This window comes from Andrographis paniculata, unplaced genomic scaffold (assembly GCF_009805555.1).
Source record: "Andrographis paniculata isolate CXL003 unplaced genomic scaffold, ASM980555v1 Contig69END, whole genome shotgun sequence".
NCBI lineage: Eukaryota > Viridiplantae > Streptophyta > Magnoliopsida > Lamiales > Acanthaceae > Andrographis > Andrographis paniculata.
Window position 1 is genome coordinate 8,047,108 of NW_026137605.1, and position 121,896 is coordinate 8,169,003.

The 121,896-nt window shown below is 28.3% G+C and overlaps 13 protein-coding genes and 1 long non-coding RNA gene across 22 annotated transcripts in view; 7 read left to right on the forward strand and 7 right to left on the reverse strand.

Moving 5' to 3' along the window:
• Positions 1–1,656, reverse strand: part of LOC127264169 (protein FLX-like 3) — a 3,263-nt gene extending 1,607 nt beyond the window's left edge. For both annotated transcript variants that reach the window (XM_051293596.1, XM_051293595.1), the window contains exon 1: positions 1,412–1,656. The gene's annotated coding sequence lies outside the window, so the exon portion shown is untranslated. The remainder of the gene's footprint in view (positions 1–1,411) is intronic.
• A 10,403-nt stretch (positions 1,657–12,059) lies between these two features.
• LOC127263458 (zinc finger protein CONSTANS-LIKE 16-like) lies at positions 12,060–13,669 on the forward strand. Its single transcript, XM_051292484.1, has 2 exons — positions 12,060–13,153; positions 13,236–13,669. The coding sequence occupies exons 1-2, from the start codon at positions 12,149–12,151 to the stop codon at positions 13,395–13,397; spliced, it is 1,167 nt and encodes a 388-aa protein (XP_051148441.1). The 5' UTR covers positions 12,060–12,148; the 3' UTR covers positions 13,398–13,669.
• A 25,279-nt stretch (positions 13,670–38,948) lies between these two features.
• On the forward strand, positions 38,949–40,155 carry LOC127263902 (adenylate isopentenyltransferase-like). The gene has a single exon (XM_051293194.1). It carries the CDS (start codon positions 39,053–39,055, stop codon positions 40,070–40,072), a length of 1,020 nt encoding a protein of 339 aa, XP_051149151.1. The 5' UTR covers positions 38,949–39,052; the 3' UTR covers positions 40,073–40,155.
• Positions 40,156–44,524: 4,369 nt separating this feature from the next.
• On the reverse strand, positions 44,525–46,901 carry LOC127263771 (acyl-acyl carrier protein thioesterase TE3, chloroplastic-like). 2 transcript variants are annotated; one of them, XM_051292980.1, is made up of 5 exons: positions 46,587–46,901; positions 46,070–46,173; positions 45,125–45,234; positions 44,937–45,032; positions 44,525–44,823 (listed from the first exon to the last, which is right to left on the reverse strand). In XM_051292980.1, the coding sequence occupies exons 1-5, from the start codon at positions 46,790–46,792 to the stop codon at positions 44,707–44,709; spliced, it is 633 nt and encodes a 210-aa protein (XP_051148937.1). In that variant the 5' UTR covers positions 46,793–46,901; the 3' UTR covers positions 44,525–44,706. The 2 variants fall into 2 exon arrangements, with proteins under 2 accessions (XP_051148937.1, XP_051148938.1); XM_051292981.1 differs by having other exon boundaries at positions 46,597–46,737.
• Positions 46,902–52,672: 5,771 nt separating this feature from the next.
• Positions 52,673–54,230, forward strand: LOC127263995 (myb-related protein 305-like). The gene is made up of 3 exons (XM_051293321.1): positions 52,673–52,835; positions 53,041–53,170; positions 53,600–54,230. The coding sequence occupies exons 1-3, from the start codon at positions 52,688–52,690 to the stop codon at positions 54,228–54,230; spliced, it is 909 nt and encodes a 302-aa protein (XP_051149278.1). The 5' UTR covers positions 52,673–52,687.
• A 3,383-nt stretch (positions 54,231–57,613) lies between these two features.
• On the reverse strand, positions 57,614–58,249 carry LOC127263351 (uncharacterized). The gene is made up of 2 exons (XR_007841471.1): positions 58,034–58,249; positions 57,614–57,787 (listed from the first exon to the last, which is right to left on the reverse strand). It is a non-coding gene; the product is annotated as an uncharacterized LOC127263351 (long non-coding RNA).
• Positions 58,250–59,251: 1,002 nt separating this feature from the next.
• On the forward strand, positions 59,252–60,848 carry LOC127263812 (uncharacterized). The gene has a single exon (XM_051293045.1). It carries the CDS (start codon positions 59,679–59,681, stop codon positions 60,489–60,491), a length of 813 nt encoding a protein of 270 aa, XP_051149002.1. The 5' UTR covers positions 59,252–59,678; the 3' UTR covers positions 60,492–60,848.
• A 6,346-nt stretch (positions 60,849–67,194) lies between these two features.
• LOC127264097 (uncharacterized) lies at positions 67,195–69,008 on the reverse strand. 3 transcript variants are annotated; one of them, XM_051293478.1, is made up of 3 exons: positions 67,842–69,008; positions 67,610–67,699; positions 67,195–67,515 (listed from the first exon to the last, which is right to left on the reverse strand). In XM_051293478.1, the coding sequence occupies exons 1-2, from the start codon at positions 68,673–68,675 to the stop codon at positions 67,628–67,630; spliced, it is 906 nt and encodes a 301-aa protein (XP_051149435.1). In that variant the 5' UTR covers positions 68,676–69,008; the 3' UTR covers positions 67,195–67,515; positions 67,610–67,627. The 3 variants fall into 3 exon arrangements, with proteins under 3 accessions (XP_051149435.1, XP_051149434.1, XP_051149433.1); XM_051293477.1 differs by having other exon boundaries at positions 67,600–67,699; positions 67,842–69,007; XM_051293476.1 differs by having other exon boundaries at positions 67,195–67,699; positions 67,842–69,007.
• Positions 69,009–72,009: 3,001 nt separating this feature from the next.
• LOC127263910 (zinc finger protein GIS3-like) lies at positions 72,010–72,985 on the reverse strand. Its single transcript, XM_051293200.1, has one exon. It carries the CDS (start codon positions 72,857–72,859, stop codon positions 72,218–72,220), a length of 642 nt encoding a protein of 213 aa, XP_051149157.1. The 5' UTR covers positions 72,860–72,985; the 3' UTR covers positions 72,010–72,217.
• Positions 72,986–85,694: 12,709 nt separating this feature from the next.
• LOC127263861 (glycosyltransferase BC10-like) lies at positions 85,695–90,121 on the forward strand. The gene is made up of 2 exons (XM_051293131.1): positions 85,695–86,404; positions 89,312–90,121. Exons 1-2 carry the CDS (start codon positions 85,808–85,810, stop codon positions 89,951–89,953), a joined length of 1,239 nt encoding a protein of 412 aa, XP_051149088.1. The 5' UTR covers positions 85,695–85,807; the 3' UTR covers positions 89,954–90,121.
• A 1,456-nt stretch (positions 90,122–91,577) lies between these two features.
• LOC127263546 (lysine--tRNA ligase-like) lies at positions 91,578–100,058 on the forward strand. Of its 3 annotated transcripts, none has more exons than XM_051292635.1 (20): positions 91,578–91,725; positions 92,503–92,571; positions 92,690–92,855; positions 92,936–93,029; positions 93,358–93,443; positions 93,682–93,794; positions 93,872–93,934; positions 94,114–94,239; positions 94,341–94,623; positions 94,716–94,812; positions 94,892–95,048; positions 95,130–95,273; positions 95,364–95,432; positions 95,615–95,758; positions 95,843–95,898; positions 96,035–96,069; positions 96,192–97,628; positions 97,773–97,904; positions 97,990–98,068; positions 99,427–100,058. In XM_051292635.1, exons 1-17 carry the CDS (start codon positions 91,723–91,725, stop codon positions 96,200–96,202), a joined length of 1,716 nt encoding a protein of 571 aa, XP_051148592.1. In that variant the 5' UTR covers positions 91,578–91,722; the 3' UTR covers positions 96,203–97,628; positions 97,773–97,904; positions 97,990–98,068; positions 99,427–100,058. The 3 variants fall into 3 exon arrangements, with proteins under 3 accessions (XP_051148592.1, XP_051148593.1, XP_051148591.1); XM_051292636.1 differs by having other exon boundaries at positions 96,192–96,237; positions 96,724–97,628; positions 97,773–98,068; XM_051292634.1 differs by having other exon boundaries at positions 97,773–98,068.
• On the reverse strand, positions 96,746–100,979 carry LOC127263545 (LEAF RUST 10 DISEASE-RESISTANCE LOCUS RECEPTOR-LIKE PROTEIN KINASE-like 1.2). Of its 3 annotated transcripts, none has more exons than XM_051292631.1 (5): positions 100,770–100,979; positions 99,555–100,572; positions 98,166–98,198; positions 97,802–98,044; positions 96,746–97,725 (listed from the first exon to the last, which is right to left on the reverse strand). In XM_051292631.1, exons 2-5 carry the CDS (start codon positions 100,315–100,317, stop codon positions 96,746–96,748), a joined length of 2,019 nt encoding a protein of 672 aa, XP_051148588.1. In that variant the 5' UTR covers positions 100,318–100,572; positions 100,770–100,979. The 3 variants fall into 3 exon arrangements, with proteins under 3 accessions (XP_051148588.1, XP_051148589.1, XP_051148590.1); XM_051292632.1 differs by lacking the exon at positions 100,770–100,979 and having other exon boundaries at positions 99,555–100,350; positions 100,445–100,688; XM_051292633.1 differs by lacking the exon at positions 100,770–100,979 and having other exon boundaries at positions 99,555–100,356; positions 100,445–100,575.
• Positions 100,980–108,286: 7,307 nt separating this feature from the next.
• Positions 108,287–111,313, forward strand: LOC127263416 (uncharacterized). The gene is made up of 7 exons (XM_051292424.1): positions 108,287–108,793; positions 109,208–109,416; positions 109,898–110,075; positions 110,149–110,234; positions 110,324–110,415; positions 110,498–110,711; positions 110,939–111,313. Exons 1-6 carry the CDS (start codon positions 108,515–108,517, stop codon positions 110,707–110,709), a joined length of 1,056 nt encoding a protein of 351 aa, XP_051148381.1. The 5' UTR covers positions 108,287–108,514; the 3' UTR covers positions 110,710–110,711; positions 110,939–111,313.
• An 872-nt stretch (positions 111,314–112,185) lies between these two features.
• On the reverse strand, positions 112,186–112,873 carry LOC127263376 (non-specific lipid-transfer protein 2-like). Its single transcript, XM_051292365.1, has one exon. The coding sequence runs from the start codon at positions 112,742–112,744 to the stop codon at positions 112,445–112,447; it is 300 nt and encodes a 99-aa protein (XP_051148322.1). The 5' UTR covers positions 112,745–112,873; the 3' UTR covers positions 112,186–112,444.
• Between the last annotated feature and the right edge of the window lie 9,023 nt (positions 112,874–121,896).

The window sequence follows — 121,896 nt, forward strand, 5'->3', positions numbered from 1 at the left end:
ACAGATTATAATAGACACTGATCGGTAATCGCACTATTAGCAAAATCAAAGCAGATTGATCAAGTGAGATAGGTTATAAACGGTCGAAGATAGTTACTTGATTACTAGGCATTAAATTCCAATGTGTACAAATGGCAAAAATGGTTTGGCTTGTTATATCTTAAACCTGAGTTAGATATTGAACATTGAAAAGTACAACCGTTTGGCGTGGATTACCATAATTCTACCGAATGTAAGGTTGATTCACGGATGAGATTAATTGAAGTTAATTACCGGCTGTCGCATTAAGGGCCATCTTATTATAAAAGTATAGATACTTAACAAAATCAAAACTATATCAGTATAGATATCCACAAGCTAGAAGAAGGTAGAAACCAGTAGTTACAATACGCCGGGATCAAACATTATATTATCACGAACCAAATATTTTAGAAGAAAAATATGTTATTATACATGGACCCATGACGACAAATAGGGATGGAAAACAAGTTTGTATGAGTAAACACAACTCATTCCTTATTACACAGGAATTGAAGCGCAGAATCATTACAGGGTAGACGACGAATTACCAAAACAAAATGAGAAGAAACATTCCTCTGAGTATCCAATTTACATGTATGAGATAAATTCGACAAACAAATTGTTCATTAGTATAAAAATGATATCGCCAAGCACATAGGCAATTTTTATTTTACGCTAAAGGTATAAAATGCAATGCTAGAAATATAATCCAATCTTCATGTATATCATCATTTTTTTTATTTCATTTCACTTCTACACCCTTGATCATATTTATTTAATGAATTTTATTTTCTTTTTTTACGGTAAAAGTATCGAATGTAATACTGGAAATCTACTCCAATCTTCTTGCATATTTTCATTTTTTTTTATTTCATTTCTTCACCCTTCTTCATTATTCAAAGAATATGACTTAAGTTCCAGTTCATGAACAAATCAATCTCACCTTGAAAGAATTGAGAAGCCAAAATTAACCTCTACATATCATTTTTTAATAAATTAAACAACCATTTGAAACAGATCAGCAATCTGTTCAAAATTAACCTAAATTTTTATTCACAGGAACAGCAATCCATTGCACGCGAATGACAATACTTACCAAGGAACAGATAATTTAGGTTAAAAAAAGATTCAGCTAACAAATCAAAGTAAAATCCGCTCAAGATCACAAACTACTGATCTCCGCTTAGATATCACATCTGAACCCCGAAACTCACCAGGCGAATCATCACACGTTACGAAATATTCCGAGAAAAACAGTGGACGAAATACGCAAACAAATAGCACAGATTGAAAAAAAAAAAAAAAAAAAAAAGGAAGATAAATAAAATATTATTGATAAATCTGGTTCGAATATTTCACAACAAAATTGAACCACACGAAGAATTCCTACCTCGGAATAAATTCAGACGCGTTCACCTGAAGTCGAATCTGACGGAATTGGAAGCGACACAGTTTCCGCTCACGTCCAGCGACCAAAACCAAGCGACGGATAGCAGTTTCGGCAGCGGCGGGCCGATTCCCTCGAGAAACTGTAAAATGTAATGGGCATCGTCAATATCGGTAGATCATTGGGCTTAGATTTGGACCGAGAAGAACAAACCCTAGAGTCTAGACCATCTCCATTGGAGAACTCAAATTTATGTTGTGAAATATTCTAGGCATCATGTGGTAATTATTGGAAATTTCGAATAATATGTTTGTGTTTTTGTATAAATGCATCAAATAATATTTTATATTTTATTTATTAATGGTGCATTTTGATTATGATAAATAATATTTTTTCCATTCCAACAATTTTTTTTTTATTTTTAATTTTTTTTTTATACATGTCAAACATTTTACAATATTTATAACTTTGAAAGTAATTAAATATATATAATTTCTTACTCATACCTTATCATATCATGTCCCCAAATATATATATATATATTTATCTTTTATTACATCACATAATTATTAAATTATCGTACTTAATACTTAATACTAATTACTTAAATTTTTGTGTCGAAGTCAAATGTTACATTGTGTTTGAGACGGAAAGAGTATTATTATATTCAACTTAATCGCATATTCACTATGCATTATTACTAAAGGTGTAAACGATTCGAACTGAGTTGAATTTATCATGTTTGAATTCGGTTCGGTAAGAACTCGAACTCGAACTCGGCTCTTCTTCATTCATTAAAAAGTACAAACTGAAATTTTTGTTTGAACTCCCTTCATTTAATTTAATTTTTTTTTCGTGTTTGGTTCGACTAGATTCATTAAGAAAACTTTTTTATTTTATTTTTTATTTATTTTAAAAAATAAATTTAATTAATAATAATTATAATTTTTCTTTATAATTTTAAATAAAAATTAAGAATTAACTATAATATTTATAAAAATATATATACTTATTAAATATAAATATTAATTTAATTTGTTAATAAATATCGTTGAGCGATTGCAAACAAACTCGAACTCATTCGTAAATATAACGACCAAACTTTATATTTGTGTTCGGTTCATTTAGCTTAACAAACGAGTTTTTAACAAGTTCTAACGAATCGAACTGAACCAAAATTTGTGAATTATTTATTCGGTTTACCGCTCTAATTATTATAGCATTAACTTAAGTAAAATCCTGTGTAATAATAGCATAATTAGATATTATTAATCATTTTCTTTTAGACAAAATAAAATAATACTAAGAGAATACGTTTATTTTGAAGGAATTAGGATAATATTATAATTCGAAGATTATTTTAATAAATTATGTAAGACAGAATTTCAAGCAAAAATTGAAACACATTTATAATAAAACATAATAAGATATTTAGAATTGACTTGATAGTTCTTTCTCTATTACTCTTACATATTAAAAAAAAATAAAAAAAAGTCATCCTTTCTGATGCATTTAAAAATAATAATTTTTCGTATGTTATTACTCTTTATCGCTCTTCATTAAATTTATCAACAATTTATTTATAAATACTCTAATATTAAACACTTCAATATATTTATTACTTTACATGATAATATAAATTTTAACACAATACACAATGTTAAAATTTTAAATTATAAAATATAAATTTCAAAATTATTTTTAAAAAATTTATATCACTTTCGGGTTTGGAAAAAAAAGTATTTTCAGATATATTTTTAAGAAATATAATAGTTTGAATTATAAAAATATAAATTCTAACACAAGTGGCAAACCCTTACATTATAGTTAGGGCGGTTAACGATTCGAGCCGAGTCGAGCCAAATTTTAAGTGTTCGTTAACATTCGCGAGCAAGGCTCGTGTTCGTTCGTTAAGCTTTTGAGCTCGTTTGTAGTGTTCGAGCTCGGCTTGTTAAGAATTTTTGTTGTTTGAGCTCGTGTTCGTGTTCGGCTCGATTAAGTTCATTCGAGCTCGTTTGTCTTATTTTTTTAAATTTATATATAAATTATAAAAAAAATTTATGTATATATAATATTTATAATAAATTATATTATTTAAACGAGCGTTTGCAAACAAAGTTCGGACTCGTTCGTTAACCAAACGAGCCTGTTTATTTTGTTCAGCTCGGCTCGTTAATGTTCGCGAACGAGCTTTAACCGAACCGAACCGAGCTGAGTTCACGAACGACTCGGTTCGTTTAACAACTCTAATTATAGTATTTAAAAAAATTTCCTCACAAATAACTATTTTAATTTATAAAAAGTAACCCTATGATTTATAGTAATATTATTACCTCCGTCCCGCTGCAAAATTGTATTTAATTTTTGTGTTATTGTACTTGACATTAAAAATATTTTTATATTTGTATAATTTACTCTACAAATGTCATTGTATTGATATTACAAGAGACTCATAAATATATATTTGTCTTTTTTATTTATATTACGTTTTGATATGATAATTAATATTAAAATATCAACATAAAAATCAATAACAATATTATAGTAGGACAAAAAAAAGTATTATTATTATTATTATTATTATTATTATTATTATTATTATTATTGTTGTTGTTGTTGTTGTTGTAAAAACAGCTCCAAAGTCCAAACTAATTAAATAAAAATAAATAAATAATAAAATTTGTTGGCTGTAATTTGATATAAAATATTAAGGGTAAACTGTTTTTTTAATCTTCCAACAGACCCATTATCATTTTAGTCTCGTAAGTAGAGCATGTCGCAAACTAGTTTCATAAGTGAAATGTTTTTGTTATTTTCGTCCTACGGCGCCGGACATGCTCGCATGGCTCGTCGGAGGACTAGTTTGCGACAGACTCCACTTACGGGAATAAAATGATAAGAGAATCCAATTACGAGACTAGAAAAGCAATTTACCCAAATATTAATTTTAATTTTTTTATAAATAATATTTTGATAAAAAAAAAAAAGTAGTGTATTTTATTAAAAATTGTGCAGAATAAATAATAAGTTTAAATTTAAAATTGTAAAAAAATAAAATTAATAATAATAAAGCCAAAAGATTTGTTAAATTGACCCTTCGTTTCGTATTGTTTAATTATTTTGAATTTGACGAAGAAATAAATAATATCCTTATGTTAATAATTATTTACACAAATAATTATTTAGTCAAAATCTGATTGTAGATAAATTTACGTGCACCTATCTTAAAGCTCCACTTTTGTCAATGAAGCAGACAAAGTTGACATATATTTCTTGTTGCGTCGATAATATAAATACTATGGCTGTGGAATATTCACTTTTTTATTTTTAAATATTATAGATATATATATTACATATAACCACAAACATTGAAGTGTTTAATGCTTCACAATATTTGGTAATTAAATACCATAACCAAGGAAAAAAAATTGGGGAAAAAATCAATTTTGGTCAAAATATAAAAAACTCATCAATTTTGGTCTCAATATAAATTATTTTAATCAATTTTAGTCGCATCATTTAAAAATAAATCTAAATTGATAACGTAGATCCTAACGGAAGTGATGCGGACGCTGATTTGGACGAAACACGGCCGTTATATTTACGCCCGTGTATATCATCACTGCGAGGTTTGGGCAGTGGCCGGGTCGTGGCAGTTGGGCTCTGGCTGGACGTCGGTCGGTGAACGGCAAGGTTTGGGCGGTGGCTGATGGTGGCGGGCAAGCAGTGATGATATACACGGCCGTGAATAACGGAACATGGCAGTGTATTTTGATTCAGCTTGTTAACACGGGCTTGTTTTAATGTACACAGCCGTGTTTCGTCCAAGTCAGCGTCCACATCACTTCTGATATATCTACGCCATCAATTTAGATTTATTTTTAAATGGTGAGACTAAAATTGATTGAAATAATTTATATTGGGACCAAAATTGATGAATTTTTTATATTTTGACCAAACTTGATGAATTTTGATTATGCGTGGACCAAAATTTATTTTTTTTCAAAAAAAAATGATAATAGATATTATAAAATAATTATGTATCTATATTATTTGTATTTAATTTTTACTTGATTTTCTTATTATAGTCTGAGTTTTTAATGATGATATCTTTTCATTTAATATTATGTATATAAGCATATATTACATGTGATGTGTTCAAAAAATACGGGATTTTAGGTAAAGTATAATTAGTAAATAATTAAAAAGTGTATTAGTAAAAATAATTATTATTTAGTAAAAATAATTATAGATTAAGATTAAAATAAGTAAATAGTTTAATTAAAATTAAAAAAATTATAAAATTTAAAATACGATTAAAGTGCATCATTATATTTTCAAAAATAGAAAGAATAAGTTAAGTGGGACGAACGAAAATAAAAAATAAGGACAAATTACGTGTCAATTCAATTTAGTATTTAACACTACTATCACATATACATATTTTTATTTATTTTAATATTAGTTTTAATAAATTATTACTTCACGTCACATCTAACACATTCATAATTTCATATCCATCGTTCACTACATACAATAATTATCTACTTTTTTTTCAAATAAAACCAAGAGGACTATAAGTTTCTGGTCGTATTTGTTTTTTACTTCAAATAAAAATATATTATTATTTGATCTATATTGTTTTTAATAAAAAAAATACATTACTTTTAATTAAAAAATATTATTTATACAAAAAATTAAATTAATATTTTATTTTAGATTATTTTCAGATCACAATTAAATAACAATACTTTCCCTAAATTCAAATTAAAATGAAACTCAAATCCACCGTATAAAAAAAGAAAAAGGAAAAAAAAATACACTAAAGCCAACTCCAATTCATCGTCATTAATGATGTTTGGTGTTGCGCTCTTAATTAGTTTTTTTAATTTTGATTTTTTTTTACTTTTTAAATTTTTTTAAAATAATATGTGAATTTTAAATAAAAAATTTGTAAAATATAATATAAATTAAAACATATGAAGAATCTAAGTAAAAAACTAGAGTTATGATTACCGTAAAAATAATATTTTTATTATTTAAATTATACAAATAGAGTTTGTTGGTTGAAAGTTATCTAATACTCTGGTGGATTTCAACCTAAAATATATTCATTCAATCCCAAAATTATAATTTTAATTGGGTTGGATATGATATTTAATGAATATTGATATTAGATTGATAATCACTAAAAAGTACAGATAAAAGACTTTTTTACCCTTACGAATTTATTAGTGTAAAAAGTAGTGATAATTATGTAATAAAAATTTAAAAGTATGGATAGTTTTATGGTGATATGGTTATTTATGGAAATAAAACTATTGTTTTGGGATGAACAAAAATGATAAACAAAACTATTGTATTGGAACAGACTGAGTACTGCTCATCAAACTTTTTATTTTTAAAAAATCAAACCAAACATATACTACTATTTTATATATTGCACTAAAAATATAAAATTTATATTCAAAATATTACATTAATATATTTTATCATATCAAATAAATATTTTAATTAAAAAATTTACTATTTAAAACCTAAAACTCATGTCTCAAACACAAAAAAGGTTTAAGTGTGTTTTGAGACTATATACTAGTAAAAATTTTAATTAAAATATTTTTAAATTATGATGTTTTAAATAAAAATATTTTTTTTAATGTAATATAAAAATAGAAATATATATTTAATTGTACTTTTTTAAAATGAAAAAAGAAAAATATTATTATAAATAAATAATAAATATATTCTTTTCAAACCACAATCAAATAATAAAATATAAAAGAACAGCTACTAACTATGATGAATGTGCTAACTACTAATATAATACCGAAAAATAGATCGTGTTTATATTACCTTTATATTTATTGAGTTTTATCTATAATTTTTTTTCCTAAAAGAAATTCAATTCAATTATTGTTTTATTTTAATAATATACAATTTCCTTGACAATAATTATTTTTACAATTTATTTTCTAGAATGCTCAGTGTGGAAAACAGGGCCAATATCGACCGTCACAAACATCAAAATCTAATATGTATTATTAAAAAAAGACAAAAAGAAATAAAATAAATAAATATCTACCCAAAAATCCATTTCAACTCAGACAAAATGAAATTTAGGTGAAATGAAAGTGTATTAATTTCAAAATTAAGATATATTCAATTAAATCTCAATTAATTTGATATTTTTTTTTAAAAAAATAATATTATATTTTTATTTGAATAGTAACGATTTTGACTTTATTTTAAATCAAAACCAAAGCACTTTGTGAAAATACGAGATTTGTTTGGTTTTGATTTAAAAATAATTTGTAATAATGTGTTAGATTTGAATTTTTATTTAATACTATTTTGATATGATAGTATATTTTTATTAAAAATACTATAAAATAATAAATATTGATTTCAATTTAAAATAAAAAAATTCCTTAATCAAATTCCGACACCTCCAGGTCTACCTGCCACACATAGTTCGTCTAACGTGACTTAACTTGTCAGACTTAATTTACAGGGTATTAGATTCGGCCGGAGTTTTACTCAATGCCCACTTTCGGGTAGCGATTGTGGATTCCCACGTTATAAATAATAATAATACAATCGAAAATATAACGATGGGTCTAAATGACCGAATTGTAAATTTTTGCTCAAATTATGAGTCTACATTCCAATGATAATAATCTTGCTGCAAGTAGTCATTGTGGTAATTATTATTATTATTATTATTATTATTATTATTATTATTATTATTATTTTAATTATCGATGGCATGATCAATAGTTAAACCATACTTTGGCAGTGAATAGCTGTGGTTTTGTTTTTGTACAAGAAAACTTGATTTTAACAAGAAACAATATTTCTTTTATTGAATCGAACAAAAAAATAGAACATAACAATGAAAATAAAATTCGGCTTAGCACCTAACACAACCTAGAATATATATCGGGTGTGTGAAAAAGAAAGATAGACACCAGCTTGGCCAAAAGCAACTTCTATTAACCGATTTAAGTCTCGTACACCAAACCCTAATCACAATCACTCGCATAATTAATTTTCACAGATAAAAGAAGAAATTAGCACACATCTCTAAATTTTACCTTATGAAACTCTAGCCAACAAATTAAGAGAAAAATCCTACCACAATATCCTCAATCGATTGCACAAATATATATATATATATGAAGGTAATCTTTTGTACCATAAAATAGAAAGAAAAGAAAAAAAATTATATTATGGGGCGACCAAAAGATCTTATCTATGTGAATTTTTTTACTGATGATTCGTGTATATTTACTTTATAATTCATATATTTATAGATAAATAAAATAATTTTTGATAATTGTTTGGTAATCTCGCAGTAATAAAATAAAACAACTACACAATCTAAAATTTTCATGATACGCAATCTACCTATTTTGACCGATTATATATATATATGTATGTATATTGTGTAGCAAATATAATTTTATGTCTAACCATCTTGATATTTTTAAAAACGGTGATTTTTTTTTTTTAACTTGATTAATATTTTAAGTAAGCATTTACTGCGATATTTTCTTAAATTTAATATACTCTTTTCGTTCGAGCTCTTTATGTCATGTTGTTTGAATATAAAGATTAAAAATAATAGTCTTATTTTCATAAAAAAACATATCACTATATAACTACCTTTATTTTTTCATTATTATTACACAATTATCGTTACCTTTTATACTAATACAGTTACAATGACAAAAATGTCTTTTACCTATACTTTTTACTCAAACCCAACACAACCAAAATTATAATTTTGGGACAGAGGGAGTATACAAATAAAGTAAGTAAAAAATAAAAAAGGTATATAAAAAATTAAACTCATATTTTAACAACTATTTAAGCAAAAATAACAAAATTAAAAAGAACATACGTTATATGTATTTTTTCTAAAAAAGTAATATAAATTTTTAGTTTGAACAGTAATTTTTAAAGATAATACTTCCTTCGTCTGTCCACTTACAATGTTTACGTACTTTTATTTTAGGACGTCCAATTACAAAGTTAACATTTTATTAAATGTCCTACTTTTTTTCACAAATACTCTAACTTTATGTCACATCATTATTTTTACACAAAAAATTAAGGGTAAAAATGTCATTACATTACTTTTAACTATTCACTATAATTAAAATACTATTATTTATTAAACACCGCCGCCAAAACTAAATATACACTTTGTAAGTAAACGAAAGGAGAATTATATAAAAAATAATTATGTTTTTATAAACTATTACAACTATTGCATAGTTCAAAAAAAAATAATAATAAATAAATAAACTAAACCCATCTCTTTTTACATATGAAAAAAGCCTAGTACGAATTATACACAATATCTAGTTTGTTTAAATAATGTTTTATCTGTTACACATAATTTGTTTATATTTTTTATTTTCGTCGTTTCACATAATTTATTTATATTTTCTATTTTCGTCGATCCACATAATTTGTCTTTTTTTTTATAAATATAATTATATATTTTAATTATATTTTAAATTTTAAATTTTAAAATTTTAAAATTTTAATTAAACTATTTAATTATTTTAATTTTAATGTATATTATCTTTATTATATAATAATTATTTTTATTAATATACTTTTTAATTATTAATAATTATATTTGATGTAAATTCTGGTATTTAAAATAACACACCCATTATTATATATGGAACAGAAATATTAAAGTAAATTAAAAGGTTAATATAATTGAATATTAGTAGTACAAATTAAGACATATTCTGATCCACAACTGTAGGGCCCACGGAAATCCCACTGACCAGACATCCACCCAATCACTATCCAGTTTCTCTCATCGTCTTTCCTCTTCAGCCAATAAGATAAGACCACGTGTCCTAGTGGGTCCCAGAAAATTCAAAAGTGTACCCCAGTTCACACAATCAAACCCTACGAAACATCGCACCATGATTTTATTTAATTATAATTTTATTTTAAACAGAAACGATATGATACTCTGTTATCAATAAATATACATAATTATTTTTATAAAAATTACATTAAAAATATTATTTAAATATAAAATTTAATTTCAACCCTAATTTTTTTTTTTTTTTATTGAAAAAATGTGTTTATCTTCTGTTTCTTTCTTTTTTTTTTAATACTCAACAAATTTGTTTGGTTTAGGTGCGTCTGTTTTGTAGTTTGGTTTAAAAGAAAAATTTTTGATAAGAGATATAAGAAATTGTATAAATAATATAAAAATAATAATATGTATAATATATTGTTTTTTTTTTTTTGGAAAATATGCTTGAATTTTTTTGCAAAAGAAGTTTGTATGATTATAATTTGAAATTGATTTAAAATGCAATATTTGTTTGAATTTATTTATAATATTTTGATATTATATTTTTTAAAAAAGTTATATATATTTTTATTAAAAATCGTGCAAAATAAATAATGTTGATTCAATTTGCAATCACAAACAAACAAACCCTTTATTTCTAGTTTTTATCTAAAATGATTTTATAAATTCTATTATAAAGAACAAAAGAAACATCTTGTATTTTAATAATATAGAAAAAAATAAAAATATTACACTACATTTTTGTATAAAATACTATAGGTTTATTTAGTTTTGATTTAATATTAAAATTTTAATTTAAATAATGTTTTAATATATATATTTTCAAAAAATTATATATTTTTTTACTTAATATATATATATTGAATAGTGATATTTGAATCTAAAACTCAAATTCTGTATCAGAAAATTTTTTAAATTTATTATTATTACCATCTTTCGAGCAACAAATTTAACAAAAATCCATAATACGTATTTATTCAAGAGAAAATATAAATATTCTTTCCGTCTTATTGAAAAGTTGACATTTTTCATTTTAGTTTGTCAAAATAAGATTACTATTTCTTAATTTAATAATTGTACTACTTACCTAACATAATAAATACTCTTATAACTTAAGTTATATTACACAAATATCATTACTTTTATATTACACAATATTAATAGGAGTATTTTCGTCTTTTTCACTGCAACTCATTATAATACTAATATTAAAAAATTTACATAAAAAAATAAACGATATCTTTGCACCGGGACGGAGGGAGTATTTAATTTAGTACTCCATTCATCCCACATTGGATGTCCATCTTACCGTAGAAATGAGAATTTAGGATAAATATAATTAGATAATTAATAATGTATTAGTAAAATTAATTATTTTATAATATAAATAATTATAAATTAAGATTAAGATAACTAATTGATTTTAAAAAAATAAGTTAAAAATTTTTAACGGGAAAATGAAATGGAAAAAACTACATACAATGTAGACAGAGTAAGTAGGACGGATGAATACTTAATTTAAAAATAAATATTTAATTTAATAGTAGAAAAAAATGGTGGTGAGCACTGATCAATCCAATTTTATTTTGGTTTTTTCTTAAAAAGCCGAAAATACAAATAACGTCGCACTTTGTAACAGTAAGCATCGTGAAGGTTCATGAAGCGAAACAGCTACTCTCATCTCAGCCGTTGGTTTTATAAAGAACGGTAGATAAATCCCCAGGCTCGCAAGTCCCGGGACCTCGCCCAATCTTCCACAAAATTATTGCACTGGAGTATGAAGAAATTAATGCTATAAACAACAAAAAAGGCAGAACCAGAACCCTGCTCTCGCATACTACACTAAACTATACTGCGATAACTGCAGATCCAAATCCAAATCCAAATCCATGGTTTCCGACAAGAACCTTAGCAACGCCGTCGGCGGGAAATCGGCCAGAGCTTGCGACAACTGTGTAAAGAGAAGAGCCCGCTGGTACTGCGCCGCCGACGATGCTTTTTTGTGCCAATCGTGTGATTCTTCTGTCCACTCCGCCAATCTGTTAGCTCGCCGGCACCACCGTGTCCGTATCAAGACGACGGCGGCGACGGAGACGGCGACGGCGAGATCTTCTTTTACTTCTTCTAACGACGAATCGAAAATTAGGCTGCAGGTTTCAGTGCCTTCCTGGGACAAGGGTTTCACCAGAAAAGCACGAACTCCGAGGAAGAAGAAGAAGAAGAGCTGTCGTGGCAGTAACAATGGCGAATTCGATTCGAGGATTGTCGATTGTTGTCGGCTTCCGGTGGTGCCTGAAATTGGGGGAGAATTCGATTTGGAAGAGGATCAGGTGTTTCTTAATTTTAGGGTTCCTGTGTTGGATTCGGGAAACGACGGCGTATTGGGAGATGGCAAAACGGCGTCGTGTGGTGATGAGGAGGAGACGAATCTCTTACAGAGGCTAATTCTGGATGCCGAGGAATATTCTTCGGCCGATGTGGAGAGCTTGCTGTCGAGAGGTCTTACAGATGAACTCCCCGAGGCTGTAATGGAAGGGATCGGGATTCGAATCGACTGCGAAAACGACGATGATGATCGGGTGAAAATTGAAAAAGAAATTGGGGATTATAATTATCAGGATAATGATAATGTGAAGGTCGCCATTAGAAGGGAATCTGCTGAGCTTCGGAATTTGGACAGTATTACTAATAATGATTCTACTACAACTACAGTATCCTGCGAAGAAAATAATAATAATAATAATAACAATAATAATAATAATAATAATAATAATAATAATAATAATGGTTTGGGGAAAATGTTCCTGAAGCTCGACTACGACGCCGTCGTTTCCGCCTGGGACCGCCGCCGATCGGAGCTGAATGCCGGTGGCTGCTGTCATGATATTTCGCCGGTAAAGACATAATTTTTATATATGGGTAATAATTAATTAATTATTACTGTAATTTGTTTAATTTTGTGGTGAATTAATTAAGGAAATGGCGGCGGGCGGCGGCGGAGGAAGGGAGGCTCGGGTGTGGAGGTACAGGGAGAAGCGGCGGAGGAGGTTGTTTGCGAAGAAAATAAGGTACGAGGTGCGAAAATTGAATGCGGATAAGAGGCCGAGGATGAAAGGCAGATTCGTCAAGAAGAGTTAATTAATTAATTTTAGTATTCTGCTAACTGCTATATATGGATACTGGACTATTAATTACTTAACTGATGTGACTGTGTGGAAGTAATATAAAAATAATAAATATATAATATATTAATTTTTTAAAAAATATATATATATATAAAATTATGGAAGAACATAGTATGTATATATATATATATATATATACATTGCTTTGAATAATATGTTGTCACCTGATTTATCTGAAGTAGCGTTATAACGGTTGCTATTGTTAGAATTTAATCGATAGACTTACATTTGGTTACAAGGATTTCATTTATTTTTTGGGGTTTGATCTTTAAATATAAATTATTATACTCACTCCGTCCCATAACTACATATTCGTTGGTTTTTTATATAAAATTTTAGAAATATTAGTATTATATTGGAATATAGTAGGAATAAAGTAGAAAAAACTAAAACAATCTATTAGTATTATGTGCTATAAAGGTAATGACATTTGTGTAATATATTGTAAGTTGTAAGGGTATTTGTAATGTTAGGTAAATAGTATAGTTACTAAATGAATAGTTTGTTATGAGACGGAAGGAGTATCAAAACGTAATAGAAATTAAAAAAAAAAAATTACAAAAATACTTTTATTAGTGTCTTATAATATAATAGAACGACATTTGTATAAAAAATTATACAAATATAAGAATATTTTTAATATGATGCAAAACGTAAATTATGACCCTTAGAGACGGACGGATGGAATAGGTTATAATAAACACTATTTGGATGTATAGAGTTATGATATAGTAACTACCAGATATTTATTTATTTGTTTTGAAAAGATTGATTCTTTCAAACTAATTCCAAGAAAAAAATTTAGAAAGCCTCGGAAAGGTATCCGAAGAAAAAACTTTGTCGCCATTCATTTGGATTCGAAAATTTTGAAGTTATTTTAAAGAGTTTGGATCATTCAAAACAAAAGAAATAATTTGTGAAGTTATTCCTTGCTTAGCCCCTCCTATCAGGCCTTTTTTTTCCGTCGGGCCTGGTTTGCAGGGTATTAGGTTCGGCCGGAACTTTACCCAATGGTAGCGGCTGCGAGTTCCTACATCATCCAAAAAAAAATAATTAAAATCCTTAATGAAAATCAACAGTGTACATAAAAATTCAAAATAAACATTATAAATTTAAATGTCAAATTCTAACAATTTCAAATAAAAACGGAAGGAGAACCATAAGAACGAGAGGAAAGAAATGAAAAAGCAAATTTATTTTAATGAAGTATATCTAATGCTAATGTTATTTATAATTCTTTCTATATAAATAAATAAATAAATAACTATTTATACATAATTAATACTTCCTTCATTATTGAATTATATTTTTTTTTTTTACCTTAATTCTAATAAAAATGTATAATAATTACTGTTATTTAAATTTATTTTTACTTTTTTGTCATCTAAATTTATTATCGTCCTTTTTTTTTAATAAAAAATACTATATTTTTATTAATATAAAAAATAAAAGTTTTTATTTTTACCTAATGCTACACCTATGAGTTTGTTCCATTTAAAATTAAGATTTGGGCCTTGAATCTTTCGAAATTGGCTACTGGTTAAGCATGGGCCCTTCTTAGCTTTATGCAAAAATTCTAAAATGGTTCTTTAATTTTGGAATTCTCAAATGTTCATGCATTTTTCTTATATATAAGTTTTTTGAATTTTTTTTTTAAAGTAATAAAAAATTAATATGTGATATAATTTTTTATGATAATTTTTTTAATTTTATTTTTCGCAATTTATATATTATTTTTAAGAAAAAAAATAGGCAGTTGTTGCAATTTTATTTATTTATTTATTTTTTAATGATAATAACTAATAACAATTTTTAAAAATATTTGTATAAAAATATTAAAACAATTTCACTTACAATGTATTTTAGTATACAATTTGTTGAATTTTGGTGGCAATTCCATGGGTTCAATTTATTTTGACGACTTCACACGTTCTTGAAGCAATTTTATTTTATATTTAAAACTTTTACATAGTTTACAGAATTTAATCTTGTTTGAAGCCAAAAGTACGAATTTTCAACTTGGATAAACAAAAAAATATTGAATTAGATATTTTTTTTATTATATTAAAATAACATTTAATTTCATACTTGAAACATCATACTAATACATATTTATATCATATTAAATTATTATTTCAATTAAAAAAAATTACTATTGAAAATAAAAATCTTACAAATACAAGCTATAAAATTTTATGTAACGAGAACCTTTATTCTTTTCAAAGTGACAGTGTTTGAAGTTTTAAAATTTTTTTAAAATAATAAAAAATAGTGTTTAATTTTGATATTTTATAAGAAAAAATAAATATTTGATTATATGTATAATTTTGAACAAAAATTATGTTGATGAATAATTAAAAATCTCAACAAGTTATTTAAAAAAGGTTTGTCGTTGTTTGAAATTAAATATTAATTTAAATTTTAGTTTAAATAGTAATTTTATGTAATATTTTTTTGCAAATAAATAAATATTTTTATTAAAAAATTATTCAGAATGAATATTGAAAATCACAATAGAACAACCTCTAAATCTACACCTTATTTTCACAAATATATAAATTAGATAATAATTGATATGAGTGTTGATTATGCATATATATATATATATATATATAGATATGTTAGGATTGTTTTAGATATTCAGTTTTAGATTGATTAGATTTATATTTAGATTTGATCTTATTCATAGATTAAAATATTTAGATTTGAGTTTATCGAGTCTGTTCTGTATTGCCTATATATAGACTCCTTATTTTGATGATCAATAAGACAATTTCATTATTTCCCCTAAAATTTCTAATATAGTATCAGAACATATTTTTCTCATGCCGTAGATATAGCCCACCAACCCGTGTTTCTCCGGATACATTCAACTTGGATTGTACCCGGAGGTCTTGTGATTTTGAGATCTGCGATCTGCATGTGAAATCTACTAAGATCTGTCTTCTATCTATCATATGTCGACTGTCTGTCTGTTGCCTGCGTGTGATTTGCCATCTGTCGTTGCCTGTCTGTTGCCTGGGTGCGATCTGCCATCTTTCTTACTTGTTTGTTGCCGGAAATCTATCTACGATCTGCCATATGTCCGCTGCTTATTTGTCTGCGACCTGCATATGAAATCTACTGAGATCTGTCTTCTATCTATCATATGTCGACTGTCTGTCTGTTGCCTGCGTGTGATTTGCCATATGTCGTTGCCAGTCTGTTGCCTGGGTGCGATCTGCCATCTTTCTTGCTTGTTTGTTGCCGAAAATCTATCTACGATCTGCCATATGTCCGCTGCTTATTTGTTGCCTGCGTGCGATTTGTTTGGTGTTACGATCTATCTTGTTTTCGGCTCCGGTGGAGTCATGTGGTTTTCGGCTCCGGTGGAGTCATGTCGTTTTCGGCTCCGGTGGAGTCATCTCGTTTTCAGCCATCTCGTTTTCGGCTCCGGTGGAGTAATGTCATTTTTTTTTGCTCCGATGGAGTCATGTGGTTTCAGGTTGTGGTGGAGTTATCTCGTTTTCGGCCATTTCGTTTTCGGCTCCGGTGGAGTCATCTCATTTTTAGCTCCAGTAGAGTCATCTCGTTTTTTGTTCCGGTGGAGTCATCTCGTTTTCGGCTCATGTGGAGAGTCATCTCATTTTCGGCTCCGGTGGAGAGTCATGTAGTTTTCGGCTCCGGTGGAGTCATCTTGTTTTCGGCTCCGGTAAAGTCATCTTATTTTTTGCTCCGGGGTGGAAAGTCATCTCGTTTTCGGCTTCGATAGAGAGTCAACTATTATTTTTATTTTTGTTTTTGTTTTGCGTCTATATTCAATTTTCTTATCAAACTCAAATTGGTTTCTGTTATACCACTTGAGTTTGAGGGGGATGTTGAGATATTTTAGATATTTGGTTTTAGATTTAGTAGATTTATATTTAGATTTGATCTTATTCATAGATTAGATTACTTAGATTTGAGTCTATCAAGTTTGTTTTGTACGATCTATATATAGACTCCTTATTTTGATGATCAATAACACAATCTCATTATTTTCCGCGAAAACGACATGACTCCAAGGGAGCCGAAAACGAGATGACTCTCCATCGGAGCCGAAAACAACATGACTCCACCTGAGCCGAAAACGAGATGAATCTCCACTGGAGCAAAAAACGAAATGACTCCACCGGAGCCGAAAAACGAGATGACGCTTCACCGGAGCCGAAAATGAGATTGCCAAAAACGAGATGACGCTCCACCGGAGCCGAAAACAAGATTGCCAAAAACGAGATGACTCCACCGGAGCTGAAAACAACATGACTCCACCGGAGCCGAAAATGAGATAACTCTCCACCAGAGTCGAAAACAGATAGATCACAACACCAAACAAATCGCACGCAGGCAACAGACAAACAACAGACATATGACAGATCGTAGACAGATTTTTGGCAACAAATAAGCAATGAAAGATGGCAGATCGCACGCAGACAACAGACATGCAATGGACATATGGTAGATAGCAGATAAATTTTATATTGCACGCAGACAACGAACATATGACAGATAGCATGATCTTAAAATCACAAGACCTCCAGGTACAATCTATGTTGAATGTTCCCGGAGAAACACAAGTTGGTAGACTATATCTACGGCATGAGAAAAATAGGCTCTGAGATCATCTCCAACCCACTGCATAATACAGTGGGTTGTACAATCACCCCCCCCCCCCCCCATTTTCGCAAATATGCACAGCGTTACTCCATTTTTGGAGTGAAGTTTTTGTGGTGTTTTTTTATATTTTTGTATTTTTTGGGTGTATTGTGTAATTTTAATTTTTTAGTAGATGATATATAATTTTATATTTTAAAAAGTTGTATGTGATTTTATTTTATTTTTAAAAAATAATATATAATTTTATTTTTTAAAAGTGATATAATTTTAGTTTTTGGAAAGTAATATATAATTTTATTTTTTTAAAAAATAATGTATAATTTTATTTTTTAAATTGATATATAATTTTACTGTTTGAAAAGTGATAGAATTTTTATTTTTTAAAAAATAATGTTTAATTTTATTTGTAATAGTTATTAATTATAAATGTTAATTTTTAAATATGAAAAGTTATATAAAATAATGTAAAAGATGAATATATAGAGAATATACTTTTTAGAGTAAAAATTGAAGTTTATGGTTGGAGTAAAATTATTGTTATTCAACTGCATTTTTACGGTAGCAACTGCAAAAATGGAGTGGAGGGTTGGAGATGGCTCATACCATATTAGAAATTTTGGGAGAAAATAATGAGATTGTGTATTGATCATTAAAATAAGGAGCCTATATATAGACCATACAAAACAGACTCGATAGACTCAAATCTAAATAATCTAATCTATGAATAAGATCAAATTTAGATATAAATCTACTAAATCTAAAACTCAATATCTAAAATATCTCAACTAACATAATAATTTTCTAACAGGCCAATCACCAATAAATAAAATAAATAAATAAATAAATAAATTCATCACTCAAATTGCCAATGGTATCCCATCAATAATAGAACATAATATTGCATTATATTATATATATAAAAGTATTTTTGTATAAAAATACTATACTCTCTCCGTTATTGAGAAAAAGATTTATTTATTTTTAATATGAATTTTAATGTGGTGTATATATATTTCTAAATAGCAATACAAAAAATAATTAAAAATAGTATGATTTTTTATTAAAAGATAAAATAGACTATTTCTCTTTATTAATTGTAAAATTTGACATTTAAAAAAAAAGAAAAAAAAACTATTGACTAGAGAATGATATGACTGTACATACCATAGTGGAGAAAGAGTAGAATAGAAACTGCACTGAATGTTCACTTACCTTATTTGGAAACATCAAGTAACTTTACACTAAGATCCAAAAGGTAAAAAAGTTATACACATATACACATGCACACTAATAATAATAATAATAATAATAATACTTCATCAAAATAATAATAATAATAATAATGTTAAAAAAAAAACCCTAAGAAATGCAAGCTGCTTTAAGCAATGCACAAAATGATAACTTTGTCTTAAATCAACCATTATAATATATGCTAGTATATAAATTAACAATACAAAGTCTATGTTAATATAAAATAAATAGCATATGAAAATAGTTCAATTTAATCTCATCATATTAACTGTTCATCATCATCATCGTGACAAGAGATGGAGATTCTGAGGCAATTCATTTTTGATTGGATTTGCAATCTTCTTTCAAGTCTACTGCTCAACGCACCAAACAACTTTGCCCAATTTGTGAAACTAATTTTACACTTTTACTTATGTTAAATTCAGAAATTCTGCAGATCTCAGATAAACGAATGAAATTACCAAAATACCCACGGTTTGCCCCGGCGCCGGCGCTCCAAAATCGTGGGTATTTTGGACAAGAATCTAACGGAACAATCCCATCCCTACTCAAGGAAACAAATGATCAAATGAATATATAGTAATATAATTAATTAATTGTGGAGAGGATCTGGGCAGCTCGGAATTGTTCTTTCATAGCCAAGAAATGTACCGTTGTGATTGTCGGAAATCCTGAGATCCACCTGACTCTCGGTCTGGTTTTTTGGCGGCGCCGCCGCCGGAAATGTCCTGATTGCGACGGCGACCTGGATTGAGAGTGACATGATTATCAGAAGCGCCGCCGCCGCCTGAGATGATGAATGTGGCGGCGGCTGTAATGGCCTTTCTCTGCAGGAATACGACATCGGCGCTTTTGATTGAGGCTGTTCACTTCTCTCCGGTGAGTTTTCCGGCGACGGAATTTTTGTTGGTGCTTCTTTCTGATTGGTGTGGGCTTTCAGTATATCAGTTGGGAGAATATTTAATTTGTTAGAGAGAGAAAGAGAGAGAGTTTTGACAGGGAGTTAATTTTCTTTACCGTATGTAAGTTTTGGAGCTCCAAGGATTACCTACAACAGATGAATCATCACCGTTGATTTGAATAATGAATGGCTTAGATTGAGCTGGCGTGGAAGGCCTGGACCGTTGGGTGATATTGCAACACGTAGAACTTGTAAGATATTTGACCGCATGTTAAGACAATAGTCGTTAGCACGGGGTGAACTGGGTGTGTTTCTTGGGAGGTTTGAATTATAACTTGGAATTTGAATATTAAATATTTTGTATTTGAATAACTGTATGATATGAAATAAATAGGTGTTTGATGTGATATTTTGAATATAAAATTATTTTTTAATAAAATATAAAAAATAAAAAATAAATATTTGATTTAATGTTTTTCTTTAAAAAAAATTAAATGAAAAATAAAAATTTTCACAAATCTCCCGGACAAACACATCCCATATATACTATGGTAAGGATTTGTTGACCGAGTCAAATCAGCACTACTCGATCACTATATATATAATAAAAAAAATATATTACTACCTCTGTCCCGCAAAAAGAGCAACATTTGTTTTTTGTATATAAATTTTTTAATATTAGTATTATATTGGTTTATAGTGAAAATGACAAAAATGCCCATATTAGATTGTGTGATATAAAAATAATAATATTTGTATAATATATTATAAGTTATAAGAGTATTAATTATGTTAGGTACTTAAGTACAATTACTGAATTAGAAAATGATATTCTTGTTTTGATACCGACAAAAATAGAAAATGTATCTAAGAGTGGAAATAGGCCAGGCCAGGCTTTGGCAAAATAGGCTTGGCCTGTTTTAAAAATATATAGCCTGAGCTTGGCTTAAAGCTTGAAAAAAAAATATTTTAAAAGCCTAAGCCTAACTTTTTTAAAAGTCTGGTCTGACCTACGAGCATGTTTAAAAAGCTACATAATAATTTTTTATTATGTTTTTGTAAATTTAGTATTATAACAAAAAAAAAAAAATACAATTATTTACATTGTATATATATATATATATAATAAAATTATGATTTTTCAATGACAAAAATAATAATTTTAGTTTGTCCTATAAAGTAAAATATATAACAGTAATAGTTTGCAAAAATATATATATTATAATTTATAAAAAATAATAAAAAAAATCATTATTTAGAATTACAAGTCTGCATATACCAAATAAAAACTAATAGAGATCACCGCATAATGAAATTAAAAAAATATGTATTTTACATCAATTTATTTTCATTGAGTTGATTATTTTCACAAAAAAGACATACAACAATTAACTAAAAAGTAATATTGAAAAATTCCACAAAATATTTAGAAATTAATAACATAGCTCCACCGCGCAGAATTGGGACTATTTCAATTAGGGTAAATAAAACAAAAAAATCGTAGAGGGAAGCAATATGTGTGCAACAACCGTTCATATATTAAAATTTTAAATTAGGATAAAAATTATTTTTATTTTTTTTTTTATAATAAGTTTATAATTAATTTTTTTTAAAAGATATTATTATATTTTTATATGTCATTATTAGATATAAAACTATTCTTAATTAATAATAAAGATAAAATATTTTTTTATAATAATAATAATATTATTATTAAACAGCCGGCCTGTTTGATAAAAAGATTTTTTTGTAAACCTAAGTCTACTTTATTTAAATAAAAAAACTTTAATAAAAATCTGGACCCGATCTTTTTAATAAATAGATCAGATCAGGCCAGGCTTTGTGAGAAGGAGGGAGTATATATTTTTATTTAATACTTCCTCCGTTCCAATATAATCGTCTTGTTTACCATTTTTGTCCGTTCAAAAACAATAGTCTCATTTCCATAAATAACTATATCACCATAAAACTATCTTTACTTTTTCATTATTATTACACATTTGTCACAGTTTTTTACGCTATACTAACAAGGGCAGAAATATTATTTATCCTTATTTTTTTTTATCAATTATCAATATAATATCAATATTCCTTAAATCTCATTTCTAACACAATAAGATTATCCTTTTGGGATGGAGGGAGTACAATATATATTGTCTTAGAATAAAGTATATATTTTGCTATAACAAAAACATATAATGTGTTATAAATACATTATATTATGCATATGTTTCTTTAATCAATTTCTTTTTTAATTTTATTATTTAGATTTTATATTTTTCGAAAAAAATGTATTTTTCTCTTAGAAAATATTTCATCAAACAATATTTTAATACAAAATTCAAATTAAATTTTTCTAAACTCAATCAAAAGGAACACACCCATACTTATATACTATTCCTCAACCCAATTTTTGCTATTTTTACTTTTGAAATTCCCTCTTCGCTCGCTCCCAATGTAACTATTTTGTTATTTAAGTCTGTGCAACTTTAATGTATCCAACTTTTTAGTTATTGTTTTTTTTTTTTTTTTACTTTAATAAAGAATATATATATATAGTTTACACAATATTATCACCATTAAAAATTAAATATATTTAAATACAAAATTATCTTTTTATCTTTATATTGTATTATTATTATAAAATACTAATATATTAAAATTTATGGGAAAAAAAAAGCAAATTATAACATTTATATGTATATATTTGATATTATCATCTCATAAGAAAATATATTAACTTTTTTTTTATTTATCTTTCATAAAAAAAAATAGTCATGTTTTATTTATTTTTTTAACAAAAAACATATTTTCTTTGTTCATTTTTAACATATTTATTTTGTCATTTTAATTTTTCTATTCTCAAATCATTTTATTTTTTTTTAATAATTGTACTTATCATTATCACTGTATAAAAAGTATTCCTATATTTTACATAATCAAAAATATTTTTTATATATTCACTAATTAATAAGATATTATTAATTTTTAATTTATTATAACAAAACAAATAAATACTTTGATTAATAAGATATTATTAATTTTTAATTTACTATAACAAAACAAATAAATACTTTGATTCAAGAGGAAAGGAATAATATAATATAAAAGTGATTGGCTGTTATTAAAATATATATATATCATTTTAAATAGTACTATTATTGTATACACTCGATATTATTGATTATGTATAATAGCTTAATTTTAATAGAATGTGGATTAGTTGGATTTATGGTCCCTAATTCAAGCAAGGCTTTGTTGGCTATGTATTCATTTTATTAATTTTATAGTATAATAAAACTTTAATTAAAATTTTGTTACGTAAGACTATTTAGTTTATAGTTTCATGTAATTTAACTTAATTAATAAATGTACCCTGAGTATCTAACCAAGGTTTAAATTATTATTTTTTTTAATATAATTAATTAATGAATATATATATATGTGTGTGAATTAAAATAATGGTTGGTTGAAGACAAGTTTGAAGGAATATTAATTATGCTATTGAGAATGAGAAAGACATATAAATAAATAAATAAATAAATACAATTACAGAAACATGAGTCACCGGGAATCTTGCCACGCTTTTGGTATCACCTGACACACAACTTTGTTCATATATATACACAAACAAATTAATTAACTTATAACGTCCATTTTATTTTTATTTTTTCAAATTTTTTGATTTATTTTTATTTTCTATGGTGCTTGATTATGTATATACAGTGACGAAACTAAAATTGTACAAGAAAGGGGTTCATTTTAAATTTAGCAAAACACTGAGAATTATGAACAAATATATATATATGTTTACAGGGACAACATATATAATACTCTCTTCATCCCAAATATTGTATTTGCTATACTGTAGACACTGTATTTTAGAAGGGGTGTAATTAATAGATAATTAAGAATGTATTAGTGAAAATAATTATTCTATAATATAAATAATTATAAATTAATATTAAGATAACTAATTACTTTAATTAAAATTAAAGTGTGTAATTATTTTCCAAAAAAGGAAAGTGACATGGTATGTGAGACGGACAGAAACGGCAACGTGAACATGGCATCTGGAAACGAATGGAGTATAATTAAATAATATAACATAAACATATAATATAATTATTTATATATGTATATAATTTAAATAAGTGCAGGTAATCAATTACCGTTGTCTTGAGTCCAATACCATCATATTGGTTGTTTGGGACGCACAGTCACTCTTATGAGTTATTCAATACGGTCGTAATTAGTCTAAGTCAATTATTTTAAGACTAAAATTGATAAATTTTAGTTAAATTAGATCAAAATTGATAAATTTTTTTAATAAAATTAAAATTGATAATTATGATATTGATTTTTTTTTTTTTTCTTCTATGTATAAACACAATTATTACCTTGTCAATATTTAGTCACCAATGAGCGACACGTTCTTTTTCTATTTGAATTAATTAATAATTAATACTCCCTCCGTCCCGAAACTAAATATTTATTTGCTTTTTACACGTAATTTTAAAAATATTAGTATTATATTGGAATATAAGTAAGAACAAAGTCGAAATGACTAAAAACCTTATTAGTATTTATGATACAAATGTAATGACATTTGTGTAATATATTGTAAATTGTACGAGTATTTGTAATGTTAGGTAGATAGTACAGTTACTAAAAGAGGAAATGAATACTTTGTTACGGGACGGACTAAAATGAGAAAATAAATATTTTGTTATGGGACGAAGGGAGTATACTATTTTAATTTTAATTTATGTAAATATATACATAGAAAGATGGCTCCTCACGGATCCTCAAATTTTGAATATTCATTATGATTATATTCAATTCATTATACTAAAGGTGGGTTTGTTGGGAGGATTCTTCGAGATTTTTACTGTTTATTAATTTTTTTTTTAAATTTTTATAAAAATATCAAATTAAATATTTATTTTTTATTTTTTTATATTATATTAAAAATTAATTTTACATTTAAAACATCACATCAACACCTATTTATATTACATTATACAATTATTTTAATTCAAATTGTTACTATTCAAATCCCAACTTAAAATCTAAATTTTCAAACAAAAACACCCTAAGTATATATATTGTATATATATAAAATATTATTTAGGATTATTTTTAGAATAATTTTAAATTAAAATTTTTATTATTCTTGATATATTTTTAATTTATATATATTTTATAATTCATATATAAATTAATATTTTATTTATTTATAAATTATAATTCATCCATATATATAATATCTATAATAAATATATATATTAATTTATATATAAGTTAAAATTAAATTTTAGAGTAAATTCTATTTATTTATTTTAAACTTGATATTTTATTTATTTATAACTTATAATTATATATATATAATATTTATAATTATTATGTTAACGAGCATTCGTGAATAAAATTCGGACTCGTTCGCTAATTAAATAAATTTATTTATGTTGTTCGATTGGACATGTTAATATTTACGAACGAACTTTAACCAAATTAAATCGAATCGAATCGAGCCAAGTTCACGAACGATTCACTTCGTTTAACTTTTCTCTCTCTATAGAGAGAGAGAAAGAGAGAGAGCATACACTGTTAGATTGGTTGGTGGTGTAATAAAAACACAAAGTGTGTTTAGTTGTAAGATTTTGATTTTGTATAGCAAAATTTTGAATTAAAATAGTTGTTTGATTTGATATAAATATGTATTGATGTGATATTTTGAATGTAAAATTTAATTTTAGTGTAATATAATAAATAAAAAATAAGTGATTGATTTGAAATTTTTGAAGAAAAAAAATTAAAATAATAAAACCTAAAATCAAATTTTACAAGTAAACACACGCGTAACCTTAATTTGAAAATATTTTTACATTATACTTATTGGGTGGAAATAAGCAAGAGACAAATATAATTAAACGAATACGTTGGGATTTGTTTTGGTATCGATATATTTTGTTTAGTCTAGTTTTTGTGACTATTGTAAAAGTAAATTTGAAATGATTTTTTTTTTAATTAAAATATATTATCTGCTCTTAAAAAAACAGTACATACGAAAAAATAAAATAAAAGAACACACTCACAGTGTAACTGTGTAAGTCATCTAAATGGCCTATTGTAATTAATTTGTAAATTGTGTTGTGTCCAAATCTCCCGTGGGCCGCGCGCGACAACTTTAGCCCAAATCACTCAAATGGGCCTACTAGGACTATCCAATCAATCTGGCCCAGTATTATTAAGCAATATATATGTATATATATATATATATATCACATTATTACAATTGCTATAATTATTTATGTCGATCAACAATGATAAATAGATACTCCCTCCGTCCCATGTAATATGGGTGTATTACTGTAGACACGAGAATTTAAGTAAAGTATAATTAGTAAGTAATTAAGAAGTGTATTAGTAAAAATAATTATAGATTAAGATTAAGATAAATAAATAGTTTAATTAAAATTAAGAAAATTATAAAATTTAAAATTTAAAATGTGATTAAAGTGCATAATTATATTTCTAAAAATAGAAAGGACAAGTTATGTGGGACGAGCAGAAATAAAAAATAGAAATAAATTATGTGGGACGGAGGAGTAGATAATTAGGTTATGAGAAATTAATAAGGGAATATTTGAATACTATTAAATTAATTACATGTGGGAATTATCAATTGTGGTTGATAAATTTAGGATTTGTTGAGTTATTATTTTTTTTTTTTCAAGTAGCATGATTTTTTATAAATATTATTTTAAAAAATAATATACAAATATTATTTATCTCTTTGTAAAAAACCAATTATTTAATATAAAATATATTTTTTTTATACTATTAATACAATTTTTTTTATTCCTAACATAAAAAACGCATTAAAAAAACACACACACAAATTGAACAAACTTCCTTCTTCACGTCTCTTTGGGGAAATGAAAAGGACACAACAAAAGCCTCTGATAATAATACTGTAACTATTATTCAAATAATTAATTTTAAAATTATTTTTTAAGACCCCGTGGCCCATTGGATATAATAAATTACTAAAAACATATATATCATGCTTGTGATAATAAATTAAGGAGATTAATAGAAATGTTTTGATGTGACACATTATTTAGGTAATTTAGTGCAACTTATCACCTTTTGATGGCTTCATAATCTTATCTAATTAACTCAACAACAACAATAATACTCCCTCCGTACAAAAAAAAAATATCCATTTTTTGTACGTAATTTCAAAAATATTAGTATTGTATTGAGATATAATAGGAATAAAGTAAAAATGACTAAAATAACCTTATTAGTATGTCTGATATAAAGTTAATGATATTTGTGTAATATATTGTAAGTTGTAAGGATATTTGTAATGTTAGGTAGATAGTAAAGTTACTAAAAAAAGGAAATGGATACTTTGTTATGGGGACAGACTAAAATGAAAAAATGAATACTTTGTTATGAGACGGAGGGAATAATAATAATAATAATAATAATAATACCAACTATTATATATTTTAACCGGTGATTATTGAGGCATAAAACACACGCAACTGATCCGCCCAAATTAAAGTCCAGATCCGGTAACCCGCTACCCGACCCAGTCTTTGCGAGACTCGTCAAATCATAGGTTGCATGGCTTTGAACCGGCCGGGCTGAACCGTTCTCGCTGAACCGGTCTGATCTGATTCTTATATATATGTTGGATCGGTTCATTCATTAAGTTCACTTCTTCAATTCAGTTCAGATCGCGATTCTCTCTCGAGCCCTAGTTCTCCCAACGCAATTCTAGTGCGACTTCGATCGATCTTTGCCTGCGTTCTCCGGTGAATCTGTCAGACGATTTGGAAAGATCTTTTTCTCTTTTGATGCGCGCCTTCACTAGGAGTTTCTATGATTATGGTTCGAATTTGTGTGTTTGTTGCGTTTCGGTGGCGTGTCATTTGTGGTCGGGGTCTTGGATGTGTGTTCGGTGTCGGTTTGTTTGATTTAAGGGTAAATTGAGTCCAAACTGTTGCTTCTGTAATAAATCGATGTTTTTCTTTTTAAGTTTTGTTCGATGTTGATTTGGTTTAGTGAGAAGATAGCATTGTCGATCTTGAATTAGTAATAACAACAACAACAATAATAATATTGACCCGTAAAGGATAGTCTGGTAGTGCAGGGATGGACTTGTGACTGCGAGATTACGAGTTTAAACTCCGACGCCTCCAGGTCTTGCCTGTCACACATATTCACCTAGTATAACTTGTTGTTGGGGTGCAAACCCAAGTCCCACATCAGAAGTTGTGAAGAATATCCAAAAACAAATCCGTGCGGGCTCAGCCCAAAGCGGACAATTTATATTAGTGTTGAGTTGACTCAGTTCCAACACTTGCCTTGTCGAACCTAGACTGCACTTTCGGTAGCGTTTGCGGATTCCCACATCATCGGAAAAAAATAATAATAATAAATAAAATAGTGGCGAAATTAAAATATGACCACACGGCGATGTTGGAAATGAAAGCAAAAGGCGGCGCCGGAAAATGGCCGCCGGAGGAGTTCAGACGCTCAGCCACAAGCGGCGGAGCAACGATTAAAAAATGTCAACCATTTATTCAATTCGAAATTTGTCAACTCTAAAAATATATATAATTCATTCATCGCACTATAATTTTGTATTATTACTCTCATGGGAACAATGTTGACTTTGTAATTATTTTCACCATGCAATTCAATGGACTATGACTTCGTATAAAATTAGAGAAATGCATAAATAAATGATATTGGTACATAATGAGTCAATTATTTAAATATTATAACAAATATAAAAAATGACAAAAATCATTAGGAAACGGAAAAAAACTTATGAGATAGAATTGCCATAATATTTCATCATTTTCTTCTACATTATTTTTATCATTTTAATATTTAAACAATTGACTCGAATAAATTTTAATAACACCAAATTTATTTCCAAGCAAAAATGTTTACGGATTATTAACATGTTTAAAGAAAAGGAATTCTAAACTAAATAAAATACTTAATACACTCATTCCACGTCCATTAAAATTAGCATATTTTGATATGATACAGAGATTTAAAAAATATAAATTTTATTAAAAGTTTTCGAAAAGATGCTTTGCATAAAAAATAAACAAAACTTTAAATTAGACCCGATGATTCTTTTTTATCATATACTTCATTTTTTGGTCCGTCGGAGTTGTTCCTAGTCAGGGTTCCTTGTCCCCAAAAGTGATAAAACAAAAATAAATAAATAAAAAGTACCGAAAGCCTTTTTGAAAATTTAGTTACTTAATAAAGAAAATAAAGAAGTAATATAATAAAAAGTAGTGATATTTATTGTAAATAAGTGTTGAATGAAGAATAACAATTAAATATTAATATATATATATATTTTTTGTCAAAATTAATAATGAGATAAACTAAATGAATTATATATTTTTTTTAAACAAATGATTTCCTATAATTAAAGTTAGATATTTGACGAAATATTTTTTAAAAAAAATTGTAAAGAGAATCAAATTACTTGATTATTATTATTATTATTTAATTTATTTTTTTTTTAATTAAAAAAATACATGATTCAAATTGGGCTGAATTGATTGTTAAAACAATCTCAAAATCAAATAAATGCGGTGGGCAACACTTGGAAAAAGAGGCAATATTGGTCAAATTAAATTATTAGTCAAATTATATATATATATATATAATATCCTCCTTTCTCTCTAATAATTAGGATAGTCGGTAAATGAATATAGACTAGAAAATTAATATATATGCACATATCTAAGTTATTTATACAAATATTCTATTTTATTTTGTTTGCTATATTTGCTTTAGAAACATCATTTCAATTTGTATAATTTTCATAAATTTTTCAATAATAAATTTCTAAGTAATATTTAATTGAGTAAAATTAGAGAATGTGTAAATTAAAAAAGTTACAATTTTTTTTTAATATCATAAAAAAAGAAAAAAAAAAACATGGTTACAAGAGAGTATAAATATAAAATTAAAAAAAAAGGGGTCTAATCCCATGCATGGATAGGTCGTTGTAGGAGAATGACATTAACAATGTGACATATTGAAATTTTTCACCTCCAAAATAGGCAGCATATATATATATATATATTAGTCTCTCCGTCTGTATCTAAGCTCACATTTACCTTTTGCGTTATTGTATTTAATATTAAAAATATTTTTATATTTGAATTTTTTTTTATAAATGTCCTTCTATTAATATTATAAGACACTAATGAAAATATTTTTATAATTTTTCTTAATTTGTATTGCGTTTTGATATAATAATTAATATTCAAAAATTAAAACTTAAAAAATAAATAAAACCCTTATAATCGGGCGGATGTAATATATAATTAAATTAATTAGGTGAGTGTAGAAAGCCCATATTCATAGTAATATGGAGGGAATTCAAAATGTCAAAAAAAACTGCTCAATATGTATGTATATGTATATATGTATGTGTATGTATACATAGGTGGAAAATATTTGGAAAATTACTTCACACTGTCAACTCTTTTTATGATTGAATTTAGATTTAGAGAGAGAAGATATCTGACTATTGAATTGCATGCCACAAAATTAAATAGTGCTGTGAAATTGAATTTTCCAACTGATTAAAAATCAAAAGTTGAATTAATGAATAATGCGATAAGATTAATTATTGTATCAAATCTTATCTATAATATTAATTATTGTATCAAATTTTATCTAGTTCGTAACTCATAGGATGCTATCGTCTGTATACACATATGCTATCAACAACTCAATGATATGATGTCTCATAAGATATTATGCTATCAACTTTATACACATATACTACCAATAACTAGATGATATGATGTAATGTAATATTTTATTAATTAAGATATTATATTATTTAACTTAAGTAATTAATTTAATTAAGTCAAGATATTGATATGATATTAATTACAAACGGTTACTATAATTAATGATCTCAATAATTATGGTATGAAATTTTATTAATTATGTTATTAAATCTTACCTAAATAGTACCACATAAGATGTTATGTTGTCGGCTGTATACAACTATATTATCAACAACTTGATGATACGATGTTACGTTATACCCGGTATATTGTACATGTGTTATGGGTTGAATTATATTTTATATTTATTATATGTGACATTTTTTTTAAATTAAAATATTTTGTCAATAGTTTTATTTGAAGTAATTAGTTCAAATAAAGCAACAAATTGATTTGACATTAGTTATAAATGTTACCATAATTATAAAAAAAACTTATTAAATATGGTATCAAATCATATCTAAGTCTTAATTCATAGGATGTTATGCTATCAGTTGTATACACATATACTATCAACAACTCGATGATATGACGTCACGTTCTACACTATTTGTACATGTATTTTGTTGAATTAAATTTTATATCTATTATATATGAACATATTTTTTTTACAATTAAAATATTTTCGCCCATAGTTTTAATTATAGTAATTAGTTCAAATAAAAAAAAAAATTAGTTGACATTAATTATAAATTCTACCATAATTATAAAAAAGTCTTATTAATTATGGTATCAAATCTTATATAAATCTTAATGCACATGATGTTACGCTATCAACTGCATTCGATGATATGATGTCACATTATACATTATTTGTTTTACATATTATTTGTTGAATTAATTTTAAATTCTATTATATATGACTTATTTTTGTTAAAATAAAATATTTTCACCAATAATTTTTTTTTATATATAAAGTAACTTGTTCAGATAAAGTAAAAAATTGATTTGATATTAATGATAAATGTACCATAGTTACGAAAATTACATTAATTTCAGTTTAAAATTTTTTCCAAATATTTGAATTAATTACAAATGTTACTCTAATTAACATAGTATCATTAATTATGTTTTGAAATCTTATCTAAAATTTGATTGTGTTATGCCATGGACAATATATATTTTCTCCGTAATTATATAATATGTTTTTTTTCATGTAGAGTGTATGTTGTATATATTATTTATAATAATAAATTCTATTAAAAGTATTTATGGTATTTACTTTTTTACAAAACTCTAATTTACCGTGTTTCTAAGATATTTCACTGCGCTATCATTCTCCCGCCCGACGGCATAATCGATCATCCCTATCGCTCTTCCGTCGCCGTCGCACTTTATACTGCCGTGCCGTCGCCATTTGTGCTGTTGCTGCTGTCGCCATTTGGGTTGCTGGCCGGGATGTGCTTATATCATCTGAATTATTTTTTATGTTTTCTGGATCAAGTATACTTCCAGTCTTGTATCCTTCCTTGTTGCAACAATATGCAATGCACTGTATGCACTGTGGATCATTTTTTTTTTTTTTTTTTGCATCTTAATTCTGATGGCGAACCCCCATTTTATGTGCGTATCCACAATATAACTCGTACGCCTCATTGGGTGTTTTAAATTCAAGATCTCTCCAGTCAAATAAATTTACAAAAACGCGAACATTACTTAATTAATCATGCATTCGGCTCAACGCTAATCGTATGCTATTTTAATTCTAAGATACTTTTTGTATTATACTTATATGAAGTCAAGTATAGAATGATATGCTATTAAAAATATATATATATATATATATGCTATTGAGTATACTCCGATCATCGCTAATCGCAAGCTATTTAAAGTCTAAGATGCTTTGCGTATCCTACTTATATGATATCAAGTATAGACCAATATGCTATTAAAAACAATAAAATATGTTGTTGAGTATATTCCGATCAACGAGCCGACAAAACGCCTATACAACTTACCTGTGTTTAGTGACGAATCCGAGGCATTATTGTTGTATGCGATAGCAAGGCTGGGATGCGCGTTTCCTAAAATATTGTTGATCTTCTTCACGTGGCAAATAATCAACCGATTTAAGAGTTTAGGAAGAAATTTCGAATTAACATACGGATAAATGTAAAAACAAATGGTATAAAAATTTGTGGATATATTTTTTTAATTTATTTCCAAAATGATTGCTATTCCTTATATAAATTATATTAATTAAGATTGATATAATAAATTTATATTATTATAATTACTATTGTATATAAAATTATATTTTAATCTTTACTTCAAATCTCATCCGTTAATTTCATTTTTCAACCAACGGCGCGGATTAAATCAGCACCATGAGCGAACTGGTATATACATACATATATTTTAATAAGTGTGATATATATATATATGATGCTCATAGACTAAACCGTAAAATTAATATTATTATATACTAATATATTTTGTTTGTTTGGGGTTTATTAATGTAAGCTTGTTTGGTTTTTGTTTGTATATAATATTTTTTTTTATTTGAATATTAATTTAAAAAATATTTTGTGAGTAAAAAAAACGGATACATTAATTAATTTTTTTATAAAATATTTTTTAAATTAATATTCAAATAAAAAAATCATTATATACAAACATAAACCAAACAAACTTACATTAATTGCAACTACAAAATTGCAGAGATTTACCTATTAATGAAAGAGCGACTTATTTATTTTACTTTAAATAAATAAATATGACTCTCAACCGGTTCAGCTTTTAAATTTCTTCAGCTATATTTAGGTCCACTATAACTATAATAATAATAGTAATAATAATAATAATTTAAGTTGTTTTTATTTTAATATAAATTAAAAAAAATACTCGCCGTCATGTTTTTTTTTTTTTTGAATTGTCATAAAAATATATTCTCATTTTATTTGTAAGTAAAAAATTATTTCATTTTTATACTTTTTTTACTATAAAGTAAAAAACTAACAATTATTACTTGCTTTTATTAAAACTCATACTCGGTCAAATGAGCACATATTTACATTAAGGAGGAAGTATTTTATATATATTTCATTGTATATACTTGATTAATGAAAAATATACTCAAAATTTACATTATTTTAATTAATTCTATAAAGTAAGTTATATAATAAACTTTATAAATTGATAGGTTATCAATATAATTTATTTATTTATTTATTCTTATATATATATATATATGTATGTATAAAGTAGTGTGCAGCCGCCAGCGAGTAATGTTGCAAGCGCCCGAGGTCCAAACACTGGCGGCAGAGTCAGGTGTGGGCCTGTGCACCATTTCTTAAATGGGCCCCACTCTTGTGGGCCGGAACCGACTATGGGCCCATTTAGCTAAATTAAATTAAATCAATTAATTGATTTAAGCGCCAACTCATTATCTCGTATTTTAAACATCAAAATTGACCCATATTCCTTTTCTTCTCTTCATGCTCCACATCAACATCAAATTCGTAGTTACGTTATAAAGTCTTGGATTTTGGTTTAAAATTAAATTAAATATAAAAGTTTAGGAATATTTTGACAGTGGTATATAAACTATTTTTACTATGATAAAAAATATGCATTTAATGGAGAGAAGAATAATAATCCCTCCGTGCATAATAATTAAGTATCTGTTTTTTTTTTTTTTTTTTAAATTGTCCATAACTCCTTTATGGTTTCGAAACTCAGCGTAAATTTTTCTTCTACTTTAAAAATTGCAAATTTCCCTTCTACTTTAAAAATTGCATGACGTCCCCTTATATTTTAAAAAATATTGTATGAAACCACTTTGTGGTTTCGAAACTCAACATAAATTCCTATTTTACTTTAAAAAATTACATGACGCTCACTTATACTTTAAAAAATATTGCATAAACCCCCCTGCTATGCAAAACATATAGATAAGAAATCATTTTCTTATCACACGAGGAAAGTATCATAGTGGTGGGGTTTTATGCAACATTTTTTAAAGTATAAGGGAATAACATGCAATTTTTAAAGTACAGGGAGATTTTACGCTGAATTTCGAAACCATAGAGGAGTTATAAGCAATTTTACCTTTTTTTTATATATAATTTTAGAAATATTAATATTATATTGAGATATAACATGAATAAAATAGAAATGACTAAAATAACCTTATGTAAAATATTGTAAATTGTAAAGATATTTGTAATATTAGGTAGATAGTACAATTACTTTAAAAAAAATATATTTTGTTATGGATTATGAGACGGAGGAAATAATATTTTAATGTATTTTTTCTATGAACGAAAATTAATATATTACAATCAATTAAATAAAAAAATTGCAGAAAAAAAAACATAGTATTTAAACTATACATATATAACTTTTAATATTATTTATTAACAGTCACTTTTTTTATATATAAAAAAAAAAAGTTCTAAAAACGTTAAAATTATTTTTTAATTTATATTTATATTTATTTATTTTTTATTGTTTCTGATGCTGCGGTTCACTCAGATGTGGTAATTCACAGCAAGCAGCGCCTTGTTTAAGTTCCGCCACCCCACCGTCGTTTTATCTGTAGGTTCGACATCTGCGGTTTATTGAAGGACTAGTTGGCAATTCTAGGAATCTAATCATCCAAGTTTTTTTTTTCTTAGGTAAAAATTTTCAAATTTCTCTTAAATTGTGAGTTATTAAATTATTTTTATTATACAATAATTATTTTTACTAATATATTTTTAATTATTAACTAATTATAAAATTCCTAAATTCATGTATTTAGATTAAAGTGAACATCATATCATTCATGGAACTCAGGGAGTACATAATTTATATTTAATAAATGACCTATGTAAATACAAACAACTAAATATAATTATAATATCAGAATAGCAATTTAATATAAATATATGTAAAATTATTAACTTGCCTAAATCATTAAATTAGACATATGTACATATATCAATTGTATCCTGGCTCCATAAGATTTGTCGGGAATTATTCATCTTAAATTTTTTTGAGAGCAAACATATTTAATAGTAAATTTTTTTTAAACGAACTTTCGAAAAAGAAGAATGTACACGTAATAAATACAAGGGTAAACTATTTTTTTAGTCTCGTAACTGGACCCTTCATCATTTTAGTCTTGTAAGTGGAGTCTGTCGCAAACTAGTCCCATAAGTGAAAATTTTTCGTTATTTTAGAACTCTGGCGCCGGAGACGCCTGCGTGGCTTGTCGGATGCCATGTGTCCCGCCAAGTCAGCGACACACGTGGATTTTATTTTTTATTTTTTTATTTTTTTTTTCAATTGGACCAAATAAAAAAATCAAAAAAGGGAAATAAAATTAAAAATGAATTTAAAAAATAAAATAAAATCCAGGTGTCGCTGACCTGGCGGACACGTAGCCTCCGGCGAGCCACGCGGGCGTCTCCGACGCCGGAGGACTAAAATAAGAAATTTTTTTTACTTATGGAACTAATTTGCGACAGACTTCACTTACGAGACTAAAATGATAAATGAGTTCAATTACGGAACTAAAAAAAAAAGTTTACCCTAAATATGAACTTTTTATTTTATTCATTTAAACTCAACTCTGAATATCACAGTCTCTCCACTTAAAAGAATACCTTGCATCAATATTAAATACTCTCTCCGTCCAATAACTATTGTCCTTTTTTTTTAAAACATAAATTTTACATTTTTACCCTTTATTCATTTATTATTTATAATCTCTACCATACAATTAAGGGCAAATTTGTCAATTCATAACAAAAAGACAATTATCTAAAAAACTGTGCAAATATACTTTAGGACAATAGAAATTAGAGTGAAGGAATATATCGTATTATCATCATAATTAATAAATGAACAACAAATTTGAAAATTAATTTTATAACATTTTAAAATTTTAAAGTGATAAATATCATATACATTATAAATTAAGCACATTGAGCTAAAACTAAAAATCTAGTACTATAAAAGAGTCGGCCTCCCTAATTATTGTAGGAAACTTAATGCTTATTAAGAGCCTTCAACGTTTGAGAGCAAATGCCATTTATGAGGCTAGTGTAGCCTTAAATATATATTTTTAATTTTTTCAAAACATATGACCTTTGACATAGACAAAAATCTCAATAATATGAAAAAAATAGTAATAATAAGAATAATTGTAATGAATTCAGAGTGTTCTTTTTTTTGTGTTTTTTCTACACATTTTTTTTTTAAAAAAAATATATATATATTTATTGTTTTTATACTACTTACATAATTTTATATTATTTTAAATTATTTTACAAAATAAATACACTATGCTAGGTAAAAACATTCTTTATATTCCTTTTTCAAATATATAGTTAATATTTTAAAAAGAAAACAAAATTTAAAATTTATTATGTTTAAAATTTAGTTGTTCAAATATGAAATTCCATGTAAAAATAATTAGGACATATTTATTTATACTATCTCCGTCTCATTGAAAGGTAATCATTTTCTATTTTGTAATTTTCTAATTTAGTAATTGTACTACCTACCTAATATAATTAATACCTTTCAAACTTACACTATATTACACAAATGTCATTACTTTTATATTACACAATACTACTAGTGGTATTTTCATCTTTTTAACTACAATTTATTATAAACTAATATTAAAAAATCTACGTGCAAAAAGTAAATGACAACCTTGCACCTGAACGGAGAGAGTATATAGGTTTTTTTTAAAAATTATTGTTGAAATTTAGAAGTTTGGAAAAAGTAAAATGTTAGTATTTGATTTGATGTTTTATGAGAAAAAAAGTGTATTTGATGTGATGTTTTTGAAAAATAAATAGTATCAAATGAGTAAAGTGTGTTGTGTAAATATAGCGCAACTGTCTGATATAGAATATGCACATCTATAATATTTTGTGTTGAATATTGATTTTTTTTTAAATAAATAAAATATATATTATATATATTATGCAAATGTATTAATATATTTTGATAATATTTATAAAGAATTATAAAAAAAAATGATAGGTGAACAAATCCAAATAATCAATATTTTGATAACAATAAAAAAAAATATATATTTAATTATTATTTTATTTTAAAAGAATTAGACAATAGAGTTTTAAAAAAAAACAAGTTTTGAACAAATTAAAAATAAAAGTAATAGTAGTATTTGATGTGATGTATTATAAAAAAAATATACTTAATATAAGTATTTTCTTAACAAATTAAATAATGATAAAATTCTAAAAATGTTACGAAAATAAAGCTATATTTTGAAATAATAAAAATTTTAATAGTATTTAATATAATAATTTATAAATAAAAATAAATTTTTGATCTAATATATTGAAAAAAAAAAAATTAAATATGACCATGCAATTTCAAAATCTTGAGGTGGGTTTGTTGAGTTTTTGTTTTTTAAAAAAATTAAATTTGAATAGTTGTTTGATATGATATAAATAAAAATTGATTATAAAATAAATATATAATATAATATAAAAAAAATAATTATTTAATTTAATATTTAGAAGGAAGATAGAATATGCAGTAAAAACTTGTGTGTAATTGGTAAAACCTACAAAATAAAACCACCTCACTGTTCTGCTCATCTCTCTCTCTTCTCGTTAGATGAACATATGCTCTGTAAGGCCGTGTTTGGCACGCGGTTTTTTCAAACTTGAAAATCTTGTGTTACATGAAGGTGAGATATATGAAGACGATCATCTTCTCTCACTCACCTTCATATACGTATACACCCTTACAAGCTGTATAATACGCATATACATATACATACATACATACATACATATATATATATATATAGACGTATAACAGAACAAACACCCAATCCGCACCAACCCTCCTTCATCCACTCTTCGTTCACCTCTCATCAGGCGCCCACAACTTCCGTACGTACACTCTCTACACACACACATATATATACATACATATATATATATACACGCCTGTTTGGTTGCATTTCCTGTTTTATCTTTTTCCCTTATGAGAAGAGTGCCATTTCTGGGAATACCTCATCGCCACTTACCTTACAGAACTCCCAGCGCTACTTTATCCTTCCCCTTTCTCTACCGGTGGACTCCCATGGCTTCCACCACCGCCGCCGCACGCCGGAGTAAGAAGATCGTCGTTATAATGGGGCCGACCGGCTGCGGAAAATCGAAGCTCTCAATCGATTTGGCTTCCAGGTTTTTTCGGGCCTCCGAAATCATCAATTCCGATAAAATCCAAATCTACCGCGGCCTCGACATCACCACCAACAAAATCACCTTCCCGGAGCGGCGGAGCGTCCCCCACTCGCTCCTCGGCGAGTTCGACCCGTCCGAGTCGCATCCCGAGTTCACCCCCTCCGATTTCCGGTCCGCCGCCGCGGCGGCGATCTCGAGGATTCACGCTCGCCGGAATATTCCGTTCGTCGTCGGAGGTTCGAATTCGTTCGTTTACGCTCTGTTGGCGAAGACATTCGACGCGGCGGTCGACGTCTTCGGCGACGGCGAGGCGGCGGAGGCGTTCTGTAAGGAGCTCCGGTACAATTGCTGCTTCATTTGGGTGGACGCCTCGCCGGCGGTGCTGAACCAGTACCTGGTGAAGAGAGTCGACGCCATGGTTGATTTGGGGATGGTGGAGGAGCTGAGTGAGTACCTGGCGAGTGACGAGTCGGACTCAGTGAGTCAATGCGGGTTGAGGAAGGCGATCGGCGTGGCCGAGTTCGGGAGATACTTCCAGAAGCTTCGGAACGGACCGGCGGATGACGTGGCGAGGAGGGCGGCGTACGATAGCGAAGTGCGGGCGATCAAGGATAACACGTGTCAGCTGGCGAAGAGGCAGCTGGGTAAGATCCGACGGCTGCGGGACGCCGCGGGGTGGGACCTGAAGAGAGTGGACGCGACGGCGGCGCTGAGGGCGGCGATGGGCGGAGCGGCGCGGCGGAGGACGGCGGAGATTTGGGAAAAACAGGTGCTGGAGCCGAGCGTGAAGATTGTGAAGCAGTTCTTGATGGAGTGAGCGAGTAGGTTGCGACTTTGAATTTAATTTTCATTTTTCAATTTTCATCCAATTAAATTTAATTAATTAATTTCCAGCTAATATCTAGCTTTCAGTTTTCAACCATTTCTTCTCTCGTTTCCGTTACACAACACAAATTATTATTATTATTATTATTATTATTATTATTATTATTATGTATTTCCATCTTAATTTGGTTACGAAACCAATTTTGGGTATATATATATATATATAACTAATATATATTTCGATTTTTAAATATCTAACTTGAATATTATATAAATTTATTTAACTCTACTCCAAATAATTAGCGTGGTTGATTATTGTTGTTGCATGAAGAAGAATTAGAATGGGCGTGTCGTTAAAAGTGGGACACAAGTCAAAAGCCGCAAGCCTATTTTGACCCTTTAGAAAGTTATTATTATTATTATTATTAACATCAAAATTTATAATCACGACTCCAAAATTGAGTAATAAGAAAGTTTTTGACGACAATCATGGTACTCTACACCACTACTGAATTATTTTTAAAAAATTTTATAATAAGATTTCGTAATAAATGATTTGATGATGTGGATTGAACTGATGACTGTTAGACCATATGTTCAAATTTTTTACGTCTCTAAATTTTATCTGTCACATCCTATGCCAATTAGAATTAATTAATAAAAAAATATATCATGAGGGTTTATTTTTATATTTTGTCTTATAATATATTTTTTGGTTTTGTTTTTATTTATAAAACATTACTTCAAACTATTATTTAAACAATAAAAACTCCACAAACCGAATGGTGTTACATCAAATTACGTACTCTAATAGATGATGGATGAATCTAATAAGCTAATAAAGAAATAGTATGAATTATGCAAAGTTGTTGGTACGTGTACGTCCATAGGATTATGTCACCACATATCAATAATAATAATAAATAAATAAACTCATTGGTGTGTTAATTAAATAACATCTGAAGCTTAATTGGATTTGGATGAAATTAAATAGTAATAAAATAGATAGATAGATAGATAGATAAATAAATAAATAAATAAAAACAACTATCGACACAATTAAGTGATAAGTGTCGAGGTTAGGTTGTTTTCATTAATTATTTTCTTTTTAAAATAAATTTATCATCTTCTGTGTTTGGGGCATTCATGACGTGGCATGATGGATTTTACAACTTACAATTGTCAATTCGTATTTTGAATACTCTTTCCGTCCCGATTTGGCCGTTTCAAAAAATAGTTTTATTTCTATAAATAATTATATCATCATAAATTATTCATATTTTTTCATTTTTATTACACAATTACCACTACTTTTTACACTAATACACTCACAAGGGCAAAAAAAAGTTTTTTATCTATACTTTTTATCAATTACCAATATAATATCAATATTCATTAAATTCCTTGTCCAATCCAATTAAGACTATAATTCTGGGAGAGAGTAGTATTTATTATTAGATTGAGTTATGAGTATATCACAAAATTTGTCAATTCGAACAAGATGTTCATCACAAAATTTTAAACCTGATTAAAACGATATGAATTTTTTTGGGTTAAGTACAGATCATTTTGATTTTATTTCAGATTATCTAATAACCCGAATAACCCAAAGAACTTGACATGACCTATCGGAAAATTTTAAATTTATTTTAAAATATCTTATGCAAAAGCGAAACTTAATTTTGTTTTCTATAATTAGCATGGTTGTATTCTTTTGTGGATTTTACACAAGTTTTTACTATTCAGATATTTTTTTCCTTAAAAAATATCATATAAAACAATTATTTTTATTTTTATTTTTTTATATTATACTACAAATTTATTTTACATTCAAAACATCACGTTAACCTCTATTCATATTACATCAAAAAATTATTTAAATTTAATTCTTTACTATTAAAAAATTCAAACTAAAAAAACTAAAACCCACAAACACACATCCATATTATTTATTTTTTATAATTTTAAACTTTTTTTTTTTTATTGTTGACACCCCTGCTTAATCTTATCTTCAAATTAGATTTTAGTATATATAATAATAAGTGGACTTTACCTCCTAATCAACTTCAAAAGTTGTCCACTGGGCTTTTATAGATTAGGCCCTATTAAAATAATAGTATTAATAATAAAACCAATAAATAATTTTAGAGTGGGTCCTTAAAAAAATATTATGAACAAAATAAAGCCCGTTTTAATATTAGGCAAAGGCTACAGGCTGATCCGAACTATACTGTCTTATTTTGGTCCTGCCACATAATCCATTTTAAGGTTTAAATCCTGTCTTAAAGGATACTCCATCCATTCTAACAAAGTATTTGTCAGGTAAGGATGATCTGACGGTGTGGGGTTGGACTTGTGACTATAAAGTCAAGGATTTGATCTCAAGTTATCTGCCACACATAGTTGTTTTTCCAGTGAGAACAGACAAATAAAAATGATTTATTTCTCAAGTTCCTACGCCAAACACACCCTGAAATTCTACTATTTATATATAAAAAAAATTTCAAAATATCAAATCAAATATTTATTTTTTATTTTTTATATTATACTAAAATCTAATTTTACATTCAAAACATAATATAAACATATATTTATATCACATCATACAACTATTCTAATTCAAAAATCTTATTATTCAAATTCCAATTCACACTAACAAATTATAAGCTATTTCGTCAAAGTCCGATATGCCTACGTCATTGTTCCTTATTGTCGTGTGTAGGATAAGAGAATCAACTATAGATATTTGATGCACCTTCACTCTGATTGTCATTTGTTAGTACTAAAAGTGTAATAGGGTATGTTTCTTTTGTCCAAATTCTAAAATTTTTATTATTTGGATTCTGCGTTTTTCAAAAAAAATATATTTTTTCATCTTACAAAACATCCCATCATACATTATTTTAATACCAAACTTAAATCAATTTTTTTTTTCAAACTCATCTAAAGAAACATACCCATAACCATAATAACGATCAACCTCAATGATTAGATTATGATTTTTTTACTTATACAACGAACCATAGTAGTGACAATCAGCTTCATGAGTAATTAAATCGTAAGAATTTAATTGCGAATAATCATAATTGAAATTATAATAATTATTAACTGCAGAATCAATAAAATTATCATAGTTTGGCTATAAATAACCATAATTGAACATTGACATCGATTTACCATATGAATGATGATATCGATTGATTGCAGGAGCAACCAAATTGTTGTAGTACGAATAAAAATAGTCATGCCTAGATATTGGCTTTAGGAAGTCAATAGCATACATATCGTATGATATGTAGGAACAAGTCACAAATAGAAATGAATACCAAGATATTCATATGTATTTTAAAATTAAATAAATAGAAAAGAATTAAAAAATTGGGATAACTTAAAAATATATCTATAGATTAAGTCTCGATGCTTCTTTACATTGTAATACATATATTTATATTTGAACAAAAGAAACACACACACAAATAATAAACAAGCATCCCATTTAAAAAACGAAATCTAGTTCCAAATAAAAGTATTAAATAAGCATACAATATAGATACTTTTGATTTTTATAGTTGCTAAAATTGTTCTTTAATTTCTCTCTGTGATTTCGAAATTTAGCTTAAAATTTATCGATACTTTAAAAATTGTATAATACCCTTTATACTTTAAAAAACATTACATGAAACCCACCACAATGAAAACTTCTTTGTATGATGTAAAGATGATTTCCTATCTGTATGTTTTGTACGGCGGGGATTTCGTGCAATATTTTTTAAAGTATAAAAGAGCAGCCCCATGCAATGTTTTAAAATAAAATGGAGATTTACGCTGAATTTTAAAACTACAGTGGAGTTTCATGCAACTTTTTTAAAGTATAAGGGGCGCATACAATTTTTAAAGTAAATGAGAATTTACGTTGAGTTGCAAAACTATAACGCAGTTATGAACAATTTTGTCTTTATTGTTTTTTAAAATGAAATAATTGTGATATATAGACATACAATATTTTATACTTCCTCTTTCATTCAATTGTATACTCAAATATTTTCACATAAATTTTAATAAACTTATATAATAGTAATTGATATTAGTAATTGATATTTTTTATAATAAAAAAGATAAAAAATTGCTACTTTATCCACTTTGTATTTTTTAATAAATATATTTATTTACTTTAGGTAAAAAAATAAATTATATTAATAATATAAAAATTGATATTTTATATTAAATTATTTAATTTTTATAAATAAGTAAATTATATATATTATATTAATATGTGCAGATTATATTTAAAAAAAAAAAATTATTAAAAATCATTCCACTTCACATATACTCTATAATCTTTCACCATAAACAATAAGATTGTAGTATAATTTTTTTTTAAAAAAAAAAAATAAAGAAAAAAAAACAACAAAAAACAAAAGCCCTCTCCTCGTAAACTTGAATGTGTATAAAAGTAGATAATTAATTAATTGGGTGTATAAATGTTATTACCATCCATCATTCTTCTTCATGGTATTCGTATAAGAAACAACAGACAGAGCAAGACATAATAATAATAATAATAATCAGACAAGAGGCTTCCCAATTAATGTTAGCAAGGTCATAAGAAACCATCCCTTCCCTTCCCTACACTTCTTTGTCTTGGAGGAACAACGCGATCTTCGATCTCATATCTGTCGGGACACGGACAGGTCGATAATTTTTGTCGAGCCACACCGCCGTAGCTCTCGCCTCCAAGATCGGCTGCTCAGCCGCAAAAATAATAAAAAAGAAATCAACACATACATAATCATTAGCTTCGAATCCTATAATTTTATCCTGAGGAATTGTAGTGTAAGAGAAGATTATGTAAAAACCTCTTGATTAGGTATCTTGAAGATGAAATGCTCGAAGAACAGCCGCGCAGCAGAAGATCCCGACACCCTCACCTTCACGAGAAACCTGTCTCCACTCTGACAGGTCGAGAAAGGGACAAATTAATAATCGAGGGATTAAAAAGAAAATAAATAAATATCGAAGCGATGAAATAATTGCAATTCCGCACCCTTAAAGGCGCAAGAAACTTCAGCGAAAGCTCCGTCAAAGCTAATGCATCGCCACTACGAGCAACTTCATCTGCGCTGACACCGATCCGCTCCAACAATTCGTGCCGGCCTGTTAATGCGAGAATAACACAAATTCGTAGCTAGACAAATATATAGTACTATGTTCTTGTAATAAAGTACCGTGTTTTATTAGAGACTAATCTTTGAAATCAAACACAGATTTTCGACTGCTGACGAGTTTTGAGATTGGGTTTATGGTTTTTTTATTGTTAATCATTTGCGATTCTTTATAAAAATACACTGACGATAAACTACTATTAAAACAAAAAACAAAATCAAACTCCAAAAGAAGACACTCGGGTTTTCTTTTTTAGAACAATCTGGTTAGGGCAAGTGAAGCTTCAATCTCTGTTTTCTTTAAACAAGAATCTTAAAACACTTGACCGGGAGTTTACCTAATCGCACTCGAAGAGTAAAGAAACCTAAGACTTGCTAACTAGTGCCCGAAATGATTAAGGCTCTGGTTACCTATGTTTTCAAATTTGTTTCATAGTTCACTTTTAACAAAACATCATATTAATGCCAATACATATATATATATATGGGAGGGGTTACCGTTCTGATTTTTCCAATTAGCACAATAAAAGATAAAGACAACACATGTCTTTGTCTCGAACAACAATGTTTTGTGTGTTATTTATACTTACAACGTCTGATGTATACAAGTATATCGTGTGCTAAAATCAACTACTACATGTGTTGTGTGAGATTATATCATGTGTATGTATTTGTAATCTATTACTAATATCGTGTGTTGTTTGCTAGTACACTGTATCCGCCACCATATATCTATAACATCAATATGAGTATTTTCTATTCAATTTTTTACTATTTTCAAATGAACCCGATGTACAGTAAAAAAAAATTAGAGCAAGAATTGTTACCATGTTGGCAATAACTTGCATAAACAGCATTATTTACAACACCATATTGATCCAATTCATAGTCCCGAACTTTAAGTTCCACCTCATGGAACCCTGTCATTATTCTGCAAAAAAACCATCATATACACACACCTCCACCGTTTCCAAAACCTTTCAAGTAGAGCTTAAAAGAATTATTATTATTATTATTATTGTAAATCATCATGTATCCAAAAATTAAAATCAATTCAAATAATTTGGTAATGCAATTTCGAATTGGGGAAAACATGAAATTAAAGCTGCGTTCGAATCAGGAATTACAAAGAGCAGAGAAGAGAAAGGCTGAAAAAATGTTCAAAATTAAACATCGCAATCGCAGCCATTAATAACAACCTATAAAATTTCCAATCCAATTGCCGTCCGGACAGCAAAAATCTCAAGACAAATTGTAAGATTCGAGCATTATCCTCTATACCAAATATAAGAAATTTAATAAATAAATAAAATAAAAAAAAAAAGGAGAAATAATTGGAAGTACCCTTTTCCACCTTTAAAGTCAAACTTCGCGGCCGCATCGCACCTCCCGACCGGAGAGGAAGCGAATCTGAGAGATTGGAACGGAAAATGCCGCCGGAAATTGGCTGGAAAGTTCCGACACGGCCGAGGAAACATGTCGGCAGCCAAAAAAGGGAGTGAATTGGGGACGATCGAACGGTTTCTGAGAGTGATTGCAGAGTGAATCATGTTTCGAAACGGAAAAGAGTGTCGAGATTAGGCTTAGGGCAATGGCTTCCGATTGAAATTTGGGGCAAAGTTCGTGAATTCCTCCATTTCAGTGTTCTTACATACAATGTGGGCGTTAAGGTTTAGGTTAACGGCAAATACATTCCTATATTGTGGTCACGTGCCTAACACGTGCCGTAGTTAATTTTTAAACCGCTCCTAGGAACTGAACTCCCGAAGCCTTCATGAATCATGATCATGACATGAATTAAATGACCCTCTTCGGCTCGGGAGCTCAATTCCTGGGTGCTGTTATGAAGATTTATTTTACCTAAGCTCTATTCATTTATACTATTCAATTTTATATTTTAATACCGAATCTAATAAAAATCTGTTTAATTTAAAGTATCACGTAAAATATATATATATATTTTTCCCTATGTTCAAATTATATTACTATTATTCATAAGATATAATTATTAGACACAGATTTATTTTTTAATTTTCTCTAAATATATTTTATATTAGCGGAGTTTAGGTAAGATTTATAATATATAAATTTTACTTCAAATATTCTAATGTAACACTTGAGTCTACACTTTAATAAAATAGAAAGTAGTTAAAATTAATAAAATTTTACGATTTTTTTTTTTTTATATAACATGGGAATCCACACAATCGCTATTCGAAAGTGCACACTGACAAACCCTAGCCGAACCTAATACTCTGCAAAATCAATATATATATATATACTCCCTCCGTCCCAATACAATAGTTTTATTTACCATTTTTGTCCGTCCCAAAACAATAGCGTTATTTCCATAAATAATCATATCACCGTAAAATTACCTCTACTTTTTCATTTTTATTACACAATTGCCACTACTTTTTACACTAATACACTCACAAGGACAAAAAAAGTCTTTTAAGTATATTTTTTACTCACTACCAATATAATATCAATATTTCTTAAATTTCGTATCCAACCCAATTAAGACTATATCTATGGGACGGATGGAGTATATTGTATTATAATTATTATATGCTCTCTGTTTATGCGTTGCAACAGTAGAGAGGATACGAGCCGACTAAAACAGAAGAAAACAAACATAATGTGATGATAAATTCTTTATTTAGTTTGTTGTTTTTATAGTGTAATTTATGAATGTTTTTACTCGTTGATTAATAAAAAATGAAAATTGTTAAATAAAGTTTATAGTATTAATTTATTTTCATAGAATTATTATTTCAGTGTCTAATCGTTTTTTTTATAAAATATCAATTTCAATCAATATTTTGCATCATCAAATTTAAAGTATTTTGGATATATATTTTTTATAATGAAAAATACATATTGAATGTAATATTTTAAATATATTAAATAATTCTTAAATAAAATGTAAGTATAATACTCCAACAGTCTCAACTCAAAATACATATTTGTGTTTTTTTTTTTTTTGTTTTTAATAAATTAAAAAATAATAATATTTTATTGGTCAGTGAAAATGTGTAAAATGATATTGATATTTTTGTCATTGTTAATGAATATTTTTATAAAAATAAATGATATTTTGGTATTTATATATGAATTACTTTTACTATAATATAAAATGAATGATTTTGAATGAGACAAAACAAAAATGATAAAATAAAAATATTAACTTAAAATAGATGGAGTATATAATCATATATATATATATTTAATAGATTAAACAATACAAATGTTAAATAATATTAAATGATCGTTTCATTTAAAAACTTAAATTGAATGAAATACACATCACTATATATATATATTACAAAAGTCAATCAACACCAAATATATATATATATATATGTTTGTATGTATGTATATAAAAGACATTTCCATGCACTTTGAACCATCTTGGAAGTGGGCTTGGTAGCTTGAATTGTGGTTGAAAATTTGGTTAAATTAGGAATCGGGAATGTTGTTTGGTTAATGAACTACAATATATTTGATGAAAATAAATCTAAATATTTTAGAAACTTATTTCAATAAAATGTATTCAACAAAATTATCATTTTATAAAGAAAAAATTATAGATATATATATATATTTATATATAACTAATATGAACCAATATTATAAGAAAAAAAAAAATTGAAGAATTTTAAATATATAAATATAATTTCTATTTACAAGAGATAAAATTAAAAATTATAAATAAGTCCCAATTTGAAGACTTTGAAAAAATATTTGAAATGAAAAAGATTGAAAATATATTACGAATCTAAGTTACAGAAACATCGAAATTTCCATTGTAGATCCCTCAATAGAAGAAGATAAAGTATCAATAGTACAACACGAACAAGAACATCAACAAATTAACAAATTGATCGATACCACCATTATTCTTCTTCAAGTTGTCGAAACATAGCAATCTTGGACAATATTTATTATTGAGACAAATCAATGTGGTTCTTGCTTCTACGATCCGATGAAAATTACAACAGAATCATCAGGCTTGAAGCTCGTAATAAAATTTCACGATTATGTTGAATATTGTAAAGAATCAGCACATAACCTCTCGGTTAGGTATCTTGAAGATAAATTATTCGAACAATAATCGAGCAAAAAATGTATTGATCACCCTCACCTTTACGACAAAGTTATCACCCATCTTACATGACATGCAAAAATTACGTATGAATAAAATCCATAAACGCTTATGTAAGGGTAGAAAATGAAGAAAGAAAGAAAACGATCTTACCCTTAAAGGCGAATGAAACTTAAACGATGACTCGGATAAAGCTAATTCATTACCACCTCGAGCAATTGTGTCCCCATGAACACCTATTGTCTCTAGACCTTCATAGAAACCTATTAAGATTCAATTAGTTAAAGATAGAGAGACAATTAGTTACAAGAAAATATAAAAATAGAGGCGGACGAAGGGAGTAATATTTTTGAATAATATATACACATTTTTATATATGTTTCGGGTCCAACTTTGAGTTAAATTTCTAAAAATTACAAAAGTATTTCGGGTCTATAAAATTCATCAGATCTTATCGGGTATAGCTCGAGTCGGGTGTAAGTATAGCCAAATCCAAATATAATTGGATTTCATTCGGATCTCGGGTCTAAAAATATGTCTTGGTATTTTTCACAAAAATTATTAAACTCAAGTTATTCTTTCCGCCAATTGTTAATATAATTGCACTATAAACTATTCGCATCCAAATTTAACCACTCAATTAGAGCTGACAAATACTGACCCGACACGATAACCTGACACAAAATAATTGGATTTGGGTCAAATATTTCAACTCGATTATGTATACGGGTTGAAACGAACCTGATACGATAATAAATGGGTCGGGTTGGGGTTGGGGTTGAGACTCTCAACTTGAACCCGACACGATAACCTGATTATAATATATTAATATTGATTATTATATTTATTATATATGTAAAATAATCATAATTTATTAATTTTCTCATAAATTAATTTAAACTAAATTCAATTTTAAATAATTCAACTTAATTTACATTCAAACCAATAAAAACTAACATACCATGACAACACAACAAAAACTTATTTAATTTGAATCAAGAAATTCGACTTAATTTATGTATACGGGTCAACACGAGTCAACTCGAATCCGACACGATAATAAATGGGTCAACACGAACCCGACATGATAATAAACTGGTTGAGTTAGAGTTGAGTAATTTAACCCGTTTAAAGTATTCAATCCGACACGAATCGACTCATTGCTAGCTCTACACTCAATTGATCATTACTATAATTGTTAATTTATTATATAAAAAAAAAAAAAGTAAATAAAATTATAACAACATATATCATATCTCAAACTTCATCAAAACATCATCTCAATTATCTCATTCTTAAAAAAAGTTCCAACCCTCATCCAAAGAAATCCCAAAAGTCCCACTACTAAATTCCCCCTATCACATCCTCATCAAATGATAAAATTTAGTGAAAAAAAAAAAGGAAAATTATTACAATTTACAAGAACTGAAGCCACACGAAAATTATCAAATATGTTAATTATTTATTTTCTTACATAATATGTATATATAAATATCCACAAATGGAATAAAAGACGAATTGCTAAAACAAGAAACTATATATATAAATATTTTGATGATATGATATTTCCCACTTATCAAATCATTGAAACAGTAGAGCTTCAATAATGGATTCCTCATTCCCATATGTCTTATCTTCTTTAGTTATATATCCACTCTGCGAAAAACCCTTTAATTTTTACTCTCTCCTTTTACACATTGCATCCCCACCATGCATTTCTTTTTTCGACTTAAAAAGTTATATCATAATAATAATAATAATAATAATAATAGTTGGAAATTATTTTATTATTAGAACCATGAAGAGAGGATTCCGACCCCCACCACAAGCCCCCATGAATTTCAAGATTTGTTGTGCACTTATTTATTTATTTATTATAATTTTGGGAATGGTATTATTATGTGGATAGAATTATTACATGGATACTCGAAAGCCTGATTGACAACATAACCAATGCAAGCATATTCCCATCAAGAACATATATATATATATATATATAATATAGAACTTTATGGAATATATATATATATATGTATAGTGCAAAACATGTAATTAGCATATATCTGTTGGATAATTTTAATCCAACAATATCAACATACTCACATTTGGGAAACTAATTAGTATATTGTTTAAATCATGTTGATTGGGTCAAATCAGTGCCTGGTCAGCGTATATAATGTTATAAGATAACACATGTTTGACAACACAAGATGATACGATATATATATATATACACAACACATGTCATGGCAACACAAGATATAATTCCACATAATATAATATATTATTTGATTACAGTAATATAGAAGTATACAGTGATTATTTTCATTATATGTGTTGATTTGACCCAAATAGTATATACTCTCTCCGTCCCAAAAGATTTGTCTTGTTTTTCCATTTTCGTCCTTCCCAAAACAATTGTCTTATTTCTTTATTTAGTAATCGTGGTCCCCATTTTATAACAAAATTATTCCTACTTTTCCATACTACCCATAATTATTACTCTAACATACTCTTTAAAATCATTCAAAAAAGTAAGGGCATTTTAGTCATTTATATTTTACTTTATACCCACTTTCAATTAAATACTATTATTCCTTAGTTTCCGTGTCAAAACTCTCGATAAGACACTTCTTTTGAGACGGAGGGAGTAAATTATAATGAATTTATAATTTAAAATCTGTTCTGGTTTTAAAATATATTGTTTTAAATAAGGTATAAAAAGTTGTATAAAAATATAATAATAATAATAACAATAATAATAATAATATATAAATATATTTGATACGATATTTTGTGAAAATATATATATATATTATATGATATTTTTTTAAAAGAAAATTACTATTGATGAATAGTTTAAATGTATACGTAAACATAGCATTGTGCAAGTCTTTCCAAATTGGACATACTTTGGATGCTCACTCGAAAAAAGTAAACATTCCTCGTAAGTGCATCGAACCCGATTCTCCGGTGATCCACCCAACACCCGATTGATAGGTACACACCACTCATGGTGATGTTAGCGGGTCCATCCATCGAACCCACCCCGACTGGACCCGGAATTATCAAGAATCTAAATCAAGAGCACTTCTCATTGAACTAATGTAGTAGAAAGGTATGAAAGAACCAATAAGATTGTCGCGTGGATGATGTCTATAGCTAGTGTACTTAATTGTCTTTATCTTTTTGCAATGAATAATGAATCTCTTGACAACTACATCGATATATATATATATATACACTATAAAATCTCTCATGGGATTTCTCATTAGGACACTCAACAAGAATTTCTAAAACTTAGTTCCTTCTGTAAAAATAATTTCTTGTCATTACAATGGGTGGGATCAACCTGGAAAACAATACAGGCAATAGTAGTAGTGAGATAAGAAGAGGTCCATGGACCATTGAAGAAGACAACTTACTTATTCAGTCTGTAAGTTTCAATGGCGAAGCCCACTGGAATTCCCTGGCTAAATATTCAGGTTAGAACTTCGATTTCATATATGTTCCTGGCTATTCTTTGAGAGGTCCATGGACTCCAGCACCAGTTCTGAATCAGTCACTGTTGCTGGCTGCTATCGGTCTGGGTGCTGGAGTCCATGGACCTCCCAAATCCAGACTACTGCAACTACTGTTCGAGTCTTTTAAGGTAAGGTTCGATTCATCGTTTGTTTGACATTTTATTAGGGCTTAAGAGAACAGGGAAAAGTTGCAGGCTGAGGTGGTTGAATTATCTGAGGCCCGACGTCAAACGTGGAAACCTTAGCCCCCACGAACAGCTCCTGATTCTTGAATTACATTCCAAATGGGGTAACAGGTGGGATGCTGACGTGTCGTCTCCACAGCCATCCACGTCATACATATAATATATATAAAAAATATAATAATTCCGTGCAATAGCACATATTTACTCACTAGTGTATATATATATACATAATAAGGGTGTGTTTGTTTGTGAGTTTGGAATTTTAAGTTTGGATTTTTTTAACAATAAAAAATTGAATTTGAATACCTATTTGATGTGATATAAATATATAATGATGTAATTTTTTAATGCAAAATAAATTTGTAATATAATATATAAAAAAATAAAAATAAAAAATAATTGTTTGATATGATATTTTTGGAAGAACAAAAAATCTGAATAGTAAAATTTATGGTAAAACTTACAAAAAAAACACAATTTAATTTTGGCTCAACAATTTCCTCGTCTGATCATTCATATACGCCTCTTTGATGATTCCAGGTGGTCCAAAATTGCAAAAGAGCTTCCGGGACGAACAGATAACGAAATCAAGAATTACTGGAGAACCCGGGTGCAAAAACAGGCCCGACAGCTCAAGCTCGATTCCAACAGCCTTAAATTTGTCGAAGCTGTGCGAAATATTTGGAAGCCTAGGTTGCTCGAGAAAATGGATCAAGATTCATCGTCATTAATTTCCTCATCTCCATTGTCGTCGTCGTCATCAGCCCTGGCAATTCAGACCAAACTGGAATCCCCGGCTCCGCCGCCATTTTCCGGCAGCAGCCACCTGCCGGAATGTTCAAATTCCGGCGATCCAGGCTGTAATTCCCCGGCGGAAGTGATCGATATTCGTCAATCAGGTGGTGAGGATTTCATCAATGGCAACTTTCTTGATGATCAGTTTGGGACATCAATGGAGAACCATGACGAGGGTTATAATTTTTATAGTTATAATAATTACGAGGGGATTTGTTATAACGATGAATATGGGATGCAAGAATTTGGGTACTATGATACTGCCTTGTCCGAATGCCACGTGGCGGCGGCGGAGTGGTTGGGAGATAGCACTTCGTGGGATATTGTTAGTGATAATGATGGGCTGTGGCAATTTAGAAATATTCCTTCAAGTTGAAGATGGTAGAGGTCATGTTTGTGTATAATGTGCTTTTATTGAATCTAAAGCTATTACAATGTCGAATGAAATAATAGGACTTCTAGCCGTCAAATTTATTCTTTTTTTTTTTTTTTTTTTCCGATCAAAGTCAACTAATTAATATATAATTATTATTCTTCATTAAATATTTATTTTTCACTGCAATAACTAATTAAATTTTCAAATATACTTTCAACTGTCCTTTTACTATCTATTTTTCAATAAAATATACATTTTTTTAATTTTCGTGTTGGACCCAAATGTTTTAAATTTACTGAACGGAAAAAGTGCTATATATTGTCTTTAGCTTATCGTATATTATGGAAATAAAGGCGGATATTCTGCTGATTTGATTTGATTAAATCAACAACATATATAATAAAGGTAGGCGATGTATATTAAATACACAACATATGATTTCGAACTTTATTTTTCAGTACAACTAGAAAATTGAAGGTACTTTAAATTTGAATATGATTTAGAATTAAACAACGTACATAAAAAAAATTGTGAACCTATGGTGAGAGTATTTCAAAAGTGTGGAGAAATTATTTTATTTTTTTTTTTTTTTTAAATTAAAGAATTTAAAAAAAATTTAAAAAAGTTGGGCTTATCTTGGATTGTCTCTTCACACCTTAATTAAAGAAGGATTAAACCGAATAATACACTGTAATAAGTTTGAATCAATTCCTGTGTGGTGGGATTGATGTATAGGCTTATCTAATTAATACTCTTTTCGTCCGGCTCTAAAGGTTATATTTACATTTTATGTCATTGTACTTCACATTAAAAATATCTTTATTTTTGTATAATTTTTTGCACAAATATTATTATAATAGTTTTATAAAATACTAATAGAAGTTACTACGTTTTTATATAATAACTAAAATTCAAAGATCAATACGCAAAACGTAAATGAGACCCTTATAATCGGAGGAAGGTAGTATTAACTAAAAAATAGAAATTTGATTAAGGAGGAATCCCACAAGTAGTTAGAGGACACGTCGACGTCAGACACATTTGTTTTAGATAATTAATTATTAGGACAAGGAATAAAATATGTGGTACAAATTTTGATGATGTTTGTGATTTGATAGCTTTTTTATTTACTTTTTAGAAAAGTAGTATTTGGGGGATTGTCACGGTCAATCGAAGGGCATGCAAATGAAGTGGATTATGATCCAACAGGGATAAATTAAAGCTGTCATGTTATTTTCATGTGGTTATCAAACTTCTAATTGCATTTATCCTACGTATCAAGTCATTCTTTTTATTATTTTTTTTAAAGTTTTTTATTATTATTTGAAAAGTTGTTTTGTGAAAAAAAAAAAAAAAAAAAATCATCCGTCTGGTGAAGATATTTTTGCAATTTTTTTCAAATAAGACTCGTAGAGCTGGAGGTAATAGTAATATATTACACTACTTTATTACACTATATTTATAAAATATTAATTTACTTTAATCAAAAATCACACCCAAAATTTTAACTATAACAAATGTTATCACAAAAATTTTGTTTATGTTGGCAGCCTACTCGGTGTGGACCTGTCAAACTTGATACCAAGATGGGTTTTCCGGCCTACTAAAAAAAATTCAGTCTCAATCTTGTGATAAACGATTGAGATACAATAAGTTTGAAATTGAAAATATTGCAATTGATGAACTAGAAATTGAACTGACATTGATGGAATTTTGCCAAAAGGATAAGAATACATCAAATAACGAAAAATAATTGTTTGATTAACGCTTTTGTTTCCTCATTTAGTATCTTGAGTCCTAAAACTTAGCGTGTTTGTTCGTGGGTGTGGAGTTTTGGATTTGGATTTATAAACAGTAAAAAGTTGAATTTGAATAGTTGTTTGATATGATATAAATAAAAATTAATGTGATATTTTGAATATAAAATAAATTTTTAGTATAATATAAAAAATAAAAATTAAAAATTATTTGATGTGAAAATTCAAAATTGAAGAATGGGCTGGCAGCCCAATAAGGAAGAAAAAGACCCAATCTACCGTCTAGCCCAATAGCTTTATATTTTTCTATCCTTTTTTTTTTCTTGCATTATTTCAATTCCCATATTAATATACCAGTGTGTTCACCCATGCATTGCACAGATTTTATAAATTATTAAATTTATATCATATAAATAATTTATTATAAAGGAAAATATTAAAAAATATTATATCAGCACGCTCTATTTAATTTTTCGATTCTTTTTCACGAATTAACGATCAATATGTATTAAAATAATACTCCTTCTGTCCCAAACACCGTGCAACATTTGTATTTGGCACGGGAATTTAGGTGGAGTATTAAGTATGGTAATTTGAGATAATTTGGATATTAAGTGATGTGATTGGAGAGAAAAATGATTATTTGTTTTTTTATTTGAGTGATGTGATGTGATAAAGTGAAGTGTATATTAATATATGTATATAAATATTATTAATTATTTCTAAATTTAAAAATATTGCAGTGAATTTGGGACAAAAAAAATTAAATGTTGCCGGAGGGAGTAATATTTAATAGATGACAATATATAAAAATGTATTAATATATGATTTCTTCTCATCCATGGCACAATCTCGTCCACTTCAATTCAATTTCTAATTCATCAGTCTCAATATTTTCAATTTTGATTTTTTTTTTTATTTTTAATCATTGTTCGCGAGACCAAATCCTGATATTTACTTGAATAGGCCGGAGAACCCATTTTTAAATCGATTTTGACCGCCCATACCGATTTGGCTACCGACATTGATTTTTAGCAACAAAATATCTTCAAATGTATTAACTAGAGAACAAAATATAATGTTACTCATCACATCATTGTTATTATTATCAAGAAGATATGTAAGGCTAACTATTCTACAATGTTTGGATACAGTGTGAGATGGACTTGTGACTTGCATTATCAGATCTAATTTGCATGCTATTAAGTTCAATTGAGAATTTACCCGGTGAATAAGAATACTTAAAAAATGTTTAAATTTAAGGTAAGTTATCTTCTGAAAGCGGAAAGTTCTTTACCAACAAGAAACTCACAAATTTTCCCAATACTGCTGCGTTCTTGCTTAAGTTTTACAAGCTTATGTTTTCTTAAGTTCTTCTAAAACCCGAGCTAAAAATCCTTAAGTCATTTCATTGTTTTGTTGTTGTCTGTTAAACTTATGCAATCTATTTATAATAACTATTTTATCACTCGGTAATTTTATTATCCCTATTTTAACGAATAATTCCCAATTTTTCACTACTTTTTCAACTTAACTCCTACTTTTCATTGATTCTTTAATAATTTTTTTTATAATACTCTGCATTTTGGATTATCTATCTTTGTGAAAAATGCTCGAGATTGTGAGTGCAATGGAGAAAAAATCAATGAACATTTCCAATCCTAATTATATCGAATCACAGAGTATGTGTACCTTAAAAATGGCGCTATCACATCAAGAATTCTTCCATATCTTCAAGAAAGTGAATGACTTGAATGCCGATAGGGTTAACCTTGGCGATTCCAGTTTACGCCTTCGACACTGTTCGCACAATGTTACAACAAACGTGGAATCAACTCATAATCCATTGCACACGAATAAAGAAAAAGGTTACCAATACAATTTCACACAGAGGATCACAAAATTGGTGTCCTTTGAGAATACGTAGTACTAACTTTACTTCCGCGCTCGATCGATTATGTTGCCGAGAATATTCAAAACAACCGCCGGCAGGAACTACATAAATGAAAATGCAGATACATACTCCGTGAAGAAATTAGGCATTACCTTAGCGTTGGCGACCGTATCCTCCGCGGATCTTTCATCCACACCAGTCTCGACAAATAAATCCAGAGGCTCGAGGCCGCCATTATCACTCTCGTTCTTCCACACCACGCTTCTAGTTCCCAAATTGAGATTTGCCTCACTGAAATCAAAACGAAATTGAATTGAAAAAACGGCTTTTAAACTAAACCCTAGACGCGAGAAATTGTGGGAATTCTGCTGCCTTGCCTGAAACTTGAAAGTGATTTTAGAATTAAGAACTGAAATAAGGTCACGTGACTTTTCCTATTGGGCCCTTGAGCCCAACAACTCTTCTCGGCTTATCGGCCCAATATTATTTAATGGAAAATTACTTAAATATCTATATATAATATATATTGCACTTGTTTTATTCATTGATAAAGATTAAAGAACATATAACAAATTTTTTTCCAAGAACTCTTTTGTTGTTTGTGTGTGTATGTAGTAGTCCCAAATGCCACTCCATGTGGGATGCTTTTAATTTTTACAATAATGGTACCAATTTTTTTTGTGGTCATTTTCTTGCATGATGATTGACACATCACACATGCATTTTGGTGTTGGGGTTTAGACATGTTGCACAATCTGCACATGTACTTCAAGGGATATGTTCCCATCACTAATTAATTAATTTTTAGTATATAAAACCATATAAAATAATAAAATATGATCAAACTTATATGATGGTGAAAACTTGGGATAAAATCTTGCCACCAACAGCACAACACAAAACCCACTCTATAATGATGAAAATGGAAGACTTACAAGGGATGAAAACACAGAACAAAGCAAAGAAGGGCATGAAATCAAATCAATGGATTCCCCAATAAAACTACATCCACTTTGCTTTGCTTTCCAACTCAACCCCAATAATAATAAAGAAGTGCTTCACAAGCAAGACAAGAAATACCACAAACTGATGTAATTACTACTACTACTACTATTATTATGATGGTGTGAATTTAGAGCAGACGTGTAGAGAAAGACTCAAGTTCTTGGGAGGTCCATGGACTGCAAGACCTTATAAAGGAGAAGGCGGTTTGGAGTGGAAGTCCTGGACCTGCCAAGTTCTCTTGTCTCCCTCCTTGACTGTTACAGACATTTGCGGGGAATCCGATGTTGTATGTATGTTCAGTTTTATTACTCTCTTTTTCTTTTTCTTTAAAACATAAAATAAAATTTGAGTCTTGACAATGGCAACCCCTCTCTCTCTCTTGCCTGATTTCCTGGCGGCTGCTTCCCATTTTGTCAGTCTCTCTCTAGAAAAGATGTTTCTGGTTTTGGAAGATCCAAACCTTGTAGGCTTTCGGTGCTTAAATTCATTCACACACTGCACTAGGGTTAGCTAGATTACACAATTACATTCACAAATGTCAATAATACTAACAAATATTAATATTAATATGTCTGATTCTGATACACAAAACTTTTCTTGTTTTTGCACTGGCGAAAAAGCAAAAGTCGATGCTCCTTCCCTCACCAACACAATTATCATCGTCATCCCTTTTTGACCCAAATCTTATTTCTCAATCTCTCTCTCTCTCTCTCTCTTTCTCTCTCTATAAATTAGGTTACTCTTCACTTGCCATTTGGTTAATTTTCAATCTTTGGATCTTCGCCGGCTTCAATGGCGGTCGACGTCTGCTCGGAGATTTCCAGCCCGAGAATCTCCTTCTCACACGATCTCAATGAATTGGACTTCGTCCCTGTCGTCGAATCGGGTTCTTCGCTTTTCGATTTCGACTTCGATTTCTGCGCCGGCGGCCGGACTTTGCCGCAGGAGATCTCGCCGGCCGACGAGCTCTTCGCCGACGGTAAAATCCTGCCGGTCCAGATCAGGGAAATCCAACCCGCCCTGACCGGACCCGAACCCGATATTCAGACCCGGAACCCGGAACCGAAACCCAAACCCGACGCCGCGAACAAGAAGCGATTGATTGAATTCCTCTCCTCCAACTTCGACGACGGCGACGGCGACGATCGGGAGAAATCTCCGGCGAAGCCGTTCTGGCAGTTCCGGCGGAGCAGCAGCGACAACAGCCGCGCGAACGGGCTTTTCCGATCTCTGCAATTCCTGACGCGGAGCAACTCCACGGGCTCGGTCCCCACCCCGAAGGCGGCGCCTGCGTTCCCGAAAGGTATGCAGAAGCAGCATTCGCTGAAGGAGACGACGACGGTGGCGGCGGCGATTAGCCGCCGGCCGAATTCATCCTCTCCGGCGGCGATCACTCATCCCTACCATCCTTACAGCAGCGCCAATTCCTCGAAAAAACCTTCTCTGAGGAAAAGCAGCAGCAGCAGATCGTACGGATCCGGCGCCGGCGTACGGATCAACCCGGTTTTGAACATCCCTCCGTCGTACATTGCCAAAGGTACTGTAAGCTTATTCGGGTTCGGGTCGTTTTTCTGCAGCAAGAAATCCAAGAAGAAGAGAAAATGATGATTCCTTGAACATTTGTGATTTTATATATTTTTTTTAAAATTTTTGTACAGTTCACATTTTTGCTTCGATGGATTATCAATCCACTGTCTTCTTCGATCTTCTTCTTCTCCGAATTACTGATAAAAAGTTCTTTGCATGCTTCAGCAGATAACTAATGAACAATTAAAAGTAAATTAAAGTTCCATAGTTTTAAGAGTCCAGGATCTCGACTCCTGGTAAATCTGTACCACTAATATGTGTAGATTTCCGGCCGTGTGTCAGGATCCCAGGACCTTCTAAAAATCCTCACTTTTGATGGGCCGTGTCTGTCATGGTTTTCTTGCATTTTGATCCTTCGGGATTCAATAAATGATATATACGTAATCGAATTTTATTAAATTTATTGGTTATTTAACTTTTTTTTTTTTTTAAATGCTAAATTAAAAATTATGATATTCTAATGACTAATTTATCTTTTAAATAAAATAAAATTAAATATTAGTATAATTATTTGCAATGTAAAGCACATAAAGACAAAAGGGGTCACTTGGATCCAACCAAAAGGTTAAGAAAATAGGTTCAATGATTGGTCGAGCCCCACTTTACAAACCACATTGTAATCATCATTTGCTCCCACTATCAACTTGTCTTAATGTAAATGTAATGTTATAATAAAATAAATAAGATTTTATTTCTTTCAAAAGAATTATTAACTACTATTTAAATACAAACAAATCACAAACTAAAATAAATACACCACGCCACGTTATGATAAATAATTATAAGTATAATGTATGATCTGTGTGTAATAATTAAAAATGTGATGTGACACGTCATTGTGCTTAGTATTTTAATCTCGAACTTATCCAGACTAAGTACTGCCCATATTATTAACGGTAAATTTACTAAACATCCCTGCTTAATACTATTAGATTTGATTAAAATGAAAAATAAAATAAAATAAGAGTAAAGGGGAAAAATGAAATAATAAGATCAGAATATTTTGAATCACTTTGACGAGCACCCGGGATCCGAACACCGGAGTGATTTTCACCAATTAGTGTGTGGGGCCCACAAGTGGTAACCACACTATTCTCGTACTGGTGTTATAGTCCCCGGAGCTTTCTATAAAAATATGCTTTACTCCCTGTTGGTTATTTGAAAAAATCTGGAAGGACGTAATCAATTTACAACTAATATGATATTAAATTTTTATTTATTTTTAAATTTCTTTAAAAAGATACTCCCTCCGTGCCAATATAGCGATTGATTTTCATTTTTATCCGTTCCAAAATAATAGTCTCATTTTTATAAATAATCATATCATTATAAAATTATTTTACTTTTTCATTATTATTACACAATTGTCACTACTTTTTACACTAATACACTCACAAGGGCAAAAAAGTCTTTTATCCGTACTTTTTACCAACTATCAATATAATATCAATATTCCTTAAATCTCGTGTCAAACTCAATCCAAACTATAATTCTGGGACTGGGGTAGTATTATATTAGTAGAATTTAAGTGATACATATATTGGGACTCTCGTTTGCGAATATATGATTAATGGTTGTGTTTCCTTAATGAGACGGTCATTCAACATCCGATATGGTATCAAAGCCTTAGCTATATCTCGAGTTCAAGTTCCGTCCGTCCCCATTTGCATATGCATATCCAAGTTTCGCAGACCTTACTTACACCTGAGAGGAAACGGTCATTCAGCGACGGATCATTCAGCATCCGACAACCTATGAGGTGTGAATTATTCTTCTAATCTTTTAATGTAGTATTTGAATTTGCACCATAATAATTGTTATTTCAAACCAAAGATCATATAATCCATGGACCTCATCTCCATTCCATTGTATTAGCCATAAATATATTTGTATTATTTATTTTATATTTTAGTTTAGGTCCTAATTTGCTTGTATGTATATTTTGTGTACCCTTATTTTTTATTATAAGATTAATAAAGTACATTTTTATTATTTTCATTTATTTTATTCAAAATATTTATTTTATTTTAGTAAAAGTAATTATACACTAATATCACAAAATATATTTATCTTTTACTTAAATTATAAATATATCGTTACATATACAATTATTTTATATATAAAATCAATGATAAAAATATCAAATTCTTCTACACATTTTCATTAACTAATAAAATATTACCCATTTCGTCGCATATCTATATATTCATTTATTTTTTGCACGGAGTTTTAGAAATATTAATATTATATTGGGATAAAGTAGAAATAAAGGTAAAAAGACTAAATTAACTCTATTAGTATTGTATGATATAAATATAATGACATTTGTGTATTATATTGTAAATTTAAATGGTATTTGTAATGTTAGGTAGATAGTACAATTACTAAAAATAAAAAATAAAAAAAAAAGGAAATTGATACTTTATTATGGGACAAACCAAAATGAAAAAATAGATAAATTGTTAAGGGATTGAGAGAGTATTATTTTTTAATATATTAGAAAAATTCAAATAAATACATCCGATTGGCATTGAAAGAATAGTTTTTAAAACAATCAATCATATAATTTAATTTATTTATAATCAAATACTCTCCCAGTCCTACATATTACCTACACATTGCCGTTTTTGTCCGTCTCACATCCCATGTCACTTTCATTTTTTGGAAAATTATTATACATTTTAATCTTATTTTAAAATTTTTAATTAAATTAATTAGTTATTTTAATTTTAATTTATAATTATTTATATAATAAAATAATTATTTTTACTAATATATTTTTAATTATTTACTAATTATATTTATCTTAAATTCTGGTGGATTATAGGTTACATTGCAGCTCAGCTTACAATTAATCCAACTACCCATTCCATATGTATGTAGATACACCATTTGTTACAGAGTGTGCGTTTATTTTATTTTTATTTATCTATCTAAAATATATTTATATATCCCCTTCATTTCTATACAATATTTTACTATTTTTATCTGTTTTAAAATAATAGTCTTATTTTCATAAATAATCATATCACTGTATAACTATTCTTATTATTTCATTATTATTACACAATTGTCACTACCTTTTACACTAATACACTCACAATGACAAAAATGTCTTTTACCTATACTTTTTACTTATTATCAATATAATATCAATATTCCTTATCCAACAGAATCAAGACTATAGTTCTGGAACGAAGGAAATACTATATATATATATAAGAAAAAAATTAATTATTTTTTTAAAAAAATATTCATAATATTGTTAGTCTATTTACAGCAGAATCAGCTGATAAACCCTATATATATATATATATATATAATTCACTCTAATTTAATTAAGAACTGTTATTAAACTATAAATGTTTAATTTATTTTTTTTTTCAAATAAAAGTAGAAAAGTACTGTTAATAATATTATTCTGATAATAAATATAAATGTTTAATTTATTTTTTTTTTCAAATAAAAGTAGAAAAGTACTGTTAATAATATTATTCTGATAATAAATATAAATGTTTAATTTATTTTTTTTTTCAAATAAAAGTAGAAAAGTACTGTTAATAATATTATTCTGATAATAGTAAAGTAAAACATATTAGGCAAATTATGTGAGACTCAATAAACAAATTTATGTGAAATATGGTATAATAATTTGTTATATTCTACTAGATATGATTTATTTTTTTAATATTACCAAAAAAATTAATATTTTATCCGTTATAACTCAAAGTACTTTTTTACAATTTTTACCAGTCTCATTTTAAAGTATCTCTTTAATATTTGAAATAAAAGTAATCTTCCGTCAATATCAAAATACTCTTAATTTTTACCTAAATTACAAACACATCATCACACATACAATTATTTTTTATATAAAGTCAAATTAAAAAATATCAAAATCTCTTACATACTTCCACTCACTAATAAAATACTACTGCGTTATTTTTTTAATCAGCTACAAAACTGAGAAAGTATAATATACTCCATCCGTCCCACATAATTTGTCTATATTTTTTATTTTCGTCCGTCCCACATAATTTGTCTATAATTTTTATTTTTGTCCGTCCCACATAACTTGTCCTTTCTATTTTTGAAATATAGTTATGCACTTTAATCGCATTTTAAATTTTAAATTTTATAATTTTCTTAATTTTAATTAAACTATTTATTTATCTTAATCTTAATCTATAATTATTTTTACTAATACACTTCTTAATTACTTACTAATTATACTTTACCTAAATTCTCATGTTTACAGTAATACACACATATTACATGGGACGGAGGGAGTATATTTTATTTATCAATAATTTACTATAAATTATTATTTTTATATTATTAATATAATGCTTTTATATATAACAGTATAACAAATATAATCATTCAAAAAATACAGAATCAACACATCCACTATTTTACTAAAAATAATAGTGAATTATATTAAAATATATAATATTAGTCCATTTACATTTAAATTTTATTTTACATTTTTCATTTATCCAGGTATACTTTTTATTCCTAATAAAATTAATTATTGGATATAATATTTGTGATATATTTTAAAAATGTTTAATAGGAAAGGAAAATAATTCACTCTTAATATTTATGGTTAGTGAAATTACTTTAATAAATAAAATTATATTACCAAAAATGTTGTGTGAAAGATATTTTAAAATAATAAATAAAATAAAAGGAAGGGTCAAACATAATTATGATGGGTTTGATTTGTATTTTAAAAATAAATTAATATTATTCCCTTCGTACAAATTTTATTAAAATTATATTTTTTATACAATAACTTTATTTATTATTATTTTTTAAATAATAATTTATTTTTATAAATAATTACATACAGAAAACTTATTTTTTTTTTATTATTATTATTACACAAATACTATTATTTTTTATATTAATATATTGACAAAAGACAAAAAAAAAAAAATTATATTCATATTTTTGTACTAATTATCAATATAATATCAATATTTTTTTTAAATTTTTGTGCTCAATATAACTGGTACTATAATTCTGGAAAAGAAAGTATACTGCGTTTGTTTTTTTTATAAAATATTACATTATATTTCTATTTAAACTAAACTAAAATTTAAATCTGAAATTCTTTTATATAATTTTCCAAAATTAGTTAAAAACAACTTGTATTATTAGATTGAAATTACTATTTATTTTTTAAAAGAAAAACTAGGAAATAGTATAATTTATTTATAATACCAAAATCTTTTCCTATAATTTAATAAAATTTCCAAACACTCGTATATTTACTTTCTCGTCATTAAAATTTTATTTTAAAAAAATACAGAACATTGTTTTTATGTATATATATAACATTGTTACAAAGTGTGATTCGTTTGTGATTTTTTTTTTTTTTTGTGTATTTATTTTTTCTGTTTAATTTTTATAAGTGTAATGTTGATTGTTATAAATAAAAGAATATGTAAGAATTATTTATAATAATTAAAAAGTATACATTTTTTGAAATATATATATATATATTTGAAAAAATATATTTTTATGAATTAACTTGATATTGATGAATCATAAAGGAAAAAAAAATAATTGTAATAAATAAGTAAACATACGGTGATGGCAAATAATGAAAAACATACTAAAAACATCAAATCAAATACCTATGGATGTGGTTGTTTGGGGATTGGATTTTAATCCCATTATTCATCCAATTTTTTTCCTCTAAAAAATATCAAATCAAACACCTATTTTTTATTTTTTTATATTATATTAAAAATCAATTTTACATTCAAAACATCACATCAACACCTATTTATATCACATCATATAACTATTCAAATTCAAAATTTTTATTATTTAAATTTCAATTAAAAATCCAAACCCACAAACACACCCTTAGTTTCTGTGTAATAAAACTATTGTCCCGGAATTTTTAGGACTTTTTATAAAACTTTTACTATAATAAATATATATATTCTTTTAAATTGTTAAAATTATATTATACTCTCACAAAATGGATAGAATTCAAGACATAATTCTTAAACAAAAATTAGTCGTCACTTTTGATCTATAAGGGTGTCGGTTTTGGTTTGAAGTTTAATTTTGAGTTCAAATTTTAAATAATAAAAAACTTAAATTTAAATAAATATATAATATGATATAAATAATTATTGATGTAATATTTTAAATATAAAATTAATTATTAATATAATATAAAAAAATATATACTTAATTTGATTTTTGAGAATGAAAAAAAATAAAAATTACAAAATTAATAAACAGCAAAATTTTAAACAAAATCCTTAAACCACTGTGTTTAGGATGAACTACAAAATTGCAAAAACTAGACAAGATGTAACAATCTTGAAAACCAATATGAAAACATGCTCATTTTTTTCAATTCTTAACAAAGGTATATCTTGGGTGTTCTATGAACAATCTTATGTTTCTTCAACAAACCGAACTAAAGTAGCCTTAAAACAAAGGCGCGCCTGGCCGGTGATGCATTCACCTTAGGCTCGGGCTACCAATAAACAGGACATTCAAAGTTCGAACAAATGTTTTTAAGGATGTAAGAAAATAGGATATATCTTAATCAAACACAAGTGGCCAAGAACAAAGATGCCCCGCAATAAAAACCTCGTTAACATAACACTATCAAGAAGAGACACAAGAATTTGATCGAACAAAGATAAGCCAAGAAGAACAAAACCAACAGCAATGAACAGAGCAAATGTGTAACTCATAACACTAAAATCTTCCTTTTATAAGAACTGAGAATTGCAAAGTCGAATGACATAAGAGTATAATGTTGAATTGCTAGAACAACAAATGAAATAACATTCCTCTACGTTAAAATTTATTCAACCCAACCGAACAAATGTATGAACACTTACGATTATCGGAAGAAAATAAAAAAAAAAAAAGTATAAAGAAACCAGATTAGGTCTCCTCCGCAATTCAAATACAAGAATAGTCCTTTGTTCATTTCTCCATCATCCTTCACAACAGCCATTATCAATGAGCAAAGAATTTGAAACTATCGTCGGTTTAGTCACTGCAGACAATATCAGGATTCAAAACTCAGACCTCCAGCAAACACATGAGCACATAAATCCATCCAAAGTTCCGAAGAGATTACCGATTTTCACCTTTTTTTTTTTTTTGTGTTATTGAGCTGTTTCATTAACCTTGTACATGTCGGGAGTAACGTCGGTCAACCACAATCCGGGGAAGAGGCACTGCAGACATTTGGAGAAACAAAGAAATGTAAGAATAGAATCTCAGATCAAGTAATTGAAAGCTAACAATTTCGAATTGGAGATATGGAATCAAAGAAAAAGTGTTTGAATAATCGGGGGAATCGAATCTGGAATTACTTACATCTAATTCCTTCTGGACAGCCTTAGCCCTCCTCTTGGGTCTGCGCGGCGGCCGGTGGCCGGCGATGGCGAAGAAATCCTCCTCGATGTCCTTTTTCGAGATCACCACTGAAAATTTAGAGCGTTCTCTTTTCCCGCCACTCGTAGTGGCTTCGTTGATCGGAGACTTGTACGTTGTCGGCGGCGGCGGCGGGAGGAAATTAGGTTTCGGTAAATCCGATTTGAAGATGCCGGCGGCGGCGGCGGCGGCTGTAATGGTGGGGAAATCAAATCGGCCGGAGACGATTCCAGTCGGCGGCGATGTCTTTGAGGAGGCAGCTCGCCGCGTTCGCAAGTTCCAGGGGCGTTGGGCCTCGCCGCCTTCCGGCGGCGGCGGAGGCGGAGGAGGAGAAATCGAAGCCTTGCGTTCCTCGAGTCCGTCTAATATGGCGTCTTTCATTTTGTCGGCCTCCGTCTGGAAATCGTACATCATCTTCTCGCGGACGGCGGCGATTCCTTCTTCGCCGCTGCTGAATCTCCGGCCGGAATCGGACTCCGGCGGCGCCGGCGTCGGACTAACTTTGGGGGATCCGCTCGTAAACTCGGAGCCGGCCGCGGAGCTCACACCTCTCTCCTCGTCTCTATCTCTTGTGGTCCGCCGCTGCTGTATCGGATGCCGGTGGTTCCGATGATCGGAACCGCCGGAGGTGTTCGCAGTGAAGCGGTGGAGCGGCGAGATTTGTCCGTCGGAGGAGTTGACCTTCATGCACCTCAGAAACCGCTGATTTCCCCACCGCAATTCCGACGGCATCGTGAAATTGTGCAACGCCCTCGATCTTTCCGTCCCCATAGCCATATCCCTTTCATTCACACCTTCATAACAAATCAATAGCTCAAACAACGACGATCGGAGCTAATAATTCCGATTCCGATTCCAATTCCTCCCAAATCCCAATTGGGGCAAAAACACGATTGATCGATTGAATCTAGAAAACAAAATTGCAGAACAAGAAGAAAGAAGAAGAAGAAGAAGGAGCAGAGAAGAAGAGAAGAGAATAGTCTGCTGAATTTAGGGTATTCAATTTTTGGCTTCGAACTTTGAAGCGCCGAAGGGGAAATCGCGTGGTAGGAGAAGGTGCCGCGATCGTTACATATACGGAGGTCGCCAATCTGGGGGTATTTCCGTCATTTCAGTTCCTGGTCTCCCTTAACGCTCGGGGTTCATTGTAGTCGGCCGCGCTAATGTGCGCGCCGCGCACGTTTAGGCCTACCGGAAAGAGTCGTCACACGACTTCTCTTCTCAAATTTTAATTGACGACAACGTTTTTTCCATTTCGCAATTACGTTTGCGAACGGCGTCGTTTTGGCGAAAATGTTAAAGGATCTTGCCACATATTTTATAAATTGATTTAAGATTAATAAATTTTGTGTTCTCTGTGTAGAATTATTTAATACTATATTTATTGTAATTATACTTTAATTATTTAAACAACCTTTAATATATACCAAGTTGGATAAGTTTCTACTAATTATTTTAATGTTAGGAAAGTTCTTCTCAGAAAACTATTCCTAATGTCAAATAGTTATAAAAATAGGAAGTTAATATATTTGTATTTTTATTTAAATAATTATTTAATCTGATATTTTATGTATTATTATTAAAATTATAAAGAAATAATACTAATAAAAATAGGAATAAAAATTCAAAAATAGTTGTGAATATTTGAAATTCTATTATTTTTATTTATTTTTAAAAATAATAAACGTGTATAATATATATTAATATTTTTTTAAAAAATAGTATATTAACTTTTTTTTACAAAAATAACACACCCGATATGTTTAAAATATACTACTATATATATAAGTAAAAAATAATGCTACATAAACATTCTGATAAGCATAACAAAAATAAATTGAAATCTACAAAAGAAGAGTTGATGTAATATTTGAGTTTATATTTTTAGAATAATTAAATTATAAAAAAAATGTTTTTAAATTCACAAAATAATAATTTTTTTATTAATATTATAAAAAATACTTTTTTCGTCTTCTATATTTAACTCTTTTGACTTCTGTACAATTTTTTTTTAAAAAAAATATTTTATTAAAAAATTAGAATAAATAAAAAATAGTTAAGAGTATTTTTTAATTTTAATTAGTAAAAAAAATATAAAAAAATTAGTCGTATTTTATTATGAATAAATGTTAAATAAAATATAATAATTAAATTTTGATTTGTTAATTTTTTAAAATATAAAGATTGGATAAATATAAAGAATTGAGAAATATACGAGTGGACAAATGAAATGTATAATATATTTACTCACAAAAATTAATAATTTAATACTATAAAATATTATTTTTAATATTATCATCCTTTTAAATTGTGGTTGAAATTTTTTATTTGTTTGTTTGTTTTTTTCAAATTTAAAATACTATAATATTTTCTCTAATAAAATATTATATCAAAATATTATTTATATAAAAATTTTAATTAATATTTTATTTTAAATTAATTGTAAATTACAATAAAAAATAGTATATTTAATTTAAAAAATAACTCTTATGTTAAAGTATTTTAAAATTATATTTCAAAAATATATGTATATATAATTTTTATATAATATGTAGAGATAAATATATAATAAAAATAAAAATAAACTATGTTATATAATTAAAGTTCTGAGAATTTGTAAAAATTGTGTTTTTATTTACTAATAATGAAAATAGAAGTCTAAAAAAAGACCGAAAGAAAAATAATGTCAAATAATAATAATAATAAAATATTATAAATATATATATATATCTCAAAATTCCTTCAATTTAGAAGAATATGATAGAAAGTTTGATTGATGAAATATATTTGAGTATGTTTGTTTAATATTATTTTGGGTAAATTGTTTTTTAGTTCCGTAACTGAACCCCTTTATCATTTTAGTCATTTAAGTGGAGCCTGTCGCAAACTAGTCACATAAGTGAATAATTTTCGTTGTTTTAGTCTTCCGGCGCCGGAGACGCCCGCGTGGCTCGCCGGAGGTGAGCTGTCCGCCAGGTGTCGCTGACCTGGCAGACACGTGGATTTTTATTTTTTTTTTCATTTTCTTTTAATTTTTTAAATTTTTTTTAATTGTACCAAATAAAAAAATAAAAAAAATACAAATAAAATAAAAAATTAATTAAAAATAAGTTTTTAAAAAAATGAAAAAAAAAATCCACGTGTCCGCCGCTGACTTGGCGGACACGTCACCTCCGGCGAGCCACGCGGGCATCTCCGACATCGGAGGACTAAAACAACAGGCTCCATTTACGGGACTAAAATGATAAGGGAGTCCAGTTACGAGACTAAAAATACAGTTTACCCTATTATTTTTTATATTGAGTACGAAGAAACATATTCTTAATATAAAAATATTTCTTTAGTTTCGAAACAGTTGATAGCTTTGGTGAGTGACAGTGTTTAAGAGCACGAAATTTAGTAAATTAGTAATAGAATGTTATGATATTTATTTATTATTATTTTTTAATATAAGTGATGTTGTTGATATTTTTAAAATAAAAATAAATATATAGTTAACATAATTAAAATATATATTTATAAAAAATAAAATTTTATATAATAAAATGTATATTTATTTATTTATAATAACATAAATTAATATTATAAAAATAGAGAATTTTAAATATAGATAAAAATATTTATTTATTAGAGCTACAAATATGGTATTAGGAATTTAATTAAAAATAATTAAGTTAAATATGTTTATATATTGTAAATTTACTAAAAATACAAATGTGTCAAATGTTACGAGACATACTAAAATAAAAAATGTGCCAATTATTATGGGAGGAAGAGAATAATTAAATTGTTAATTTTCTGTATGAATAATTAAATTGTCGATTTTAATTGTCGATTTTTTTGTATGAATATGTATGTTGTTGTGTGAATATATGTTTTAATTAAAACTCTATTCATCTTTTATAATTATGTCATTTTTTTTTTTTTTTTGGTTGTTTATTAAATTTATATATTATTCATAACTTTAATTTATAACTTTCATTCAATTTTTTTTTTTAAATGCACTATTATTGTTTACATCCCAATATACCATCACTATTATATAGAAAAAGATATATAAAAAATATTGAATTAAATATTAGTTTAGACTAATTGTACTGAATGCACCAAATTAAATATTAACTATTAAAATTTTAATAGTTATAATAATTATTTATAAAATTACAAGACAGGAAGACTCATTACAACCCGAGTGGTAGAGATTTCCTTTCAAATATATAAAAAAAAAAAAGAAAAAAATTGAAAAAATATACAGAAGCCGAGCTGAGTATGATACAAGCGAGCCGATTAATTAGTCAATTAAGAATTCACAACACGGCTCACGGCGCGGCTGGAGCCAAGCTCAGATGCAAGTCCAGCCCAAATGCATCGTCATCATTCTCCCTCGGAAGCCCTCTCAAATTAAACCCACTAACATTTTCATTAATTTTCTTAATGGGCCGTTGAGGCCCAACATCAACAAGCCCATTTAATCGTCCACTATGCGCCGTAATGGGCCGTTGAAGCCCAATTTCTCCGGGAAAAGCGCAGCCGTACGATGAGGAGGTCCCGGAGCGGGGGACGTAAATCCACGGCTGGGAAGCGGCGGCGACGACGACGGAGCTCGCCGGAGCAAGGAGGTGCGGCGGCGGGGAGAAGGCGGAGGCCATGGGGTTCCGGGAGTACGAAACGGCGGCGTTTCGGGTGGCGTGGATTTGGGCGCGTTTGAGCTGCTGCCTCTCCTTCTTGTGGGCGTTCTGATGGCCGCCGAGGGCCTGTGAATTGGCGAACCCACGGCAGCAGTATTGGCACTCGTACTTCCGGTCGTCGGATTCCGGCGACACAGACGGCGGCGCCTTGTCGGAAATCGAATCTTCTGGTTCGTGATCGAATATTCCGGTGACGTTGAAGCCGAAGAGCTTTAAGCTGTGGTTCGTCGCCGGGGTGTCGTAGGGCTTGTTTTGGTACTCTACCTCCGCCATTCTTTACATACAAATATATATATGTATAGAGAGAGAGAGGGAGGGGGGGGGGGGGGGTGTATGTGTATGAAAGTGTGTAACTTTTGTTTTGTGGGTTAAGAGAGAAAGAGGTTGAGATTAAGTGAAGCGAAGAGTGAGGTAAGTGTTTGGGTGTGATTTGTTGCAATGTTCGAGGATATTTATAGAACTTTAAAGGTGTGTATCTATCATACCATGTATATACATATACGTACAAATATATGTATATATATGTAGAGAGAGAGAGTTGGGCAGCAATTGGGTTGGAACTTAATGGCACACAACACTTTACTTAGAAGATTTTAGCTCTGATTTTATTTTTTCAATTTTATCTTTTCAAAAAAATATCTAATTAAACATTCAATTTTTATTTATTTTATTACACTAAAATTTAATTTTACATTTAAAACATCACATCAATACATATTTATATCACATCAAACAATTATTTCAATTCAAAATTTTAATAATTATTTTCACTAATATAATTTTAATTATCTACTAATTATACTAATTATAAATTTTCGTGTCTACAGTGACTCATCCATCCAATGTGGGACGGAGGGAGTATTTTTTTATATTACTGATATGATTATTTATATTTTGCATAATATATATATATATATATATTTCAAACAAACACACTTAATCAAGCAAGGGATAGGTTACATCTAATCTAATTTTTTCAAAACTAAAAACTAGTTGATATGTTTTCCAAACTTGTTTGACAACCTAATTCAAAGTGGTGGAATTAATTGGAAGTAATCGAGGGCAAGAATGAATTATTAATATAAATACATAGAAATAGAAGTGTGATGAATTAATTTAAACTTGAGGGGGTGCAAGAATTGAATAAGGTGCATCATGATCATCATGTGGGCAATGTAGGGTTGTTGAACAATCAAATGGTTGGATTAAGGGTTACCTCCTTTTTCAGAAACAAAATTTTTAATTATAAGTGTGTAATCATATTGTTCATCCACACCTTCAAAATTTTCTTTACAAACATATATATATATATATATATATATATGGGTTGCGGATCTTGTGCTGATCCGAACAAGTTGACATGATGCTGATTTGATTGAATCAGCATATGCTACACGGTAATCATCATATATTTATATATAATACAATATATGTTGTGTTATAATATAATATATGATATATGATAAATATGCTAATATGTTGATTCAATCAAATCAATACCATACTGACTTGACCGGATCAACGGTTGATCCATACCCCTTTCTCTCTCTCTCTCTCTCTCTATATATATATATATATATATACTTCTTGTCATCAAATGATCAATGCAAGATCATGACAAACATGTAAGGTAAGGTAAAGGTAAGGAAGTGAGCATATTTGAGACAAAACCAAATGACATGTGCAATAATAATCAATCATCAATCAACCAACACATTACACACTTTCCTATTTGTCCACCTCTCCTTGAGTTTTAGCACTTTATTGTCCACCTAATTAGTAATCTTCATGCAATTAATTAGAACTAAGTAAATAATATCTATATATGTATATATATGTTACTTGCACTTCTTCACCATTATAATAAATAAATAAATTACTTCCTTTGAAATACAAACCATTTTATCACACCAAACTTACTATGTTCCTCCAACATCAATAAGCTATCTATTTAATTAACATACCAACCATTATAAAGCCAGCATCGTATTGACTAGCGCTATGATCTCTAACCACTAAACAAATATCACATATTTCTATATAACACAATGTTATATTGTACAATATAAAAACATATAAGGTACAATTTATATATGGGAGGGGATAGGGTGCTGAATGAAAAAAATTCAACACCCATGCTAAACAGAAATTAATTACTCTAATTTTTATAATTAATTAACATAATTATATATCATCAATTTTTAAGTGATCAACATGGGTGTTGAATTTTTTCATTAAGCACCCTATCATCTGTACTCCCTCCGTCAAGATATTTTGGATTTATTACTGTATATACGAGAATTTAGGTAAAATATAATTAACAAGTAATTAAAAAGTGTATCAGTAAAAATAATTATAGATTAAGATTAAAATAACTAAATAGTTTAATTAAAATTAAGAAAATTATAAAATTTTAAATTTAAAATGTGATGAAAGTGCATAATTATATTTTCAAAAATAGAAAGAACAAGTTATGTGGACTGACAAAAATAGAAAATAAGGAACAAATTATGTGGAATGGAGGGAGTATATGTTTTATAAATATAATTTTGTATCGAAATCAATAATATATTGTGTTATATTGAATTATATTATCTCCAACAAAGAATTTGTGTTTTACATTGTATTACTATGTATTGTTAGACATGTACAGTCTATAAAATTAAATGTTTGAACCAAACCAGCATCAATATGGAAACCACTCTAGTGTATAATATACATACATACATATATATATATTGTGTGTTTTCGTCATACTATGTTCATTTTTCTAAAAAATAGAATAAAATAATTTTTTCAAGCTTAGCTTTACGTGTGAAAGATCTTCCCAAATCTTGCTAACTACTACTGAAATGGACATTATATATATATATATATTATATATATATATAAAATAATACTTCAATTTTTATGTATAAATATAATGGATGAATATTTTACTCTCCTGTTTCAAAACAATAGTCTCATTTTTATAAATAATCATATCATCATAAAACTATCTTTTTTTTTATTATTATTACACAATTGCCACTATTTTTTACACCAATATACTCATAAGGATAAAAAATTTATTTATCCTTATTTTTTTATTAATTATCCATATAATATCAATATTTCTTAAATCTCATGTCCAATATAATAAGACTATACTTTTGGGTACGGCCGGTTATATTTATGTGCAAGTTTGCATTTACAAGAAAAGTAAAGTAGGATCATTTCGTTATCTTCAGCTAGGGTTAGAGTTGATGGACCGATTTAATCTGGACCGTTGGATTGGTATAAATTAATCACCTCGATGTTATTTCATTGTCGTTTTCCTTAAAGTTCTGTACTAGTAATTGACCGTGATTGATGATTAATTTTTAAAAAGTAATTATTATTGGCATGATTAAATTAATGAAGGCAAGGAATCAGTTTTAAAATATTATTTTATTTTATTTTTTATTAATCATGAGTATTCATGGCCCCTTCATACAAATTAATTTTTGCTAAATTAAAAGCCCATTTTAATTAATTATTTATTTTTTAAAACGTAGAGATCATATTTTCATGAATAATCATTTAGGCTCTATTTGGATCTCATCTTGAATTGAAGTAATATTGACACTAACAACTTCTAATAAATTTCATTTCAAATATTTTCCAAATTTTTTCAAGGTGAGATCCATTCATATTCTTATAGTTTATTTACTTGTATTACATTTTTTTTTTCCATAAAATAATAATACCAAATATATTTTTATTGAACTATATATTTTAAATTTATGTTTGGCCATAAAACAATGTTAATTCAAATTAAATTGTACTATCAATTTTGTCTTACTCTCTCCACATGAATTTTTATTAGATTAGATTATCATAGTTGAATGTACATATACACCTTAATTAGTACACTCAATCATATTCCAGCTATATTTAATATAATATTTTAAAAAATTAAAATAAATCTATAAAATTCAAATGGTAAAAAACCGTATATAAACTAAAAAAAAGCATACGTGTTTCTTTTGATAGGTTTTGGAAAATTTTGGTTTGTATTAGATATTCAAAATAATCTATGATGAAATGTTTAGAGAGAAAAAAATATACTTTAGTTTTTTAAAACGCAAAGTTCAAATAGTAGAAATTTTAGATTTGAGTGTCATCTAAAAATATTCTCGTGTTCTTTTTTTAATAATAATAATATATATATATTTACCATAAAAAATCAAAAGTAATCAAAAGTAAATTTTCATATTAAAACTTGTATTAAAAAATTTGAACCTATTTTTAAATAAAGAAGGGAGTATATATATATATTGGAAGTGCAGAAAACCCTCGTGGGGAACAAGGAGAATATTAGGCTACAACTTATATATATATATATATATATGCATGTCAGATGCATGGGCTACAGACAGACATTAATTGCTAACGTTGTATCCATCAAAAAAAAATAAAAAATAAAAAAAATAAAAAAAAATCATTTATATATACACACAAATACTATAATTAGCACATGGTTATTTCTTTTGTGACGGGGGTTTACATTGGAACATTACCATGTGCTATTTCTTCGTGCAATTGGGTCTTTAATTTGTCTGTCACTTGAGACAAAATGAAGGACCATTACTAATGTTTATTTCAATTTTTTAAGGGTATGTTTCTTTAGCAGTTTCTCTAAGTTTTACTATTTGAACTCTGCATTTTTGAAAAAAAATACTTTTTTTTTTTACAAAATATTTTATCAAACATTATTTTCATACAAAATTCAAATCAATTTTTTTTTCTAAACTCATCAAAAGAAACATACCCTAAATGTTTATGTCGATATGTAACAAGTAAATGGATATGCATACGCACTTTTGTTTGTATGAATTTACATTTATGAATAGACGATAATGGTTAAGAGTATTGAATTAATACAACATATAATATCTATATATATATATCCTATGTTATATGTGTTGTGTAAATATATATTTTTTGAGTATATATTGACAACAATTATAGTATGTGTTATGTGAGGTACGGTCATATATTGTTAGTACACGTATTGTATGTGTATTGTTAGTATGTGTTGTTAATGTATATTTTGTATATTATCAACACTAATTATAATTAACATAGTAAACCCCGCTTATATGTTCATATATACCTAATATATGTATCTTGATATTGGTGTATATTACAATTTATAATAATTTTTTTTTACTTCAAAACATTACATTTAATATTTATTTATCTTATTAAAAATATCACGTTCACAACATATTTTTTATTTAAACTGTCATGTACAAAAAAGCTGTATAAAGTCCAAATGAATATACATTTTTGCAATGGTATTTAACCCCCGAAGCCTCAGGTCACCTGCCACATATGATTCGCCTAGTGTGACTTTTCCGTCGAGTCTAGTTTGCAGGGTATTAGGTTCGTCCGGGAGTTTACCCAGTGCGCACTTTCGAGTATCTCAGATCAAAAAAAAAAAAAAAAACACACACACACAAAAAGATATATAAAGCCCAAAAGTCCGGTGGTTATGTGAGGTGGATTCATAATACACAAAATATTTGTTATTACAAAGTCAATATTTGATTAATTAAGCTATATGTTGTAAATGGTGTATGCACACCACTCAAATTGAAAACACTTTTAGGGGTGGGGGTGGGGTGGGTGTTTATTTTTTTATTTTTATTTTTTAATCATGGTTAATTAATTTAAAATATTTATAACCATTATCCTCCAAGATTGCCTAAATCCAATAATGGTCCACATAATAAAGTACAAAAGATTAACCCTAATCAAAGGGACCTCTAATGGAAGATATATAACCATGTCATGACACAACTTCCCAATAAGCTTTGTGATCATCTTTGTCCCCTTATGACAGCCATTACTTTGGAAGAATCCAAAAAGTTGAGGATACAAGAAAAAGACCAAAGTTATTAGGACTTATAGGCAATCTTTAAGACATTATTGTTAAGAAGGGATCCGCGACTTCGTTTCAAAATCAATTTGTGATAACAGAAGTTGTAATTTTTGGGAAACAATGGTTGTGTTCTTTTAGTATTTAAGTATTTTTAAAATTTATGTTGTTAGCTTTTAGAATTGTGAAAGCATTATTAAAATATTTATAATTATTATTTTTGAATGTTTTGTAAGAATATATATATATATATATATATTATTAGCAATTGTGCGTGACGAAAATTAAAAACAAACACGCTCCATATGTGTGTGTTTGTGTTTGTGTTCTTTAAAGGGTATGTTTCTTTTGCCAACAATATCAGATTTATACTATTTAGATTCTGTATTTTTCGAAAAAAATATAATTTTTTTCTCACAAAATATCTCATCATACATTATTTTAATATCAAATCTAAACCAAAATTTTCTCAAACCTATCAAAAGAAACACACCCTTGTGTTTTATATGATTTGGGAAATTTTCGCAATTTTTTATCAGAATCAAATTGAACAATTTCTTTCAAATTTTAGAGCTAAAAATTTAAAATGGTTAGATAATTTTTTTTTAATATGCACCTCTATAGTTGAATTTTAATAAAATTTCACATATTTTTAATATAAAATATTATATTTGAAACAATGATGATAGTTAGAGATGTTCTTATTATATATTTCCTCCGTCCCAAACATCCTGCAACATTTCCTTTTTTTATATCTCAAACACTTTGCAATATTTCTAAAATAGAAAATAATTAATTATACTTAATCTCTACCCCACACTTTATCCACTCACATCATCCAAATAAAACAAATAAAATATATATTTCTCTGTCCATCACATCATCTAATTTCTAAATTATCCTACTTAATACTACCAACCTAAAAACTCGTGCCAAAAAGTAAATGTTGCATATTGTTTTAGAAGGAGAGAGTATTTTACATGTATTCCCAATTTTTGAACACTTTAAAACACATATATATATATATATATATTTATATAAGCAATCCAAACAATGTGGGGTGACTCATACAAATGCCTTTATGTTCACTCCAATTGACAACCCTACTTTATTTATTTAATTTTTTATTTGAATACTTGCATTAATAAAGTTGTGGGTGTATCAAGTGGAGTGAGCTTTATTAAGTCATGTCAATTGACTATTTTATTTATTTATTTATTTAATAATAAAATTTTTTTTAAAAAAAAAAAAAAGATAAAAAGTTGTTACATATGCATGCATGTATGTTCCAAGGAAATATGATCACTGATAACGGTAACATACGTCTGTTAATAATAATAATTATAATAAATGAAAAAAAAAAATATGTCTTGTTAATTTTTATTTTATTTTATTTTTAATGACGCACATACGTATGGTTAAATTGAATGCACGTTGTTTTGTTTTGATTTTGATTTTGCATCCGAATTAATTATGTCAATTTGTTTAGATATAGAAATTAAAAAATAATATTAATATTGTGATACAAAAATAAAATAGATAAAAAGTAAATGAAGATATTTTATAAAATTTATTTTTAATTGATTAAAGAAAAAAGTGATGTGATAATTGGAAAAAATGACAAATTAATTACTCCCTCCGTCCCATTGAAAGGTTACCATTTTTCATTTTCGTCGGTCCCAAAACAAGGTTATCATTTCCTAATTTAGTAATTGTACTACCTACTTAACATAATAAATACCCTTTCAACTTACAATATATTACACAAATGCCATTACTTTTATACGACACGATACTAGTATGGGTATTTTTGTCCTTTTCACTACAATTCAATATAATACTAATATTTAAAATTCTACGTGCAAAAAACAAACGCCACTCTTCCAACGGGACGGAGGGAATATTATACTCTCCGTTTGGACTAATTATGTCACTTTATTTGGACATGAAGACCAAAAAATACTCTCCACGTCTACTTTGAAAGTTTATATTTGTTTTTTACCTGTTGATATTTGAATATTAATTATTATATCAAAATATAGTATAAATCAAGAAAAAAAATGACAAAAATATTTTTATTCGTGTCTTATAATACTAAAAGAAGAACGGTTAAAACAAAATTATACAAATATAAGAATATGTTTAATATTAAGTATAATTACGCAAAAAGTAAATGTAAACTTATTAAATAGACGATGGAGTAATAAATAATATTTTAATATAAAAGTAAAATATGTAAAAAGTAAAGTGTGAGTATTATAATAAATTTATTACAGAATTGATAAAAATGTAACGTGAAAAGTAAAGAAAAAAATTATAGAAAATTGATTATTATTTGTTAAAATATGAATATAAAATTGTGAGTGAATACAATTATTTATTATAAATTAATAGTAAGTGAATTTAACGGACAATAAAAAAAAAACAAAAAGCTTAATATAATTATAGCGGATGAAGAAAGTATTTATTAAAGCATTAATAACAAAATTAGGAGTAAATAAAATTATTTATTATAAATATATTGCGCATAAATTTAATAGATTTAAAATATAAAAAAAACTAAGATAAATATAATATATAAAAAAAAATATTTTTAAATAAAAATAAATATTTTATGTAATATTTTGAATGATAAATAAAAGCTAAATGTAAGATCTTGAAGGGGAAAAGAATGATAAATTTAAATAAGAAAAAATGTGACCATACCTTGAATGTTGAATACCATCTTCGTTCCAATTCAAATTATTCATTTTATTTATTTTTTATTGTCACAATTCAAAGTATTTATTCTTATTTTTTAAAAAAATAATAATACATTAATATCAAAATATTTTTTAATTTTTATTTAAAATTCTAACAATTACTTTATACATAAAAATTAAAAAAATAAAAATGTTCCACTAATCAAAATCTCAAAAGGTCCCATCGAATTTAGACGAAGAAATATTAATTTATATTTTTTTAGGTGAAAATAAATATCAAATATAATATTTAAAATAATACTCCGTAATTACAAAAAAATTTGAATAGGAGAAAAGTAAATGTTAAATTAATATGTGCTTGATAAATTCATACTACCAATATTCTTTTTATTGATTGAGGGTTTTTTTTATTATTTATTTAAAATACAATCGGTCTTTTTGCATTTCTTTAAATTACTGTTTTTATGTTTTTCTCATTTTTTTAAAACATATTTTATTTATATTTTTATTACATTATTTATCTAAATTGCAGATAAAATATTGACCAATATAAGTTCATGTTGCCATGTGGGCAATTCAGACTCTTCACGTGTCAGCAGGATGTCTGACATTCTATCATGCCACGTCAGCACTTAGACGGACGCACTTACACATATGTCCATTTATATTACATATATATACAAATAAATAAATAAATATCCACAAATGCGAAGCAGCCAGGAATATGATGGACAATTAATTAATTAATTAATTAACTGTTAAATAATTTAAGCCCAAAATCAACAAATCAGTTCATCACGGAACTTGAAAGCTTAAATTAAATAAAAATTCATAGACGTCATTGCTTATGAAACTAAAATATTTTTGATTAATCAGACCATTATATAAATATGTATATATATATATACATTAGTTTTACATTTATATTACTTTCTCCGTGTCTGCTCATTTGGATCGGACACGAGTTTTAATCAAAGTGAGTAATAATGGTTACTTTTTTCGTAATAATTTTTTACTTAAAAAAAGTAACGAGAATATTTTTTAATGATAATCCAAAAAATAAAATAAATATAGATTTGAATGACAGATAATATTTTACAATATATATATATATATATGCATTGATTGATAGGTGGGCCTCACCATCTCTGTGAAATGGGTCAGACTGTGAGCCCAAATAGAAAAGGCTCTTATAACCCGAAACTTGAACGTTATTTGGATCCAATTTGATGAAAGTTGGGGTTTGTTATGGGTTTATTTTTATTTTTTTGTTATGATTTGAAATGAGCCGTTAGATTTGATTTTTTTTTAAAAAAAAAATAGTATTTTTGATATAATATTTTGTAAAATAAAATAATACTTCTTCTGTCCACACATAAAATATACAATTACTTTTGGCACGGTGTTTAAGAAATAATAGTATTTTAATTATAGTTGATAGTTAAAACTAGTGTTATGACAATTTTGTTCTTACTTTTTGGTGTAAAAGCAACGATCTGATGTAAAGTAGAGGTATTTGTGAAAAAATTGAGATATTTAATTAAATGTTTACTTTGTAATTGGACGTCTCAAAATAGAAATATGTATATTTTCTAGCCGGACGAAGAGAATATATTTTTATTGAAAATTGTATTAAATGAATAATGTTGATTTTGATTTAAAATGTTAAAAGAATATACGTGAATTTAAATAAAGTATAATTTATAAATAATTAAAAAATATATTAATAAAAATAATTATTATATATATTATAAATAATTATATGTTAAGATTAAACTAATTAATTAATTTAATTGAAATATACAAAATATTGATTATGAAAATTAAAATATGATTAAAATATATAATTTTTTTTCTATAAAGTAAATAAAAAATAAGATGAGACGTACGGAAATAAAAAAAAAAAAAAATAGACAAATAAAGTAGAATCGAGAAAATATTATATATTTTTATAAAATATTTTTAAAGCATGTTGCAAAACTTCAATGTTATAGTAATATTTTATATATATTACTATTTTAATTGATTACTTGTATATAATTATTATTTTAACAAAGTGAACCATACACTTAATTATTTATAAATAATAAATTATGTACATTATTGAAAATTTATATATAAATTCCTACATAATATTAACATTTTATTATTATTATTATTATTATTATTATTTTTTAGATTACACCGTTCTTTGAATATGAGTTTAAACAAATATATTATTGTATTAGTTTATTGGGATATAAAATAAATATATTTTGAAATGAATATGTGTGAGTTAATAATATAACAAAAAAATTGATAATTGAATGGATAAATAATTGTTGTATTTTTTTTATAAATATATGTAATATTAAATGATATAAGTTTAAAAAAAATACATATAAATAAATTATTCGGTATAAATAATAAATTATGTATTTTCTGTCAATAAATAAAAATGAAACATAGGGTAAATAAATATTGCTTGGTTCCAATAATATAGGAAAATTAATGTTTTGTTTTTTTATAATTTTCTTCTCACGTTTTCTCAAAAAAATTAATAAATTAAATATATTTATTATTTTTATATTTTCTCCACAATTTATTATAACTCACATAAAAAAAAATTATTTTTCAACAATGCCACGAAACAAACAAAGTCTCATAGGTCAAGATTGAGTCGTCAAAGCATTCCCAGAAATGCGACACTTGGCTGTTTTGCTTTGACCCGTCAATATCCAAACACGGCTTCCTCTCTTCTATTGTACAGTTAAAAACGTGTAGCCATCCTGTAACGACTTTGTGTGATTCTGTCTGCTTCCAACCGCCAACACGCTTTTAGCAAATTATCATGAAATTTTAATATTTTATTTTATGATTTAAAAATTATATATTTTTTTAATTGAAATATGATATAATTCAATAGTAAATAGTTGAAAATAAACGCACCCTAAATAAAAAACATAAGGTTACATTTGGTTTTGGTGGTAAGTTATGAAGTACGGTAGGAAGTTCAGAATTTACATAGTAATGAGTTACTATTATTTCAAGGTTTTTATTATTTAATTTACATAATTTTTAATAAAAAATATATTACCTTTTACTACAAAATAATGTGTCAAATTAGCATTTAAATTAAAATTCAAATAGCCAAAAAAAAAAAAAAAAAAAAAACCCTTTTAGAGAAAACAAACCAAAACATTTTGAAATGAGCTTTATATTCCTTCTGTCTCATTGGAAGAGTAACGTTTACTTTTTTTATGTAAATTTTTTAATATTAATATTATATTAAATTATAATAAAAAGGACAAAAATATTTCTATTATTATTGTATAATATAAAAATAATGGCATTTGTATAATATATTGTATTAAGTAGATAGTACAATTATATAGCAAAATGCTATATTCAAAAGTCTCTCTCCCTATGTTTTACTTATTAATCATAATCAATCACCTAACAATTCCCATTAATATTTATGCTAATTCAATATAATTTTCCATTCCATCTTTAATTTAAGGTCTCCCCTCACTTCATTTATACAGATTGAGATTTCACATTATTGTAAAATCCCAATAACCAAAATGTAAATTCATTAATTAAATTATTATTGCACTTACCACTAATAAAATAACGCAGTATATTAATTACTATTTCCCAGTATTTCTGTAAAAAAGTAAACATAAATCTGTATTATATATATTTATTAAACAATTACACAAATTTTAATATTCTTGCTGCATGTGAACTGTCTAATTTTAATGCTGTTAAGAAAATATTTACTAAATTACAATGAATTTTGTAAGACACAATCAGAGCAAATTTTATTTTAATTAATCAATATATCGCTGGTAAATTTTCTTTACCTTCTACAGTTTTTGGACCAAAAATTAAATATATTTACCTTTTCCATCACTATAGTATAATTTTTTTTTATTATTTATTTATTATTATTTTTTTAAAGTTAAATTGCAACAAAATTTATAGTGGTTTTATGAAATTGCACCAAATTAATTCTATTTCTAAAACTGCATCAAATTCTTTAGTAGTTTTATAAACTTTGTGTCTAAAATCCTTCGCAGCACTTATTTAACGGTATTTGATCTAAATACGTTCAAACTGCGAATACATTTTAGAATCTTAATTTTTAAATCTCTAAAATTATAAATATATATTTATTTTTTTTATGTTTAGTCTCAAAATTAATTATTTTTATCAGGTTTTAATAGTTTATTTTTACTTTTTTGAGGCTAAATATAAGAAAAATAAATATATTTGTAATTTTAGAAGTTTAGAAATTGAAATTCTAAAATTTATTCCCAATTTGGATGCATTTAGGTCAAATACCGTTTAATAAGGACTGCCTAAAAAATTAAATGTAGAATTTATGAAACTATAAGAAAGTTTAAATTTTGTAAAACTGCATATAAATTTTGTGCAATTTTATCTATTTTTTTTAAAGCCCTATATATTTTGTCACACTTTTATACGCGTCTCAGATTCAGTTACCATATATGGAACTTTCAATTATTTATTTCTCACCAAAAAAAAAAAAGAAAAAATTATTTAGAAATTCAGAATTGCTCCGGTGAAGAGGCTCTAAGAATCGACCATTCGCCGGCGCCGGAGGCACCGATGAAATACGAGGGCCAAAGTCCTTTCTCAGGCGGCGGAAAGTCGCCGGCGACGACGATCACGACGTACTCGCTCGTCAATCTCTTCTCCTATCTCTTCCTAATCGTCACCGGATTCACATTAGGAGTCGTCTTCTCCTACTCAAAAACCTTTTCATTCAATCTGCAGCTCACAAACGGCGGTTTCTCCATCTTCACCTCACAATCGCCGCCTCCTCCGGCGAAAACCGCGGCGGCGCTCGATTCGAAATCGAATTCGAGCGGCGGCGGTGGTGCGGTTACCGATGATTCTCCTCCGAGCAGCCATGCGGTTGAGGAGTATTTTCTAAAATCACCGCCTGTGACTCACAGCATGGCGGACGAGGAGCTGATGTGGCGTGCATCGATGGTTCCTAAAATCCGCGGCTTCCCATCCAACGGTGTTCCGAAGGTGGCCTTCATGTTCCTGACGCGAGGGCCGGTGATATTAGCGCCGCTCTGGGAGGTGTTCTTCAAAGGCCACCAGGGGATGTACTCAATCTACGTACACTCCGACCCGTCTTATTCCGGGTCGGATCCGCCCGGATCCGTTTTCCATGGCAGGAGAATTCCAAGCAAGGTCAGTCTCTGTCATAATTTCATTTTTTTTTTTCGTAACTCTTCAATTTTCATTATTTTGTTCTAATTTAATGCCTGCATTCATACACGCCATTAATTAATTCTTGCATAGATCAACGTCGTATATATATGTTTATTTTCGTTTTTGCATTCTTGATAGATTGCAAATTATGTCTGATTTCTAACACATTGAAACATAATACCAAAATTTATTAGAATCATGATTAGAAAATATATTAGAATTGTGTTTAGATATGTTTTGGGATTGTGAGAGTTTTTGGAGAGTATGATAATAGTAAAAACGTAGAAAAAAAAAATCTGAATTTGATATCATATAAATAATCAATATTATTTAATTTTTTTTTTTAACGAAAATAGAATTTCGTTTGGTTGCAAGTTAGGAATTGTGATTGAAATTCTGATTATTAGATAATGATATTGTTTTCAATATATATATTTCAATAATATATTTAATATGAATGTCATTTTGCAAAGAATTAAATTTTACATATTCCTATATAATTAATATAAACTAATTCATAAAAGATAAAAAATTTAAAACCTACATAAATATATATATATTTGTTTATTCAATTAGTAGATAAATAGAAATAGAATATACAAGTGTGATTCAGCTTTAAAATATTGAAAAAATAAAAGAGATAAAGAAAAATTAAGAATATATATAGTATCAATTTATGCTTCAATTGTAACTATAGACCTATTTTTTTATTTAATATTTTAAATGGCAAATAGGGCTTTGTTTATGTAGAAATTGATTTTAATTTTTTTTTCTTTTTTTACTGTATAATCTTTATAATTTTTAATAAAAATATATTTTTGTATTCTGACTTACAAAATAATAGATGCAAACCAAACATTAAAAAAAAAAAAGTAAAGTTACAGATATAGTGTTTAATATAAATATATATATATATATATATATATTAAATTCTACTATTGATAAGGTGCTAAAAGTGATTTGAAAAAAATACTTTATAAATATATAATGAAAATTTTTAACTGATTGATTATATACCAAAATAGGAAATACACTCTTTGTGGCAAAAACAAAATACTAAAACTGCTAATTTGTGGAAATTTTAACTGATTGATTATATACCAAAATAGGAAATACACTCTATTTAGAATCATATAGATTAAATAGTAAAAAACTTATAATAAACAAAAACTAAAGAATTCTTTACTTTAAAGGCATATATTTGAATTTTATCAAATTCTACACTAATGATAATTTTAATTAAATTATAAAAAGACTTTTATTTATTTATTTATTTTTCTTTCAAGAAAGAGTTGATGTATAAGTTTGAACAAATTCGAGACCACTTAATTAGCCAATACAGCAATGAAATCCTCATGTCATCTGTTTGAATTGTCCCACCGTATGGCTCTTTTGTATGACTTATTTTTTAAGAAATTTAAAAATATATATATCAAAAAAAGGGACCATATGGTTCTTTTGAATTTTGATTAATTTGGTTACAATATTCTATTATGTGAAAGAAAATAATTTATTTTGTTAGAGACCATGCAAATATATATTGGATAGTAAAAAATAAAAAATTGAGTTTCAAAAGAATATATTCACCACCTCATAATTCATATTATTATCAAAATTATGCAACTATTAATTCATGCATGTTTGAGTTGAGTAAAAGGCTCATTGGGAGAACTTATTTATTTTTTTAATATTTTTATTTAAATAATATTTTATTAGAGAAAATAATTTATTTTTAAGTTTATGCAAATGCTCTTATCTTTTAATTATATATATATATATACTACTATTTTAGTTATAAAAAATTTCTATAAAAATATATATAAATTTCTTTATCAAAATACAAACTAAATATATAAATTTCATTATATAAAATATATTTTTTTAATAATTTTTGGTCCCATCCTTCCCCTAGTGAAAAGATGCCTTATTATGAACATTAATTAGTGGTGCATGCATATGATGAGACCGTTAAGGTTGAAGAAATTGTCCTAAGAAATTGAAGATTATTTATTTATTTATTAATTATTTTATGTGAGGCATTTTTAATATCAATTTTTGTGAAATAGGAAATATATATATATATATATTGAGAATTGTATAAATAAATATATATATATATATATATTATTGGGTAAACAAAAGCTTTGACTTCAGCGAAACATCTGTGTTTATTTTGTTTTCTGTAAAATAAGTGTGTATGTGACAAAGTTATTATTAAGTTTGTTTGGATTGTATTTTATTTTAATTTTGTAAAATGTTTAATTTAAACATTATTTTGATATAATATTATATAAAATATAATATTATATTCCCTCCGTTCCAAAAGATTTGTCTTGTTTGTCCATTTTCGTTCGTCACAAAACAATTGTCTTGTTTCCTTCCTTATTTAGTAGTCGTGGTCCCACTTTATAACAAAATTATTCATACTTTTCCATACTATCCATAATTATTACTCTAACATACTCTTTAAAATCCTTAAAAAAACAAAGACATTTTATTCTTAAATTCTCGTGCCAACTCTCAATAAAACACTTCTTTTGGAACGGATGAAGTATTTTATTAAAACAATATAAAGTACATAGCAAAAAAAAAATAAATTTGAATGAAGAATAGACTAATCATATTTTGACTTTGAACAAATAAATTTATTTTAAACTATTCTCTTCTTATGAACATAGTATAATTTTCACCCGATTAGCCATAAGTTTATTTTTTAAATTCCATTTTTATTTTGATATATAATCTCCATTCTTTAGTTTATTATTTTAAATAAAAAAATATATTAAATAGTAAATCATTAAAAAAATATTCTTTCATCAAAATAAATTCAATTTCTTTTTTAACCGATCCTAAAACTTGATCAATCTTTCATTTTTATATGTTCAGGAAGTCCGATGGGGCAACGTTAACATGGTCGAAGCCGAGCGGCGGCTCCTCGCCAACGCAATCCTCGACTTCTCAAACCAATACTTCGTCCTCTTGTCCGAATCCTGCATTCCCGTCTTCAATTTCTCAACTGTCTACTCCTACCTGCTCAACTCAACCCATTCTTACATCGAATCCTACGACCTCCCGGGCCCCGTTGGGCGCGGGCGGTACAACCGCCACATGGCCCCATTAATTACCGTCGACCAATGGCGTAAAGGCTCCCAATGGTTCGCATTGTCCCGAGACCTCGCCGTCGAGGTTGTCTCCGACACAACATATTTCCCGGCCTTCCAAAAACATTGCCACGGCTCATGCTACGCCGACGAGCATTACTTGGCGACGTTCGCAAGCATGAAATTCGGGTCGAGGAATTCGAACCGGACGTTGACTTGGGTCGATTGGTCAAAGGGCGGGCCCCACCCCGGAAGGTTCTATAGACAACATGTGACTCCTGAATTCTTGGAGTGGCTTAGGAGTGGAAGTGTTTGTGAGTATAATGGTAAGAAGACAAACATGTGTTATATGTTTGCAAGAAAATTTACACAACATGCCTTGGGGAGACTTTTGAGGTTTGCTCCTACAGTCTTGCACTTCTACTGATGATCATGGTATAGAATTATTTTTATTTTTTTTAATTTTTAATTTTTTTTTATAATTGGAATGTGGGAAGAAAGTAATTGATTGATTGATTGATTATTTTATTTTGCAAAATTTCAGACAGCTTACTACCCTGTATTAATTTGTACTACTACTGAAAATTGGATTCAATGACACATTATTTGTTATGTTTGACTGTATTTTTCTTGTTTTGTTTGGTTGTTTTTACAAAGGTATATTTTTATTATTTTTCTACAATCACATGTTATTATTCCAATTTTTTAAAATATTAATCAACATCCAAATGATCAATTTGAACCCGTAATCTGACAGTAGTTCATTCTTCACCGGGTCATCAGTTACGGTTTGTATCTCATGGTTGAATAGTTGTTTTAATAGATAATAGTGAATTCTTCTTGAGGACTACGAAGATTGCATAAGTATATACTATAAGAAAAAATCATTTTTGCAACAAAATTTTTTTCTCTAAATTTACTTTTTCCGTTACTAATGACATTAGAGACGGAATTAGAAATGGAATTACGTTAGCTATGTAAATTTTAGGGACATAATTCCGTTACAAATATATATATATATTTTTTTTATAGTGATAACAATGGAAAAATATTGTTAAAAGAGCATAGTTTATTTTTTTTTATATAAATACCAATATTATTATTATTTTATTTATTGTTCTTGAAAATAGAAATATAGTATAATGGTGAAACCCTCGACCCTTTAATATTATATTCCCATCTTGTCTATTCTTCCCTTCTATTTCTTCCTTTTGTATTCGAAGTGTAGGCACCCATAACCTCTCATTTAAACCAAAAATTTTGGCTAGACAAGCAAAATATATACATATATATATATATATTTTAAATATCATATCAACTATGAATGTTTTCGATTTTGTTTTTGAATGAATGTGCTTTTAATATTAAATATAAAAAATCGTATTGATAATATAAAAAAATAATAGTACTTTATATTGAATTATTATTTTTTTATAGATAAATAGAGTATATATTGTATTAATATATACTGTATTTTTTTAGTATTTATAGAAAATTGTGCTAACAAAAAATATATACGGTGAACACAGATCCTATTATTTTCATCTCATAAGATACTATTCAATACTCAAAATTTTTATTATTCTTATATGTGTAAATTGAAATCAGGCGGATCTTTACCCGGAGTAGAGCATAAACCTAAAAAGATGAAATCGGCCCATTCGGGGACAAAAAAACACCATCGTGATTTGGATTGAATCTCGATGAAATAATACATTAATGAGAAGTTTATTCAATAAGTTTATTAACTTTTTTGCTATTCTAAAAAAGAAACTAAGTCAAAACTCACTGGGTAAACTCCGACCGAATCTAATACCCTACAAACTAAATTTTACAATGAAAATCATATTAGACAAACTATGTGTGACAAATGGACTGAAAGCGTCGAGTTTGAACGCATCACCGCTATTATTGGAATGATTTTTTGCCGTTCCAATTTAAATTAATTTATGCTCTACGGCTTAAAATTATCTTCAATATTAATATTTGTAAAAATTAGGGCTGGCATTTAAATATTAGCTGGACTAGAGCCCATTATTGGAATGGGCTAAATTACTTCGTATCTATCTATGGCGTTTGGCTGATATTCAAGTCTGAATTGGCACAGGAATTAGGGTTTGTACTGGGAATTAGCTTTCACCGTCGTCGTCGCCGTTGTCGTTGTCGTCGGCAGCCCCTCATCTCCAGCTTAAAAAAATGGTACTCAAAAAGTGATATTTGTAATATGTAGAACACAAAAGTTCTGTTTTGTTTTTTCGTTTCGTTTTTTGCTCTTGTCCCCTTGAAGAAAACAATTTGAGATGGAAATGATGAACTTTTGTTGTTGTGAGGGTGATTTGGAATGCATTACGTTGAATTTCGGTCAATTCCATCTTCTCTGGCTAAATTGCCCTTTATTTATTGTCAAATGAGTTTGCATGGGTCGAACTTCAAACTGGTGGCTGTTCAGGGTTTCACTTGTTTTCATGATCTTGTAATGTGTTTGTAGGTTGAATTTACTTGAAGTTTTACCCTTTTATAATTTAGCAGCCATTTCTTTGAAAGTTCTGTGATAATAGTGTATTTTATCCAAGGAATAGTTTTTGGTTAAGCAGGGCTAGAATTGGATAGAAGGTTTTTGGGCTTTAGGCCTTGATCAGGATGTTGGATATCTTGAATTTCCAACAAGTGAACATTTCTCTCTATAGCATATCATTTCTTCAACTTCTCAAGATAAATAAGTTGAAATTTGATGTTATCCTGCCTTGATTTTGTATAGAGTAGTATTAAATTTGGTATTTTCATTATTTGTAGCTCACAACTTCATGTTGTTCTAATTACATATGATCCGATATATTATGGCATTATAATATATATATATATATATAAATCTATGTGTTGACTCAACTCAAATTCTTGAGTTTTAGCTTTCGGCTTTCAATGAGGTGTATAATATTTATCCTGGTATTGCATTAAATGGTGGTGTATTCATTTCAGGCCTCTGCCAAGACGAAAGCACAAGCGAAGAAATCTGCAGCAGCAGAAGATGAAGGCATGGATCCCACGGTATGCCTGGCTTATGTATATTATGCTATAGTGATTTTTGATAAAGTTTCTTACTGATATCAGTGTGTTTGGATGGGTATTTATTTATTAATGGTATACTTACATTTTTCGCTTGCAGCAATATTACGAGAATAGACTGAGGAGCCTTGCAACTCAGAAAGAAGTTGGGATTAATCCATATCCTCACAAGTTTGAAGCGAAATCAACGATCCCTGAATATGTAAAGAGATATGAAAGTTTAAATAGTGGCGATCATCTTGAGGATGTTGAAGAATGGATAGCTGGTATGTCGAATATGATATATTCAATTTTACTATAACCTAAGTGTTGCTCCAGATTAATAATGGGGTGTGCCTTTTGGTAGGACGGCTTATGAACAAGAGATCGTCATCGTCGAAGCTGTTTTTTTATGATCTGCACAGTGGTGGTGCAAAAGTGCAGGTTATGGCTGACGCAAGGTGATTTCTATATCTCAACATCAACTGCTCCAACCACCACGAAGCTAGAAATAATACTCTGTCGCAACCGTCCCTTTTTAAAGATGTTGCAAGGAACTAATCTTATGTCAAGAGTCGTTAGTATTTATATAATTGGTTGTGAAGCTGAAACCACATTCTTAACTCAGATTCCCTCGCACAATTCCATTCTGGTTTCTTTGCTTTGGTATTCTGTCTTTCAACAACCGAAATTTGGTCTTGAATGGTTTCAGATGCATGAAAATTAATTGTTTTGTGTACATGTGACATGATTGCCCTCTTCAACCACTGAACTTGGCTGTTTGTCTAGGAAATCGGATCTGACCGAAGAAGAATTTACTAAATTTCATTCTTCTGTGAAGCGAGGAGATATTGTTGGGATCATCGGGTTCCCAGGTTTGTAGCTCTTAAATTTTGTCAAGCTATGATTCATGGTGTCTCTCAATGAACAGGTTGTTATGTTTATTTTCTACCATGTACCAAGTGTTTAGGTCTTTGTGCCTATGTCGTCTAGTTGATTACCTTTCTTTGGGGTTGTGATTAAACAATACTTTGTAGTTAGTCTTACAGTGTTATAGAGTCAAGTGAATTGGTTTCGTTTGTATTCTAAACCTCATGCTTACATTATTTATAGGAAAAAGTAAAAGGGGAGAGCTTAGTATTTTTCCAAAGACCTTTATAGTGCTTTCCCACTGCCTTCACATGATGCCACGTCAAAAAATTGCTCCCGGAGCAGACAATGCTAAAGTGAGTATAATTCTTATTCTTGGTTTACTGTTTCGGTTTGGTTTCTTTACCGATCTTGTTACTTTGAGTTTGGACAGATAACTGATGTTTGGGCTCCAGGAAGTGGGAGGAATTTGGATTCTTATATATTGAAGGATCAGGTACCATGCCGAACTACAATTAATGACCTTGAATTTTGTTGATATTAGGAAGTGGGAAGTTTCGTATTTATGCTTTTAGGTGTGGTATTTTAAAACAGCATATTATCCGTTCTGCCTATCTTATGAGTTCATCCTTTTGAAATGCTTCTGTTGGTGAAAATAGTTCTAATTCGTTCTAGGAAACACGCTATAGACAACGATATTTGGATTTAATGCTGAACTCAGAGGTTCGAGAGATATTCAAGACGAGGTCAAAGATTATTTCTTACGTAAGACAATTTCTCGATAGGCGAGACTTTCTGGAGGTATGGCTTGGATATTAAGCAAGATCTTATTGGTTGTTCTTTACTAGCTTCATTATTATCTAGATCATAATTAGTTGTTCAAATTTCCTCTTTTTAAAAAGGTTGAAACACCCATGATGAACATGATTGCGGGGGGAGCTGCTGCTCGGCCTTTTGTGACTCATCACAATGAATTGAATATGAGACTATACATGCGCATTGCTCCGGAACTATATCTCAAGGAATTGGTTGTTGGCGGCTTAGACCGTGTTTATGAAATTGGGAAACAGTTTAGGAATGAGGGAATTGACCTGACTCACAATCCTGAGTTTACGACTTGTGAATTCTATATGGCCTTTGCAGATTACAACGACCTGATGAAACTGACTGAAGACATGCTTAGTGGTAGATAGGAAATTCTTGATCATAATATTTTTGTTCAAATTTTTTGTTTATTCTTCCCTTGGTTTTCTTATAGCAATTCATGTTGTTGACAGGAATGGTGAAAGAACTCACAGGTGGCTATAAAATTAAATACCATGCCAATGGGGCCGACCACGATCCAATTGAGATCGACTTCACTCCTCCATTCAGGTTTCTCACTCGTGCTTATAACCACTCTTCTTGATTACTCATGGCATTTAATAGGTCTGCGTCTAATTTACTTGTACAGACGGATTGATATGATTGACGAATTGGAGAAGATTGCAAATCTTAGTATACCTAAGGATCTATCGAGTCAGGAAACCAATAAATATCTGGTGGATGCATGTTCGAAATTCGATATCAAATGCCCACCTCCTCAAACAACTGCTAGATTGTTAGATAAAGTAAGATGCCTGATCATTCTTGAATAATATTTGATAGATAATAGGTTGCCGATTTTATTCTGCTGTCTATCTTGTGTGCAGCTCGTTGGACACTTTCTCGAGGATACGTGTACGAATCCTGCCTTTATCATCAATCATCCGGAGATAATGAGTCCGCTGGCCAAGTGGCATAGATCGAAACCGGGCTTGACTGAACGATTCGAGTTGTTCATCAACAAGCACGAAGTATATAATTCCACAACCATTTTATTTTGACCTTCCTTTTCTTTGTCTCTCAATCTGACACCATCCATTTTCTGTACACTGACTTTGCAGCTTTGCAATGCCTACACAGAGTTAAATGATCCTGTCGTGCAACGACAACGGTTTGCTGACCAACTCAAGGTAATTAAGTGACGTGTAACTCGTATTTACATACACACGCATATATATATATACATGTTTTGTGTGTCGTAGAAGTGAATCATATCGGTGTCATGTTAAAGCTTTTAAATAACTGCTAAAAGGGGCATCTATCGAAGAAAATGTTTATAGGAGTTGAAAATATATATACATGTTTTAATTAGGATCGGCAATCTGGCGATGACGAAGCAATGGCCTTAGATGAAACATTCTGCACAGCGCTGGAGTATGGATTGCCTCCAACGGGAGGTTGGGGACTGGGCATTGATCGGCTCGCAATGTTGCTGACCGATTCACAGAACATAAAGGTTACTTTTATCCTCCCCTTCTTCATGCTCTTCTGTTATATGCATCAGCATATGCTTCTTACCAAAATTATCGAATGTGCGCAGGAAGTTCTTCTCTTCCCTGCAATGAAACCTCAAGAAGAACCCTCGAACAAAGAAAGGTAAATAAAGTTTCTTTCAAGAATCACTTTTGTATAAAAACAGATCGAAATCTAATACCAGCTACTAACCACCATTGAAGGCTGTAATTATCTTTCTTTAATCTTCAATCTTTCTTACTTGCTACGATTTCTGCAGCAACAAAAAGGGTCACGACGAACCTCCCTCCAAAGGTATATAATCTAACTTATATCAAAGATCGATCATTTTTAGCCTGCGATGCTTTCTGCTTCTACCCATTGCGCGTTAATCCCACTAATTTCACAATAAAAATTTGTTTTCTTGTTAAATGCAGCTGCAGCTTGAAAAAAGACCCGCCAATCGAGGCCGGGCGATAAATTGTGTGTCACTTTACCTCTTCCCAGTTCCCTACATTTGCTTACAATTTTTTTGCCAGTGTTCATTCATCCATACACGAGTAGCAATTTTTGGATTCCTAAAGTCATATAAGAATAGTTTGTGTTTCAATATAAAATATCATCTCCTGTCAATATATATACATACATCAAGGAGATGACAAAAGACAGACTGTATGGCTGTATATGGGCATGCATTAGTTATTGATCCGGTCAAATCAGTACTATATATTTATACATATTTTAGCATACATATAATATAAAATATATTATATTATATTTCAACATATGCTATCTTATTATAATACAACATATGCATAAATATATATTGATCTCCTTTATATCAGATGTTGATCGAATCAAATCAGCACTATGCTGATTTGATCGGATCAGCACAAAATTTGCAGCCAGGTGTATAGATACATAACATATATATACATATATATATATATACGTATATCTATTTGTCAGGAAGCAAAATAGGAAGATCTCTTCAGCAAACTGAACTAGATGCAGTGGAGCTGCTTAACCACACATCAGTTACAGCATTAGGTGATGACTGAAACTTCTTATTCTTCAGCAATACACAGTCATCTGTTTCAGGTGAAGCACTGTTCATCCTGCCGACATCCGAAGAACCGTCGTCTCGGCGGTGTTGTTCCTTCTGGAAGCCGCAGGACAGGTCCTCGCCCCGAATCTCCTTTAGAGTGTTCGAAACCTCATCCATCGACGGCCGAAGATCCTTTTCCTGCTGCAGACACTGAAAAGCCAACTCGGCTACCGAAACAGCCATTCTCGTAATCTCAGCATCCGAGTTGTACCCGAGGGAAGCGTCGATGATGGCGTCGAACGCGCGCATTTGAATCTTGTTCACAGCCAGGTTCGCCAGGTTGATCTCGTGCCGATCTCTGCTAATATCGACGGCCGGCATCGACGACAGGAGCTCCATCAGGACGACACCAAAGCTGTAAACGTCGCTCTTGTCGGTCAGCTGGTAGCACTGGTAATACTCGGGGTCGACGTAACCGGGAGTACCCTGCGGAGCCGTCGATATGTGGGTCACATCAGTCGGGAACAGCCTCGACAACCCGAAATCGGCGACCTTTACACAGTAGTTGCTGTCGAGTAATATGTTGTCCGTTTTTACGTCGCGGTGGACAATGTCTGATTTGTGTAGGTACGCCAACGCATCGGCAGTTTCGATCGCGACCTTCATCCGAACGGCCCATGTCAAGGATGTCTTCGTCTTGGTCCCGTCGCCGTGGAGATGATCTGCGACCGTTCCGTTGGGGATGTACTCGTAGACAAGGAGGAGTTCTTTGCTTCTCGTCGAAGTGCAGCCGTATAACGACACCAGATTCCGGTGCCTCAAGGAGGTAAGGATCTTGATTTCGTTCATGTACTGCTCCATCCTTCGGTAGTTGTGGTCGTACATTCGTTTTACGGCTACTTCTCGACCGTCTTCGAGTTTTCCTGTAAAAACATACTCATTGTGAAAATTGTGTTTGTGTTATCGATAGATGCATGCCGGTGAAGGGTGGGTTCTTACCGTAATACACGGTTCCGAAGCCTCCGTCGCCGAGCTCGTTGGACGGGTTGAAGTTATCGGTGGCGATTTTGAGGTCGGCGTAGGAGAAAACCGGGATACCGAAGTAGGTGCCCCCTCCTTCGAGGTCGGGTTTCGATATGTTTCTTGAGAGAAGATATGATCTCTTGATCCTATCCTTGTGTTGCCAGATTATCACGGAGATCAGCAGGAATACGAGGAGGAGGACGACGCATCCCACGCTAGCTGCCAACCGACGAATTAAATCGAGTGAGAAACTTTTGGAAATTAAACTTCATTTAAATCGAATTACTATCGATAAATAGTGTCAAAAGTTTTAAAAATATCGTTTGTTTTAGATGTTTACCTGTGGTTACTATCAGCGTAAACTGGGTTTCTCCTGCAAACATCAAAGCATACATTAGTCGCCTAAACCGAAAGGAAGACAAAGGATAAATGATACTATTTTCGTCCGTCAAATTTACTCTGACTTTTTTTGTAGCCTGACCGCCAAATTTATCTTACTACTAATTTCGGTAAAGTCAACATATCAGCATTTAACTATTATTTTTATCCAACTCTCTCCAACTTTTTATTTTTATCAATTTTTCAATTAAAAAATTCAACCAAAATGTTCTAATTTTTGCGAACAGAAAAGTATAACACAGCCCATGTTAGAACAAGAAAGGATTCTAACATTGTTTAGTACCCACTCGCTTATTCAGTCAAAACTCTTTAAACACAGCAGCAAATCTAAGCAAGTTTTCATTGAAGAATTTTCCAACCAATGTTTTCGGACAACTATTCTTTGCAGTTCTTTGGTCAGCACAAATTTAGAAAGTAAGAAGTTTACATCTACTGGTTTTCACTTTCAATCTTAATCTAATCCTTCAAATTACAATGAACATGAGGGAATATTTAAATCAATAGTAACTTCAATAAAAATGGCTTATTTAGATCTCAACGTCAACAACATTAAAGTCATAAAGAAACATTGCCGACATCCGATCCTCATTGAATATAACAGAAAAAGAAAAAACAACTCTGAGCTTACGATGTCATTTTCTTGGAAATTTTTATGCAATAATTAATAAGTTGGCCTAATAAATTTTCTGTTTTTCCATAAACCTATAGTAAAGTTAGTTGACAATTGAATTTAGCACGCCTAAGGTTTCTAGACAAAGAGATTAGAAGATCTAAAGAAGCAAGAAAACATAAACCACCTATACATACATATATAAAAGAATTATGATTCAAGAATTGCAACTCGAATGAGAAAAGTCACTTCAGTTGTATTCACATATAAAGAGTTAGAATTCCATCTTGATTTTGAACACAAAAACGAAACGATTACATCGAAAAATCATCGAACAGCTGTTTCGATCTAAAATAACTAAATGGCATTCCCAGAATAGTTATAGTAAATGAGGTAAGCCCCATATAATATCATCACTATAACAAGTAGTTGATTCAATCGATAATGGCAGTTTAACAGTCCCTTTCCGATGTTAAGGAGAATAGTTTAGATTATTGGCTACTTGTTGTTCGTTTACCTTAAAAAAAGTATCAAGTTGTCTACTATAGTCAGCTCAGTTCAATCACTAATAATTGCGGCACAATATGCACAGATCAAAATCACAACAAATTGTTAAACAGAGGCCTAACACAATATCATCAAGAGCAATCACAATCAATCTAAACACAGGTAAGCCAAGTAAGATAAAATTCATTGAAGATTTTAAGAACAAGATATTACTTCGTTTGCAGCTCCTAGAATGCGGCCTGTCGGGACAGAAGCACTTGAAGAGGAAAGTAGTCTCGTTGAATCCACAACGGCCACCGCTGCTTTCGCAATCGCTGCAATCACTAGCCATCCAGTTCATCACAAAACCCCCGCCCAAAACACTTTGAAGATCTCGAAGATTGGCTATGGCACCTGAGACATTCACTGGTCTCTCCACCTTAACCGTTACCGTCTTGTTGCAACTTCTACTTGCAATTGAAGAATCTCCATTCTCTTCAAACAATGGCAGAACAGTACTATTCTCTGTATCATTTGATCCACAAAAAAGCCTGCGGTTCGAAAGATTTTCAGGCAATGAATCACTGCAATTGTAGAATAAATGGAGCTTCGTCACATTTGGTGCATAATCAAACCCCTTGGGGAGACTCGTGTTCTTCAATCCTGAATAACATCCATTTGCTTCGTAATTCGGCAGAGATAAAGGATAAACTCGAAGAGATCGAGTGTGATAAGAAATGTTCACAATCATATAATCACTTCCCGACAAATTCAGCGTTGTACCACTCGATTCCCAGCAACTTACGAGTCCAAATCCAGGGTAGCCACAATAGCTTTCTTGCTCTCGGGGAAAGTAGAAAGGAAAGCTTACATTGACGGCGCCGCCGCAAGTTACCGGCGGACATCTCTCGTACCGATAATCAGCGCCGTGAGATTCATCCAGAAGAACGACGAAACACAGCACACATAGATGTATACACACGAAGATGCGAAGCATATTATTATCCCCAAATTCGAAGAACTCGAGCAACTGCAGCTACACAAAAGGAGGTTTTAACATTTAAGCATTACCAGACGGCCGCCATTAAAAATTTCCATCCCCTAAGTGCGCCTCAGGCGACTACCTTCAACCAATTCAGAGCTTCCAACGCGAAAGGCGTCTCTTCGTTCGTTCGTCGCCCTTCCAGAAAACGATGATTAGATTTTGACACGGTGAGGTTCGAATCAATTGGATTGCGCAGCTGGTAAATGCCTAATTAATCGAAGATTTGAATAAGCAATTGCAGCGAAGCGAGTGCAAACAAGAGGTCATTATAAGATACAGCAGAATTAGTTGACCAGATGCATCTCTGACCTTTGAATTTGAATAATGGTAGAGTTGAAAAAAAAAACAAAATTGCAGGATGAGGCAGGCATAGCCGTGTGATTAGGGTTAGTAATTTCACTTACCTTATCAAATTGGGACTCGATTGGCATTGGTGGAGGACGATAGCGACGAGTGTGGGCAGCGACTGGAAGCTCAGCTGGTCTGGTCCGTCATCGTCCACAAATTTACAGAATGAAAGCAACTTGGATTCTTCCATGGTAATTGGTTGGTGGGGAGGATCGTTGATGCTGCAGATTGCTATGCTAATGGGAAGTCAATTCATCGAACACTTCGTCTGCATGCGCATATTCATATCTAGCAAATGGACCACGTGGAAATATTTATTTTAATAATAAATTTAGAAAAAAAAAACATTTGTAAACGCGCTTTTATCATTGCATGACGACTTATTGAAGAAATTCTTTGGATTCGTGCTAAATTCATCTTCTACCATTCCTAATGTTTCGTTCGTCTAATTGAAAATATATTTTTATTATTTGTATTCATATAATTAAATAAGTATCTATTTTGTCCCGTAAAATATTGTCTAATAGGATCATAGGTTTAAACCTCAACACACAATTCGCATTCATCCGGTCAAATTAATATGATTACGTAAAATTTAAATATTTTAGTGTTATAATAAAATATGAATAAAATTAATTATATTTAATTTATATATTAAAAAATATATAATATGTATAAAACTCGAGTCGAAATCAAATTTGAATTTGAGTCTAAGGAGTCAAACTCAAACCAATATTTTAACTCGAATTCTTAATAAATAAAATCTAGTTTGTACCATTAACAAAATCGAGCCGTGTTTAAACATCATATACTTGAGCTCGCTCACATCGTTTAATAGTTCTACATTGCACTAGATATACTGATTAATTTATTCCAATCAATAATATTATATTTATACGATGAATTTACAATAAGTTATAAAACGATTCTGTAAAGACAAAATATTAGAATACATGTATATTATACTAGAAGACCACTTTTTTTTTAATATTTTGTTAAAAAAATAATTATTTTTATCAAAGGCTTCGACTAGTATTATTTAAAATTTTAAATACAAAATAAGCATATAAAATTATTTTACTACAAAATAATCGAAAAGAATCTCAATATAAATCATTATAATTAATGAAGTCTTCACTATGTCGACTAAATAATTTGTGCTTGAGTTACTGTGTTGATTGAATTAAATTAATATGATATTAATTTGATCTAATTAATATATATTTATATAAAAAAAGTACTAAATAAGCTACAACATATTTTAATACAATTTATGAAATATATTTTGATACCACATAATATAAATTCATGTAACAATATATTGTGACAGGTGACCTGAGGCGTCGGAAGTTTGAACCTATGACATCACGGATTTGCTCTTGAATTAATATATATTAATTTTTTTTCTAAATTCATCGTATAATATCGTAAGTACGCATCAAATCGTCCGAAAATTCATTAATCTTTCACATGAGAACCGAAAAGTTTTAGGCCAAAAATCGATTTCTCAGACCAACAAAAATATATCAATTAAAAGGATCTAAAATACATTTTACCTAAATATCTTCCACTCTATACACCTCAACACCAATAATGTAAGAATTCTTATAATTTGAGTGTATTCTATTTTTAAATAATAGTTGTATGTAATGTCTTATAAAGAAATAATATATACCCCCATGACTCAGATCAATCTGCCACACATGGTTCGCCTAGTGTGACTTGTTTGTCGGGCTTAGTTTGCATAGTATTAGGTTCAGTCGGGGATTTATCCAGTGCGTACTTTCGGGTAACGGTTGTGGGTTCTTACGTCATAAAAAAAATATATAAATATATATTTTTTATTAAAAAAATCATAGATGTTGTATAATAAAAGGACTAGAAAAATAAAAATTAAAAAGAAGACAATTCAAATGTACGAATACGAAATTATATATTGTGAAGAATAGCACCAATTAAGTTGACATCTAAATATAAACATGAATAAGATTCTTAGTGTAAATTTTACTAAATGCGTTCATGCAGCTTTGACTAGTTTTAAAAATAACACTTCAATCTCCATTTGAAATGAAAGTATTTATTTTATTATTTTTATTCTTTATAATTTTTATAAACATAATTTCACTGTATATATAAATATTTTTAAATTTATATTTATTTATGTCCATCAAATTAAAATATAGAACAAATATATATACTTACAGACGAACTATATTTAAATATAATTTCGCCTTCTATAACAATTTTAAATTATACTCCCTCCGTCCCATATAACAGGTCCACGTTGCCGTTTCTGTCCGTCCCACATACCACCATGTCACTTTCCTTTTTTGAAAAATAATTACACACTTTAATCTCATTTTAAATTTTTTATTTTTTATTTTTTTAAAATTTTAATTAAACTAATCAGTTATCTTAATCTTAATTTATAATTATTTATATTATAAGATAATTATTTTTACTAATATATTCTTAATTATCTACTAATTACACCCCTCCTAAAATACCGTGTCTACAGTGTAGCAGATACGGTATTTGGGACGAAGGGAGTATTAAAAAATCTTTTAATATATATATATATATAATATATATGCATATGATTTTTATTTCACCATCACTGTCATAAACCATTTCAAAGTTAAGTCAACCTTCAAAATTTATCAACATTAGTTCAAAGAAGGGTTAAATTTAAATAATAATAATAATAGGATGAATGTGACTAGTGCTGTTTAGAGTAAATATTTTGAAACACTAGCCTTTGTTTGCACTATATTTTGAAATTTCGTGACAATTCATTTTTTAAAAACATCAAATTAAAATGTATTTATATATATATATATATATATAATATCATACTTGCTCCGTCCCACGTACTATATACACGTTGCCGTTTCTGTCCGTCCCACATTCTGTGTCACTTTCATTTTTTGGAAAATGATTATACACTTTAATCTCATTTTAAACTTTTTAATTTATTTTTTTTATTTTTAATTAAATTAATTAGTTATGTTAATCCTAATTTATAATTATTTATATTATAGGATAATTATTTTTATTAATACATTCTTAATTATCTACTAATTACACCTCTTCTAAAATACCGTGTCTACAGTGTCTGCTACACTGTATGTGGGACGGAGAGAGTATCAAATACTGTTTTTTATTATTCTCAAATTTCAAAACTTCCAAAATTCTCTTATCTAACAGAATTGTTTCTCTTAAAATCTATGACACTAATATACAAATAATTATTCATTATAATTATTTAGTTTATTAATAAAAATATTTATATATATTAACTATACACTATTTGATAGCAAAATTCTCAATAAATATATAGATTATTTATTGTTATAAAATATAAAATCAAAATACTATTTAAATTAATACTCAAATAAAAAATAAAATAAAATCGAATCAAATTAAACAATCCTATTTGTTTTATAAAATAGTAAAACCATATATTGTATAATTAATTAAATAAAAAATAATTACTAATATAATATTTTTTAGAAAAAAAAAAATGTTGTTAATGGTACAGTACAAAATTTAGAGTAAAAATAAAAGTTTCTATTTGGATGTTGTGAGATGGCTTATAATGAATAAAAATTTAAACTATGGAGTAATATATAAGGATGTTAATTTTTTTTTTTAGATATTTTGTAATAGAAAAATGTATCTTTGTTAAAAAATATATATAGGTAATTTTTTTTTATTAGAAATAATATAATTTTTTTTTAAAAAAAAAGTTTGTTTGGTTTTGAGTTCGAGATTTGATTGAAATAATATTTTTTTATTTACCCAATTTATGTAAAAACAAGATATGATAGACTTGTGACCGTGATATTATAGATTTAAACCCCCGACGCCTCGGGTCATCTGCCACACATGGTTCGCTTAGTTTGACTTTTTCACCGGGCCTAGTTGGCAGGGTATTAGGTCGGCCGAAGATTTACCCAGTGTGCACTTTCGGGTAGCGATTGCAGGTTCCTACGTCATAAGATAAATAAATAAATAAATAAAATATGATGACTCACTGTTAGTACTTACACAATCTATTAAAAGGTTTCTCCCACTTCTCTAATTTATTCATATTTTTTTTTACAAAATATTCATACCTTATATGAATTAACCAATTTAATAATAATATTTATTAAAATTTGTGAGAATAGATATTTGTATTATCTAAACATTAGATCTGTTTATTCAGTAAAAAATGTATATTAAAAAGTAAGTGTTTTAAGGGACTACTATTTAGCAGGATCGATTATGATCGAGGCCGAAACAAAAATAAGAGACTCATAAATATATATATATATATATATATGAACGATATTTGTTATATATAAATAATTAAATGAAAATAAATTTTCTTAGAAATTTGGAAGCACAAATTATTTGAACCATGATCTCACAAATATTGTACAAATATCAAATATGTTCTATATATAACAAATACTTCCTTCTTCTCATATCTATATATCTATTTGTTTTTTCACAGAGTTTTAGAAATATTAATATTATATTGGGATAAAATAGAAATAAAAATAAAAAGACTAAATTAGCATATTATATGATATAAATGTAATAACATTTTTGTAATATATTGTAAATTAGAAAGATATTTGTAATGTTAGGTAGATAGTACAATTACTTTTAGAAAAAATAAATATTTTGTTATGTGACAGACCAAAATAAAAAAAATAGATAAATTATTAAGGATGAAGGAAATATATAATAAACTCCTGATTTACAATAAAAATATATAAAATTAAAATTATCACGTTACTAAACACGCGAGTCAATATTACTTATTTGTCCCATCAATGCATATAGAGTGTGTTTATGTTGTTGGATAATATTGTAATTTATTATATTATTTTAATAAATTATATAATTATGACATTAATAAATATCATATTTATTTTATTTGATTAAATATAATATAATATCAAGTTTAGTACAAATGTTACTTGAAATAAATTTATTTCATAAATTTAAATAGAACTAATTATTTCTAATTATTACATTATTATACTCCATCCGTTTAAACTCAAAATATATTTTTTTACCATTTTCGTTCGTTCCACTCCAAAGTATCATTTTTACTATTTTAATTAAAGTAATCGGAAGGACAAAAATGTCAAAATATCTTATACATTTCCACTAACTAATAAATACTATTATTTTTTAATTTACTATAAAACCGGGAGTTTTGGAGTTTAAACTCATGACATCTCTCCACACCACCAGACCATCCTTAGGGGATTTTTTTTTTTTTTTTTTTAATGTATACTTTTGGGGTCATGTAACAGATTAAGAAGAAATAATGATATTGTATTGGTTAATGAAAATATTTTAAAAAATTTAATATTTTTGCCTTTGACTTATACCGTAATTGTATATTAATGACATATTTGCAATTTAAGTAAAAATAAAACGTATATTTTTATATTAGAAAATAATAAAAAAATAAATATTTTTTATTATGACATATTAAAATAGTAAAAAATACTACTTTAAATTAGGATGAGAGAATATGTATTTATATTGTAGGGTAACTCTCATTAAACTTCTTAATTTTAAATTTAATTTTCTATTTACTCTCTATACACTAAATTTTTCCTATTTACTCCATATTCTTATTAATTTATTTTTCTTTATTCCCTATTCACTTAAAATTCCTACAATATCCTTATCTTATTTTGTATTAACTGCTATTTTTTGTTATCTTCACGTATAAACCTTAATTTCTACCATATAAATTCATTTTTTACTATTAAAAAATAAACAAATAAGTAGATAAACAAAAATATGAAAAAAAAATAATTATAAAAATATATATATTTGCAACCTTTAAACAATAATACAAAATATTTATTAAAATATCAATATATATGATACTAAATTTTGCAAATACTGTTAAACAATAAGTAAATTAATTTCATATATATATACTTACAAATAAATTATATATATATATTTAAATGTTCACAAATATTCAATTTTAATACAAAATATTTATAAAGAATATTAATCTTGATTGAATAAAGTATAAATAAGTTAATGAACATGTACTCGAACATTCTGTATTGTTTGTCGTCATTTTGCAAAAAAAAATAAAAAAAATTGATAATTGTTTACATAAATTAAGGGTTCTGAGTTACATTAGGTATATAGAATTATAAATAAAATATTATTTTGATGACAAAATTGAAAGTTTATAGGTGAAAATATGTAAAATTATAAATGGGGAGTTGTAAAGAATATTGAAGGAATTACAATGAACAAATATATGAATAGAGACGAGTTTGAATTTTAGCATAACAACAGTCCAATCAAAATCGCAGTATTTCTTTCATCTCCTAAAATTACACTTTTTTTAAGTAGAAAAATAGTAGTATATTTTTTCCTATAAAAAAATTTAAAAATATTTCAATAAAAATCTCACACATTAAAACTTGTGAAAAAATATTTTGAGAGTACCAAATTAAAAAATAAAAGAAAATATATAATATTTATTTTTACGAAATATTATATTAAAATATTATTTAAATTTAAAAAAAAAAAAAAAAAAAAAAAACTAAGAAAAAACAATCAAACAAATAAAAAAATAGAACAGTTTTAATGACAGCGTACTTAAGCGCAGAGGTGACGATTACGATCCGCCGCGGTCCCAACGCATTGGCCGTCCAATAGGATAAGAAAGGTGCCGCTTCATTGAAATCCATCCATACACGTGTCAATCGTCGGAGTGATGTTTATTGGGTTTGACTAATCCCTCCGGCAAGCAATCACGTTGAGAACTCAATGCCACCTAAACCTAATCCGATAATGTTATCGCTAATAAATCCAGCTGGTCGGCTGCTCTCCCGCCATTATTGGCCTCTTGTCTGATTTTATAAATGTTATGTTCTTTAGACCGAATTTCTCAAAATTTTACTATTTGAATTTTGCATTTTTTTTAAAATTATAAAATATTTCATTAAACAATATTTTAGTACCAAATTCAAACTAATATATTTTCAAATTCATCCAAAGAACCACACCCTTTATTTTTATTATTTTTTTTTATTGTAGCTACAAAATCATTCAAGTATACACATACTTTTAAAATCATTTAACTGACTGACAAGTTGTAAATATGGGTTTATGTGTGTTTGTTTGGAGGATATTCTTTCAAATTCATTATTCATTCAAATCAGATTAAATTTTTATTTTTTATTTTATATATTATATTAAAAATTATTTTTATATTCAAAATTTACATCAATATTTATTTATATCTCATTATATAACTATTTCAATTCAAAATCATAATTCAAAATCCAAACTCCCAAATAAATACACCCAATGTATGGTAGGACTGTATTTTTTTGTTGCTCTGTATGATTAATTCCAATATTATTTATATATTAATTTATTAAACTCCAAAAAAAAAATAAAAATGTATAACCAATAATTCATGAAGTATGTATAGGGGTAAAGCTGTCTTTTCCAGCTGCCATTTTCGCTTCTCATAATTTCCTCCGTTTTCGTGTAAAGAATATTTAACAATGAATAAAAACAAATTATTAGCTTTATTAACTATAAGTACTGATACCCTGCTCGTCTTCTTCCGTCGTTCTTCGAGCATCCTCTCGACAGATTTTGATCCTTACTGAGCAGTAATGTTCTCAATTCGTTGACTGTGTTAGGAGAATCAATTGCATCATCTAAGCAGGAATTAAGATAAGTGTCTATACATACATTGGGGAATAGTTTTTGCATCGGTGAATTAGGGCTGTTTGGCCGTCACAATATGTTGGGGACGGAATTGCAGTTGAAAAACACAAGTGGACAAGGCGATGATCGGTTTTACAGCTCGGCAAGGATACGTTTGATTCAAGAGTATTTACGTGGAGTTCAGAGTGACGTCACCTTGAACCATTCACAGAGCTGCTCTGATGAGTCTACGCTGAAGAAGTCGAAGCTGGAAGTTTTATCTTTTTCACCAGTTTCGAAACCCTCGCCTTCGTGTAATCTGGAGAGGTTCTTGCTGTCAGTCACGCCTTTGGTAGCAGCGCAATATTTCCCCAAGGTTTAGCTTTATTTTTCTTCTAAATTTGGATCATTATGCATTTCGATGTTTTTGTGTAAGAATGAATTTATCAATAATTGTCCACCTTACCGTAAAAGATGCGTTGGTTATGATCACACTGGATACCATGACTGAAAATAATGGTTTGATGTTTATTTGTGAACTTCTTATTCTTGGGAACGCTGGATATCATTTTGAACACCAAAGTTCTGTTTCAGGATTGATGTGTTTGATGGGAAAATATTTGGAAATTTGCAGCATTTTTTAAGTCCAAGCAATAGCTGAGCAAGGGCAGTTACTTGTGGAGTTCTTAGCATAAGACTGAACACTTTCGATATTGGAAGGAATCTTATCGGTTGATTGAACGTGTAAAAAAGTTTGAAAGATTGTTAATAAAGCCTGTCAATGTTGCAGATGAAAGCGAAGATTTGGAAGACAGGATTGGAGTTTCAGCCATTCTTTGTGTTAAGTGATTTGTGGGACTCTTTTAAGGAATGGAGTGCATATGGAGTTGGAGTACCTTTGATATTGAATGAACATGATTGTGCAGTTCAGTTTTATGTTCCATATCTATCAGGCATTCAATTATATTCGGATCTGTCAACGAGTACATCAAAATTAAGGTATCTATCTGCCTTTTAAGCATCAACTGTGTTAGTAGTTTTAATTTCATTCAGCCTGTATGGGTTGATTAAGGTCAAGATTTTTAAGCATCCTTGTATTTGGAAGGGCTCCAACTGTGTTCTTGTTTTTTTAACTTTTCCGAATAGGTAAAAGATATACAGTAGCTTAAGTGATCTAATGCTTATGCTTATCAATAGTAGTTGTAACTTGCCTGCATTTCATTACTATAGATCTACATAAAAACATTTCATTATCTCTATATGCCTTTTTATTGTTATTGTTTGAATATGGAGTGAAACCATTTCAATGGCCCCTTTCACCATGCTGAAACTAATGCTAAGAGCTTTCGAAAGTCATTGTGAGATTAAGGGAACTATAACAAAAAACATATCAAAAGGTTGAGCCTTTTGCCCTGAAAGAAAATAAAGCAGTAAACAAACGAAGCTCCCTACCCAATTCTTACTGCTCTTGATGTGGTAGGCAACATGGTGAAGAAAGTGACAGTGAATACTTGAGAGATTCGTCTAACGATGGAAGCAGCGACAGCGAACGAGAAGGCTTTTCTAGTGATGAAGGTGAATCCAGAAGTTCATCAGGTTGTTTGTTTGAATATCTTGAACGGGACCAACCGTATTGCAGGGAACCTCTGGCAAACAAGGTATCTTTCTATCTCGTGCTGAATACATCGCCATTTTCTCTATCATATAACTGTCTTACGTTCAAATGGACAGATATACAACCTTGCTGTCAGCTTCCCCAAACTAAAAACACTCCGGAGTTGTGATCTACTCCCATCCAGCTGGCTTTCCGTTGCCTGGTATCATCCTTTAAGCTCCAAATGCATTTGTTCTTCGCGCAGTTACTGATTTCTGCACCGTGATATAAAAGCAACGGCTGTTTTTGTAGGTACCCGATTTATAGAATACCAACAGGTCCAGCTCGAAGAGATCTCGACGCCTGCTTCTTAACCTATCATTCTCTCCACACACCCCTGACAAGTAACAACCTCTCTCTCCCCCTGTAGTGTTAACATTTTAATCCTGTTTCTTGTATATGATCTTCCCTTTACGATATTTCCAGCTGGCGAAGCTACGCATACAGAGGGCGACGGTTTCCCACAGCTTTCTCTTCCAGTGTTCGGCTTAGCATCATATAAATTTAAGGAAAAATTGTGGATTTCAAACGGCGACCATCACCGTCAGCTGGCAAGATCTCTCTTCCAAGCTGCGGATAATTGGCTAAATGTTGTCCAAGTTCATCACCCGGATTTCTCCTTCTTCTGCCGCAAGTAAAAGTAAGTTGTTGATTTTAGCTTTCCTCCTATTGTAGAATGGTTTAGAGGATTTGTAAGATCAAGATGTCTGCGATCCATGAAACTCGAAAAATTTAATAATGTCTACGTTGCATTAGTTAAGTTCAACTTGTCCATTTACTAATTCCTACAGTATCCTTTCTTTAGAACAATCAGATTACTTACAACTGCAGTGTCTGACCATTTCATTTTCATTACAAAAATTGCAGAAGAGCTTTGATCCACACAAAGCTGATTCTTCAGCACAATGCCTTGAGCTTCCGGTTCAATCCCTCGGCGCACATCTGCCCCATCTTGCCGTAGGAGGCTGCCATGTGTGTAGCTGCTCGACAAACATCTTCTCCAGCACGACCTTGTCGCCGGCCTAACTTCAGCCTGGTTCAGCAACTTTTCTTGCTACAGGCTCATTGCCTGCAATAATGTCTTAAGCCTATACTTCAAAGTGAATATCATAATTAAATGGCAATATTGTTCATAATCCACTTGTGATTTTAAAATTCGATACTATACTATATGACTTAGAAATTACACACAAGGTCCCTAGTGTTTTAGAAACTATTCTACAGAATTCCCTAAATACATAAGATTCTTCATATTATATAAAATATATTGATATAACATAATGTATGATACACAGTAACTAACTGCTGACGGTAATAGTCCATACAATATGGAGTATCTTTTAATAAAATTGGGAGAACGTATCTATATGACTGCAGTTTTTCAAACTATTTCGGTAATATTTTTCTTGTCATATTTTCAATATATCTGTCAACTTTATATCCGATTTTGAGTAAATTTTATTAAGAAGGGATCCGAGTTTTGTTTTTCAAACTATTCCTGTGATATTTTTCTTGTCATATTTTCAATCTATCTATCAACTTTATATCCGAACGAACTCTGATTTTGTTAAAAATAGATTCCCGCTTCCAACATAAAATTAGCCAAGTGATAGGTGGAATGACCCTTCAAATATTTTCTCAATATGGGACGGGACATATTCAACATTACCTTCCATGGTACTCTCATAGTAGGTACTTTCATAGTGATAAAACTTGCTTTGTCGGTCTAATTTGCAGAGTATCAGGTTCAGTTGAAAATTTCCACTTATGCAAACTTTTAGTACCGGCTGGAAAAAGAAAAAAAAGAATTATCGTCATGTTTGACGCCCTGACCTAGCTAATTATGAAGCCTCCCTTACGAAACTTGAAAACATCCAATATTCTCTTGCATCACACACACACATTTCCTTACCAGATCTGTTTAAAGTTCGACTTAGACCAAATATTAGTATTAATTTTTTGACAAAGATTTATTCCCATCATTCTAACTGTCTTTTCTCATTCATATATAGTATTAATTTATGTATAAATAATTAATTAATTACCCTTAATCCAATCCAAGTCACAAACTATTTGATATCAAAAGACAGACAGACATCCATCTCAAAATCTAATCAACACTTGAAACAAACACAATTTAATTAACTAAAGCAGATCGAGCCACGATACAGCAACCAACCATACAAACCCATAATAAACATTCCTTTTCTCTCTCTTTCACACACACACACACACACACACTCTCTCTCTCTCTCTCTCTCTCTATATATATATATATGATATGTTGTATGTATATATATATGATAATCACACACACATACATAAACACAGACGAAATATAATGCAGAAAATTAAATCAAATTAAATTGGATTTCAGCATTTGGGGAAAGGGGTGCGACAGTAGCTAGCCACTTTCTGGGCCCCCGCAGACTTGACGAACTTCTGCAAATTAGGGTTTCTCATGTAGCCACAAAGGCACGGCCTTTGCTCCTTCACCCTTTGGCAGCACAGCTTGCTAGGGTTCTCCGACGACATGATCGCCTGCGCGCAGGGGCTCAGCTGCATTGGGTTGCAAGTCACCGCCGTCGCCACCTCTACGCCGCCGTCGCCATTGATGTTCAGTGCCCACAAGAGCACCACACAGTAAACTGCAGCTGCTGATTTAAACCCCATTGATTGAATTATATGATTTGATCTGATCTGAGGGATTTGTTAATTAATTGATTGATTGATTAATGGTGGGATGGATGAGAGGTAGAGAGAGAGAGAGAAAGAGAGAGTGGTTTTTTATGATGGAATTGTGTGGGGTTGTAGCCTCTATTTATAGAGTGAGAAACAGGAAAAAATAGGGTCTTGAAATGTATATAGAAATTCTTTAATTGATTTTTCTTTTATTTTTTTTTGAATTGGAGTCTATTTTTGGGATTTCATTCACATGAATTTGTGACATGACAATCCTAAAATAGTCGATGGTGTGTATTTTCTTGATTCTGTGGTCACGCACAATCACATGCACCTTTTGAAATTTGATATGATATATTACACTAAAAGACATTTCATTTTGTTTGATGCCGTGGCTTGTTTGTATTTTTAAACTTGTATTTGCATTCGGTGTGAAATATTTTTTTAAAATATTTTAGAATGTGTTTAGTATAGAAAATGAATTGCAAAGATGATAAAGGCAATAGTAGAGAATAATTTTTAAAACATATATTTTTTATTTTTTTTTGGATAAAACAGAAAATTCAATAAAAAAATAATAATATAATTTAGATATATATTGATTGAGATGATATTTTATGTTTCATATATGGGTGAAAAAAAAAAAAAAAAAAAGAGAGTCTGAGAGAGAATGAATCAACTAGTAAGTGACAATAACTTAACTAAAAAGTATTTCAATGGAAACTTCAAAGAAATATTGTTTATATGTTTAGTTTGTGATTTTTTATTTTTTATTTTTTTTATAAGTTGAATTAGATATTTTTGTAAGAGATAGTATTATATTTTTATAGATTTTACAAAAAAAATTAAATAGTAGGAAAAAATTGTCAAATTAACATACTCTACTGTTAATTTTCTCATTTTTTATTTCTCTTTATTTATCCGATAGAAAAATAAAATGTTTATTTCTCAAGTTCAAAGCTTCTTAATCAAACAAATAAGATAAATTGAGATATCTCTATTTCTTTATACTACACATATCGGTTTGTTTGATTTTGCCTTTTGATTTGAGTTCCAAATAGTAAAATTGTAAAATTAAATAGTTATTTGATATAATATAAATAAGTATCGTGTGATGCTTTAAATTTAAAATTAATTTTATTTTATAAAATTAAAAAATTAATATTTGATTAGTACTTTCTCCATTCCACGTAAGATAAAATATTTGATTTTCAGTATGAAAATATAAATAAATAGTATTAAGTAGAATAAATCAACATGTATAGAGTGCTCACCCATGCTGATAATTAAAAATTGATAATATATAATTATACGTGAGATTTTAGTTTTAAATTTTATTTTAAATAACAAATTTTCAATTAAATTAATTATTTAATATAATATAAATATATATTGTTGTAATTTTATTTATTTATTTATTTTTAAAGTATAGATTATTTTAAAAAATATAATATAATATAATATAAAGTCAGACAAAATATACACAGTTTTAGAAGCAAACATAGCCACGATGTAGAAAGAAAAAAAATGAGCGAAGAGAATAATGAAAAGGCGTGTGGAAAAGAAAAAGGTTTAAGCCAGAAAGTCTATGCAGAGTCATCATGATGGATCATCACCATCATCATCATCATCATCATCATCATATTTCATTGAGCCATACTAATGCGTGCGTGACAACACTAATCATCATCCCCACAAAACAAAATCTGGGTAATTTAGATTATCAGATTTTTTAAAGTTTTGAAGTTTTATAAAACAAATAATAGTAAATGTGATACTCCCTCCTTGCCAAAATTATGCTCCCTCCCTTTGTCCATTTACAAGGGTTACATTTACTTTTGGCGCGGTGTTTAAGAAATAATAGTATTTTAATTATAGTGAGTAGTTAAAAGTAGTATAACGACATTTTTATCCTTACTTTTTTGTGTAAAAGTAATAATGTGATATAAAGTAAGGGTATTTGTGGAAAAAAGTAGGGTATTTAATGAAATGTAAACTTTGTAATTGGACGTCCCAAAATAGAAACATGTAAACTTTGTAAGCGGACGGAGAGAGTAATTTGTATTGTATTTCACATGAGATTTAAAGAATATTAATATTATATTAGTTGAGTAAAAAATACAGATAAAAGATTTTTTTGCTCTTGTGGGTGTTTCAGTGTAAAAGTAGTGACAATTGTGTAATAATAATGAAATGTAAAAGTAGTTTTATAGCGATGTGGTTATTTATGGAAATGATATTATTGTTTTGGGACGGACAAAAATGATAAACAAGACTATTGTATTGGGACGGAAAGAGTATTTGTTAGCAATAATTAAATTTGTACATGTCTATGAACATGCTTAAATATGAGTAATTCAGCGAAAGCAAATACTCCCTACGTCCCATAACAAAGTATCTATTTTTCTATTTTAGTCCGTGCCGTAACAAAATATTCATTTTTTTTTAGTAACTGTACTATCTACCTAACATTACAAATACCCTTACAATTTACAATATATTACACAAATGTCATTACCTTTATATCATACATACTAATAAGGTTATTTTAGTCATTTTTATTTTATTCCTACTATATCCTAATATAATACTAATATTTCTAAAACTACGTGCAAAAAATAAATGAATATTTATTTATAAGAATGAAGGAATATAATAATTAAATTAAATTAATCTTCGGTCATTGCTTCAAAATTGATTCTGAATTTCGTATCTCCTTCTTTAATAAGTTAAAACTTTACGAATTGTTGCCAAATCTAGGATCTCCATATGGATATTTTTTATATTTTATTTTTATTTTTATTTTTATATTTTAGTTTCATATTTTTAATTTTTTAAAATTTTTAAAATATAACAAAATAAAAATTATCCATGTGGTGAACATATATCCGCGGTGTAACATAGATATCGAGGCTAAAATGTGGAAAAAAAAAAAAAAAAATTCACTTTCAAGGCTATTTTAATACAGTCATCCGTTACGGAATAAAATGATTAAAAAATTTAATTGCGAGAAAAAAAATTAATTTACTGTACCAGTAATAATAATAACAATAATAATTATAATAATAATGAAAATGTGGGCCAGTCATCATTTTGGGCATGCGCCGCTAGCCCACTTACTCAGGTTTTATTATTATTATTATTATTTTATGACTTGAGGGCAGGACCTATTAAATCATTCATTTCCGTAAATTTGTACAAAATAATCATCATCATTATTATTATTATTATTATTATTATTTTTTAATAAATACTTGTATATGTGTCGGTGTACAAATTCGAGTTCAATTTGCACTTTTTTTTATCATTCTAACAAAGGTTATAGACAATATATATATATATACTCCTTTCATTTAAATTTATGTATAATTTATTTGTAGAAAATAATCTTTATTTATTTATAATTTTATTATATTTACTTTTTTAAAAAATAATAGATCTGTCATTAAATTTTATTATATTAAAACATTAAAATATTACCGTTTTAATTTATGTGTTACGACAGAATGACATAACAAAAAATCCTAATGGATATAATAATACTGTCCTTTGTCCCTTAACAATCTATCCATTTTTTTTACAAATAACCTTTTAATTTACAATATATTTCGCAAATGACATTACATTTCTATCATACAATACCAATAAAGTTACTTTAGTTTTTTTACTTTTTTATTTCTACTATATTCCGATATAATTCTAATATTTCTAAAACTTCGTACAAAAAAAAGGATAAATAAATAGATATGAGACGGATGAAGTATATAATATAGAGGCTGATCCGAGCTGATTGGGCCTAATCACCATATACAATATAGCATATTTATACCATAACATATGTTATATATGTTGTGTTATGTAGAAATATGTGATGTTTATCTTTATTATATTCTCTCTGTTCGAGTCCTATGTAACTATTTTGTTATTTCCGTATGTCCAACTCAGATGTATCTTTTTTCTTTTTAGTAAAATTATTTTCTATACTAATAAAAAATACTTTACAAACAATTTCATTAACAAATTATGAATTTAAGAGAAAATTGATCTTTTTATCTTTTTATTGTACTATTAGTTATAAAATATTAATATACTAAAATAAATATGTAAAAAGTAAATAAATACATATAACTAGAACAGAGAATATATATGCTAACTTGACTTAATCAATGGAGAATCCGCATTCATTTAGGAGTACTATTATATATATATACATAACATTAAAAGTCCACAAAATACATAAAATATTAGAATGTGTTTGTTTTGTATTTTTTTGTTTGAATTTTTTTTTTTTTATTATGTGAGATTTAGGAAATTAAATAGATAATATAAAAATAATAAGGATATGTAGTATATTATTATTTTTTTTAATATATTGAAAATATTTTGTTAAAAAAATAAACCCAATTCTTTATAATATTTTTTATAAATTTCCATAATCATAATAAAAACACATAAAATTATAAAATATTCCCTCCGTCCCATGTAATATGGGTGTATTACTGTAGACACGAGAATTTAGGTAAAGTATAATTAGTAATTAATTAGAAAGTGTATTAGTAAAAATAATTATAGATTAAAATTAAAATAACAAAATAGTTTAATTAAGATTAAAAAAAATTAAATTTTAAAATATGATTAAAATATATAATTAATTTTTCAAAAAAGAAAATAATAAATTATGTGGGACAAACGAAAATAAAAAATAAAGACAAATGATATAGGATGGAGGGATTACTAAATAAACATACTCATATTGTATCGTGATTGTTGGCCAAATTTTAATTATGTAAAATATCATATTATATAATTTTTTTAAAAAAAAAATCATATCAACTATTCTTAATTGGTTATTATTTTAAGAAATAATATTCTGAAAATTTCTATTTAAAATCTTCATCCTCGATAAAATAAATAAATATTGAATTGCAAAAACTATCATATTTATTTCTAAGTGTTGGCTACTCTTTAATAAAGAAATATGAACGCACACTTGTTGAATATATAAAATATAAAATTGAAGAATGTTTCTGTGTAATAAAGTTGACAAGGATAATTAATACTCCCTCGTCTATCTAATATGGGTGTATTACTATAAAAACAAGAATTTAGATAAAATATAATTAGTAAATAATTAAGAAATATATTAGTAAAAATAATTATAGATTAAGATTAAGATAATTAAATAGTTTAATTAAAATTAAAAAAAATTAAATTTTAAAATATGATTAAATCGTATAATTAATTTTTCAAAAAAAGAAAAGACATTATATGGGACGGACGAAAATAGAAAATATAGACAAATTATATGGGACGGAGGGAGTATATTATTGGTTACTCTTTTTATAATTATTTATTTATTTGCTAATTAATATATATAAAAAAAAAATGCAAGGCATGACATTTATGAATGAGTCAATTATGGCAAGTGATTGACTTTTCTTCTAAAAGCTTATCATCACTAATTTGACTAATCGCTATTTAATCAAGTCAACCCATTTACTTAAATATTACTCGATATATATATACCTTCCGGAAAAATTAATTCATTTGAAGTTAGGCGCAAGATTAAGAAAAATAATAATTTTATTAAAAAAAAGTGGGCAAAGTAAAATAATAGTTGGAGATATTTTTAAATATTTAGTTAGTAATTAAAATGAATAAAGAGATAATATAATAAAGTTTGTAATATTTGTTGTAAATAAATGTTAAATAGAAAATAATAATTAAATATTAATTTATTTATTTTTTCAAATATAATAAAAGATTAAATTTAACATACGAACAAATAAAAAAATGAGAATTAATTTGACATTGTTAACATAAAAAAAAATGAGAATTAATCTGACATTGTTAACATAAAAATAATAAGTACTGTGTAATATATTAATTTTGTTAAGAAGAAGTGTCGAAAATTTCTTAGAAAATAAACAAACCCTATAATTATAACAATCAAGATTAGTTGACATCGACTCAAAGAATCCACAAGCTCTTTATTATATTTAAATAAATAAATAAATAAAAAGGAGAGATACTTTCTTATCGAAATAAATTCCAAGTCAACATATTACATATATATATATACGTATAAATAATATATATATCATATACGTGTGTAATGTAAGAAGATAAGATTTAAAGGTTTTAAGTAAAGAGGAGTAATAATTAGTGCGTGCGTAGATGGTGCGGCCGTGGAAAGGCGAGGGCGGAGGCGCCGCCGGTGGAGCGGCGGCGGCGGTGGTCATGGCTGTTTTGCTGAGCCTCTCTCTGATTGTGGCCGCCGTGTCCGCTTGTGCAGGCGGCGCGTCGCCGGACAAGGCTTCAGCAGCTAACCATAATGATACTTACGGCGGCGCCGGTTGCGGCGGCGCGTGCGGTGCCGCCTGCGGTGGATGATGATCGGTGATTCACTCACCCACTCTAAAGAGGGGTACTTTTGGTATATTATATATGTGCATATAATTCTTACTTTTTTTGCCATTTTTATTTACGGTTTTGTGCCCGGTCCCGCCAGTGGGCCCCACTAGTAGTTTTGTGGAATACTACGTTGATAACCTACGTCGTAATTTATTTTTTATTAATCTATTTATTATGAAAGGGTATGGTCCATCAATATTTTTTATTGGTATAATTAATGATTAATATTATTAATAAATTTATAATATATATTTTTATTTATTAATATAAAATATTATTATATATATTATTTTTATTATTTTCTATGCCTAATGTAAAAAAGTATATCTATAAATACAACATAAATTAATAACACATTACATAATCAGACATAACATATCATACATGAGCAAACAACCTATACTATATATATATATATGTTTGGCACGTTATAAAAAAATAACAATATTTTATGAAAATGTATATAATGATATTTATATTTTTACTTTTGAAAGTATAAAAATAAATAAATACTTTTATAAAAGTTATAAATATTTTGATATTAAGATATACTCTATCCGTCACAAAAGAGATATCATAGTGGGAGTGAGCACGTAAATTAAGAAATAATAATATTTAATTAAAAATTGATATGTAGTAGAATGTAAAAGACTAAAATGCTCTTATTTTTTGAATAATTTTAAAAAATAAGTTAAAATAATAATTAAAGTAGTTTTGAAAAGTAGAAATAATTTTATTATAGATTGGAGACCACGGTTACTAAATAAGAAAACAAAACAATTGTTTTGGGATGAACCATAATAGAAAAACAAGACAATTCTTTAAAAACGGAGGGAGTGGTAATTATTTTTAGTAGAGTAAATTATATAACATCTCCTTGTGTTTTAGTAAACATACACAAGACATCCAGTATTTTATTTATTGTGTTAATATAAAGTTTACACGAAACGAAACGTCTTCTTTGTCCAAAATTGATATTTGAGTCTAAATAAAGACCTAAATTACACAAGTTTTATACAAATAAAAAAATAAAATATTTTAAATAAATTTTTTTAATAAAATAAATAAATAAATAATTGATTAATCCTTCATTTAATAGTTTTTTGGAGGTAAATTGTTATATGATTTTTACAAAAATTATAAAAATAAATGATTGATCAATTATTTATTTATTTTATTCAAAAAATTATTTAAAATATTTTTAGGATTTGTATTTGTATAAAACTTGCATAATTTAGGTATTTATTTAGAACCAAATATCAATTTTGAACAAGGAGTGTGTTTTGTACAAATTTTATATTAACATAAAGAGTTTCATGTAATAAATAAAACACATGATATTTTGTGCATTTTTACGAAAGTACAAGAGAGAGTTTTATAATATAACTTTTTTATTATAACTGAAAATAGATCATTTTGAGAGGAACGAACGAAAATGAGAAAAATATATAAGGTAAATTATATAACATCTCTTTGTATTTTAGTAAAAATTGTATAAAACAGCTCGTATTTTATTTATTACCTGAAACCCTCTGCGTTAATATAAAATTTGTTTGAAACACCATTCTTGTCCGGAATTAATGTTTGATTTTAAAGAAATACCTAAAATTAAGTAAGTTTTATATAAATAAGTAAAATATTTTATATAATTTTTTTCTTTTCTAAACATGGGATTAATTAACTTATAGTTAATATGATATGTATTTTTTGTGTTAAAAAAATATAATCGAACAATTCATAACCCTGAATAGAAAACACGGCCGATATATATTAAGCTTCACATATTAATTGCAATAATTATGAGAAATTCTAGTCGTCAATGATAGCTAACAATCATGGCGACAATAACAATCGAGAGAACATATAGGACAATCACGATAACACTCTCCCTCGGGATGTCGATCGGACCATGCCTTAATGCACCCGTTTTTGCACTCCTCAATATTGTAGCATGGAGCCAAATAATTTAAACAACGATCATCAAGTACCGTTGGCTCAAAGTCATTTTCTTGATGTGTAGCTTTTGTGACTGCACTCGTATAAAACCAATCAAAAATTAATACCATTTATTTTGTATACTTTTAAATAAAAATATATTACTCTCTCCGTCCCTTAACAATTTATCCGTTTTTCTATTTTGATCTATAATGTAACAAAGTATTTATTTTTATTTTTTTTTAGTAATTGTAGTATCTACATGACATTACAAATATCCTTCTAATTTACAATATATTACACAAATGTCATTACTTTTATATCATACAATAGTAATAAGGTTACTTTACTCTTTTTACTTTTATTTCCACTACGTCTTAATATAATACTAATATTTTTAAAATTTCGTGCAAAAAACAAATGGATATATAAATATGAAGCGGATGAAATATTTTTTTTATATAAAAAAAAGATCACATCAAAATACTGTTAAATCAAAAACTTGAACTAATACTTTATTTTAAATCAATTTCAAACCATGTCCAAACAAATTCTTAATCATTTTTTAGAAAAAAATTGTTTTAGAGAAATATATATAGGAAGAGAATCAAGAAATTACCTGAGGCAATAGTAAGGGCTGATAGAAAAATTAAGATATGAGTTATAGAAGGCATTGTTTGGGAATTGGGACTCTGGTCTGTAAAGTGCGTATATTTATAGATTCTATTTAAATAATTACATTGTGACCAGTCAAATTTGGATAAGATTTAAATAAATTCTGTATTGATTATATC

What these genes read in the sequence shown, in the direction of transcription:
- LOC127263458 (XM_051292484.1), top strand. Translation starts at nt 12,149, where the DNA reads ATGGTTTCCGACAAGAACCTTAGCAACGCCGTCGGCGGGAAATCGGCC. An exon ending in GCTGTCATGATATTTCGCCG is followed by an intron (nt 13,154 to 13,235) that starts GTAAAGACATAA and finishes GAATTAATTAAG; the next exon opens with GAAATGGCGGCGGGCGGCGG.
- LOC127263902 (XM_051293194.1), top strand. Translation starts at nt 39,053, where the DNA reads ATGAGAAGAGTGCCATTTCTGGGAATACCTCATCGCCACTTACCTTAC.
- LOC127263771 (XM_051292980.1), bottom strand. Translation starts at nt 46,792, where the DNA reads ATGATTCACTCTGCAATCACTCTCAGAAACCGTTCGATCGTCCCCAAT. An exon ending in GACTTTAAAGGTGGAAAAGG is followed by an intron (nt 46,174 to 46,586) that starts GTACTTCCAATT and finishes GTTTTTTTGCAG; the next exon opens with AATAATGACAGGGTTCCATG. An exon ending in AGTTTCTTGCGCCTTTAAGG is followed by an intron (nt 45,033 to 45,124) that starts GTGCGGAATTGC and finishes TCGACCTGTCAG; the next exon opens with AGTGGAGACAGGTTTCTCGT.
- LOC127263995 (XM_051293321.1), top strand. Translation starts at nt 52,688, where the DNA reads ATGGGTGGGATCAACCTGGAAAACAATACAGGCAATAGTAGTAGTGAG. An exon ending in TTCCCTGGCTAAATATTCAG is followed by an intron (nt 52,836 to 53,040) that starts GTTAGAACTTCG and finishes ACATTTTATTAG; the next exon opens with GGCTTAAGAGAACAGGGAAA. An exon ending in CATTCCAAATGGGGTAACAG is followed by an intron (nt 53,171 to 53,599) that starts GTGGGATGCTGA and finishes TGATGATTCCAG; the next exon opens with GTGGTCCAAAATTGCAAAAG.
- LOC127263812 (XM_051293045.1), top strand. Translation starts at nt 59,679, where the DNA reads ATGGCGGTCGACGTCTGCTCGGAGATTTCCAGCCCGAGAATCTCCTTC.
- LOC127264097 (XM_051293478.1), bottom strand. Translation starts at nt 68,675, where the DNA reads ATGGCTATGGGGACGGAAAGATCGAGGGCGTTGCACAATTTCACGATG. An exon ending in CTGTCCAGAAGGAATTAGAT is followed by an intron (nt 67,700 to 67,841) that starts GTAAGTAATTCC and finishes AAATGTCTGCAG; the next exon opens with TGCCTCTTCCCCGGATTGTG.
- LOC127263910 (XM_051293200.1), bottom strand. Translation starts at nt 72,859, where the DNA reads ATGGCGGAGGTAGAGTACCAAAACAAGCCCTACGACACCCCGGCGACG.
- LOC127263861 (XM_051293131.1), top strand. Translation starts at nt 85,808, where the DNA reads ATGAAATACGAGGGCCAAAGTCCTTTCTCAGGCGGCGGAAAGTCGCCG. An exon ending in GCAGGAGAATTCCAAGCAAG is followed by an intron (nt 86,405 to 89,311) that starts GTCAGTCTCTGT and finishes TTATATGTTCAG; the next exon opens with GAAGTCCGATGGGGCAACGT.
- LOC127263546 (XM_051292634.1), top strand. An exon ending in TGTTGAAGAATGGATAGCTG is followed by an intron (nt 92,856 to 92,935) that starts GTATGTCGAATA and finishes GCCTTTTGGTAG; the next exon opens with GACGGCTTATGAACAAGAGA. An exon ending in GACTGAAGACATGCTTAGTG is followed by an intron (nt 94,624 to 94,715) that starts GTAGATAGGAAA and finishes TGTTGTTGACAG; the next exon opens with GAATGGTGAAAGAACTCACA.
- LOC127263545 (XM_051292631.1), bottom strand. Translation starts at nt 100,317, where the DNA reads ATGCTTCGCATCTTCGTGTGTATACATCTATGTGTGCTGTGTTTCGTC. An exon ending in TACGCTGATAGTAACCACAG is followed by an intron (nt 98,045 to 98,165) that starts GTAAACATCTAA and finishes GTCGGTTGGCAG; the next exon opens with CTAGCGTGGGATGCGTCGTC. An exon ending in CTTCGGAACCGTGTATTACG is followed by an intron (nt 97,726 to 97,801) that starts GTAAGAACCCAC and finishes ATGTTTTTACAG; the next exon opens with GAAAACTCGAAGACGGTCGA.
- LOC127263416 (XM_051292424.1), top strand. Translation starts at nt 108,515, where the DNA reads ATGTTGGGGACGGAATTGCAGTTGAAAAACACAAGTGGACAAGGCGAT. An exon ending in ACGAGTACATCAAAATTAAG is followed by an intron (nt 109,417 to 109,897) that starts GTATCTATCTGC and finishes TTGATGTGGTAG; the next exon opens with GCAACATGGTGAAGAAAGTG. An exon ending in TCTCCACACACCCCTGACAA is followed by an intron (nt 110,416 to 110,497) that starts GTAACAACCTCT and finishes CGATATTTCCAG; the next exon opens with CTGGCGAAGCTACGCATACA.
- LOC127263376 (XM_051292365.1), bottom strand. Translation starts at nt 112,744, where the DNA reads ATGGGGTTTAAATCAGCAGCTGCAGTTTACTGTGTGGTGCTCTTGTGG.